General features: G+C 32.7%; 1 protein-coding gene across 3 annotated transcripts; it reads right to left on the reverse strand.

Moving 5' to 3' along the window:
- Nucleotides 1–49,171: 49,171 nt before the first annotated feature.
- Nucleotides 49,172–105,059, reverse strand: LOC143244814 (uncharacterized). Of its 3 annotated transcripts, none has more exons than XM_076490168.1 (13): nt 104,845–105,059; nt 91,007–91,105; nt 71,237–71,314; nt 70,507–70,779; nt 70,024–70,290; nt 68,204–68,467; nt 63,034–63,212; nt 61,949–62,088; nt 60,172–60,317; nt 59,186–59,267; nt 58,003–58,153; nt 55,083–55,293; nt 49,172–51,419 (listed from the first exon to the last, which is right to left on the reverse strand). In XM_076490168.1, the coding sequence occupies exons 2-13, from the start codon at nt 91,008–91,010 to the stop codon at nt 51,196–51,198; spliced, it is 2,019 nt and encodes a 672-aa protein (XP_076346283.1). In that variant the 5' UTR covers nt 91,011–91,105; nt 104,845–105,059; the 3' UTR covers nt 49,172–51,195. The 3 variants fall into 3 exon arrangements, with proteins under 3 accessions (XP_076346283.1, XP_076346284.1, XP_076346285.1); XM_076490169.1 differs by having other exon boundaries at nt 49,173–51,416; XM_076490170.1 differs by lacking the exon at nt 91,007–91,105 and having other exon boundaries at nt 49,173–51,419.
- Between the last annotated feature and the right edge of the window lie 16,625 nt (nt 105,060–121,684).

The following is a 121,684-nucleotide window of genomic DNA, read 5'->3' on the forward strand; positions in this document are numbered from 1 at the left end:
ATAATTGTTGAACACAGCAATGTTTAAAGGCTATGAACGTAGGGAATAATTGTAATTTTATCTTTATCTTCGAAGATCAGGTTAAGCGTTTTGTTAATCAAAAGAAAAGTTTTTCTTGTCTTTGAAAATTGTCTTACAAAATGTTGTAATGTCAGATTTTTGATGTTTTATTTAAAACTGCCTAGTGACCTTTAACGACAAAAGTTATGGGTATGTATTTTTAATACTCTAAAATAAACATATTCACTGATTGGGGAGGATCACAAATATATATATGAAGAGCTTTATATTTCTTATTTCCGAGAATATGAGGCTGTTCAACTTCCAAGAGAAGCTTAATTTTCATATATCTTTTTTCTGTTGATATTGTGTTTTCTAGTAGTTTAGCTATCAACTTGAGAGCTAATAACGCTAACGTTAGGTGTTAGATTCTTGTGGTGAGTAAAGTGCAACAGATTAAAAAAAACATGAATTTGTTTTAGAAAGCTAAATTGCAGTCAGTTGATACATTTATATTTACTGACAAGAATGTCATAGAATGCTTTAGTTTTTGGTCAGTTGATTTTAGTCTGTTATAAATGAACAAGAAAGATAAAGTTGTAATATGGGTAAGATATATATAGATATATTATTGTTTTTGGTGAGATGAATTATTCAGAATGTACCATTTAAAGATACGATGAGCGCCCAGCTGATATGATTGAGCATTTACTAAATAATAAAAATTTCGTTTGCAGTTCGCAGCTATTTATTTGTTATTTTTCACAAATATTGACCATTTTAATGTATACCATAATACATGATACGAACAAAAAAATATGACATTCCAGTTAATACCAAATTTATTCAAAAACCAGGCACAAAACTAAGGTCTATACCATGTAAAAACTACAGTGACAAACACCACACCAACATTATTTATAAAATACAATGTGATAACTGCCACGACTTCTATATTGGAGAAACAAGTAGAAAAATGGAAACTAGATTCAAAGAACACAAAAAGTCACCTTCACACGTTTTCAAATACTGCAAATCAAATAAACACAAAATAACCATAGAAAACACTCAAATAGTAAATTAAAAAAAAAAGTGTAAACAAACGCAAAATGAAAGAAGCCTTACTTATACAAAACTCAAGCCCAAAATAAACAAACACAAAAGAACACATTTATACCTATATTAATAAATATAATCAAATATCTAAGTACGCCCTCTACATTCCTACACTCAGTTACACAACCCCCTTCAAACTTGTGGTCAGCTATCAATTAGTTACCTCTTTTTTTCTTTGTGAACCTGACGATGACCGAAGAAGGTGGAAACGTTGTTTGCTCCTCTACTTAAAATTTTTCTCAATCCAAACCAGCCGTTTTTACATATATATTTTTCCAATATTTCGAGTTGCTGGAGGCGGTGTAATGGTGTGAAAACATCTTAATGGTAGAAGATAGGCCCATTGCTCCGTGAAAACAGCATCTAATGTGTACTTAAACGTTGCTTTTATCATGTACACCCAAGAAAGCTGTATTTCCTCCTGATAAACATGGACTCTGTCACTACTTTGATTATTGTCCAACTATTAGATAGAACAAAATGACAGTGCTTCAGTCATCATCCTTGGGCAATACAATCACGGATCTCAGATAATTAGCATCTTTTAAATGAACATTAGCTTTGAATTTTGCTGGCATCTGTGAACCGATTAGAGAAAAAAAATCCCCAATATGAAATGTTCCAGTAGTTTATGAAATGTGTGATGTGCTGAATATAAACTAATATCGCAGTGAGCCATCTCGATACCATATCAAAATCGTACTAAAATATTAGTCAATGTGGAGTTTATTTCTTTAGCTACTTAAGTTAATACAGATTACAACTTCTGAATGTAACTAAATAACGGCCCGGCACGGCCAAGCGTGTTAAAGCGTGCGACTCGTAATGTGAGGGTCGCGGTTTCGCATCTCTGTCACACCAAACATGTTCGCCCTCCCAGCTGTGGGGGTGTTATAATGTGACTGTTAATCCCATTATTCGTTGGTAAAAGAGTAGCTTAAGAGTTGGCGGTGGGTGGTGATGACTAGGTGCCTTCCCTCTAGTCTTACACTGCTAAATTAGGGACGGCTAGCACAGATAGCCCTCGAGTAGCTTTGTGCGAAAGTAAAAAAAACAACAACAAAAAAAACTAAATAACTGTGAATATTTAAAAATATTGGAGCACAACTATTAATAAATATGTGTTATAATAAATAGCTTTCTAATAACATAATCTTTATAATAATTAATAATGGTTTGTTTTTTCAACATCACATGTGATTGTACGATTTTTTATTATTCATTTTATTTACATAACATTGATTTGCGTCTCTTCGGTTATACTTCCCACATTTATGAGCATTCTACGCCAACGGCTTCATCCAATGACGTCACCACGTAATCATCATTTTGTATTGTTTGTTTGTTTTTTAATTTTGCACAAAGCTACTCAAGGGCTATCTGTGCTAACCGTCCCTAATTTAGCAGTGTAAGATTAGAGGGAAGGCAACTAGTCATCACCACCAACCACCAATACTTTGGCTACTCTTTTACCAACAAATAATGGGATTGACCATACATTATAATGCCCCACGGCTGAAAAGACGAGCATGTTTGGCGCGATGGGGATTCGAACCCGCGATTCTCAGGTTACGAGTCGCATGCCTAAACCTACCTGGCCATGCCGGGCCCTTTATTTTGTGCCCCCGCTAGTACAGCGGTAAGTCTACGCATTTACAACGCTAAAATCAGGGGTTCGATTTCCCTTAGTGGGCTCAGCAGATAGCCCGATGTGGCTTTGCTATGAGAAAAACTCTCTTTATTTTGTTTGTTTTTGAATTTCGCACAAAGCTATTCGAGGGCTATCTGTGCTAGCCGTCCCTAATTTAGCAGTGTAAGACTAGAGGGAAGGCAGCTAGTCATCACCACCCACCGCCAACTCTTAAGCTACTCTTTTACCAACGAATAATGTGATTAACAGTCACATTATAACACCCCCCACGGCTGGGAGGGCGAGCATGTTTGGTGTGACAGAGATGCGAAACCGCGACCCTCAGATTACGAGTCGCACGCTTTAACACGCTTGGCCGTGCCGGGCCGTTTATTTTGTATAACCAAGATATTGGAGAATTTTCCTTCCTTCTTTAAGGTAACAATTCAGAAAGTACAAATTGCATATCCAAACACTTACTGTTTAAATAGAAATCCAAAATATTCCTAACAAAATATTTTACTACAAAATAATAAAAAAACACGATGAAATTTGAACAGTTGTGAAATTGAAAAAAATTAAATTTCACTTCATTTATTTTTTCACCAAACTTAGTTCAAGTTTTTATGTCTTCTTACTTTAGCAAAGCATTAGGTAAAATGCAAAAGTCGACAGAGAGACTTGTTATTTGTTGTTCACACCGTACACGGCAGGAAGGAATAATTACCATTTCAGCACTTCTAAGATTAATGAGCAGCGATCGTTAACTTAGTACAGTTTATCAGAGCAGCTGGTCAGCAACAAACCCTCGCCTACACAGTTATTGTTAAAGAAATATCGGTATTGTTACTACTATAACACTTCACAGCTAAAAGTGTGGAACATGATCAACAAAACTTGAACCTTAGAATATGAAATAGGCCACGATTAATTTCCAAACTACTTCTGGGAGGAATCCCAAATATGTTATTCTATCTATTGGGAGATTTCCATGAACTTAATGCAACAAGAATAAAGATTCAACATGAGAAGAGATATTCATTTAGTAATGAAAAATATTGATCCTTTAACTATATAAAACTATTATACTAAAGAGAAAAAAGAGTACTGCGAAGGAAACGATATTTTTTATCCTAGTTTCTAGAATTATAGGGGTGCATAATCAGATCTTGTGAAAACTAAATATGAAGGAAGTTTTTATTTTGAATTTGAGCTTTGAGTTTGTTTTTATTATCATTATTTGTAGTGGTAAGATTATTACAAATAATCAAAATTGCGCTACAGTTAAAATTTTTGCATTGCTGTAAATCAACACCCACACATTTTTGGATCATCACCTCTTTCTTTATGTACTCTGGGCAAATTGATAAGTGAATGATTAAACAACAGAAGCTTTTCTCAAAGCTAAACGTAATTTGTATTTATATCATAAATAATGAGGCAATTACTAATAATACAGTAACAAAACAAATAGATATGGTGAGGTAAAGTTCTCACGCTCAGTATACGGTGAAATAAATTATAGCTAGTAGATGAATTCGAGATCTGCTTCTAAAGAGCCACACATGATTTCATTAAAAAAATAACTGTTTTGATCTCTAATTAACCCTTAAGGTAATAATCTGTTGTTATCATTTGAATCTTCGTGCTCGGATAATGAGCAACTTTCCGTCCCTCACGAGTTAGTTAAAACATACAATATCCCTTCTACTTCCTGACATTCTAGTTCGTAGCTTAATATGATGAGAAGTTTGTCAGAAGATCATAAATTTTCAAGTGTAGTTACACATTAGATACAAATAAGAAAGCTAGGGTGTAGTTCAAAATATTCACCAGATAATGTAAAAGACATTGAAAGTAAATTTGTGGTTGGTTTTTCCAGTGAAATTTGTGAAAGCTTATGCATGCCTGCTGAGATTATTTTATTAATTTCAGGAGGCAAGCCTTTACTAAGCTTAATTATAAAAGGTCTACGTTTTTGTACATCGTACCTCATTAAAAGTACTACAATCAGGCCCAGTCAGCAAGATCGGCAAAGTAAACTCTCGGCTGCGACTAATATCCAAGGCGCAAGATTTTGGTAGACCCTTAGCATAAATCTTTCCTTGAAAAAATGTGTTTCTACTTTCGCTTTCATCATGTTTGGTTCACAATCAACGGAAACTGTAAAGAAAATTAACGTACAGGAAGTAATTTAATAATTGAATTTAAATCAACGTATATGTGCATTTCTCCTGAAGCTAAGCCACATCAGGCTATCTGCTGAAGTCACCAAAGGGAATCAAACCACTGATTTTAGGGTTGTAAATCAGAACACTTACCGCTGTCCCAGCGGGAGAACCGATTTAAATCAAACAACGTCGAATTTTTGTGAGTGAGATGAGTGTTTTAAGCGTGATGGTATTTTAATGTGCTGCTGAATAAGCCATCTGATAAATTTAACAGTTGCGAACACCAAAGATCGTCTGTTTAGCCAGTATTGTTGCAATGAAAATGAAAAGCTGTATAGTGATAGTCTAAAACCTTGAGTTCTTCCCTCTGTAATTAACAGAAAAGACCGAAAAAAAAGATAAAAAGGTATAACGAATTGGTTTATCTAATACGAAAGCCTATTGACTTCTCAGGCCTGGAGTGGCCAGTTGGTTAAGACACTTAACGAGTCGTACCAAACATGTTTGCCCTTTCAGCTGTATGGGCGTTATAATGTGACGATGAATCCCACTATTCGTTGGTAAAAGAGTAGCCCAAGAGTTGGTGATGGGTAGTAATGACTAGCTTCCTTCCCTCTAGTCTTACATTGCTTAGCTAAGGACAGCTAGCGCAGATAGCTCTTGTGTAGCATGCGCGAAATTTAAAAACAAACAAGCAATTGACTTCTTTTTACATTCAGCTATATCTTTCAAAGACGTTTTTTTGTTTTTGATTTTCTTCTCAAAGTAGCAGTTTGGCACAAATTTATTTTTATGCTTTACAGAGCTTTGTAATGAAAATAAATGTATGGATCATATTAATATAAACGACAAAGACCTGTTCCACAATCATTTCCACTATAGCTTTAATGAAAGGAACGAAAAAAATGTTAATTTATGTATTATAAACCATAAAAACACTTGATAATGTATTTGATAAGCGAGAATTTTATTTAAAAATAATTTGATAATCTATACTGTAAAATTGGTTAGACTTTGAACACTTATATATATGTGAAATTTCTCCTCCTTTTAAGGAAGACTTTAGATTTTAAATCTACTTTAAGAAGCTTGTCAACGATCCTTTTACAAGACTGATGCAATACGTTTGACTAAATACGTTATAAGTTGTTACCTACAAAAGGTACGACTTTATATCCTACAAAAGCATAAGCGAACCTGCCATGATCACTTTAGTGGGACTGCAGTAAATCTAAGAGCTCGCAACGTTATAATTTGGGGCTAGATTCTCCACATTTGACACAGCAGATAACCTAATGTGGCTTTGTTATAAAACAATCAAATTTCTTCAATAGTTTATGTGCTTAAAATTTCATATTTTTGTAAAATAAATTGTAGGTGATAAAAAACCACATATCACCTGTTCTCTTTCATAACATACAATTTAAGTAGTTTGTATCCTAGAAATGTTAAAGACAATGAAATTTGTTGTTTAAACAATGCAACAAGGCAAAACCAATAAATCCTATAAAGACTTTTCAACGCATTGATGGCCTGGTGGTTAAGGCACTCGACTTGTAATGTGAGGGTTGCGGGTTCGAATCCCCGTCACACCAAACATGTTCGCCATTTCAGCCGTGGGGGCGATGTAACGTGACGGTCAATCCAACTATTCGTTGGTAAAAGAGTAGCCCAAGAGTTGGCAGTGAGTGGTGATGACTAGCTGCCTACCCTCTAGTCTTACACTGCTAAATTAGGGACGGTTAGCGCAGATAGAACCCGTATAGCTTTGAGCGAAATTCAAAATAAACCAAACCCATTGATATTATACAAATAATATCCTCCACTCACACACTCCTCTTATCGTATAACAGTATTAAGAGTCTTACTTCAGCATCCAAAGAATGCCACTTTCTTCTGACTGTCTGCCTCAAAAAAAGGGTAGAGAGGTAATGTCATTAAAGATGACGAGTCATAGTTCCAACTTTTGATATCAGAGTATGTGTGTGTAGTGTCATTCAACATGACTAGTTCACAGTTCATAAGGTTATCACCAGGGGACGTGTTGTTATGGGCGCGTTCATAGGCTGCCATGACTCAAAAAAGACATTTAATATCAATTCATTTATAATTAAATAAGTTTGCAAATAACTATTTATCACTGGTAATGCATGTAAAACATGTTTAGTTGTTGTTGTTTTGAATTAAGCAAAAAGCTATACAATGGGCTATCTGTGCTCTACCCATCACGGATATCGAAACCTAGTTTTTAGCATTGTAAGTCCGCAAACATACCGCTGAGCTACTGGGGGGCAAAACTTATTTAAGTATGGGGTACATAACTACTTTCAGTGTCATGTAAGACTCACGAATCATACATAACCAGTAATCGCCCTAAGTCTAAACATAATAAATAAACGTCTTACTGATTACTATTAATTAAAATATCAGAACTTTCAGATTGTCTATCACTAAACACACAAGTTTTCAAATGTCATTTCTATTATACATTTACAATATTAACCAATCTGTATCTGATGTCAAACCGGAACATGTAAGAAAGGACTGTGAGAGCACGTGATCAAGTGTAATGACTTCTACAACACCTTGGGGATACCGATGTCACCAATAAAAAGTTTATCGAGAGTGGTAAATTCAAACTCAGTTCATATAGAAATTTGTATGTGTGTTTTGTGATAGTCAATTTGAATGTTGTAGTACTTTAGATATTAGTATTTAGTAAGTCGGTAATTTATTATATTTATCTGTAGAGCAATTATTTGTTATGTATGGTTTTTTGAAACATTAACCATCCTACAGAACAATGATAGAATTTGTGTATTTCATAGATTCACAACTTTTATGTGCGTTACCAGTAATAAATGGTTATTTAAAAATAGACGACTACAGTAAGTTAATCATTTATTATTTTATATACAGATAATGAATTTTAACATGATTAAATCTTGACGTTGATGACTTGTACTCTCACAATAGACCTGTTAAAATGCAACGGTAATAATAGTGATTAACTATAACTGACAGTCCACTTTATAAAACATGTGCGAATTATTTTGTCATTGTACAATAAACATTTTATTGACGATGTAAAATGTTCTAGAAAGTCAAAGTTTTAATTATTGTATGATATTGCCTTTTTAGAGAGATTTGAGACGACAGACCTGTATTGTGTGTCTAGTAATATGAATGTTGTGATCATGTTATGTTAAATATTGTTTCTGATATTCAATTACATCTCTGGAAATCTTTAATCACTTAGTTAAGATATAGTTCTTTTAATATAGGAAACTTAATACACTGAAGAATTAGTTTCAAGTGTCTTTTTAGACGATTTAATTACAACTAATTTAATTAATTAATTATAAATGAATTAATGTTCAGAGTCTTTTTTAAGGAGGGACTAATTATAAATGATTTAAGTAACTAATTACAAATTATGTAATTAATTAGTTTTAAGCCTCATTTTTAGGCTGAACTAATTATAAATATATTAGTACTAAGCGTTCTTTTCAGGACGATTTAATTAGTTAATTATATTCTTGTTGAGACACGTGTTGTATGAGTCATGGCTGATGGCCCGGCATGGCTAGGTGGGTTAAGGCGTGCGACTCGTAATCTGAGGGTCGTGGGTTCGCATCCCCGTCGCATCGAACATGCTCGCCTTTTCAGCCGTGGAGGCGTTATAATGTGACGGTCAATCCCACTATTCCTTGGTAAAAGAGTAGCTCAGGAGTTGGCGGTGGGTGGTGATGGCTAGCTGTCTTTCCTCTAGTCTTATACTGCTAAATTACGGACGGCTAGCGCAGATAGCCCTCGAGTAGCTTTGCGCGAAATTAAAAACAACAACAACAAACAAACAAGAGTCATGGCTGCATGTCATGGAGCCCTATCAACGCATTCCTAACGTCACATCGCCTGGTGATAATGTTTGGAACTATGACCTCGTCATCTTTAATAATACCGTACTCCTTTCCTCTTCCCTTAAGGCAGTCAATCAGCATGAAGCGTCATCCTCTGGATACTGAATTGGGGCCATTAGTAATAATAAGAATTTATCTAATTAAAATCTTAATTTGTGTTATTGCAACTGTATTTAATTGTATTAACAATATAAAATTTCTTTGTAAATGTTTAGCACAAGCATTTTTTACTGTTATCATCAATAATCGTCTTTTATTTTCATGACACGAGCACAGATTGTGAATTTCTTGCAGTATCAAAGCTTCTTCCATCGGTCATGTTTAAAATTCAAAACAATTTTTCATTAGATTCATGACGTCGGTTGTCTAACTGAAATATCTGTTTGTTTGTTTTTTGAATTTTGCAAAAAGCTACTAGAGGGTTATCTGTGCTAGCCGTCCCTAATTTAGCAGTGTAAGACTAGAGGGAAGGCAGCTAGTCATCACCACCCACCGCCAACTCTTGGGCTACTCTTTTACCAACGAATAGTGGGATTTAACGCCCCCACAGCTGAAAGGGCGAGCATGTTTGGCTCGACGGGAATGCGAACTCGCGACCCTCAGATTACGAGTCGCACGCCGTAACACGCTTGGCCATGCCGGGCCCTGCAATACGTCCGAAGAAAAACTTGTTCTTTGGGGATGAAATGAACAAACAAATATTCGAACGCATTATTGTAGAAGTTGCATTCATCATGGTCTCATTATTCTTTAATAAGCTTCTAATATGTGGAAGAGTTTTAGCAGAAATGTTTTCTCTGGCATTTTTAGTGTATTATTAATAAAACGTTTTAAGTAATTATTACAATAACGAAAGAAATAACCGAATAAAAATTATTTTGAGTAATTTATTATACGAAATTTAAAGTTCACGAAAAAAAAATATCCTACGAAATATTTTCAAGTAGATCACCTTGGAAAATGTTCATGATAATGCATGTTGAAGTTGAAAACAAATTGAACAAACATTATGTAGATCATTTTCTCATATTCTTCACAAGAAAGTAGTTTGAGCCATATTTCAGCATTACAATAAGAAGAAATGTGGCTCAAACTACTTTCTTGTGAAGAATATGAGAAAATGATCTACTATTACTATTACTATTAGTTGTTGTTTTTGTATTATTTTTATATATATAGATAGTAAAGCCACATATGGCTATCTGCTGTGTCCATCGAGATGAATCAAATTCCTGACTTTAGCGTTGTAAGTCCCGCAAACTTAACGCTGTCCTACCTTCAACATAAAATGTTACTTACAAATAATTTTAAATTTGTTAGAAAGTAGCAAACTATTCACTTATAAATGAACAAAAGGAAATATTTTTGAATAAACAGAAGTACTCAGTTCAGTAACAACTTAATTTAAAAATCATCTTTGACTGTTTCGCATATATAACTAAAACACACAGCAACATATTTATACATACGTTAAAAGAAGAATCACGAAATGTTTCTAGTTTTAGTTTGATTATTGATTTCAACATATTTATAAATTTTCAGGGATTTTATATAAGGCTTTTGCTGAAATGTTGTTTATCGTAAAATAGTAGATAGTACTGTTAAATACCAACAATAATAGAAAAAAAAAGATATAATAACATAGGGAAACGTTTGGATTAAATTAATCCAAAACAAAGACTTTCGAGTTTATTTTTAGGTAAGTCTTTTTCAAATAAGAAAATAATCAAAGAATAAAATTGCATGTAAGGAATCATTTTGAAATATTTATTTCTAGATTGTTGATCATGAAGTCAAACCAGAACTCAAACGTATAGCCTTTTGCTAACTAAAGAAAAATAAGTTAAACGAATTACTAAGATCAAACCCTAAGCACAGTCAAATCAAACACTGGTGGGTCCTTTCAATCGAAAAAGAAAGTTTCTTACATTTGAAACAGAATATAATCAATACGATTTGGAAGAGCAAACACATATTAAATGTATAAAAAGTCAACTTAGTTTTAAAATTTGCTAAGAAAAGAAATCATATCTATTTAACCTAATTTTCGTTACTAAGATGTACGAAGGTATGTGTACCGATGAGTAGTACCAGTCATAATCTTGTTAATTTCAAAATGCATATACTTTATGATTCAATTTATGTTTATATTGTACGCATTTGATATGGTTAGGTAGCTTACTCTTTTTTAAAAATAAATTACAGATAATCAGGACTTGTAATACAATAGCTATAATAAACTAAAACTATTGTAATAAGTAACAATAGTCATCTGAGGCTCACTTTAATGCTAGTCACACATTTCATGATTAGTATTATCACATGAAATTCAAATATTAATAATTACATTCATGCTATATACGTATATATAGTGCTCTCAGCCAGTCTTATGTCAATTGGCCTGACATGGCCAAGTGGTTAGGGTGTTTGACTCGTAATCCCCGTCACACGAAACATGCCCGCCCTTTCAGCCGTGTCAATCCCACTATGCGTTGATAAAAGAGTAGCCATAAGCTGTTAAGAATGTGTTACAATGGTATCATGTATCACAGTGGAATACGGAAGTCTTTTAAATTATTATATGTCTGGATGAAGCAGAGTTTCATCCATAGCACAATCACATGGCCACTGTATTTTAATTTTGGTTTGTCCCAAATGCGGGGTACCTTCTCTGAGACTGTTTGAAAACTTAATAATGCTAGTGAGGCACAAAAAAAGGATACATTCATTTTGTTTTTGTTTTTGCTTCTTATGTTGGAAGAAATGTAAAAGAAAACTTCTGTCTAATAGTCAATAACGTTCATCCTTATTGAACTGAACAAGTCGACACATTCATTTGAGGAAGAGTGTAGATTTCACAAGAAGGAATGGGCTAATCTTCATCAGATTCAGTCCTGACAAGGATATCTGGAATGAATTTTGGTTGACTCCTGATACTAAAAATGCCTTGAAATATCTCTTTTACAAGAAAATATCCCCATCTACCTTCCCAATATGCTTCTTTAAGCACACAACATTCATGATATACTTTGTAGTCATACAGTACAATGATATGGAGTGGCGTTTTATAAAGATCCAAAGCCGCCATCACAAAATGTTCATTTACGAGTGCGATATTCATAACCAATAATTTAAATTTCAGATTACAAGACAGATCATCAGATGCCTAACTTGTATGAACGTAAACAGAGGGATTGTTTGATACTGAATTATATGATATATTTTGACTTCTATTGCTTTACGTGGGATACTTTAAAACAAACTATGATTTTTCACAAGAATATTTCACATCACAATTTGGCAACGACAATATTAACTATAAACAGTTATATTTATTAGCCTCTGGTTTAGTTTGACGTAGAAGTCGAGTAAAAGTGATCAAATTTAAATGTTACGAGAAGAGCTGTTATAATAAAAACATTTATCAACTAACAAGGAAAGTCTCTTTGTTCTAGGTTTGGTAGATATATTTTAAAATACATATACAAATTTAAATAGCTTATCACAATCTAGGAAAATCTAAACCTTACACACTACGCTAAAAGCTACTTTTAGCAAAATACATTTGTTTTAAAAATCAGGTATGTCTACTTTCTTTAAAATATACCTTAAATTAAGGGAAGAAAAACACAAAGTTCAACAACTGACAACTTTTAAAAATATATATGAAAAACAAAATACATATGTTATAATATATTACCCTTTCTTCTGCTATAATACACGTAACGTAATCTTGAAGTTTTAGCACTAATAACAAGAGTTATTTTCAGTCTGTAAGTCATTATATAACTGAAAATGAAGTTTTTGTGTGATTCTTTTGCATTCGTCTACATAATTTCTGAAGAATATAAACAAAAGAAACTTCAAAGTAAACAAGATTACATATTACAGTAGATAACCACAGAAAATATATTGTTCACTTATCATCGAAACAAGTTAAAAATTCCGTCAACTCGTTCGTGTGTGAACTAAACACAGCTCCACCTGGTAGTGATCTTCGATATTTGTGACTTAATGAACGCTTATGATATAATGCATGAAAGATAAATGACCAACAGATAAAATCTTCACTATGTAGACAGTGGTATTGGCATTCTTCAAGACTACTAGCAAACTTGATTTCATCCTATTGCTATCTGTTGTCGGTACTTTTTCAGGGCCCGGCATGGCCAAGCGTGTTAAGGCATGCGACTCGTAATCTGAGGGTCGCGGGTTCGCATCCCGTTCGCGCCAAACTTGCCCGCCCTTTCAGCCGTGGGGGCGCTATAATGTGGCAGTCAATCCCACTATTCGTTGGTAAAAGAGTAGCCCAAGAGTTGGCGGTGGGTGTTGATGACTAGCTACCTTCCCTCTAGACTTACACTGCTAAATTAGGGACGGCTAGCACAGATAGCCCCCGAGTCGCTTTGTGCGAAATTTAAAAAAAACACAAAAAAAATTTGTTCAGACTGCAGAAACCTCGAGGTTCTAAGACGAAAATAAAAAACTGATGAAATTAAAATTCATTATTTAATTAAAACATTTTCTCCGTTATGAAACTAAACAATATGGGAGTTTATCTAATTATAGTTATATTAATTTTCGGACATATTTTTATTTAGGTTTTGTGATTTAAAAAAAAATTGGATTTTCTTTTCGTGTCTTCAATTCATAACTTTAAAAAAAACTGTTATTTCAACAGTTTTCCCTTACGGACCTTGTAATGTGTAATGTTTGAAATAATTCTTTAAATTAATATTAATAGTTAGGAGAGACATAATGTGCAGTATAGATGTTGGCAATTTTCTGTTGTAGTGAACAATAATAATTTAAAGTTTGAAGATGATTTAAATGAACAATGGAAAAAACTTTATTGCAAGTAACAAAGGTAAATTTCGTTTGTTACCAATTCTAACCGTCTTCAAACTTTATTATCTAAAAACAAATTTCCAAGTAAACCAGTTTCAGGAATGCATCTGATAAATTAAAACAATAAGATAAAATAAGCATCAATCTAGTACAAGCAACACCCATGGTAGATATCTGCACTTATGCTACTGAAACATCATACTATATTCCCAACCTCCCAAAAAAGTGAAATTTAACAAAATATATTGGTGCAGTAAAGAAGTGTAATTTTATTTATAAATATTAAACTCTTATCAATAATGTTTATTACTTAACAAAAAATCTATATCTGCAGCAAAAGTTTTATCTTTAACACAGTTGTTTTCAAAATAGTTGATGACAAAGCGGGAATTCTCAAGGAACTCGTCTTTCTCTGGGGAGGAGAATTTATTATAGGGATTTAACCTGCACTTGTTTAGTTGATAGCTAAAGTCGGCTAATTGGCACACAAAGTTCTTATTGAGAAGGCAAGCTGCTCGACATTCTTCACGAGTATTTGCCTCTACCGTGACCTTCTCTTCGTTGTATTCTACCAGTTCTTTGCCCCGAACCCGTTCAAAAGCCCAATCTCTTCGGCATCCTTTGCCATCTAGTTCATTATTAAATAATACAATGAAAAATTACTTGGAATTCAAATCTGTAAGATTGATAATTTAAAACCAGCCCTTCCATCATCCAAATAAAACTAAAACATTGCGTGTTGATGCTTACAAACAGTTTAATTTTCAGTCGCCTTTTTATAGTTGCATTAACAATTCGTCCTTTCATAAACGTGACATGATAGAAAATATAATGTTGGGCCTATTTATAAATTGTAAAGAGTTCTGCGCTTATTATCTTCAGCTTTGCACAAGGTATCATGTCAGATTAGGAAGGTGCAACGTTCATTGTTTGAGAAACGTAAATTCAAATCACTACAAGATATCCTTAAAGGAATTTAACTACTACTCTAAAATGTAACGTGCGTTGAATATACAAACAACTCGGTATGTTTATTTGACTAAATATCACTCATCCTAATTCGAGAGAACTTAAAGCCTTGTAAATGATATAAAAATCATGATCAATTCAATAAGATTCGTTTTATATGTTCAACTTATTGCTGGTAGAATCCTGAGTTTAGGTAACTGTTTCTAGGAAATATTTTGTTAAGAGAAATGTTAATAGATTCTTCGAGCGGAATATTTGTGAAAATAGGTTCAACCCCACAACTGTCTATAACATAATGATCTGCACTGAAAAATCTGGAAATTTTCTAATGAAAAGAGAAAGAGTATTTAACTACAATTCATACATAATTAGTTGGAAAGCTTATTATGAGAATGAACAACGTTGCAAGTTTGTAGCTATGTGACCCAATACTGGAAAGAATGGGCCTGGGGGGGATATTGTTTTATGCACTTTCGGTATGTTATAAATAAGACTTAGAGAGGACCTGGATCCAGTTCTTATAAAATATCATTTGAGATTCTCTCTTGTTCTCTAATTTTTTCCTAAATATTCCGCTCGAAAAAGCTATTCCAATTTCCTTTAATAAACTCTTTACTAGGAACAACGACCTTCACTCTGGTTTCAACCATTGTTAATTTAATTAACACTTTATGCCCAGGAACAAGAAAAGCTAAAACTTTTTCTACATAGTGTTATTATAAATGATTGCCTTAGTAGAATATTATTCGATACACGTGTTTAATTTTAAATCAAAAGTATGTTTTTCATTGCATATAAGGTTTGTAGTTGAAGGAAAGTATTCAGTTTACCATACAAATTAATCTCTTTAAAATCCAGATAAATCAGTTTAGGACAATGTAGATTGGTAGTAAATTAATTGTTATTTGAGCAAAACGATGCTTGCACTAATTATTTTAAAATTAAATGATAAGATTTACAGAAAAGAGAGCTTAAACATTGGTGTCACAAATAATAGATCAACTGTTCAGCAAAAAACTTTAAACTTGTTCTGTCAAAAAATGAAATTATTGGTTTAGTGCTTTTGTTGATGTTAAATCAGCTTACCGGTCGCACAGAATAATGCTTTTATAAAGAGTAAATGGTTTGTATAACTTGCGTAGCTGTGCCAGATTATTTGTCTAACAGATTAGAATTTTCACTTTACTCTTTAAAATCTAAATTATTGATTGAATGCAACAGTAAATACTTTCTTGACGATTGGATATCAGCAGTTATCATGAGCGTACACGATTAACTAAGACTAATTACTAATTGGCAATTTTGTTATTACTGTTAGGTATAAACAAGTTAATAAATATTTTTATAGTAGTTTATGAATATATCTAGTTTGATTGTTTTTGAATTTCGCGCAAATCTACACCAAAACTATTTGCGCTAGACGTCCCTAATTTACCAGTGTAAGAATATTGGGAAGACAGATAGTCATCACCACCCACCTCCAACTCATTGGCTACTCTTTCACCAGTTACTACCGTGTTTCTCCGAAAATAAGACAGGGCTTATATTAATTTTCACTCCAAAATATGACACTAGGGTTTATTTTCGGGGGATGTCTTATTTTGATATATTAAAAAAATGAAGTTACAAAGTAAAACTATTAAACTAACCATTTAAAATAAACTATTATTAAATTAACTGATTAATACTTAAACAAACTAATTAGCTAACTATTAAACTAATTAATAAATTAATTTTTTTTATTTCTTTCCTCTTCCTGCCACTCTTAACTAGGGCTTATTTTAAGGGTAGGGCTTATATTAAAACTATCCCCAAAAAGCACACTAGGTCTTATTTTATGGGTAGGTCTTATTATCGGAGAAACACGGTAGTAGGATTGACATTACATTTTAACGCGTTCACGGCTGAAAATGTGTGATAGGACAGGGATTCGAACCCGCGACTATTAGATTAAGAGTCGAGATCCTTAAACACCTGGCCAAACTAGGACATGTAATTAGTTAACAGTGACTTTGTAAGAATAACAATATAATAAAGTTAATTAACTAATTAACTCAGGGTAGGTTTGCGATAGGTCTCATGGCTTGAAACGTTAAAATGGAATTTCTGTACCTGCAGTGAGCATAGCACAGATAGCTCATAATAGGTCCCCCGCTAGTACAGCAGTAAGTCTGCAGATTTACAACGCTAAAATTAGCAGTTCGATTCTCTTGGTGGACTCAGCAGATAGCTGAGATCCGAGTTTTGATACTCTTCATATATTTAATCCACGTTAGTTTTGAATCGTAAGTTAATCCTAAGAGTTTTACAAATGTAGTGTCTTGTAGGAGTGTCCATCTACATATAGTTAGAATTTTGTTCAGCTTTGTTTAGCTGATTTTCTGAATTACATTATCTGCGTTTTATAAGTGTTTATTTTGATCCTTCATTTGCTACATAATTGTTCTATTTCACCTTATAGTGTTGTATATTGTATATGATTTGAACACTCTTCCAAATAGCCACATCATCGGAGAACTGTGAGAAGTGTGTTAAACTTGAGTCTTTAAGAAGCATTTCGTTTATGTACAAGATAAGGTAGACTAAAATAGAGCTAAGAACTCCTCCTGGTGAGAGTTCTGCCTCAACAAAATAAGTATATTCTTCACTATTATTATTTGGTCAATAAACTTGGGAAGATCAGGAGCTTTACTTCCTTTATTCGTTGTTATTTGATTGCTTGGTTCTCTTCGATAAAATCTACAGATTTCTTCAGTATATCTAGGAGGAAAATCCATTACTTAAAGCATGCAGCCACTGCGTGCAGGCTACGATTTTCCGTAGGTTCTTGCATACATAAGTTTTCATTTTCAGACCATGTCATAGATTTTTCTATTTTTAGAAGCAAATATATCACTTTTTATCTCTTGTTATGAACATATTGTCTTGCTCTTACAAATGTTTCCATAGTTCCTGATAAAATATACAGCAATAATATTATTATTGCATAAATACCCTTTTAAAATACAACCAGCACTATATCTAGCTACCGGTTTGCCCAGTATTTGGCGGTAGTATGTCACATAACGAGTTTATTATATTCAGTACATGGCTCTATGACCATGGTGTATGATAAAGATATTCAGTGTGCTTAATAAAGCATTTTTGTTCAGGTTTTTTTTCAATGATCTACTGATCTATTAAATAAGGTATTTGATAGCATACACATGCTTGTGTAATTGTGTAGATATGTTGTGTTTGTATCTCTATAAACTCTGTATGCTTTAGTAGTTACTGAAGTGTTTTTTTTTTAGTTTTTGTAATTTGTTTATTTGTCTTAGTTACATTTAACCAATGGAACAGACATACACTGCCACTATATGTATTTAGGTTTTATACAGTTTTAGCATATTTTCAGTTGTTGTGCCCCTACTTTTGCTGTTAAACCTCGTGTGTAATTAATTATTTGCCATATTTTATTTGTAATTCCATTTATGTATTTCATTGAATACAGTTTTGAATCATAGGTTAGACCCATATATATGACTCTTGTGTCTTCATGGAGAAGAGTTCCGTTGAGATATGATTTTATGGGATGTCTACTCTTGTTCATCAATTTGGTAAATAAGTTGTTTTTGAAACATCTATTTTGAGTCTTCAAATGTCATAGTAGTTTTCTATTTTATTTAGTCGTGGTTGTGGTTTTGTTGCGGTAATAGTTAGAACTCTTCTACATAGTTATATCATGTGCAAATTGGGAACAGAAGCAGGAATTTGACATTTCACTGACGTATGTCATGAACAGTATAAAGCTAACTGCAAAAAATGCCTTTTCTCCTTCTTTTTTCTTTTGCTTTCGAGCCAAGTTACACGAACGTCATATATTATGTATGAACGTCAGTAATTCTGAGTTGATAGGATAGAGGGAAGGCAACTAGTTAACAGCATCCACTATCAATTATTTCGCTATATTTGTCTGATCATGTATTGGATTTGATCTCCACGTTTTATAAAGCGTTCAGAACATTAAAGTACTGTAAGGGTACGCAAGTTATGAGCTTATAATTTGTGACCAGTCACTGCTTGGCCGGTTATGGCTAACTTTTATTATCTTTTTAACTAACCATCATTGCAAGTAATACAGAAATTACTCTAATATTTTTCAAAATTACGTGAGTTCATAGAAAATATAATAGCTCTACTCTTAAAACTATACAACTTACGTTTAGAACTAACATTTGTATTTATAATACAAACGTTGACAAATCATTTTTATTCTCGCTTAGCTAAGCTGAGTCAAAATGTGAGTTATTTTGATCAGCGATTACGACCTTCAGTAGATAATTAACACGTTTTACAATATTTGAACATGCAACATCATATACAAAGAATGCTCACAAGAGTTTACTTGAAATTTTCAAAATATTTTAAAGAACTAAAACTGTGATCATAGTTTATTTTAGGAAGTTAGACTGTCTGTATGTGCTTTATTATAACAAAGCCACAGCGGGTTATCTGCTGAGCTCACCTCAAGAGAATCAAACGGCTGGTTTTAGCGTTATAAATCCGGAGACTTACCGCTGTACTAGCGAGGGGTAGCGAGTTAGAAGCTTTTAATAAAGACTTATAATGTTTTAATAACAGAAATATGTCATCTCGACGACTAAAATTCCTCATGGATAAGCTCAACCATACTTTATGCTATTATGCTAGTGTGTGAAAGAAAGATTTTGTATCATTTGTAATAACTGAGTCTTCCGGTAGGTCAGCGGTTAATTTACAGACTTACAATACTAAAATTCTGGATTTGACTACCCAGATAGACAGATCACAGTTAGATAGCCCATTTTGTAGTTTTATGGTAAAATAATAATTAACACTATCAGATATGGAATAATGCCTCTCAATTATTAATTTTGGGAAATATGCTTTTGTATAATCCAACCAATACAATTACAACATAGAAACCGTCACAAGAAAATTATAAAAATAAACGCTTTTCAAGTTATATTTAGGTTTCGTAAACTTGTAGCTAAGTATTTCTGCTGCATTTCATTACTGTTTTAAATTATTCACTCCAATTATACTAAAGCATATTTCCCAAAATCAAAGAATTCAGATTTTTTCATTAATAAAACACTTTATTAAACTAATAATTTATAAACTCGGCCGAGGTTACCTTGTAGTTAGTGTTTGGATTGTGGATGTGTAAGCACGTTATTCGAGTTCCATTACAGCAAATATCTATATACATGTATATAAGTCACGCTTCGTACATTGGAGATGTGGGTGCATTATAAGGGTAAAGGTCAACTATCTATATTCGACATAACCAAATGGTTAGGGTGCTCGATTCGTAATCTGAGGGTCGAGGGTTTGAATCCTTGTAATACCAAACATGCTCGTTTTTTTTAGCCGTGAGGGCGTTTTAAGATACGGTCAATCCCAGTATTCGTTGGTAAAAGAGCAATTCAAGAGTTTACACTGGTAAACTAGGGACGGCTAGCGCTAATAGCCCTCGTATAGCTTTGCGTGAAACTCAAAACAAATCAAACCCTTCCCTTTAGTTTACCAGCTCATAATCAGTAACGGTTAGTGCAGTTAGTCATTGAGTAATATTGCGCCATTTGGAAAACAGATAAACAATTAGTATTCAATGTTTGCTAGAGATATTTAGGATAAATATTTTAAAACTGGAATGAAAACAAGCTAAAATTATTGAGAGCACTTTTACAATGATCTTGTAGGATCAGAAAGCCAGTTTCTTTTTTATTTCCACTTCGTTAGCAGTAATTTTGTGATTGCATTATTCGAAAGCATTCTACTCCATATCGAGAAAAGTGTTTTGTGTCGTTAATAAGGTATTGTTGTAATCCAGTAATTAAGCTATATATTTAACTGTCATTTTTGAGAAAAAAATTAGTGGTAAAAGATATAATGAGTTTGTTTTCTGTAGTTTAATGATGACTGATTGGTTGACAAAAACAGGTGAATACGTTCCAAAAAAATAAGAGGATTAACCGTATTCCTCTGAACATGAAAAAAAAATCAAAAGTAGTCATCTTGAGTATCGTATTTGCTTCATTACCATAATATATGCTTCATGTGTATTTGTTTTATTAAAATCTACAATAAACAGGAGTAGACAAGAAAAAAGGTATTTTTGCTAACAATTGATATCCTGAAAATTATAATTGTAAAAGCTTAACGTTTACAGTAACTCACATAGATTTTGCTTTTTCAGTTTCATTTCACCCCTGCGTAATTAAAGAATAACCTTGAAGTTTTATATTAGTTAAATTCGGGGCTCAATCCTTGCGGTGGGGTCAACACGTTTGTTCTTAACAATAACAAACAATAAATATTAGGTATAATTTTTCTTTTCTGATCATCATTAAGTATTCTGATGTTTCGAACTTATAATGTTACCTTTATCATTTTTTATCGTAGTTTGTGAACATTCAAATAGTTTCTTATAAAAAATGTTTAATTTAAATAGTTCAAGTTAAGAAAAAACTTAACCGAATTTCTCATTAGTTCATCTCTCATCTTCACAACAATTTACATGCAATGTCTCAGTAAGTTTCATGAATTTCATAAGTTAGTAGATCACATATAGGTTAATATTAAATAGAGTAGGCTTACCTGATTGTCGTTTCACTAATAATTTCTGCCAGACTCTAATACTTTAAGTATTTCACTTGTCGTATTGCGTAATGTTTTGTTCAAAGGTGGTCCTTGAAGAATAATTTATTTAAAGTAGAAGTCTTTCTATAAAACTAAATATCAGGAAATGCTTAGGAAAACTATATTCTGGTACTTATATTTTTTTATTACTATATTTCAAATTTCATTTTTAGAAGTACTTGAAGGCATAAAAAACAATATTTTTGGCTCTACAGGTAGGAAAGTGCTTTCGTAGGCTTTCGAATAGTAGCTAAGTCTATCATGTACAAGAGAAACTCCAAAACCACGGATTTCACGGCTAAGTTAGCCAACGATGACCGACGGTGTTTCTTTAAGATTGACACCCACAAAGACAAAGATAAGATGTTCCAAGCTCACCGCGCAACCATGCGGTCACACTTTCTCAAGGGAAAATGTGGCGTCTTTACATGAACGCCAGTGTTTGGTTGTTAACTTTCTCTTTCTACAGAAGGCCATAAACTTTGAGAGGCAGAGCAGATTATAGATGCTTTATATCCTATCTCCAGGCCTACCAAACCGATGTTTGTTTGTTTACAATGTTTAGCATGTTATGGGCAAGAGAGTTGTTAGGCATGCGTTGTATGTTTAGTTACCGTTCTGACAAAAGCGGAAGAATTTTATGTCGTTAGCAAAGATCCAAATAGGTCAAAGTTATAAAGTACAGCATTGTACAACTTTAATTCTATGGAAAAAATACAAAATAAAAAAGAAGAAACAATAAATATGTTGATTTGTTTTGTTTGTTTGAAATTAAGAGCTACACAATAAGCTATTTCTGCTCTGTTCACCACGGGTATAGCATTGCAGGTCCGCAGACATACTCGGGGGAGGAGGTGCAAATATGTTGAACAAAGGTAGTTGGTCTTTCAAACACTTTCAACACCAAATACTAGAATAAACGTTTCCAGTATATCCCGGAAATATATATATATTTATTTTCATGAACTTAGTTCGAGCTGAAGTCATTATTACCAAAACAAATACCTATTTTAATCAATATTTTAATAAAAACACGTTTTCAAAACTTTAAACTCCTTCCATTTGAGGTAACAAACATTTACGTTTAAGATTAGCTACTGTCTTTAAGAAAGATTTTGATAAATAATGGTAACATTCAACATATTTGTCTCTTTGAATCAAGAAAATATACTGTAGAAAACTTTATATTTCTAATCATTCAGATGTAAGTTTACACAACTAAAATTTTTGGAGAAAAAATATGCTTTTCAACTGATTTATTTAACTATTGGTTAAAGTAAGAAAGGTATTTTACTAATATTTAACTTAACTCAGAACTTTACATATAAAATCTATATTTTTTAATGCTAGCATTCTTCTGATATCTTCTTAATTTTTAGTTCAAGTGAGTTATTTTAGAATTATGCGTAAATATAAAAAACTGAATAATTTCCTTTGCAGTATGCGTTTCTCAACAAAAAAAAACTATTTAGAGAAATGCACCAACTAAATTTTTATTTCATTTAAATTCCTATAATAAAATATTCACGCATAAAACTTTATGCATAAATATCATATGCGTGAATATGCGTAAAATGTCATATCTATATGGAGTACTTCTGCAGAACTAAAATTTGCTATGTTTCGTCACCTTTTTTATTATTATTCTACAGTTTACTCAGTTGATTATGATTACTTTTCAAAGTGTGGAGTCTCAGAATCAATAATTTTTAGTAATTTTTGTATTTCACTTAATAGCATCTTTTGTAAAATTAACAATTGCTTTAATTTTTGTTGTTTTCACTTCTTTAATGATCTATTTTGAAAGGTTAATTCCTCTATAAACTTTTCTGTTATATAACCCACTCTAATAAAAAATTTCTCAATGTTAGCTCTTGCGTAAATATTTATATTTTAAAGTTTCAATTCTCATTTCAATGTAAATTTGTGTAATGCTCTCTTTTTAAAATTTGTTTCTTTGGCTAATTTTTTATATGTAACTCCTATTAGTCATCTTTATCTCTCTGATTATGATTTGCAATTTATGAAACTCCAGTAATAGGCTATCTGTAAATATTTAGCAAATGTTTTGCAATCTTTAAGGTCCACCGTTAGTACAGCGGTATGTCTCCGGATTTACAACGCTAAAATCAGGGTTTCGATTCACCTCGGTGGGCTGAGCAGATAGCCCGATGTGTCTCTTTTCTATAAGAAGAACACACACGATATTTAGATCCTATAGTAATCTTGTTTGTACGGGCTTACTCCTGTACTATTATATTTATTATTTTATTTTGTAAACTCTAATTTTTGTGCTAGTTTTATCATATATTTTAAAATTTGTCGCATCCATTGAACTCTTGTAATTCTTTATTTTATAAATTTATCTCCAATAATACTTGTTAACTTCTCAACTGTTGAAATATGTTCTTTTGTAAATTTAACTGTTGTGTTGTTATTTCTTATTTACTCGTATTAGCAACATTTCCCAGTATCCTCAGTTTACGGAGAACAATAACCATAATACACAAACTATAATAAGTCTCATTTTATCAAGAACAAAACCTCTTTTACAATAGTTAATAGGGAATTTTATATTTGTGCAGAACAAAACAACTGTCATCATACCCTATTCTTTCACCTTCTATAGATCAAACATTTCTGCCACGTAGATAAGGTTAACTTGAAGTTAACTCAGATCAAGACATGTATACTATGTACATATAAACAACTTCCGCATTATAAATAGTAATTCAACTACGTTATGTTAGAGTCACTACTATAAATAAGTATATTAAATACAACTTTACATAGAGAAAGATATCATATCTATATGGAGCACTTCTTTCGCATTTAACTATCCTTCGTCAGTCTCAAAAGTTCACTCTTGTATACGTGTACAGCTCTCACATTAATGACAGTAAACTATCTTTTCTTCATTTATTGCAATAATTTTTATATTAATAATATCAAAACAAATATGCTACGTAGTGCTAATATCCAGTACTTTATTGAGATCAAATACAATTTTTTATTTTATATTATAAAGCTATTTATAAATTTACTCATATCTCAACGCCTTTGATTAACAGAACTAACCATTCATTGTCTTACTCAAATCAAACCACAACTATTGCATAGTTGAAACCCCATATCTATCATCTTACTCAGGATGAGATTTGACTTTTACTTAATTAAAACTAATCATTTTCCTCATGTCTAAACGCTTTCCTTAAACAGAACCATTCATTACGTCACTGAAATATAACTGCAACTTCTACCTAGATGGAATTGCCTGTCGGATGACCCAGAGCGACGTAGAATGATTTATCTCCTCACACATTGAGTTCTACGTAAACAATATTTCAACTTTACGTAGGAAAATGTTCCTTCCCTCTACTTACCACCTTACCACTTTAGAAGTTAATAAAACTTTTATCACAACAAAACTTCATATTTAGTTCTTTACGTATATTTACATACTTATAAGACAATCCAGATTTAAAGATTTAGTATACACAGATAAACTATATATAGCAGGTTAACCAAATAAAGGAAGCTCTTCTTATTCTATATTAACTAAAAGAGGTAGTTTATCATATTATATACTTTGAAAAAATATTACTTGGATTATAATATTTATCTTGCATTTCTTATAGCTGGATTAGAAAGCAAAAATGTATTGATATTTATGACATGCATGAAAAAGATGCAGGATGAGAGAAAGAAATTTATTACATAGATAAAAACTTGTATTATACATCTCATATAGGTGGAATAGGAAGTAAAAACACACAGAGACTTACAGATATAGAGAATGAATAGAGAAACTCGTATTTGTAATTATTTAATTATGAAAACTACTTCTCCCAGAGATTTTCTGCAAATCAGAAAACCTTAGAATTTGTACGTGATATTTAAAAGCTACGTTATATTACTTACTTAAATCACTTTCCTCACAAGCTCCATAGCTATATCTTGCTCTCTTTAACATCACAAGACTCGCTGACGATTTCAAAGGAATTCGTATCTGTAAGCAAGATACCGTGAGGACAAAGAACCTTGATTACAACAGATGCCATTTTCGATAGTTTCATTTGTGGATAGATTTGACACCTTAACTAAGATTAATGAAAATAAAACATTGGTTATCTTCTTTGACACTTTTAGAAATGGCCATGTTCCTCAATAAAATATGTCACTCTTAACATGATTCGGAAAAAAATTATTTTTCCCTCAGTTAATTAGTATTTATAACAAATACTTTTAAAAATATTTTAATAATCGTGCTTTACATGGAATATACAAATAAGATTTCAAGTTGCTCCTCTGTAAAAGATTATTCTTTACTAACTTGAATGTTAAGCACTATTGAACTTCATATCTTACAGGGAACTGAAGTAGCTTGGCGTCTTTAAATTTACCCCAATGGATTTTGGGACAGTGTTTGACAGTAGAAAGTGGCCCTAAACATAATTGTGGCTTCGTTTTACCGAAGAAAATAATAATTTTAATATTTATTATATTTATCCCAGGTTTTTCAGTACTTCAAACCAATTTACCATAAAATGTAAGCAAAAAAAAAAAATTATGTTATTTCGGGATTTATCAAGCAAAAATGGAAATAAGAAATTATCTTGTTCTATACTTAGCTCAAAAATAATGAACTTAAATGCCGTTGTCATTAAAATCCATACAAAAAGTAATTTAATTTTATACAAATATCGGGATTGGTGGATTTTAATCATATATAAAACAATGTTTCAGACTCATATTTACTAAAATATTAATATTAAAAAAAAACACCACATAAATAATAAAATCACTAACACCTAAATGTTATCTCCAATAGTAAATTAGAGGGGACACTTGCACAAATGTAAGTTTTCGCTCTAAGCTACAGTAATACCGGTGTTTAGGACTAGCATTATTATAAGCGATTCTACTTCTGAGACGTTGCCCTTAACGTAATGACCACCCATTCCTAAAAACAGGGTTGTTTTAATTGAACCACTTTTTATGTTTGGTTTCTCGAAACATGTCGCTTTTCTGAAAAATATTAAAATTTTCATTAGAGCTCCAGTCATTGTACTAGTCCCCGTGACTTAAACTTTCACTTTTATTTCATGTAATCTTGAGGTTTATATCCTTTCACAGTTTGAGCTTTAACGGCTATATAAATACTTTAATGAATCATTAAAGATCAAGTTATATTTCTTCTTTTGTTGTTCACTAGGTCTTGTAGAAGTTACTCTTTTATTTTTACGATTATTTACAGTAACAAAGCTGTATTTGGGTATAAAAAGATATAACATTCGAACAGGCTGACAACTCAACTTACCAACACAAAGGTTTGTGTTGAAAGAAAGAAAAAACGCCATTATACTTGAAAATGGCTAAGAAAATTGCTAGGGAGACATTTTAAGCTTTCGATTGGTTATTCAAACGTAATGTGTGGAATGAAACGTACACAAAAGATCATTTTAAAAAATGGAAAGTGCTTGATTCAGTACTGTTAGGTATTATAATTTATCTCAGTCGAGTCTTCAATTTATTACATTATTTATTACAATTGAAAATAGCCTAAAATTGACTTGAATTTTTGTTTCAAATTTAGAAGTTAATTAACTCTAGAGATGTATCTAATTTGTGATGTTTGCCAGCAAGATTGATATGGAGTTTTTTTTTCTTAATGCAAATACATTTTAATAAATAAAGAATAATACGAATTATCATAACGGTGATTACAAATAATGATTTATATTATTTTAGAAACTTACAAATAATACTCAGTTTTCCTTCTGATGTAGAATTGAATATTTCATCGACTGTTTGCTATGAACGAATTAATTTCGAATTGATATCAGTACAATTATTAATAGAAAACTAGCTAGCTCTACGTTCTTCAATCTTCGCTTATCATACGTCGAAATATTCGCTAATAAAGTTATATAATATCTTCATAGAATTACTAACGTCCGATCATAATCTGCTGAAGTTAACTTGATTGTAATGTTTGAAAGCTGTAAACGTTCTTGGTCGAATTTCTGTAGCTTTCCGATTAATAAGCGTTAAATACAATTATAACTTTCAACTATAGCAAACCAACAATATATTCTTGGTGTGTCCATTTATAAATTTTAAGCGAGATTCTCGAAATTTCAGTTGGCAATAATACTTTGCGATACGTTACTGCTTTTGTAAAATCTTCTATGAATTTAGAGAATTGGTGGCAATTTATAAAAAAAAAAACACATTTAACAGTTTCGGTTACATGCATGTTTAAACATATAGTTAATTGAAACAAACATCGATGTTAAAATAAATGTATATATTAGTAAATTCGTCACAATACATGAGTGATATCTCAGTATCTATAAAATGAAGGAAGGTGTTACTTGATATTCTAGCTTGTCAATATCGGTATTTTGAATTTCTAATTCGTACGAAACTAAAGACTTTGTATTTTAACAAACATCTAATTTGAACCACTACTCCATTTCACATACCAGGTGACACACAAAAATTGATGTTTAGGTGTTTTTTTGTTTTTTATTATTTACTTTTAAATTAAGAAATTAAATAATGTATAATATAAAAGTTTGAATTATAATTCACAATTCGATATCAAACATAATGAAATAAATTTATAAAATAGTAGTTGAATAAAATTTTTACTGAGAACTAATAAACCTGATGACATGTCCTTAGATTCATGACCCGTCAGGCCTGGCATGGCCAAGTGTGTTAAAGCGTTCGACTCGTAATCCGAGGGTCGTGGGTTCGAATCGCGGTCGCATCAAACATGCTCGCCCTTTCAGCCGTGGGGGTGTTATAATGTAGTACGATCAATCCCACTATTCGTTACTCAAAGAGTAGCCCAAGAGTTGGCGGTGGGGGGGTGATGACTAGCTGCCTTCCCTCTTATCTTACACTGAAAAATTAGGGACGGCTAGCGCAGATAGCTCTCGAGTAGCTTTGCGCGAATTTCCAAAACAAAACAAACAAGCATTATGACCCGTCTGAAATGGTTAATGTATAATTGAGCCGTGTATAATTGAGTGTAAGTGCCATTGAATAAAAAATATCTGTAACAACCTAATTAGTAATATATGAGATTGTCTGTTCAGATAGAACAGATCTTACCCATTATATTTCATTTATGCCACAGTTTGAAATCAGCTTAATTTCATTATATTTCTATTTATAGGTCTTGTTAAATCATAACAGAGTTATACATAAGCGAGATTCCTTAAGCTCGAAGCTAACGCCCTACCAAAAGTTTGTTGTGTGGATACACGATGTTAGTAACCGTTAAGGCTCTAAATCATTCTTAATTAAAACTTGTTGTTTAAAAACGTAATATTAGTTATGTACTGTCATTGGTACTTTAAAAAACTTAATACTGGCTAAGTACAGTCAATGATATATATGTATATATATATATATGGTTACTGGTTGTGTTTGAACTGTAGTGCTGATTTAGTACGGTCATTGATAGTGTGTAAGAAACACATTATTGATAATCCATTGTCATTAATACTTGTGCTTAAGAAACACAATACCGGCTAAATACGGACATTGGTAGTTCCGTTAAAACTATAATACTGACTACTTACAGTCGTCAGTACTTCTGTTTATTAGGCACAACACTGGCTGGGTAAGTTCATTGATGTTTCTGTTTAAAAAAACAATATGAACTGAATACAGTTATCGGTATTTCTGTCTCAAAAACAATACCGTGTGATCACGGTCATTGGTAATTCCGTTATAACAGGACGCTGGTTAAGTAAGTTAGTTTTTGTGCCTTAAATTCAGTCACTTTATGTAAGCTATCCAATGTGAATTTGTAACTACTGCACCTAACTCTAAGAAATGTTATCTCTTCTCATGCTATTTCTTTATGTCATTTACTATAATACATTTAGCACTTTAAGATTGTGAAAAACAAAACAATAAAACACTTCATTCTAAGAAGAGTGTTCAAGTAGTTTTAGTAATAAATTTTAAGGTTAAAAACAAAATATATACTGTAATACTGAAAAATACAGTGGCCACAGTCCTTTCTCCAGAGAAGTGTTTCTGGACACTTTTCTTTTTTCTGCTCGGTATGAAAGACGATAAGGAAAAATCCGGTTTTAAGCAGGCACAGACCCTGGTATTGGATAAAGAATATTTATAACTAAACGGCCAACCATTTCTGCCAATAAGATAAAATACTACGGTGTATTACAGGTGCTCTCGAAGTGTTTTTATTATTATTCTAAAAACTCATCCTGTAGTGTAAATTCTATGAAAGAATATTGAATAATGACGAATGAATTATTTTATAAAAAGCATTATCAAAATACTGAGATATTCGTGTAGTTAAGTAGGAAAGCCTAAGAAGAAATGTATAATACTGGTTTTCATAAAGTGACTTTTTACTCTTTTTACTTTTGTGTTAAACTACTAGCTAATTCCTTTTTTATGGCTTGATTATGTATTGTTAACGGACTCTTTGTTGCTTCTAAGGATTTTTAGTTCGTAAACTTCTTAGAACACTATGCGAATTTCATGAAATAAATATCATCAGTTATCAATAAATTTTGATTGTTACGCCTGCCCAGTGGCCTATAATCATCGGAAGACATTAGAATTACAAAACTCTAGAATAATAATTTACAGGCTCTAACAAGAGGAAAACGTTTGATAAGCTGCTACAGGCAATAGCAGGAAAGGGAAGAGCTTGTGACCAAGAGGCCACATGAATTCAGAGTTCCACGAAGTGCCGCCAAAGGGCATGTTGCTTTGGGTAGATAGTTCTATTGTATTTCACGAGAAGACGGATTGCTAAAATCGAGAATTGGAGAGCCAAAGCATAGGGAGATGAAGTCATTTATGATAATCATGCAGGTGGTTCGCTTGCGAATCACCAGAGGGTGTTGTAGATTAACAGATATTAAGTATCTCAACATATGATTACGTCATATTGAAAATTTTCATATTTTATATTTTGATTATGTGAATATCATGCCTCGTCAACCTGTGTATAGGACTGTTTTACATAAAACATTCAAACCCTATATATGGAAACTGATATTTACATGCCTCTGATAAGGACTGTTTCTTGCCGTATTATAATACAAACATTCATACTCTAGAAATTTATCGCATGTTTCACTTTACTGCAGCTAAACTACTGTTTCGATCTCTTTAGCTATAAACTTTAGTTCTGTTGTTTTGGAGAACTATATAGTTTCATTTCTATAATCAAACTGTTTGATTTCTTAACATTTGATATCTCATTGAATACAGACATATCCAGTTCCAATACTCCGTAGAGATTATTATAAAACACTGTTTCAGAGTATATACAAAACACAAATATACTGGGGTTATCCAGAAACAATTCCAGAATATATTCATAAACAATATTACAGAAACACTCTGTATATTCCAAAATATATAAGAAACATGGTGTCTTAGAATTATTCATAAAAATAATATTTACACAGAAAACAATTAAATAAGTTTAAAATATATATTTTAAAATATTACATTTCTCCAGGATTTCTTAAATCATTAGATGGTCAAAAATTTATCGAGACTATCTGTTTTATGCCATATCTCCATTTAGTCCTCTAAAGTACATGCTACAAACAACTCAGTGTAGCCAGGTTCACTTCCTTAAAACATATCAAGATCCACCATCCTAAAGTACGTACAAACTCACTATTTTAAAGCGTATCCAGAGTCACTCTCCTAAAGCATATCAGTACCCACCATCCAAAAGTATGTCCCAAATCATTATTCTAAAGTATATTAATGCTCACTATCCTAAAATATTTCAATACTCACAATCTCAAAGTATATCGAGAGTCATTATCCTGAAATATATCTAAGCTCCTGTCCGAAAGTATGTGAGAATTCACTATCCTAAAGTGTTTTAAAGTTCAGTATCCCAAAGTATATACAGATTATTTATCATAAAGTATATCCAAACTCACAATCCTAAAATATATACAGATTTACTCTTCCATATTATATACCAATACTAACTATACTAAAGTATGTCAATAGTCACAGTCGTGAAGTGTATCTAGATTCACTATTCTGAAATATATTTAGAGTGACTATCCAAAAATATATACATAGCCTCACTATTCAAAAATATATATACAGCCTCACTATCATAAATTGTTTCCTTACTATTATTCAATGTGTATTATTTTCACTATCGGAAATATATTCAAACCTACCATCTCAAAGTGTGTCATTTCTACTAGTTGTAAGTACATGCAAAAATATATATTCTTCCAAATTAAATATATTCTATTTTTAGTGCATCTAAAAACCCAATATTTTAGAGGCTATTCAAATCCTTTTTGTTCAAAAATTTGTCCCAGTATTCTAGAGCTTATTCAGACTCATTACCCAAAAGTATATTTGACTCATTATCCAAAAATAATATTAGGACTATTAACCAATGGTATATCTACACACAATGTCCCAAAGTAGATCAGTCTTACTATTCCACGGAATAGTGGCGCATCTATGTAAAATATCCACTTCAAATGTATAATATGCTAGGCTATATCCAGACTAATTGTGATTAACAATTATATTTATTTTAAATTCCCAATCATTTAATTTTTATTACCGAACTTTTTATATGTAGGTTGAGTTGATGTTTATCTTAACAGCTCGACGTAACTTGTATGCAGTCGTGCTCAAATTAAAAGTGATCTCTGATCAAAGTAACCTACCCACATAGACTGATGCTCAAAATAAACTGGTCATGAGTATAGGATAATTAAATATACCGTTCTCATAAAAAAATAGAACGTACTGTTTCATCAGTCTGGTACTTCTTGCACGTGAAAAAAAAATCATGTTATGTAATAAATCTCCCACATATATATGGATTTATATTTAAACATTTTAACTGAATAAATTAACAAAGTTGTCAAATTACGTTATTAGAATGGAAGATGTTTATTTTAGGGATTATTTAATCTCCAGAAACGACGATAGTATAGATACTAATTCATTGTTACGTTTACAAAATCGATACAATCATGAACACGAGATACTGAATTTGACCTGCAAAGTGTGTGCATGATAGATATCTATCTGTATTATGGTTTAAGAGCCAGGTGTTTCTTCTGCATTGCTTTTCATTAAATTCATAAGACGGTTGTTGAATATGTAACCATAACATTGTGAGTTAACTAAAAATAACGCAGGGTGAGAAAGTTCTCTCTTACTTAGAGATATATCATAAAAATTTCTATTAATTGTTGCTTTAATCCTATTATTTGACAGAAGTTTATTTACCAGTATTAATAAATAGATAGTGTTAGCTCTTGTAGTGTCAAACAAACTCCTTAGGATTTAATTTTGGTCGAGAATATTTTATACAATTTTCATACTAAATACGCGGTCAGGCGTACTAAGGTGTGGATTAAGTTTTAAGGTTGTCACCACGATCCATCTTATTCATTTAGAAGCAAGTACGTTATAAAAGTAACCTTCTTGACTAGCTCTCCTCCTACTGGGCTGTAGTTTAAAATTACTAGCAAAAGTACCGGTCTTCAGGGTAGGTATAACTGCTAATTTTTACGAAAAGGTATTAGGCCTAGGGGCTTTTTTCGAATTGTTTGACAGTTCTACAACAATATACTCATATATGACATTCAATAATGTTCACCATCCGTGAAAAAAAGGATTTTATTGAAAATTTAATTTAAAAATGAGCTATCGTAACAACATTACCTCACATAGTAGATTTTATTGAAGTATTTCTTTGTAAACGCAGTTATCAATTACTTGGTTTGGTTTGTTTTGAATTTCGCGAAAAGCCACACAAGGGTTATCTGCGCCTGCCGTCCCTAATTTTGCAGTGTAAGACGAGAGGGAAGGAAGCTAGTCATCACCACCAACCGCCAACTCTTGGGCTACTCTTATACCAATGAATAGTAGGATTAACCGTAACATTATAACGCCCCCCACGGCTGAAAGGGCGAGTATATTTGATGTGACGGGGATTCGGATCCGCGACACTCGGACTAAAATTCGAGTGCCTTAACCACTTGGTCATGCTAGGCCTTTTGAATGAAAGTACTCTGATTTTCTGTTACAACATTCATGAGAATTTTACTAAAAATAACAATTTTTAAAGTTTGTTTTTGATTTTTTATATTTGAAACTTACTCCTTTTTTGTAATTTTCATTGGTTAAATCTAAAACATACTCATTTTTGTTTGTAATCTTTATCGGTTAAACCTGAACTATATATATTGGAAGTTTCAATTATCGCTTAGCTATAAAAGTACAGCCTAGTTACAAAAACATTAACCAGTTGGTGCGGTATTTTCCGAGATTCCAGTTCTGGACTATACATTGCAAGTTCTATTATTATAAGATGGACGTCTATACCTGAATCTTAATAGTTTCTGGCCACTCTATTTACTAAAATATTATTTTGAAATTAAACTCAAAATAAGATTTTCAGAATTTTTGAAACATTTCGGCTGTGTATTCTAACGAAATATTTGTAGTATTGTGGCACTTTCTAAACTTATTTAGAAAAATTATGGTACATTTAGAAAAATTTGTTGAAAAAAGAAAAAGAAAAAAAATTGAATGATATTGGGCTTCAAAACTATTCGCAGTTAAACCATTATTAACATTTAGGATGCTTTAAAAGACTCTAAGGGTTAAAAATATAAAATCAGGAAATTTTATACTGATTTTACTGTAAAAGTTTGTAAAACAATAAATGCATCTTAAAGACGATATGACATGTCTAGATAAGGCAAATGCTGTCATTATTTTAAAGTATTAATAATTTCTGATCAAAGGTGGACTAACTATAAAGATCAAAATTAAAACGTAGCATATAAGCTAATGAGGCATATTTTATGTATAAGAAACTGATTAGAAGCACAGAGCCAAAATTAATACAGAAATGTAAAACATTTATGATTAGAATACATTAAATCATCAATTTGGTGCCCTCATTATTAAAAACATTTGTGGCTGTAAGCCACAATCTGTAAGCCTAATCATAATATCTCTCTAAATTTGACAATTTTAGGAGATTTGGGTTAATCCTAAAACCCTGTAATAAGAAAATGATTCAAGTAATTTTTATAAGTATAAAATTGATAATAACGTTGTGAACAATTTTAAACATTATAACCAACAATATTAAAGATATTAGACCCAAAAATGAAGTAAATTATTACTTCTGGAATTTTTAACATGTAAATGTTTAATGCTAACATCGTATTTACTAACATTTAAAATCTGAAAACACGGAGGTATTCTTACTGTAAAAGTATAATACACTAACAACACAAACGTTAATCACTTCATTAAAATTGAACACTTTGCTTGTAAGAATGTCAGTTTTACAGCTTCCATATGTCTTCCAACAATTATAAAATATGGTTATTCAAAAAACCTTTAGCGTACTAGATATTCTTCCGATAAGAAATCAGTGATCTCTCATTAGAGTTTTCTGTATTTATAAGCGTTCATGCAATTGCATTCAAAGATATAAAATAGACTAATCACCATAAAATAGAAGCACACTATCCATCTACTTATACAGAGAATTATATCAATTGTCTGTTAATGATTACTTCAAAAAGTGTGAAGACAGATAAGATAATCTGTATATAATTTCCTAAAATAAGTGAGTGACCGATCAGAACCGATGATTTGACACTGACTACATAAATAATTTTAACAATCTTGCCACCAAAGGTGATATTAAATTATGTAAGAACATATCAATTGAAAAAGAACGAAGATGCCTCTCAAAGAGAGATTTTTGGTGGCTACTTGTACTGAACCCAACACGAGTATCAAAACCCAGTTTTTAGTGTTACAAGCCGACACACTTACCTTTGAATCTCTGAGGGTTTTCAAAAGAGAAGCTGTAAATAAAATCGGTAAAGTATTTTTCCATAGTTATTGATAATGTTGTTGAAAGTTTTATAATTTAGTAACGTTCTAAGTTTCCTTCAAATACATTCAAGAACACTCACCAGTGATAATAGTCACTAATATTTTCTTTAAATAAATATAACACATTATTTAAAAAATAAAAACATTATTATAAGTAAATAATTCTGAAAGCTGAAAAATACAAAAAAATATTTAACTGCAGTCTATTATATCTTAAGGCCAATTCAAGTGATATTTTTTAGTCTTTTTGTAATGAATTTGCTAATTTTCTTTCTCAATCACTGACTTTACCCTCTGATGTTGGAAATAACGTCATAAGAATAATATACATCAATTATGAACCCCTATAATATTCACAGGGTTGATTCCATTACGTATTTTCAAAACATTACTGTCACAATAACGTGTGAGAAAATATCTTTTAGGTGATTAAGTAACTTTAGAAGAATCTTCTTTTGAAAAATTATAATGGTTGTCATAGACTATGCAGCTTTTGTTCAAATGATTTCAAGGAAATTTCATTGCCTGTAGTATGCACCTTCTAGGTATTTTAATGCACTAACCTTGTTTGCAGAAGCATAACAAACTACTAGAAACTGCAATTTTCAGCTTTAAACACAGCTTTGAGATCGAAATGGTGTCGGTAAGTACATTGTACATTAAAAAGCTTGACTAGCAATAAATTACAAGCGCTATACCCCTAAATATTTGTTTCCTTGTAATTAGCACAATGGCGTCTGTGTGGCCTGTTGACAGGTGAGTGACCGGGTACTAAAATATACACTTTGGGCGTGTTTTATGTATTTTCAACGGGTCATATTCAGGTCTTTAGAAACAAACGCTCATACCTGAAAAATGAATTACAATCCTACTCTGCCCACTACTGTGAAATTCACCAACTTTTGAACCACATATAAAAAACTCGGTGTACACAAGAGCAATGAGTTAGTTGATTGTTGGTTTGGCGCCTCCAGAGGTCATACACACCTGGATCAAAGGTTTTTGTTTATTTAGTGTGTCTTGAAATTTGCCAAGCACAGTAATTTCTCCCATTATTTTTAACCTTAGGACAAATTATATCCTGCGATTGTTATCAGTGTGGATAAGAAATGTTGACTTAAAGATAACGTAACTCATTATTATTATTTAAATACTTGTATGGGCGATTACTATAGTGTAAGAGTCAATGGTTTTTTACATAACTCGTAAGAAATAACTAAAGATTTAATAACATTACATTTTTAGCTATTTCAAGGATAACATGTAGCTTCAATCTTCTTATTTTGCAACATATTTTATTTCATCCTTGGAACATAGTTCTCTACAACTATTAAACATTGTGCCATGAAAGAATAACAGGACAATCTTAAATTTAACTTGGATTTAATGTAGATTACCTTTAGAAACCAGATATCGATTCCTATCGTGGATAGAGCACAATAGCCCTTAGAATTGTGTTTAATACCAAACAACAACAACAGTAACATAGACTATCAATTATTATTGTTTTAACTGATGATTTACATTTATTTCAATCCTTTCTTCGATGTAATTGACTCACAGAGTCGACGCTTACCGTTTGTAGACTCTATAAGGTACTCAACAGGTACAAGTATGCTTGTTCAGAACTCAACAATGACAGAGGGTTTTACTTTCAAGGATGGATGATGATCACTCACTTTCAACTGTTTCTTTACCTAAAAAGCCCCAGAGCAAGGCAGGAAACTATCGCTAAGCTACCAAACAAGAAAATAGCCAATGCATCAACTTATTTATGTTTCCTTTTTTTTAACTCGAGATATCTCTAAAACTGTTTTACCACTAACTGTCATGTAACAAAAAACATAAGACTTACCTACAAAGTAAACGAAGGTCGGTTAAACTTGTCTTAAATATTACAGAATTTTATAAACTATTTGTATTTGTGAATTTTAGAGTGTAACGTTACATTTTTATGTTGAAAGTCATATTGGAATGACCTACGTATGCATCATCTCTATATTATTCTTTGCTTCTTTTTGGCACTGCCATCCCACACATAATTTTAAAATTACAAAATATTTTATTACTTGTAATGCCTCTTATAATGTAAGTCTTCTGAGACCTAACCTTTTATCTTTAAATGTGAAAGTAATAACGTGTATTTAAATGACATTCAACCAAAACAACGCTTTAGAGTTAATCTCACTGTTTTATCTAAATTAGGTTTAACTTAACTTTTGTTTGTTTCTTGTTAAGCGCCGTCGATACACTGCTGATATACTGGGGATGGGTTTAAGTTTCCTCTCTCTGTATATACACTGCTGGCCAAAATCTTAAGGCCAATGGAAATAAAGTAAAAAAATATGCATTTGAGTAGAGCTTCGAATTATGAAAATAAGAAAATGGAAAATACAAATAAAAAACTTTTTTAGCATTTAATAGGAAAAATGTGAACACTATGAAATTAGCCTAAATACTAGATGGTCAAAATTTTAAGACCATACCAAAAAGAAGTCTTAAACAGGGTAGGAAATGCCCAACAAGAAATCTCAGTAATAAGTTGCATGGCCATCATTGCGAATAACTTCAAACATTTGCTTTGGCATGGTCAATATAAGCGTTTGCAGAAGGCTGGCTGGAATGTTATTCCAAGTGGTAAAGACGGCTTCACGAAGATCATGCACTGTTTGGAATTGACGTCCATTTCTATAGACTTCCCTTGCCATCCACACCCAAACATTTTCAATGGGGTTCATTTCGGGCGAACACGCTGGATGGTCAAAAGGAAACACGTTATTCGGCATGAAAAAGTCCTTTGTCCTGCTGAAAGATCCAGTTATTTCCACACAAGCGAGGGCCTTCAGTCAATAAGGATGGCTCCAACATGCCAATGTAGCCAGCTGCTGTTTGACGCCCCTGTATAACCTGAAGCTTCATTGTTCCATGGAAGGAGAAAGCACCCCAGATCATGATGAAACCCCCTCCGTTGTGTCGTGTAGAAAATGTCTCCGGTGGGATATCCTTATCGTGCCAGTAACGTTAAAAGCCATCTGGACCATCCAGGTTAATTTTTTTCTCATCAGAGAACAAAAACTTCGTCCACCTTTCTACGTTCCATGTTTGGTGTTTCTCAGCAAATTTGACCAAGCTGTTTCGTGATGTGGAAGGAGGCGTTGCCTTTGAAGACATTTAAGGTTTTTAAAGCCTTTCTCTCGTAGATGCCGTATTATTGTTCTTGAGCTACATTATGTGTCCGTAAGGGTCGACGATTGGCTGGTGTCTTGTCGGACAATCCGTCGAATCCTCTTGCTCAACGTCGGCGAAATTTTCTTGGGCCGACCAGTTGAAATTTTCGTTCTGTATACCTCAGGGTCTTTTAAGAAATTTGCAACAGCAGTTTTAATACGCCCAATCTTACCACCGATAGCACGTTGAGAGAAACCTTGCTTTTGCAGCTCGACAATTCTGCCACGTTCAAACTCTGTCAACTTTTTAGCCTTTGCCATGTTTTTACCCAATGTAACACAGGAGATGTCGGTGGGAGACAACGCTAATGCTTGAACACAAATGACTAAATTTCGTCACGTGTTTACCGATTAACGCTTCGTTTCAGTATGGTCTTAAACTTTTGACCAGCTAGTATTTAGGCTAATTTCATTATATTCACATTTTTCCTTATTAAATCCTAAGAAGTTTTTTATTTTTATTTTCCCTTTTCTTATTTTCATCTTTCGAAGCTCTACTGAAATAAGTGGTTGAGTCTAACAACTAAATATGCATATTTGTTCTTTACGTTCATTGGCCTTAAGATTTTGGTCAGCAGCGCATAAAACAATTGATGAAAACAGGGAAAAATTGGTATGTCTTTCATGTGTTTAGTGAAAACTATTAACTAAAATGTTTAATATTTAATTTTTAAACGTTATCACAATTGATATTAACCTCTGATGAAAGCAAGCTATCTGCAAAGATCCTAATTATAAAGCAACCTGGTAGTGAGTACAGTTAATTATACAAACCTTTCTAATCATTTTTGTAGAAACTTAACATTCATGGATCACTTTAGAATTATTTTACATTGCCCCTAGAAATAAGACAAAAACAAAATTTCTAGAAGAGAAGACTTATCAAGAGAAATGATAACACAGGTGATGAGACACACAGCTATCACGTAATAGTATATATTTGTAGGGATTGGATATAAATAGTTTTCATTTCTAACTAGGTGGCTAATAGTTGAATCTTTACTTCTTCCACGACAAATAGTCCTTTCTTTTTAAATATTCCCCTAAAGATGACTGCAGATTAGCAACCGAAATATAGGATATAAACTCACGGGCAATTAAAATATAATACTAGTGACTATTTAGTAGTTTGACTTATGTGATCGTATAAGTCATAACAACTATATTTGTCAATCAAAGCTTTATTAAATGTAAAGATTGATGAAACTAAGATACCTGCATGATTCTAAATGACACTTATTATTACTACAATAATATAGGTTAAAGTAAAGAATTAGACAGGTGTTAAGTGAAATAGCTTCAATACATTTTTGGGAGACAACTACACATAACATTCATATAAAACGAGAATTGTTACACTTTGTTGACAGGAAAGAAAATGGAAAACAGCGGAAGAAAGATTGAGTGTAGCTTTGACAAAACTAAAAAATAACGTATATTTCAAGGTTATTCAACCGAGATTACCTATGGTTGTCGTTTTGGTGTTAATCGACGTGGAACCTATTTTAAGCGTACTTGAACATGTAACTACATGTGTAATAAATAATCAACATTCCCACGTAAAAATGCTTGAAACATTATTTTTTATGTCGTCAAATGTATATAAAGACACCTTTTTTCAAAAGGTTTTATAATGTAAAATTATTACAAAATTGAAAATAATTTAATAGTTTTTATAGCTAATTTTGCCATTAAAGTCATGACATACAAGGTTTTCAGAGCTTATTACGATGTTTTTCTATTTTACATTTTATTTTACTTTCAACAATTACAGTAGTCAGATTTGATAAGTGAAACATTCTCAACGTCGAGAGGAAAATACTATTTTATCATAGCTGAAATTGTGAACAAATAATTCACGCTATTTACTAAAGTATTAACATATCAACCTGCCTATTCAAAGAACCTTTTGACAACTACTTAGCTATAATAAAACTTCATTAATCGTCATGCTTAAAATATTCTTCTTCAACTCTACTTCAATGGACATCACGAACTGACTCAAAGTACTGTACCTGAGAAGAAGTATGTTTTGATTTGTTTTAATTTCGCACAAAGCTACAAGTGGGTTATCTGCGCTAGCCGTCATAATTTAGCAGTGCAAGACTAGAGGGAAGACAGCTTGTCATCATCATCCACCGCTGACTCTTGGGCTACTCTTTTACCGACAAATAGTGAAATTGACTGCTATATTATAGCGTCTCCACCGCTGAAAGGGTGAGCATGTTTGGTGTAACAGGGATTCGAACCCGTGACCCTTAGTTTACGAGTCAAGTGCCTTAACCCCCTGGCAATGCCAGGCCGCGAGAAAAAGTGTTTGTTAACATCACAGACTGATATTTTAATTCAAACGAATATCGCTGGAAAGAGGGAATTATTACTATTACGGAAAGTAGTTTTTTCTTAGTGTAACTGATTTTGTATTACAGTGATGTTTATGTTTGTTTCAATTTAATATTTATTTAGAAATGTATGTAACTTGTAAATGTGAATTGTGCAAGTCTCGCCTGTTCTCTAAATTTGTAGAAGATTATCGAGATTATGAATTAACAATATATGTTTTACGAAAGCACTAGCGTACCTCCAAATATTGTTGCCAAGTGAACTTTCAAGAATGTTTATAAATCGGGAGGCCATAATACAGTTATAGAGTATTGTTGGTCGGCTTCAGTCAATAAACTATAATATAAGCCTCGGAAGCAATAATTGTAACAAACGCTTATTATTCAGAAAACTACAGCTATTTGACCAGGAACGTTTATAGATTTCGAACATTACGAACCGTCCAACTTCATAGAATTAACTTCGAGTGTTAGTATTTAAGAGAGAAAGATATATAATGTTCTATTAGAAATACTAAGGTCGTAAACCCGCGTTAAGCCAAACACGAGTAGGGCCAACTGGTGTTTCCGTTAAGTGAAGTATATTGCGTATCAATATAAAATTAATTCGTTTGTTGTAGACCAGGACCGTAGATAAAATATTTAGAAGACAGATAGAAGATAGAAATGTTGTTTGTGAGTTTGCACAATTTTTGTATAAAAATAATCATTTTGTAACAATCATTATTATAAACTGTATTATTAATTGTTTCTATTAAAATATATTTGTGTTAAGAAAAAAATGTGTGTATCAGTTTTGTTGGCAAATATAATAAATTTGATACTTATTGACATTCAAATCACTTCTAAATTAAAACTTCCGGCTGTTTAAAATTTAATATATGTGGTGTATGTAACATAATAATTTGAATAATCGTCCGAGATAAATTATAATACGTAAAATTTTAGTGTTAGATGTTAAGAAATTATTGACAAAATGAACTAAAAGTGTATTAACGAAATATTAGTCCATGGCGATTTTTTTTGTTTGAGCAAGCATTAGAGGAATACCTTCGTGTCGAATAGCCCGCCAGAATTGAGTGATAAGTAAGATTTTCAGTTAAAACTCAAACAAACCGAGTTTGAACAAGCCCGCATCGAAATTGAGAAAGAGCAAGACCGTATCGAAGCGGAAAGAGAGAGCAAATGTTCAGAGGCCAAACAAGCTCATATGGAAGCCAACAAAGAAATTAAGCTGGAAAAATGGAAATTAGACTTAACTGTATTCGACCGAGGCAAAATGAAAACTTTCAACTCAATCGATATATTATAGCAACAGCACTTAATGGAAAAGAAGTTGATAAAAAATTCCAACATTTTGAGAAAATTGTCCAAATCGAACAAATTTTGAAATTGTGAAGAGTCGGCTTACCTCCAATATCACCTGCTCGAAACTAAAAACTCAGAGAAACGACATATATTATGTGGTTGAGTGTGGAAGAAACATGCTTCTGTCTAAATTTGTATGAATGTTTAAACTTTTTTTATTTTCGATATGAAGAAGAAACAAAAACATTCAATAGCCGCAGCACTTGAAATTATTTTAGGTACACTTAAAATGAATTAACCTATGATAACTTTTTGTATTATGTATGTTTGACGCCTGCAATACCAAATGTGGAATACGCCAATGCATATCAAATTCGATTTTAATCTTCACCAGGATCTCTACCAGCCTATCTTCAAATTATTTTATTCAGAACTAGAGTAAATTAATCTATGGCACCTTTGGCGAGTTCCAATACTTCAATCGAAAGGATTTGATTTCCTGAGTCCAAAACTGTAATAAAAGCATAAATAAGTCAAGAAATAGCCATACTATGAGCTGAAAGTTTGTGCTTGTTTAAAACAAAAACTTTGAGTCATTCCATGAGCCGCTATGTTGCAGCTAAATATCTTAATAGTTTAAAGTCTTCATTTGTGCTAGGATTTAAAAAAATATAACAGACGTATAATAATTTCGAATATTATAAACATTCCGAGCTGGAATTTTGTTTCATATATAGAATGAAAAACACCTTTTTGTAATATCTGTTTAAAAAAAAAAAACATAGCATAGTAAAACATCGTGTTATTCTTTGAGTTTAATTTCGCTTTGTTAGCTTCCCAAGTGATACTTACAGGTTCTGACACCTAGTTTTAGCTTTGGGGTTTTAACACATCACGATATATTGATTTATTAACTTATTGCGAACAGCTACCTAGGAGAATGCAAACAGTAGCTTTTCACCCACCTAACTATTTTACAGCAAAAAGTCAAACAGTATACAGGTTTACACTGTATGACCTACAAAGGGTACTAAGAGGTATTATGTATTATAATTTATCTTGGACGAGGCTCCGATTTCTTGTGTTACATACGTTACTTATTACGATTTCAAATAGATGGAAATTTTAATTTAGAAGTTAAAAAATTCACTAGAAAGTGAATCATGTAGTAAATATTCTACACCACATACCAATCGAGTATACAAGACCATTAAGGACACGCAATAAACGTTCTACAAAACATGCCCAGCAGGAACATAATGACACAATAAATATTCTGCCACACGCACTCAACTGTCATAAAAAACTCCAAGCAAAACTTCTACAGAGCATGCCCAGCAGGAACATAGTCCCACAGTAAATATTTTACCACACGCACTCAATTGTCATAGAAAACTACAAGTGAAACCTTCTACAGAACATGTCCAGCACGGACTCTGTCACAGAGTAAATATTATACAGAACTAATTCATTAAGTATATAAAACCACAAAGTATTTTTTTTACAAAACCTGCCCAACGAGATTCAATCCCACAGCACACTCTCAACAGGTATACAATAATACCACACAGTTAAATCTTTCACAGGACACGCCCAGCATAAAGACGGTCACACAATAAATAGTCTAGAGCACATTCCAAATAGGTATACAAAACTACAAGTTAAACCTTCTATAAAATGTACCAAGGAGGAATTCAGTCACCTAGTAAATATTCTACAGCAAACACTTCTTAACGAGTATCATTTAACTGCTCATTTTAGGTATTTCTTAAAGTGTGGAACAGTTTCATTTCGTTTGTACATTAGAAAATTGCTTGTAAAAATTCATTAGTTCACAACTGTATTCAAATCAAATGAGAATGAAATATTTTAAAGACAACTTGTAGTACTTCACATAATCAGTGGAGAAAAGAGTGATAGGTGTACAAGTGGAACATTAAATAAGTCTAGATATATTAACACTGCGTATGCTAATTATGTAACTGCATTATGTAACGAAATTTTAACACTTTCTTGTTGCTGTACAGAAAGTGTTATTTCCTAATTGCTTATGCTTAAAGTAAATGAAAAATGCCTATTTTTCTCTTCAAACTGTGTTTTTTGTGACCTGGGTAATGAAATTTTCAAATTTATCCATTTTCCAGAACATTCCAGGTAGATACAGTGCTGAGGTAATTGGAATTGGCTGTAACCTGAACGAGTGAAACATTTTAATTGATAGCTCATCCAAAAGCCTGAAAGCTGTGCTGTTTCATAACAGGAATAAGTATCCGTCTCCTCTCCTGGCTCATTCGGTGTGCCTCAAAGAGGAATACAACAGCGCCAAGACCTTGCTGGAAATCTTAAAGTATGATGAGTATGAATGGGGGTTTCTCGGAGACTTCAAAATGTTGGCACTTTTGATGGGTCTCCAAGGAGGCTTTACCAAGTTTTCCTGTTATCTTTGCTTTTGGGACAGCAGGGAAACCGCAGCACACTACAACAGAAAGCACTGGCCATAACTGACCGAGATCTCTGTGGGGAGACACGATATCAAGAGTGAGCCACTAGTAGACCACCAAAAGGTGTTGTTCCCACCATTGCAAATAAAATTGGGTCTTATGAAACAATTTGTCACAGCTCTTGATGAGGAGTCTGCAGCCTTCAAGTACCTTCGAGACTTCTTCCCTAAGCTGTCTGAGGCAAAGGTCAAAGCTGGTGTCTCCGTTGGACCACAAATAAAGAAGATCCTGGGGTGCGCAGAATTCCCTAAGAAGCTAAGTAGGAAAAGAAAAGGCTTGAGGCAGCTTTGTCATAGTGGTTTGGGACTTCTTGGGCAATCACAAGGCCGAAAATTATGTAGAACTGGTTGAGACTCTGGTAAAGAGCTACGGTAAAATGGGCTGCAGGATGTCACTATAAGTCCATAGCCTCTACACTCATCTTGATAATTCAAGGAGAACATGGGAGCATACTCAGAGGAGCAATGCGAGTGCTTCCACCAAGATATACTGGACTTTGAACGCCGCTACCATGGAGCGTATAACGAAACCATGATGGGAGATTATATTTAGGGCTGATACATGAAAGTGATTTACATTGCAGTCGCAAATCTCGAAAAACTACTCACTTCTAAACATTTTTGTATAACTTTAGTATAAATACATGTAAATATTGATTCATATGTTGTTTTATTCAGACCTTATGTAAATGAAAACGTACAAATTTGCCCGTTTTTATATATAAAATAGGGTAATTTCTGAATTTCATTATCCAGGTCACAAAAGCAAAGTTTGAAGGGAATAATGGCCATATTCTGTACTTTTACAACATAAGCAATGAAGAAATAACATATACTATCCAGGAACAAAATTTTTATTACATAGTGTTATTAGTGTAAGAATATGTCGTGATTGAAAATTGTAATGATATCCGAAAGTGAGATGTGAAATATCAAGCAGAAAGGAATATATGAAAATAATTTAATAAGACGTGATCAAATAATAGATATTGATCTTACATGATACGTACGTTAACAAAACGGAAGTTGACCACTGTTCTTGCAAGAAACTTTTTCCACTTGCAATAAACTCTTAACGTTGAATACGCAGTTTTATCAAAAATTTTGTTTACTTTTGATATCTTTTTGAACCTTGTATTTTTGTAATGATGTCATAAACATAGAAAAACATTTTCATAATTGGTGTTTTCAATCCTCTTTTTATATTAATAACAAGTTTGTTATATAAAGCCGCACAATGGAACATATATGACAGGTTTGCCTTAGAGTTCAAGCTTATCAGTTTAACGTTATAAAATTCGTTGATAAATACTTGATCTTATTCTTCATTTTACTTTATTCCCACGACCGTAAGCATAACTTCACTTTTAGTCAAGTAGGGGGAAAGGACATGTAAAGATTCAGTGTCGACTAACTTTTTGATTGAATGTACAAACATGATAATTAATTTTAAAATAGTTAACATGGATTATTGAGACCTGACGTTACTCAATTTACTCTCCCCGTGTTCATTTCATTCATCAATTTCTTTAAGATGGGTAAAGTAATCTGATTAACAAGAAAAAGACATCCAAGTTCCCTATTGGTAGTGGAAATAATCTGATTAAAACCTTGTAAGATAATTGTCAATGGTTGGAAACTAAGTCGTATAGGAAGTTACTTTGAACTTAACCTGTAGGTTATGTTACAATGACATTTTAGTCTCTTTCAGTATCTTTGCTAGTAGATCATTTATATTTAGATCATCGTCATAGCTTGTTAATCTTATTATAAAACAATATTGTGCAAAGAAATTACTCTGAAAAGTGCGTCGACCACTTCTTTCAAAACCGGTCCGGAGTTTGAAGCATCCAACTGCTACCACATGGGTAAATCATCAGGTTTGACAGGCCAAGGGCAAGAACCTATAACTGACACATATGCTTATTTATTCAAACAAATTTGAGCAACACTTCAGAAGGAAAAGCTCCTTTCTACGTTCTTGTTAGCTTTATCTGTAAGAGGTTTAGTTTATACTTTCAGGATTTCTGTGTACGTGAGTAGGAGAAGGTTTAAATAATATTTCATGTATTGGCTTAAGCTTTTACTTTGGTATAACTACTATATATTTTTAACTGCTCAAGAACTTGTTAAAAAACACGTTGTATTTTCTTATTGGTCAGGTGGGGTGATAAAATCTCCTAGTGAAAACTTACGTATCATACAGAGTTTAATAGAGAGAAAAACTTAAAGGGAAATGTCTCATTACAATTTTACCTCATTATATTTTGAAATTAATATTCAAAAAACTTCATGCGAATATATGTACGAATCAAATTTGTAAGTAAAGGTTCAGTTTCATCTAGGCTATTATCCTACATTGGCTTTAACATTAAATTGTCAGCATATAGCTTGTAAAGATAATTTTAAAACTATATTGTAAATTCAAATTTCGAAACAAGAGATTCTCATCTTAAAATAGCTAATGCTGATTCAAACCAATATGACATTTAAAAAGAAAATAGTTAATTTTAAAATATGTGATTTTATAGATAATGACTCTAGTTTTCCATGTTAATAAGTATCTAAAAATGTTATTAATGATTCATTAAATAGTTATTTGTTCAAAAAGAAATTATTATTTTGGTAACAAGACGCGGAACGAAATTTCCACGTAAAAGTTCCAAGTTTTGCACGTTTGCAAATTTGCACGTTTTCATTTACATAAGGTCTGAATAAAACAATATACGAATCAATATTTACATGTATTTATACTAAAGTTATACAAAAATGAACAAACTTATTTAGGAGTGAGTAGTTTTTCGAGACTTGTGACTGTAATGTAAACCACTTTCACATTTCAGTCCTCAAATATAGTCTCCCATCATGTTTACGTTACACGCTCCATGGTAGCGGCGTTCAAAATCCAGTATATCTTGGTGGAAGCACTCGCACTGCTCCTCTGAGTATGCTTCCATGTTCTCCTTGAATTATAAAAATGAGTGTCGAGGCTATGGACTTATAGGGACATCCTGCAGCCCATTTCACCGTAGCTCTTTACCAGAGTCTCAACCAATTCCACATCATTTTCGGCCTTGTGATTGCCCAAGAAGACACAAGACTGATTTTACGATACGTTTAATATACTTAAAGATGTAATAAACATATTAGATGACTTACCAGCATCATATTCAAAACTTCCTGAATAAATCTAATTGTTCTCCATCTTGTTATGTTGATTGATAATGACACAATGCATACTTAATGAGTGATGAACAATACAGAAATCTACGGTTTTTACTTTGAAAACTGTCGAAATTTTACTGATATATGAAGCTACTGTAATTCGTACCTATCACACAGGAAGAAGAAGCCAATAAACCAAAGAACCAAACTAATTTTTAATCCCTTGGAAATGTGTTAAAAAGTTGTTAGAAAAAAAATCTACAGAAACCAGTAATCATCATTTAAGAAATTATAAAATTGCTAAAATACAGCAAATACGTCATATTATACAGAAGAATTCAATGTCTGGATTTACGCGTGTTTTCGAGGATGCTTAAAAAATATTTTATTGAGTGTATGGTGACTGCTTATAACTTTTAGGTGTGTCCTTTATAACATTTTAATTTGCAGACCTATGTATTACTGGGTCTTTGACACTGTGTTTGTTCTATATCACGAAGAAAATTCTATTGTGTGTAAATGTTACTGCTTACCTTAAACAGGTGTTAGAAATGGTTTTACTGTGGAACTTTGTATACCTTTTAGGTGTATTTTTCAGATAATTTTTTATGTGTACTTCCTGCTGGATAAGCGCTGAATATGATTTTATTTTGTGTTTATTTGTTCTTTTGAAAATCTAACTATCTGACTATGTATTTCTGTAAAGTGTAGCCTGTCAAAAACTTTATTATAGGAAACTCTCTGTTATTTCTATTTCATGTGATAAATGTTTTTACTGGTTATCAGTTCAAGTTAATCCACTTAATCTACCACAAATAAGTAAATTTGAAGAGAAATGTTGATAATACATCAAACCCTTCTTATTGGTTTTGAACAGATGAAAAATATTACAGCTACTGAAGGTACATACTATCTAAAGAGAGTAGTAATACATAGTTAAGTTACTCTGGGTTGTTGAAGTTATACATTCTCTTATATAACAAACTTACCTAGAACATCAAGCTCTCCTTTATGTAGATGTGTGTATGTAAGATGGTTAACATTTATAAAAAGGTAAAATACTTGGTAATAATTTAATTTGATGATTTTAGATTTTTTTTCACTTTTGTCATTTGAAAATCATGTTGTGTTAATTATTTGTTCTATTTATCCCTTAAAACTAGTTTACATCAATAAAGTATCTAAAGTACATGCTAAACTTAACAAAAATTAAAACATTTTCAAAAGTATGAAAGAGAAGTAACAGGTTTCAGCTTCAGCATGACTTTTAATAACGTTAAACATATCATTGTTTAACTAAGACTGGTTTTAACAAGCACAGCTCATACGTGTATATATACTACTTTATTTAATTATACATTTTTATCCCACTTCAATTCACAGACCATATTACATATAATATCAAAGCTCGTTCATAGTTCTAACATTTAATATAAACACAATTTAAAGCGATCATCAGAAAATACAATGTTCTCTGCTAACTGTGTTTAATTCTGATCTAGATTACTGAGAAACGAAGACATTTGGAAAAAGAAGTAACCCGCTTCAATTGTAATCAAGTAAATTCATACTTCTACCTTTTGAAATGTAATAGTTTTGATGAACTTCAGAGTAAAATATAGTTAATTTTTCCCGATGTACTGTAGTTTAGAACACTGCTGCTGATACACATTGTCTGAAAAATCAATGTCACGCCAGTATTGGTTTGGATGGTGTTAAGCGTAAAGCTACACAAAGACCTATCTGTTCTCTATCAACCACCAACATAACGATATGAATGTACGCATGTAGTTATGCTATATACTCTATATTTTTGTCTACGTTGTCTTAAATGATAATTCATAAATTGGATATTTTATGTGCTGGTATCAGTTTATTGTTGTGATGTGAGTGAGAATTATTCCTCTAAATAAGTCAAAATACTTCGTTTCAATATATTCCACAAAAATTATTTTACTGCAATACAAGCAACAAGAACATCATTAAGAGTTTAAAATTATACTTACATAAAATATATATCTGTACAATTCAGTTTCACATTATATATAAACTGGTCACTGTTAACCAAAGTATTAAGTTTCCCAAAAGAAGATCTACTAACCTTGTTCCCATCCAATATTCACCTAAACCACCCAAACATATATACAAAAACACAGCAAAAGAACGAACACTACATAAGTTAAAGTCAATGAAACGATGTGTCACTTTGAGAGACTTAAGAGTGAGAGCACTTTAGCAGTCTACAAGGTCAAACAAAGTAAATATTAGAAAGATTTTGAATAAATGTTAAGAATTTTTCAATACTACACAGAAACTTTAAGAAACCAGGGGAAATCCCTTGATTACCTTGACCTTTCTCGATATGTTAATTTTATTTTTTAAAGTAATTCAACAGTTAAAGCAAATAGAATAAATTCAACAGTTAAGGTAAATAAATTAAAAACAAGAATTTATTCAAAATTATTTAAATAAATAAACCCACTCATTCTATAGGGTGCATAACACAAGATTGAGCTTTTAAACTTCTCCTGTATAAAAACATATGGCTGAGACACTTATTAGTTTAGTTTAGCATTGTCTGAAACTAAATTATAAGCTATTTAAATAACGAAATCTGTCCAATTTTTCACAAACAAAACAAATAAACAATACAAACGTATTGTTAGCACTGCTTCAATATGACATATTTTACCATTACAACTTAATTATTTGATATAACTAGTCAACATCAGGTTGATTTGTTGCAAACTAAGGAATACACTATAAAAGTTTTATGAAAAACAAAAAATTCCTCTTTTTACTTTTCTCCATCATCAGTTAAATAAGAAGGAATCGCTGTTATTTACGCATACTATTTTCACAGAATATTACCAAAATCTGTTACTAAAAAGCTGTTACCAACAACTCTATTTCCCTTGCAGTATGCTAATTATTCACATGTGAAATTACAACAGTTATGAATCATTACCTAGAATATAAATGATATGTGACGTAAGAAAGAATTGGTAGATCACATTTGTGTGCGTATATTTCAGGCACACACTCGTATACTAACAAATTCCCTTTTTTATTTTGTTTAAGGTGTAATGCATGAAACTAGCAGATTTACAATATTTTATCAATAATAAACTGAAAATAAATGTATATTTTAGTTTTTCATAAGAAATATTCTAGTCAATTAAACAATGCGTAAAAGCAATACATTGTATACGTCGAACTTTAACAAACAGAAAGAAATAGGATAAAAAACGTTTATTATACAAAGTACCCAAACGCACATTCAGGTTAGCAATGACATAATTGAAATATAAAATGTAAAACATAATAAACTACAAAAAAGGCATTGCTCTCTTTCTCATATTAAGAAAACTAGGAAATTTGGCATGTTCTTTAATCTACGAACAATTAAAGAGTTTGGCCTTGCTGGAAATGGATGCTCGACTGCTACAGTGACAGGGTTTGTTGTGGCATATACGTCGTTGGCGACTGATGCACAACAACAAGATACAAGATCCTACAAAGATAATCTGGATTAAACCAAGAATTGCTGCAGACGTCATGACTACGTTCCCACCGATACATAAACCTCTATTGGATAGCCAGAAAGATACTTTTTCTGCTGAATCAATAGAAAAAAAATATATATGAGAAAAATCACTCACCATCAGAGTAAAAACAGAAAGGTTTGTTTGTTTGTTCGTTTTTGAATTTCGCGCAAAGATACTCGAGGGCTATCTGCGCTAGCCGTCCCTAATTTAGCAGTGTAAGACTAGAGGGAGGGCAGCTAGTCATCACCACCCACCGCCAACTCTTTTACCAACGAATAGTGAGATTGACCGTAACGTAATAACGCCCCCACGGCTGAAAGGGCGAGCATATTTGGTGTAACAAGGATTCAAACCCGCGATTCTCAGATTACGATTCGAGTGCATTAACCAACTGGCTACACCGGGCCTATTTCTGTTTTACACAGTCTCTTCTTATACTACAGACTAAATATTTTATGTACATGCGTACAACAACGACTGACAATATAAGACTGACTGATTTTCATACTCTAACAATTTAAAAGACAGTAAGTAAGTTTAAATCTTTCATTTTAGACACCCCAGGATTTATGTTAAAAAGCATCATAAACCACAAAAAAGGAAAAAAATAAATACCATTCAGAGCCAAAGAAATTATAAGGGACGGACAAGTTAAGTATTTTAAAAAACAAAAACTCGGTTATAAGCATTGCCACAGTGGAATTATCATACATTTTAATTCCATATTCGCATTCAAGCGAACAATAGCTGAACTTAAAGGTTTACAGAGACATGGGAAGAGGGGAAACTTGTTTTTCTGACATTTGGGTTGACCCTTCGCTATGCCCAGATGAATTGCAGTATCCAATAATTCATTAATTTTTATTTTACATGTAAGCACATCTTAAAGAGGTTTTATTAATACAATTTTATATTCAGATTTATTCAGTTACACTGCCTCAGGATGTCGGATTTCTACCTAAGCTCTTATTGATTATAGTATCAAGATTGCAAATAGATTGTTAAATTCTTCAAGATCACCTCAGAGTCACTTTAAATCTTCTTAATTTTCAAGTTCGAGTGGGTGAGCGTGTAATAATTATGCTTTGTTGGATAGAAGTGTGGATAATATGTAATCTGCTAAAGTGTTAGGACAATATAACACCAAAATACACAAATACACAAAAACAACAACAAAAAACCGGCGTCTAGTTCAACCACCTTCCTTTTACCTTTTTTCATATCCTAAATAATTTCCTACAGTCAACTGCAGAATTTCAGTATGAAAACGTACGTGTTTTTAGTTTTATTTTACGGATATGAGAATAAGATTATAATGGCGTCATCCTCCATGAGGTGCATTACATAATATAACAGAAAGGGTTGCATTACTACGGTCTTAACTTCAAATGGCCCGGCATGGCCAGGTGGGTTAAGGCGTGAGACTCGTAATCTGATGGTCGCGGGTTCGCATCTCCGTCGCACCAAACATGCTCGCCTTTTTAGTCGTGTTACGATCAATCCTATTATTTGTTGGTAAAAGAGTAAACCAAGAGTTCGCGATGATTAACTGCCTTCCCTGTAGTATTACACTGCTAAATTAGGGACGGTTAGCGCAGATAGCCCTCGAGTAGCTTTGCGCGAAATTCAAAAACAAACAAAACCTTGAAACGAGTAAGTGTACTAAATGAGTTTCGTTTAGAGCTGCCTTGTCAAATCCCAAATATGTCTTAATAATCAGTTAGAAAATCAAACTATTTTACACAAGAAAGCAGAAAACTGTTTTGATTTCCATACATACACGCTACAAATGTGTACATGTTTATCTTGCTGGGTGTTCTTGATATCACCTGCTTATCGTGCATGTCTACAGAATCTATACAACATGTAACATAGAAATGCTTCACGAAAAATGTTTTCGAACTTTTTTTTCTGAAAATAAAGAATGTTTTGTTTGTTTGTTTTTTAATGGAACACAAAGCTATCTGTGCTGTGCCCACCACGGGTATCAAAACTCGGTTTCTAGCGGTGGGAGTCCGTAGGCACACCACCACTTTTGCTCACAAAATAACATTTGCACAAAGTTGGTTTCAAAATATTGTCTGCAGATATATTATGTGTAAATAACAATAAAATTCTCAAAATAATAATTCTTAAGAAGGTACGCAGTGTCAAACATTCCAAATAACTGACGAATCTTCACACTTTCACTTTCAACCTAATTTTAAGTAAGAGGATAAAATATGTTATTGTCTTTCTGTCATCTATAGTAAGAATTATCTGTTCTTTTAAGTTTGAACCTAATTTAAATTACGCTTCTTCAACATATTTCCACGCTATAAACAGTTGTGTTTAGTTTTGTATCTGATGTTGAAAGAAAATCATTTCAACTTTATCTTGTATCTCCAATTAAAGTCTGTTCACATGCACAGAGAAACTATTCAAACATTTCAGTTTTTTGGTATTATATTATGGAGCTTTGGGAGAAGTTAAGTAATATTCATAAAATATGTGTGTCAACTCATGTTTAATAATCACCAATATCAGTTCCAATGAAAGTCGATAATACTGTATTTCAGCTGGAGAATGCACATTTTCAGTGAAGCAAACTCTAACACTTTTGAGATACAATGTTTTACCTGAAGAAATTTTATTACTGATTGTTACAAGAGTTGACAAGAAAAACCTAATTTCCCAACTAAGGAAGTTTATGCACTTCTGAACTAGAAGCTATGAAGCATAAAATGTGTTTTCTAAAATGTTCTGAGAAAGGAAATGTTTTGTGAGCTTCCATGGGTGCTGTTTTTGTCGTGAAATTCGTCGTTTCGCATCAGTAACCAAGGAAGCAATATCTAGTTGTCGAAAAGCTGCTAGGCGTCGTTTGTAACAAGTAACGTGTAAGATACGAGGTCAAAATCCTGATGTTCTTTCTTTCTTTATGTTGTATTGGTGAAACTTGGAAAATACAAGTTACTAGATAACCTATCAATTATGTTTAAATAATAACACTGTACTCTCATGAATTCTATTAACACTTCTCGTGCAACATCCTGCTTTCATCATTAATAGTGCATTCTAGTTACGCTTCTCCATGTAACAAACACTTTGCTATAAATAAAAACTGTATATTGGGCTAAAACATTTTCATGTGACGTTGAATATTATTATTCACTGTACATTATGCTGACACTTCTTCATGTAATATATATTATCATTATTCATTGCATATTTTGCTTACACTTTTAGGCCTAATATTCCACTGTCATTATTTACTGCATATACTGCTCAAATTGCTTTTAGAAACATTATGCTTTCATTCGTCACAACACTTTATGATTCCACTTTTACACGTTATAGTTACTCTTATTATTCACCAAGTGTTCTTCTAAAACTTTTTCCAATCTTCTTAATTAAATGCGCCTGGTATGACCGTATGGTGAGGGCGTTCTACCTAAAATTTTATAGAAACCCGTCACTGAACATGTTCACCAGTTTAGATAGGAGGCGTTATAAGGTTACGATCAATTTCACTGTTCGTTGGTAAAGAGTTGGTAGTGAGTGGTCATATGTTTTGCGTAGAAAGCTACATTTGATTTTCAGTTAATTAATAGGTCTAGTGTTTGATGCTCAACAGATATTCAATAAAAGAGGATTTTTAAAAACCAATTATATAATATGTTAATTACATTAATGGAAATAATGTATGAAGATAAATCATTCTGAGACGCAGTCTTTCCTTAGCAAAAATTCCTCACCTTTTCTTGTCTCAGACACCTGTTCAGTTTCTTCTTCTTTCCATGAAGAGTTTAGGTTACTCACAACGAATAAAGTACTTTCCATAGTGACGTCACTGACCACGTCTCCGGCCTGAATGTTAAATATACTAAGATCTGCTTGGGAAGCTGAACGACGCCGCCTACCATACGACTGGGCCACTTTCTGTGCAGTTCTATTATTGCATTCGACCTACAGTACAAGTAAAAACAGATACGAAACATCACTTATTATTTTTTGTAACTATACCGTACAGGACATCATGTAAGAGGTTAAGAATACATGATTCTTCACCTGTTCGTCCGTCTTTCTATTATTGCAAAGTTCCCGTCCAAGTTGTTTTCATTCTTAAAGTAATTCACGTGTCAAAAAACCTTCAACAAATGCAGCAGAATTTCATGGACACGCTTTAAACTGCCGACTAGATTCAAGATAAAAAGGTAGAGCGTATCTAAAGGGATTAAGTTCTAGTGTATCACTCCGAACTCCGCTGGACATACATTTTTTTTTTTTTTCCCTTATATATTTGGAGAAAAAAGTGGCGCCTAGCTTGATAAAGCTTGAAATATATTGTGCTCTGTTTGAGAGCTGAAAATGATGGGCAAACTGATGTTTACAAAACAACTCCAAACTGACTTTTGGAAATTTAAAACTATGTTCTAAAACAGTAAAACAACAATAAATTTTAAATTATTGCTCGACAGTCTGGTACAGTAGTGTTCAGATTTTTTAATGAAAAATAACAGAAATAATCAATTCTATGAAACTTTTGGAGGGATATTTCAAGGGTGCTTCGTTTCAAGACTTTGTGTATCCATATAGAACAGAAGGAAACTCTTGCTCATTTATACTTTCTAACTTAACCATTCCTTTCGCACATTGACATTAAACATTGTGCAAATACGCGTTTTCGTGTGGTTCGGCAATTGGTTTTTGTTGTTTTTCTAATGCGTGTGTCATATATATTCATCCAATCTTGTGTTTAAGTTATCGATTTTAGTCATATCACAAAAAATTGTACACTAAGACATGAATCCATCACAATTCTAGCTGGTAGCTGGTGAAGTAGAAAACATTTATTTTGAGATCAATAAATTATGTAATACTCAAAATTAAAGCTCTAAGGTTCCCAGATTAAAACTGAAGTTAAACTATTATTATGAAATGATAAAAAATGTATACTGTTCCTGTCATACCAGTTGCTTAGGCTACTTTTTAATGTCTCGTTCTTTATTATAATTTAGTATTTAATACCAGATAAGTATTCTTATATTTTATTCATTGTAATTTTCAAGTTGAACAACTTTTTGTGCGGCATAAAAATGAAACATCAGGTCAGACACATTCTAGAGCTCAAGTACAGTTCATGATTTTAAACTAATGACTACTAGTAAATCGCCACCGCAAGATTTATAACGTTTCTGTGAAAGAAAAATAACGGTATTGATTGTCATTTTTATAGTGCGCCCCGGTAGTACAGCGGTATGTCTTCGGATTTACAACGCTAAAATCAGGGGTTCGATTCCTCTCGGTGGGTTTAGCAGATAGCATAATGTGGCTTTGCTATAAGAAAAAAACACAAACATTTTTATAGCACCCTCTTTAAGGCATCACCCCTCGAATAATGAGCCTTTAATTTGCATCTAAGCACGCTTGCCGCTAGACTATGCTTCAGACAGTAATAATTATATTAGTTTGATATTACAAAAATATAATTTCTTAGTTATTGCGCAGAATATAAATAGCTATAAATAAAATCATATTTCAGCAGCATAAGTCAATATAAACAAATGGCAAGATATCTCCAATGTTTGGCCGACCTAATATTTTATCTCATTCAGTTATACACAATAAGTGGATTAACTTTATTATAAATGCCTGTAGAAATATAATTAAATTTCGAGTGAAATATATGAGATATGAAACGTTTACGTGATTTTTGGTAAGGTTCATAGAGTCCATAAAATATTTCTTTTTATAATAATCTATAATTTGTTTTAAGTAACGTATATTATTGTATTTGATAATAAATATTTCACTATGTATCAGTTTATGAAAAAATATCAATATTATAAAAAATACTTAAACTATTATTGACAAAATTAAATGACTTGCGGTTTTGTAAATACCACAGTGGTTAACTGATAATACTATTATTGACAGGTTTTTCTTAGTTTCCTTCAGAGGGCAGGGTTCTTCTGGTTATTTCTTCTAATAAAACTCGTGGTTATATAGTGGTTATCTTGTGGTGTAAATTTGCATTATAAATAACTATCGAACATAACGCACAACACAGACTCATTGTCACAAATAAAATGTGAACAGAGACCGATATTCTGCTTATAGCTTTCATTTATCTAATTACTTTTTAGTATTTCGATAAATTAATTGTAAAGCTCCCGAGTTACGTAATAAGATGAAATTTAGGTGTGTTGCTCGCTAGAGCTGTATTATAGTATATAATGTTAAACACACGTAAATTTCATGTCTAAAATTCAGTCATATATATCACAATATGTTTTTCTTCCTGTTTGCTAGATTTATAGTTGAGAAGCAACCTTTAACCTGAACAATTATATAGTGGCTTCTATAAAAACACATAGTGATATAGGTGACTGAATTTTAGGTAGTTCTTTCACAATTAAATAAAGTAAAAGCTACAGTTGAAAAGTTGTTGTTGTATTGAATTAAGCACAAAGCTACACAATGGTCTATCTGTGCTCTCTCCACCATGGGTATCGAAACCCGGTTTTTAGCTTTGTAAGTCCGCAGACATACCACTAAGCCAGTGAAGGGCTACAGTTGAAATGAACTAATTAAATCTTCGAATAGGTCAGTCCAAGATATGTTGTACAGAAAAGGTTAATACAGTAACTATTATGATTCAGTATCTGTACTTACTGGAGTGCAGGCTTCAAGACAGAAAGATACAGTCAGCTGAAATTTTACTGTACTGTCGGACGCGAACTTAAAAGCCTGGAATGGCGTCATTAATGACTTGGTTTCCGGGTCTGGAAGTAAGGCTGGGAAAACTTCAGGTTCAACGGGACACCTTAACATTTGAGAAATTTCGAAATAAAGGGATGTAGTACAAACTGCTTTGGGAAAGTCATTGAATATTTTATATAAAGTGTATTTTTAGTTTAATTTAAAAAAACGTAAATATTTAAGAATACTAGAACGATGGAGACACGTACAACCAGAGTAACGTTCGTTTTCTAACCCTAAATCACAATGCAATAATTAAATATTAACTTTATCTAGTATTACGTTTCGGTTCTTATTCTTTAGACCACAACAACAACCTATTCATGACTTAATCTATTAACGTCTTTGTTATTAACATTCGGTCTTCTTTTTACCTGACCACAAAGACATTCGTCAGGTGATCAAACTGTTGACAGTTTCCTTAATTAATATTCTGTCTTCATTCGTTAAAATGGGGGACGTTTCTCCAATAACTAAACCTGTAGTATATATATATATATATTTTCTATTATTGAACTTAGTGTCTATATTTATCTCATCAGCAAAGTAATTCACAGTTGACTACTTCCATGGTCTGGGATTAATTATTTGGATGCGGTTTTTCTCAAGAGACTGTTACATCTTGATATTTCCCATCATTATTTTACTTACTTCTGATCACAACATTTCTTGTTTCTTGAATAAATAAGTAGGAGGTATGATTCTCATTTCGAACATGGTATTTTTCTTATGTTAGAGAAAATACACTCTCTGTAAAACATATTGTACATCGATAGAAAAGTAGTACAATTTATAGTAATTGAACATTACATATGCATCTTAACAACAATAAAAGCAAAATACAATTGAAGTGATTTTTATGAAAGTTAGAAAAAGGTGTTGGAGCCATATTTCATATAAAATAAAAAAGAAAAGTCAAGAAAAGTCGATTTAGTACGCTATCAAGGAAATTATTTTATTTATCGCAGTTGGAGATGTGATCAAATATTGAAACTCAAGTCAATTATAGTTACACTGCATTCTTCTAATACTATCAACAGCATTTCAACAATGAGTAAGTCTAATAAAAAAGATAATATAAGAACAGAACACTTACCCTTGATCATCTATCAAAAGAATCATATCTGATTCATCGCCACTTCGGGCAACAAGGCCACTCCCAAAAATACCAAACACACCTGAGATGTTTAGAAAAGCAAAATTGACCATGAAAATTCGTGTATCTCTGACATAATATTGCTAAAAATTATTCAAGAAAACTAATACATATTTTGTATTTAGAAAACCCAAAGCAACGAAGTTACGATGCTGTATTTGCATATATATACCTTCTTATGAGGTAGTATAGAAATTAATGTATTTCAAATACTTCTTTGCCATCAAGAAGTGCAAATAGCTTTTGTAAACATTCTAGAAAGAAGCATCTTCTAAATGTCTGTGTGAAGGCTGAGAGAGAAACCTCGGATAATGCGGGAGCGCCACCGTGGTACAGTAAGGAAAAATGTATTTGCAAACAAAATCCTGTAAAGCTATTCTGTCTCTTGTTTACTGTCCATGGCAGTCCACACATCAGAGCATATATTACATGTATGTCGTAATAAAAAATAAGTTTATTCACTGTAGACGAATACTAAGTTGTTCTGGCTTAACATACTATTATTACACACAATGTTTATGTGACTGATTGTTTAATACCCGTAAGTAACTCAGCTGCAAATCCGAGGGCTCCTAACGCTAAAATTCGTGTTTCAATACCTCATCGTGTAGCTTTGTGATTAATAACAAACAATAATAACTCAGTTGCAGTACTTTAAAGAAAAAATATCAAATAATGTGTTGGCACAGCTTGAAGAGTTACCAAATAATATAGTTTAAACAGATATGAAATCAAATTACTTTATACAGACCCCAAGTTTATATTCCGTAAGAAAATTTACTTGAAACAAAGAACAAAGTTGATACACCCTAACATTCATTAATATAACTTGCAAAAATATGAATATCATGCACTTTGAACTAATATTAACTAAACAGTGTAAAAATGGCAAGTTATATACTAAATAACAGTGTTTAATAACTTACTTTCATCTAGCATTTCGACTTTCAAATATAAAGGTTCTCCGAGGTCTACTCCTTTGATATCAGAACCTGAACCATTCACAACACGAAGGCGGACAGACGGTGTTGGTGCTAATCCTGTGACTACCTGTGTTAAGCTTTGAAACTCTCTGTAATAAATATTTACTTGTATAAAATCGTATTCTAATTACTCCATTCCTTTACAGAGTGACACAATTTCTTTTAAAGTTTAATAAAACTTAAAGGAATGATTTCCAAAACTGTGACGTACATTAATAGTTCACATGTTATACCAAAAGTGAAAAATACTAACACCTAGCATATAGCCCGTCGGAAATGACGGGGAAGTACTACCACCCCACCCGTAGTATACCCTAACCTCATATTTCATAATTAACTGAAATAAACAAATTTTACAAAATCAAACTTCACTAACAGAGGCAAACAATATGCAGTTAATGCTATCAAAAGTCGGTAAATTTCTTCGCGAGTCAGTCAAAATTAAGATAATTCATAAAATGAATTCTTCGCGTATTCATAGAATAGTTATTGGCAAAAATAATCTGCATTAAGGACTTCCAATACATAGAGAATCCAGTATATTTTGATAACACTACGTTTCAGCAATGGTATTTATGCCTTGTGGATTAGCGACAAAAGTATAATCTAATATTGTTGTTAGCCTATCTACTGGAAGTACAAACTGAAATGTATAGACAACAAAACTGAAAAAAACACTTCTTGGTTTCTTAAATAATTGGTGATATAACAGAAAATAGCTTAATTCGGAAATTACTTAAATTTAAAACTGAATTTATATTTTTACTTTCATGGTAGATTTTATGCACTTTGCTAGGTGATCTCGCACTACGTTTTTACTTTCTGCTTATAAAACCAACATTCACCACATCTTGTAAGCTTTCACGGTACTGCCCTCACGGCCAACTTTCACCTCCGTTACTAAAATCGTAATGGACAGACAGTATTGGAACTGGATAAATGCATTTTGGGTTTTATGACTCCTACTGTTTTGAGAAATCACGCATGATGTGACGTGACACACCTGATGTTGTATAAGATTATTAAAACACGTTTTTATGAAATATATCTACTGGTTTCTTTATATTTGTCTAGTTTTGTTGTTTTTGATGTAAACAAGTCCTGTTATTCACTTATCAACAGTGGTGTTGGTGACCGTCCACGAGTAAAGTTCACACGGCCGAAACACCAAGTAACAGAATTATTTTGTTAAAATATTTGCCCCAAATATATTTTTTCTATTTATTTATTCTACAATTTATTCTGCTATTTTGCAATGTCTCTGCTCACTCTGTTGTTCTGATTTTGTCTTAAAAGTACTTTCATATAGAAGTTTATCCTACATAAAATATTCTATCAAGTGTAAATTCTAGGCCTATATTTGGAAATATTGTTATATTTTGGATTGATGTGGAAATTTTCGAAGATTTAAAGACATTGAAGAGTTGTGTAAAATATTATTATAAACATACCTAACACTGCTATTACCTTGTTGTTTACCACGAGAATAGGTAAAAAAATATCAAAACACAAATTTTACAAATCATGAAAAGCATTTTATATAAAGTTTTCTTTTTAATCAGAGTATTTAGTTATGTTCTCTCCCTAGAGGCTCAGTGGTAAGTCTGAAAGCTTATAATGTTAAAAACAAAATTTCACTGCACAAACAGCTCATTGTGTATCTCTTTGCTTAACAATAAAACAAGCTGTTTAATAGAATACAACTAATGCCACCACTTACTCCTCCGTGATTTCCTTTCCTCCTCTCACTCGAGTAGTGATTTCATCATAATCGCATGCAACTTCAATTCGACGATCGCTTGATCTTAATATATAGGGATGATGTTGAACTATCACGCTATTAGTGAATGTTCCGTTTCCCTATAACAAATAAAATACAATTATACCGCCCATTGTCAAGAAAAATGCAAGTAACGTGGGTTTTATTTTTTTTTTAAATACAAATTTTATAACCTCATACCACAATTAATGCATTTTATCTAGTTCTTCTATCTGTAACCAAATGATATAACTTTTCATACTGTTTGACCGGTTCTTTTGATTACTGGGTAAGAAGATAATACAAACTACAGTCCATTTAATAATAACAAAAACGTATTGTTTCTACTGACACTTCTTCACTTAGTTTAACTAATGCTCACTGATTGGTCTGAGTTCAAGGTAGCAGCTAACACCAACATTCTAGTTACTTTCTAATTTTTTCATGCGGTACTTTATGTATCTATTTATTAAATTATTCTCAAAACTGAACTAACTAGTTGACAATAACAGATAAACTGACTAACAAAATCGTCTATTAACCAACTGTTCTAGTGTAGTTTGTATTTTTATACAACACACAGCTCAGATTGTTTCCAAAACTTATAAAAAAGTTCTAGTCATTAAGCCATGTACTCATCATGTACTGGCGAATTACAATATAAATGTCTAAGCCAAAAATAGCCTATAATAAGGCTGAACATTAATGCAATGAGAAGGAACAAGTAATTTTGCCTGTGCTATTTGTAAAGAGAGCAAATATGTTAAAAATGAATCCTCGACCAACTCTCGAATACAGAGCATCGGACTCAAAAAACTGGTATTCTAGATACCTATTTATTTCTGACATTCTTCTGATTTTTAACTTTATTTGATATAATGAGGTACAAGAAATACTTTTCAAGGCATGAAGTGTCCATTTCAATTCTGTAATATTTTAAAATACTTCCAATAAAATCACTGACACATGTTTTTAATATTTTCCCATTCATTCATAGAGAATAATTCAAACTGGTGAATCTTAAAGTATAGAAAATTAATTTGTACCATATTTCTAGTTCCACATTTCTTTCCATGTAGAGGAATAGTCAAGGAGATCTCTCCAGTGTCTGCAGCAGTTACAGCGAAGCATTCAAGAGAATGATCCACAGAATAAACTTTTCCATTAAACGGTGTGGCGACCTTCAGAATAACGATCATTGAAGTGGATTCACAGCGCATCTGAACTAAAATAAGAAATACTTCATCATGGTTCGTTCTTGCTGAACTTTTATTACTCTACTCAATATTTTATGTTTGTTGCAATTACTATATTTCTTTTATCACTTGCAGTTCTTCTAAATTTGTGAAAAGTTAAATCACAGAGAGTTTGCCTCAGCTATCAGATGTAGAATCTGTGAACACGGAATATAATAGTTATACTGGATCTGTAGCTATCTAAAGATGCAACACAGTGCTTAGCCTTCAGAGTTAAAGTATACTTAGATGATTATATCGTTAATAAATATCACTTTCCAATGGCTTTAAAGTTTATTTATTAAAGATAAACTCAACTCATCTTCACTGTTTACGAGTTAGTGCCTTCTTTATGCCATAAGATCACTTAGGCAATAAAGCTATAACAAGTGAGTTATCACATTATGCATGACTTTTTCAGTGTAAATAAAAATTCATTGGACTGTTTTTTGAAAAGTTTGCTAACAAATGTTTGACTTGTAACTGACGGAATTTTGGTTATTTTAAAATATGTAAGGGAACCTATTCTCGAATATTGGTTCCCGACTAAAAATTATTTCGGATTAGAAAAGTGAATTAGTCTGTAAACCTTTTACGGGAAGCTTTACCTAATGAAATGAATTCAAATAGATATTATATGGTTAGATAGTGAATTTTACGTTTTAAGCACTAGCAGTGAGTTATTGTAGAAAGTAAACTTGGCTCTGGACATTTATTTCTTCATTAGGCTTATCTTTTGGTCTCGTCTCTTGTGCGAGAAATGAGCTGTATTTGTTGGACAAAACAAAAATCGCACCTGCTGCCTCGCCATTCATATTGTGTGGTTATTTAGGTATGACAACCTAGTTTAATTTGTATCTCCTTTTTTAATATGTTTAGTTATTTCTGAAGCATTAAAAGTTTGATGTTGTTTTTTATTAAGCACAAAACTACACAAAAGGTTATCTGTGCTCTGCCCACCCACTAAAAGTTTGACGCCGAAAACAAACGTTTTAAACATAATCAGTTCTCAGCAGCCCTGTTAGAGAAATTTTGAGAAATAATCCAATGGAACTTTTGTCGATTTTATAAGAGAAACAGGAGAATGATCTAGAAGTTAACAAGACTCTGATTGCAGTTTCGAGATGTAAGCCATGCGGTGAAGTGTTTAGTTTGTTTCTATAGTTTAGTTTGTTTCTATAGTTTAGTTTGTCTTAAGACAAAAACGTTTGGTGTAGTATTTTTTTAATATTGTGATGGATTTACTATTATATATCTGTTTTAATATCGATGTTTGTTTCGTTCAATATATATTTAGAAACACACGTAACTTGCATTGTCAAATATGTATTGCGAAAATTCTCTAACTTTCTAGAAGATTCTCGAGCGTAAGAATCAACAATGTATTATGTTTGTATGTAAAATACTAGTGACTGCTAGTATTATTGCCAACTTAACTTTCGAGAACCTCGCCTTACACTTTATAAAAGGTAACCAACCAACCAACTCGGAGAGACAGTAGAATATTGCTGGTTTGCTGCAGTTAGTATACAAGAAGCCTCGGAAGTTATAACTGTAAAAACGCTTACTAATCGGAAAACTACAGATATTTGATCAGGAAAGTTTATAGATTTTAAACATTACAAACAGCTCAACTTCAGAAAATGAACTTCGGACGTTATTACTTCTACGAGGACATTGGATATATTCATTGGGAAAAATTCAGCTTGTAAACGTATGCGGCTAGTTGTCAAGAAAAGTATACATGTTTATCAACATAAAATTAGTTTGCTCTTCGTGAACCGTCGATACAAGATTCATTTCTTGACCAAGTAGAAGACTCAGTACTTTTTGTAAAACTCTTATATATAAACCATTATTTATAATAACATTATTGTAAATTGTGTTGTTTGTATATTGAAATATATTTGTATTAAGAGAGAAAATTATGTATATCTTGTTGTTGTCAAATATAAATTTTATATATATTGACACTTAATTAACCTCTAAATTAAAATTTCCGGTTATTTAAATTTGTAATGCATAATATAATAAATTGGAAAAAACGTCTGAAGTAAATTATAATACGTAACAATATATATAGAGATAATCTCTCTTGGACAGTCACATTAAAAATGTGGATCTCTCATAAACTGATTATTAAAAGCCGAATAAAACAAAAATTTGTCTTTATCTAAAGTCCGTTCTTTTCAACAACATTCTATCACTAGAAACCACGTGCATTTACAAAGTTTTCTAACATTATTGTAGCATAATAATAAATTGTTATATTTCTGAATTTATTTTCTTTAGAGCCTTACTTAATTTAGAACTGAAAGCCACAGTAGATAATACAACCTAAAACTTAATCTTTACTTTAAAGGAAAAGTTACTCAGGTTTTCTAAGTGAATGTATTATGGAGAATTTAACCAAACCCTAGGTAACAACACTAATAATCTCTAGTATAATTTTAGGTTTGTTAATATGATTTAACTGTTTTGTTTGATTTTTGTTTAATATGCATACCAGCACCTTAAATGAATGAAACATTAAAATCATACTGTAAGTTTTGTAAATTATCAATGAAAGTTTTTGTGTAACTAATTATTAATTGAGTTGTGTTTTGCTATGTTTCAAATATTACTTAAGGTCAACAAAACGTTCCTGGAAGAACTCTGTGGTCATCTGTCACGATAGTTCATTCATAGAAATATCACTAATTCGATCAAGTTGTAGAAAGACGACACAAGTGAAGAGAGTTTGATGATGTAACTTCGATAAAAGTTGTACTAGTCTGAATATGTTTTGAGGTAACTTTCAATGCTACACCTAACAGTTTGCATTAAAAATGTTGCGATAGGAATGTAAGGATCAGATTCATAAATTTATTTAATAAACACGATAATTTAAAACAGATTTTTTATTAATGATGTTAATAAAGTCCATTTGTTTTTGTTTCTTTCTTAAAAACACAATATCAGTAGATAACCAGTATTTTTTTTTAAGAAAGTATGCGTGCTTCAATTTAACTCTAATTCGCAGAACTGGTTTATACTTCAAACAAGTTGCTTTACCCGACAAGACTTAATCACTTTCACGTTATGATGAGGGTGAAGATAATTTATGAGTTAATTATTTCTTTAATATAAAACTAGGGACAAGAAAGGACAACGTTTCATATAAAAGACAGCTAAATTCATGAACATGAAGCAGCCCAGAGAACTAAGAAAGCTTCAATGCTCGTTCAAACTTCTTTGGTTGGGTTGATCAAAGTTAGTTTAAAATCTACTCAGTTCAGATGAAAATATTTATTTTTTATTAGAGATACATTCGTTTTCTTGGTGTTGGATATAAATAAAAAATGACAAATTATAGACTGAAATTTGTTGATTTCTCACCTAATTATTAAGACCTTTGTTTAAAATTGTTGCTGAACAAACATCAAAAGTTATCAAATGCTTAAATTCTACCAAAAAGCATAAATGCCAAAATTATGTTCCCTACAATTATGTCTTTCAATAAAATTCACTGAAAGATAAAAGAAAGAAAACAGTGTAAATTTAATGTTTATTTGATTTTAAAATTCCAGTTGTACTAGATTATGTGAATATGGTTTCAATTTTCGTCTTCCAAAATATCTCGTAAAAATGTTGGGTTAGAGAAAAGTTTAATCAAATTGTTTTATACCACCAGTTTTTCTCTTTAAAGCTCTCCTTTTCAATAAACCTTGGATAGCTTACTTCATGATATTCTTCTTGCATTAACAAAAATGAGTGTATCTATTATATAAATAAAAATAATCACCTCTTTACATATAGAGGCACAAAATTCTAAAAAATGCATTTATTCCATATAATATAATGCTGAAAAAGGACAAATATTAACAGCCTAGAAAAAATCATAACTTGCATAACAACTGCTTTATTTTGTAAATCCTTCTTTAAAAATATATCTCAGAACTGCTGGTATGGGTATTAACACTTTTACTAATAAAAAGAGAACAACGTTTCGACCTTCCTAGGTCATCTTCAGGTTAACAAAAATCTGAGGAAAGTCAAAACATTGTTCTCTCCTTATCAGTAAAAGTGTTAATACCCATATCAGCTGTTCTGAGATGTATTTTTATTTCAAGTGGTTTCTCGTCATCAAGAATTACGTCTTTCTTTGTTTTTCAGGATTAAGTTAGAACTATAAATTAGAATTAAAAAGCCACCACCTTCTTTATAGATTTTGGTCCTTCAACGAAATTTATGGCCCAGAATGGCCAGGCGGGTTAAGACATTCGACTCGTAATCTGAGGGTTGCGAGTTCAAATCCTCGTCGCACCAAACATGCATGCCCTTTCAGCCGTGGGGGCGTTATAATGTGACTGTCAATCCCACTATTCGTTGGTAAAAGAGTTGGCGGTGGGTGGTGATGACTAGCTGCCTTCCCTCTAGTCTTACACTGCTAAATTAGGGACGGCTAGCGCAGATAGCCCTCGTGTAACATTGCGCGAAATTCAAAACAAACAAACAATCAACAAAATTTATATTTTATCATTTGCTGATAATTGCATCAGTTATCTTTTTATCTATTATACATCTGATGTAATGCAAATTTATTATTAATGTTTCAATTTTGTGTAAAAAGGGAAAAGAACGTTGCTTTTAACTTGGAGTATTTAATACTGGATCTACTGTGATATAATTTACACATAAAGTTAGTAATTGTAGTAGGTGAAAGGTTATACTATCATCATATTCACCATCCAGAAAATGTTATTTATAAAGCTTCTTTCTAATATTGTCTTTAACAACATAAAATACACCGTAATTAAGAAAAGAACAATAACCAGTGCTCTTCCAAATAAAAACCTAAATTTTATGATACGATAAATATTAAAAACAAATTCCAAATAATATGCGAAAAAAAAGAGGAAAATAAAAAAGTGTTATATTTGTAGCACTGTTGATTTATATATCAAATAATAACATGTTTATACTAGCTCAAAAGCTTTACCTTCAATGCAAGATCCAATCTCATAATATTCGACACTTTCTTCTGTGAACTGAATAGCTTCCTCTGTTAGAGAGTAAGAGTCCTCTGGTGTCAGCAAGCAGAGTGATTTAGCAGGATCAAAGAGAAAAGAGCGGCATCGAAAACTGCCGAATTGAAGACAGGACTTCTGACACTCTTCTTTCGTGGTAGCAAACCGATTAACATGAATGTGACTATGGACAATTACTCGGTTTTTCTGGAGATGAAAATGGCACTGGCTGGGATCTAAGACAAGGGGATAAAACCCACTATTTACGAAACAGTTTTAAAATAACTGATCTTTGTTTTTGGAATTATATTTTAGTCAGAAATGCTCAAGTCTTTGCAATTCTGCGACGTTAGAGATGCATTTGAAACTACGATTAGTATTTTTTAAGTTTAAAATTGTGTTGTTAGATGTAATTTGTTTTGCATTTATGGCAAAATTACTATGGCAATCTAACACCATACCTAATTTTGAACTACTGACCAGGAGAAAAGTAGCCAGTTAGCTACCCACCATCAACATTGTCTTATGACGCACCCACAGCTCAAAGTGAGGAAAATATTTTATGGTTAACAAAAATTCAAATTCGGTTTGCCAGCTTCGAAATTCAGAGCCGCGCTACATTTTATTGAAGTAATTCTGTTTTTTTTCACACTTCGTATTTAAACGTAGAAAATGTTGACCTTTTAAAAATCCATTTTTTTCTATATTATTTAAGTGCGAAGTTTTTGTGAATCCATGTATTTTGTTTATAGGATCCTTAATAAATAAAATAAATAAATAATTGTCATAGAAAACAATAAATAAAAATATTACCAATATTACTATTAATGTTTCTAATTACTGCTGATTTTCCTATACATTTACTAAAATTAATAATTTTACCAAGAGTTTTTTACATTAAGTAATGTAACAAGAAAAAAACATTAAAATAATTGATATGTGGAACCTAATAACAATGAACGATATAAAACTTGTCAGTACTTTGAATATTAAGCTGACTATAATAAATTTACATTAATGAAATTTTATCCTGATGCCACCTTTCCAATTATTTATTGAGACACTAAAGCTTTGTCGTAGTATTTTTCGAGTACTTTCTAAGTAAAAAAGAAAAACGTTCACTACGGGTTGATCCCAACAAACATACCACACTTAAATACATAAACGTTTGTTTTGTTTGTTTGTTTGTTTTGGAATTTCGCACAAAGCTACTCAAGGGCTATCTGTGCTAGCCGTCACTAATTTAGCAGTCTAAGACTAGAGGGAAGGCGGCTAGTCATCAACACCCACCGCCAACTCTTGGGCTACTCTTTTGCCAACGAATAGTAGGATTGACCGTCACATTATACGCCCCGAAGGGGCATGTTTAGCGCGACGGGCGCGACACTGCGGATTACGAGTCGCACGCCTCACGCGCTTGGCCATGCCAGGCCATACATAAACGTACATGAAAATCTAAGTTCATACTTCAACATATGTGAAGGTGTGAATGGAGAATAAATCTATAAGCAGAGTAGAAATTATGTGAATAGTACATGAAAATCAAAAACAAACATTTTGAACTCTTTAAGCTGAACATGAATGCATCATACTTGTTATCACTAATGCCCCAAAGTCATTTTTTTCTTGTCGAAATAAATTCAGGATCTTAGTGAACAAAATTTGTATATTAATTTTAATATACACATTTTAATACAGTTTTGAAATATTCCTGATAATAATAAATTAAATTTTTATTTACATACAACTATTTTGAAATCGAGTTAGTACCACATCAGTAAATATATCCTACCTTGAATACATTGATTCTCCAAATAATCCACATCTCTGAGTGATTTCTTGAAAGTCTCTGCAGCAACTCTTCGATCATGTTTAAAAAGAACACAGTTTTCTGTATCATGGTCATAGCGCGCAGAACGACATTTGAAACTTTTCTCCATTGCACAGGCCTCCAAACAACGATCCTCAGAACCTATGGCTGCGATGGTCTTATCACCGTAACCGTTCAGTTGAGCTCCGGGTATTCTATCAAATGACCACTGGCGGCGACACTGTAATTCTGATGAACAGAATACTGTGACAATGATCAAGATCAAATCACCATTTTTATGTGTAAGTTAGGTTTGTTCAACTAGATATATTTGTTCTTAACGTACAAGAATCTTAAAAAGTAGACTTAAAAAAAGTAAAATTGTAAATAAGTACCAGTGAAAATCAGATTACGCTCAAATACTCATATATTGCCGTAATGGATATATATGAAATGAAAGCTTACCTGCGATACAGAGTTTACGATGATAACTCCAGGCATAGTTTGGAACCAGTTGTTTCCTTATTAAAGCGTGCTCAGCCTTTGTGAGTATACAACTTTTGTTTTGGTAATCTAATAGGTACGCAAGGCATTCTTCATTATCTGTGCACAAGGAGTAACATTCATCGTCGGCAGTCAGTTTCAGAACGACGAAGGAATCTGATCCTTGAAGCATGTGGTCAGGTACCTTATATCCTTGAGTTCTTTCGTAGGTCATTCTCTCCTTGGTGCATCTACCTATAATATATTCAATTAAACAGTTACTTAACAGCTAGAAATTTAGCATGGAGAGTATAAGTAATTTTAACATAAATTTGTTTAATTATTATTTAAAAAAATTCCTCCTCACAATGCTAAACTGGTTTACTTCGTAAAAGTAGTAAGTTTGAAAATTAACTACAATTTAATTTGTATTAAAACTGCTACTTGTGTCCGCGTATATTAATAATTGATTTATCTGATATATATTACGTCTGCAGTTTATTTTCTTAATATTATGTTCGTAATTCACCTTCATATACTTTGACTTGAAATCTCACCATTGTTTCTCTTAACGATAAAAACAGTAAAAGCTCTCATTAACTATATGAGCTACTGATTAGATCCCGCAGCAAATATAGCATTCGTGTTTTAGTGGTGAACGTCATTACAACCATTTATTCACGGAGGTCAAAGGAAAAGATAAGCAACTTACTTTCTATTACAGGATTAAGTGTTCCAACTAACAACACCAGGAAAAACATCATCATAATCTTGTCACGAATATCTGATTCTAAAAACAGAAAGGTACACTATGATTTTTTTGAAAAAAGAACAACCTTAAATGATAGGAAAATATCGATTTACACCTGTTAAGTTTAAAACAGAATCCCTTCACCAAACACGCTCGCCCTTTCAGCAGTGAGGGCGTTATAATATATCAATCAATCTTCTTACGATTCGTTGGTAAAGGATAGCCCAAGATTTGGCAATGAGAATTATTGACTAACTGTTTTCCCTCAAGTTTGTCACTTGAAAATTACAAATAACTTTGAGGAAATACCTCTAGAGCAGTTTTGTGAAATATTCAACAAACAAGCTACAGAAACAGATAGTTTAATTTTTTAAAGTAACTCTTAATATGATTCAATTTTATCATTAAAATTACTTTAACTTGACATAAACATTCAAGGTAACGTAACGGTTTTCTTTCATAATCAATATTATAGATTTCACCGTGTAGAAAATACTGTATATTATTCAAATCATTACCTATCATTGAATTTACATCGTTTTCGCATCCCTTTCGGGATAAAAAACTTACAAATAAAATACCAATATCATGTTATTATTGGAAGGGTTCTTTTTACTTCAACTTATAAAATGTTATATAAACCAAATTATAGACTAATTCTAAATAAAAAAAATTATTATAGGCTTGCCTTTATTATACAACCCAACTACAACTACACAACATGTCTTACGAAAATGTACCACAAGCTTCAGCATCAAATTACAACAAGTCTTAAATTCTCTCAGATCTCAATCAGCAAGACCCTTTGCTTAAAAGGTTCTGATTTGAACAGAGTTATGTCTTGGGCAAATTACAATAAACTATATCTCTCTATACGTTCAGGAAATATATAAAAAATATGAAGAAGTTTTGTGTTGTTGTAAATCCTATTACACACTTTAGGTTTCATAATTTTGTAATTGAACATATATTTGTTAAAATTTAGTTATGCATGACTTAAGCCAAGAATTTTGTTGGCATCCAGTTTTGGCATGGGTAAACTCGTCACAGAACCATAGAACTATGCCTATTGAATGCAACTAAAAAAGGAACGAAATACACGTGAAAACCTTTTTTTTATTTTGAACTTTATTTTTTTCAAATAGAGATAAAAATAATTAATCGAATCTTAAACGGCAGAAGTAGTCGCAGAGAAAACTATCCCCTATTCAAGTACTGAATTACCCTAACCAACAGCATGTATATGTTTATAAACACACACAAAAACAAAATGTGTGTATGTCTGTTTGTCCATTATTTAACTATTCCCAAATCGCTAGGCCAATCTGAATAGAACTTTGTGAGATGATAGATTGTAACAAAGGGCATGTTACTAATTTGCAATATCCTCTACTTTCTCATTATTTGTTATTAGGCAATTCTTATATTTGAGTTAAGTTAACATTAATAACATTCATAGAAGGCGATACTTCCTTACACCGAAAAAACATTTATTAATTTTTTTAACACAATATACACAAAGTGTTGAGAGAGAAACACAAACTTCTTATCTATCTCAGAGTGCAATAGCATTCTCTATAGAAGAATGTCATGGAAAAATATAGCCGCAGCTATTGCAATAACACTTAAAGTCAGCTAAAGTTTATACTCCAACAGCCATCATATGAAAAGCTCTTTTGAGTTATACTAACTTCCTACTTTGATCTATGACCTTTCAACTTCGGCTTGTAAAAACTTCTGAAGCTAACAACAATCAATTAATTAATCATGAGAAACACTGCAAAAGGACATTAAGAACTGGGTGTTGAAAACGGATAACAGAATGCACCTCTATCCCCCTCGACTTTTTCCGCTACCTTTTTCTACAAAGTCATCCTGAGCATCGCACAAAGTATACCACACTTTAAGTATAAATATATATATACATATTGAGTTATTAAAGCTCATACACAAGTTCTGGTGATGTAATAATATTTTATTTTACGACTAACTTGTGTGAAAGTTAGGATATTTGTGTTATTTGTCACAGCATCCACCTTCACATTTTGCATGTTCGTAATCCGCTCAAAGGATGAGTACCCCAGATTGTGTAATATAACCATAAAAATGTCTTTAAATCACGACCTTACATGGACTGGAAACTGAGGAGCTTAACCTGCACGCAATCTGTTGCCCACGAGCTCAAATACAGTCACCAAACATGTTCGCATGCTCGTCCTCTCAGTTAATCACACCATCCGTTGGCCTGAACCGTAATTTTTCAATTTAGAATTAAGGACAGCTAGCGCAACTATCTGTCGACTAGCTTTGCCCGAAAATTAAAATATAAAAACAGCTTTTAAATCATGATATTTGATAATGCCTAGAATACATCATAAATATGTTTATGCATTGTGTAATTTACGTAATGCTGACTGCAGTATTGTACACATAATTACAACGATCTTAATTTGAGCGATAACGTTTATTGCAGAAATTTTATGCTTCTTATGAAGGCATAAAACCGAATTGTTGAGTAAATAAAATGTAATTGCATCTAGTTAAAATTATAAGTATCTTTAATTTTATTTATTTTCATTTTACTTTTAACAATAAAATACTGAATGCGTCACTCTTTGACTTAGGCCAAAGTGATACATCGTGTTCAGAACATTAAGACAGATGATACTGATACTACTAAACTTCACTAATAAAAATTTACATTATCTGTACTTTTCATTGTTGTTTTAGGATTAAGCGTTTAAATTGGTATTATAGTTAAAACATTTTATGAACCTTTCTCATAAAAGTATCTACGCATGAGTTCACATGCATGCGGATATTGCACGTTGTTGTATACCTTCTACACTTCAAAAGAAAGTATCAAAGTGTCATGTTAAAGAATAATGAAAAAATAAATCGCCTAAGGCCTTACATTCTGATAAGTTGAACGCACTACGAAAAATCTAAAAATGGAGACAGAAGGTTGAAAGCCAAAATAATCATAATTGTAGCATTTCCGCTGTTTTGGTACCCCAGGGACAAGGGACAAAACAATACCATAGATACACTGGAGACCATATCTTCAATTAATACTTGCCTGAAGCGTTAACCTAGGCGTCAAATTACGGTTTACACGTTACAACAAGGATTTTCAATCCAATCTAATTAGGAGAGTATTTTTCACTTTTTTCAGCAACGGCAGGACTGGAGTTAGAGAGAAATAAAACAGCACCGATTTTTAGTTTATGTACACACGTATATTATATACATAGAATCGTTGAAGAATTGAAAGGAATTCAGGCTATAATTAAACAAAAACTGGTGGAAAATAATGTCTAAGGAACGTTTAGACGGTTTAGACGACAAAATGTATAAAATGTTTTTAGTTAGAGGAAATCGACTTTCTCTCTATAAACCAGGTAGTTTCTCTAAAAAGTATGCCTAACAAGATCACGTCCCACATAAATTAGAAGTGTAGACCAATTTATTGCAAAATGTTTGTCCGCATTTGGCTTTTGATAAGGATACACATAGACTATCTGCACACGGCCATTCCTATTTTCGAACTGTTATACTACATGAAATGCATTTAGTCATTAACATATACCTCTAGCTCTTAGGCTACTTTTGAATGATCGAATGATGGGCTTCACCGTCACTTTTATCTTTCTCACATGGCCCGAAAACTCAGAACACGTTTTTGTGGAAATGAGTCACAAGCCCTGAATTTTCGGATTCCAAGCTCGAACAACTAACTCATAGGCTACCATTGGCTAATGTGGCATAATGACCAAATATAATTAGTTTATCGATGACAGTCTTTTGGTAGATCAGAGTAAGTTTATGGATTTACAACATTGAAAATCCGAAGCTATATACCTCACGGTGCACAGATTGCACTTAGCCCACAATATAGCGTTGCATTAAGAAAACTAGATGTACTTCCACAGGGTCACCAGAAGTGTTCTGATTCAAAAATAAATAAAGTAAAAATTAAGTGAAACAAAGATTTTACTGCTTGCTTTTGAAGTTCATATGTCATTCTGTGTTGTAGCCTACAGAATGCATAATTATTCTCGTGATTGATAGCACGCGCACACTTTACTGAAATCACAACAGTATAAAGTGAAAGGTGAAGCGTCTTTTATGTGACATTATTTCAGTATCTACTGACTGAACGATAGAAAACACGCCACTGTATAGTCGTGCGAATGGTCAAAACAGGTGATTCCTTCATGTAGCCTTCGGCCCCCGAAACAAGGACAGTTTTTCGGTATTACGCTCCAAAGTAATCGCTAAATAGCAAACACGTTTCAACTACTTGCATCGGCAGTGTTAAAAATCAAGTCAAGACACAGTCTTTGAAAGGCAGCATAACAACAGAATAATTGTTATAACATAATGAAAACGTAATCTGTTGATATTTGCTAAGTTCATGTATGGCCTTAAAATAATTTATACAAAAACGATTGTGAATAAGAAAATAGTTTACTGAAATGATTTTTTTTTATCAAAGACTTGAATCATTGTTTTATTTTGTAGTTATATTCTCAGATATTAAAAAGTACAACATTAACTTTATATGTATGAAATGTCAAACACTGAAGTACCATATGTCATATGTGGTCACATAATATATTACAAATATAATAAGAATTTAATTTACGAACCAACCACTGGAAATAAGTCTTTGTTTCTTCTTTAAAAGAGAAATATTTTCTGTTTAGGCGTCAATGTATTTTATTTTCAGATAGAAAAGTACAGAAATTCTTTTGGTATATTCCTAATTTAATTTTTGAATGATGTATCAGCATTTTGTTTTTGCAAATTTATATTTTAATATTTCAGATAAAATAAATTGCTTTGATATTTTCCCAATATGTTTATTTAAAACGAAGCGATGAGCAACAAGGTATTTCATCCTAGCTTTTTTAAGTTTTAAATTAATGAACGAGATACAGCACAGTGTTGCATGCTGCGTTTCTAACATCTTATTTTAGACGTGTTTTGTTGTTGTTTTTTCGTTTTAACTTCAGAGAAAGTTTTAACATGATGTAATGATTATATGTAGCGTCTAGAAGTTGTGGAGATATATAAATGACATGATGCTATGAGCATACGACACCTAGAATTATTTTAAAAGTAAGTAAAAATAGCTAACAGTACCTAAACCTCAGAATATTGTTGGATTGAAAGTTGCTATTTTGTGTGGCCTGTTATAGCTTGGTGGTTAGGACGATTGACTCGCAATTAAAGTGTGCAAGCTCGAATCCCAATCATCGATTATGCTCGCCCTTTCAGACGTGATGACGCTATGATGTGACGTTGGTAAAAAAGTAGTCCATGTGTGATGTTGACTATCTACTTTTCTTCTAGTATATCATTGATAACTTCGAGACGATTAGCGTTGATATCCCTTATGTAGCTTTGCGCGAAATTCAAATCAAACCAGATTTTTTTTTTTTTTTTACTAATTTATTGCTAAGCGCAAAGCTACACAATAAGTTTCCTGTTTTCTGGCCACCTCGTTTAATGAAATCTGATTAGTTAGTCATTTATTTAATTAATTTGTATGTGTGTTACCGATCAAGTAGTGAGTGCATTAGTCAAGCAGTTTTGAGTTACGTCTCAGATAAGATATTAAATTTTGTGTCTGTTTACTTTTATATGTAAGTTAGCCTTATCAACAACCGTAACTTATTGAACTTGTACATTACGGTTGAAAAAATAAATTACATTCGTTGTTGTTAACTGGACTTTATATTAATTTTACCGAATAATCAATAATATTTCACTCAAAGATGGAAACCGTTGCTGCAGTACTTTTTGCAAGCGTGCTCAGACTGTGCATCTGAGGAATTTTGGTTTGCAACTTGTTTCTACAAACATTAGTTCCATGTTTTCCTGTCATGTTTGTGCTCTAACGCTAGTGGTAAATCCCCTATTCAGTCAGACGAGAGTAGCCCAACAAATAGTGAATACTGTTGGCTAGTTTCCTACCTTCTTGTTTATTAGTTCGAATGACCGAATGTAGCTCAGAGTTAACTTGCTAGGGAGATTCCATGGTTCGAACTGCAGTACCGCAGGACAAACTATCCGGCTTCGCACTTTGGGATCGTGGGTACATTGTAAAAGAGATTGTCAAAAGGTCATAATTTGGTTAGATAGGCTCACCAATTGGTTGGAAGTGTTATTGAATGGCTTCTTTCCCTCCTGTCTATTACTTCAAAATTAATGACAAGTATTGCAAATGATCCTCAGGCAGTTTTGCACAAAATTCAACGAGACAAAGAAACAAAATATCAGTTCAAATTAATGAGAGATATGAGTAAATATCCCTTGATTAACTTTGTGTAAAATTCATAGAAACAAAATCAAATTGCTTGATTAATACTAAGAATGTCTTACTAATAAAACGGGTTTTCAATTTCTTAGGTTACTTTGCTTATCTACGAAAAGATATCCCTTTGTTAGGTATAAAAGAACACCTACAATAGCATATTTTGAAGACTATCATAAACTTGCATAAACCTACAAAACATTTGCGGCAAAAATAGTATCTTTATTTTCATAGCAATTCTTTAAGTATAGAATTTCTATAATAATACAAAAGAAATCTATAAGCCCACTTTTCTTAGACCTACCAATACTAACTACAGCCTATATTTGAAGAATTAACTTTGTAACTTTTATTCGTTTTTTGCTCTAGTTCAGTTAGGACTAAGTTTTACCGTACTTTATACAATCAATACATATACATATAAAATTATTCTACGACCTAACGTTACAACCTTTTTAACTTTTAAAAAGCTTTTAATATGTTGTACGAAATGTCTACTAAAGTATATTTACATCCGCTCTTTGTTTACATCCGTCGAAATGAAATGTCAGCACATGCGCATTTAGACAATAAGGTATGCGCGAATTTTGGGGCAGACAAAAATTCAGTATTATCATTAATTTTGTTGCGCCCTCCACACAATATTTTAACTAATGCTATTGAGTTAGATTTACAACACTTTTAGTTTAAGTCTAGTGCGAGTGTTAAATTCAGTTAAGTTTAGAAGCACAATTTATCGCAGATACACATGCATGTTGTGTACTTACATTGTTGTGATTTGGCACTTGTATTATTGCATCATGTTACTAGAATGTTTTAAGTTCTCACGTTGTTTTGATTGGTTTGTTTTGTTTTGAATCTCGCGCAAAGCTACAGGAGGGCTATCTGCGCTAGCCGTCCATAATTCTGCAGTGTAAGACTAGAGGGAAGACAACTAGTCATCACTACCCACTGCCAACTCTTGGGCTACTATTTTACCAACGAATAGTAGGACTGACCATCTCATTATAACGCCCCCATGGCTGAAAGGGAGAGCATGTTTCGTGTGACAGGGATTTGAACCTGATTACGAGTCGAGTGCCTTAACCACCTGGCCATGCCGGGCTTATTGTTTTGAGCGAGTATTGTTACATTGTAATATGTTGTAGTTCTAGGTCTCAGATGGGTTATTTATAAAACCACAAAATGTAATTGAAGTTAAGACAAAGAAAAATTAGTTGGAAATATAATTAAATAGTTCTACACTATGTGTTTGCGAAGAATGTATAATAGCGTTTTTTTTTAAAAGTCCCCTGCTGGTACAGCGGTAAGTCTACGAATTTACAACGCTAAATTCACGGGTTCGATTTCCCTCGGTGGACTCAGCATATATCCCGATGTGGCTTTGCTATAAAAAAACACGTACACACGAGCGCGCGTGTTTTGTGGACCTTTGACGAAAAAAGAGAATTATTTAGAGCTTTGGGTATAACTATGGTAACTAATAGACTTATGTAAATGAAATTATCGCCGATTATGTTGCAACAACAGAGCAGAGGAGAATATTTCGTTTCGTCAGTTGTATTCTGAATTAACTGAATCAGTCTGTGTAAACTATGACGGAAAGAGAAGATTGTTCAAAGCTATGGATACAACTATGGCGATTAACTGTGTAATGAATATTTATATATCCCTTTGACTTGTTTTAATATAATATTTTGAAACAAATGGATGGCATTCTTTCGTTTATTGTTGAAATATATTACCAACACGTCACAGATACTTAATGTAAAGAATACTACTTATCCATACCTTAAACCTGACGTATTGATCTAGTCAGCATATTTATTATTATTACAAGATACAAATAGCAATTATTATGAAATTAAGTTATTATTAGCAAAGCTATGTTTAGCTATTAATCTTCTGAATATTTATGGTCACAGCATCTTTTATGTACATAAAGTTGTATCTCTTTGTATGAATATTTAAAATAAGTATTTAATTTGTCTGCAAAGTTTTATTCGTATGGAATTATATCAACCTATATTAACTATATTTATCTGTTTAATAGTGTGTTAGAAACGTTTTGATTTTCTACTATGGCTGAACCTCTGCTATGAAATATCGTCGAGTGGTGATTCTTGTCTAACATTTGTATACAAATAATAAACGTTACTTAATCCCACGGCGTTTCTGTTATTTTGTTTATTCGTATACCTTCCTACTATATAATATCAAAAACAATTAACTTTATAGAGTTTTTATTTCGTTATTCACCCCATCTGTAAGCCCACCTGTTTAGAGAAAACATCATAACGTGCCCTATTCAAAAACCATCTGCTTAAGAGCTCTACAAACGATGATAAATCACCACAATTGTTAGTGGTTTTAAACATCAAAAGGAAGTTTTGACTTCGAAGGGACTTAGTAAAATCTTGATATTTAACTATAACTAACAGTTTAAGGCTATTGTGGGAAAAATTTCCCGTGAATAGGAGACTGATAGTGACTCCCTCGCACTTTCAGGCTGGTAAACCTTAAAGACACTGTTATTGTCTCCTGATAGTCATTATGCGTGGGTATAATTTGGCATATTATGGAGGCTGGTGGCAAACAGGTGATATTTTCGAGACTTTAGAGAGAAACAATATGAAGCTTATTTTGTCCTGTAAAGTAAGTAGCAATCGTAGGAGTTGCAAAATATGAAAAACTTCACCATTGTAAACAGTTGATATCTGATAAATGTAGATGCTATTACAGCATTATTTCGTCTAAGAAATTATGTATACGGTGAAACTATATAAAAACATAATAACTGTATAAAATCGTAATAACAAAGCGAGTTTAGTGCTTGTTTAACTTTATATTTTTGCTTAAATGTATAGGTAGTTAATGTTGTAAAAACTCATAAAGGAACTTATAAGTACTAGTGTATCAACTAAATGCACAAGCATAGTAAATTTCAGAAGCTCTGTTTTACAGATTATACGGTATAAACAACATATAAGTGTGTAAACGTGCTTTACTTTTTTCAACAACGACATAAACATTATCTGCAATAAGATAAAATAAATTAGCAGAACAAAATATAGGTTTGCTAAATAATTTTGTAAAACAATTTAATACTGATCGTGGTTATCATGTGACTTTCTGATTTATGTATTAAAAATCTCTGATATAACGTACTCAACTAATGATATAAGTATTCAAGGTAGTGTCCATGTACATAAATTTAGTAATATATAGTCACATCATTAATAATCCAAAACTCACAAAATCACAAGTTCCCCGTAGTAGCCGTCTAAATTTATCAGCAAACGAAAGTAAACAGTTTAACATGGCCATTCTTTATCTATGTTAGTTGACGGTACTCCATATCTATGAAGAAAAGTATCCTTGGTTTTCTGTCAAGACAACAGTGACACTTACTCAGTATTATCAATAATGAGACGGATGTCAGACTTATGTATATCGTATTCATTAATAAAAGACGATATTACTACAATGTTATCACAATCATCCATCATAATAGCTTAGTGTTCCACATAATATTCTCTAACAAGCTTCTCTGTTTCACTAATATATCTTTCTTCACAAATATTGCGAGAAAATCTCCAAATGAAATCTTTATTTGCTCACTACTTTTGAAAATCGAATTTTATACAGGATACAATTTATTTTCTTGTGGTCATCGGAAGAGGGTAGATAAATCCGAATAAACTAAATGCGATTAAAGGTCCGTCCTGCTTTTTCTATTAGCTGTATGGGCACATCTGATTCTCTCATAACATTATTAAAAATATTAGTAAATCTAGAGCTTATAAACGGTATTTGGAAAGTTACTTTCTGTTCTTGAACTCTTACATTTTCTCTAGTTTTATTGTATTTAGCAAAAATATCTTTACTGAACTTTCACAGGTGACATTTGATTTTAAAATCTTTAGATTTCTTATTCCAATAGTTAAATCGTAGAATTACTATAAAGGCAGGAATGTTTTGTTAACTGACTCAAACTCATAACCTGTTTCTTGGCCCAGAAATGACGAGACAATGACGTAGAAACAATGACTGTTTAGAAGGTTTTGGTAGCAGTTATTTATAGCCTTACGATATATTATTTTCGAAAATAAACCGAAATAATGCAAGAATTCTCCAAGTAACGCATGTACAGATGTTGTCACAGAAATGGTGTGGAAGACGATAGAAGTAAATTGGCTTATTTAAACCTTTGTTCTAAACACCATAAATGTCGTCGTTAAAACGACTATTCACCACAATGTTGTTAGTCATGGAATTCTCAACAGCAGGAAGCGCGGACGAAGGCTGCAGAAGTTCCAATCGTCTTGGTTTCCTTGCCATTGGACTCAACTTGTTGACTGTCAAGAACCGTGTGTCTGCTGGTGTGCAACATTATTCACACATTAAATCCCCTCACGCACAGTCGTGTTCCAAGCTTAACAAAATCTCCTGTGCCACAACTCAAGTCTTGCAGCGATCGGCTATGAGTGAGGCGTCATCTCTCAGCGAACAGGAGCTTCAGGGCATCCTTAACCAGATTCTCCATCAACCAGCACCTGCGACGTTAACCCTGTATCGCCTTCTTTCAAACTACAAGACCAGCTTCTAGAAAATCTCAGCAGTTTTTGCTATATGGGAAGCCATCTCTCATCCTCTGCAGACATCGACTGCGAAATCCAGTATCGTCTGAAATGTGTAGGAGCTGCCTTTGGATGTCTCCAAACACGAGTTTTCCAGGATCGAGACATTAGGATGGTCACAAAGATGCTCGTATACAAAGCAGTTGTCATATCCACCCTCCTGTACGGATCTGAAACATGTGTCACATATCGTCGACACCTGAACCATCTGGATCACTTACACCAGAGTACATCCAGAGTATCTTGAAGATCAAATGGGAGGAATACAGAACCAAACTCAGCGTCCTCGAAGAAGCCAAAGTCAACAGCATTGAAGCCACCATCATTAAGAACCGCCTCCGATGGACAAGCCACATACTCCGAATGGATAACAGCCGACTCCCAAAATAACTCCTATATGTTCAACTTAAAAGTGAAAAACAAATAAGAGGAAGACGGAAGAAGCGGTTCAAGTATAGTCTGAAGACAACACTCAAGAGCTGCAACATTGATGATAACAACTGGAAAACTCTCACTCACGACCGAACCACCTAGAGATCCCTTGTCTATCATGGATCAGAATTTTTTGAGTCATAAAGAAGACAAGATTTTGAAGAGAAGCGAGAGAAGAGCAAACAACGCCAGCTACTACTGAAACCTCTCCTTCCCTCTGAACTGATCTGCTTTTACTACCAGAAGACCTGTGCAATAAGGATTGTCTTCATCAGCCATCTCAGGACCCATGTATTAACTTGGAGAACCATCATTCTCGACCTCGAGGGATCGCCATGACGACGCTAGACATGGACAGACTTCACTTTTAATAAATGCACGAATAGTATCACAAAGGCTATAGCTACTTATTGTTGTTTGTGGTAATTATAGTATCCAAACAATAAAAAAAAATTATATGAGACATGTTCACAGAATTTATGTATACAAGTTATTTACGTGTGCTTTTAGCAAAACCACATAAGACTATCTGCTGAGTCCACCGAGGGAATCGAACCGCTGGTTATAGCGTTGTAAATCCGGAGATTTATCGCTATACTAGCGGGGGTCTAGTTACATACATCAGGTAAACTTTGATTTTACTTTAAAACAGACATAATCGTAAGAAATATCTGTTTAGACAAACATGGGTGGACACAGATAAAAAACCAAAAATGATACTGCTTTATAAATGTAAAGGTTCACCTTGCTAATTAAATCATATTTGTTAATAAGATGAAAATGTACAAGCTGTAAAAAAGAACTTTTCCTCTAAAAGAACTAAAAGCTAGTTAGTAAAATAGCCTTAAGTGGGATTTTGAGTTCGTGGTCCTTCGGGAAGCCATACATTAGGTTGATCCTCTGAGGTAATATTAAAGGTCACAGAATAATTAAAGATCAGTAGAAATATTTCCTAAGAAATAGCTAGTACCTTTTTTTGAATAAATAGTATTTTTAGGGCCTGGAATGTGCCTTTCTCTAAATGAATAGGTCTATTGTAATTTGTTCTGCGAGTTTTTCCTTGTCTGTTGTTAAGCACAGAACTACAATATGGGCTATCTGTGCTGTGCCACTATATAGTAAGCCCCCAGACTTACCGTTGAGTTACTGAGGAGAAAGTTCTGTGAGGTTATAAGGTAACTACATTTGTTGTATAATCTAGGTTATGTGCTTATGCAAATAATAAAACTGTTCCAAATTCAATAATAGAAATAAACGTAGAAAGTGAAATGCTTTTATCTGGAAAAGTCTAGGAATTTAATGTATCTGAACTCTTAAAAATAATCATAGTTTTACTCTTTCCGCGGTATTTACCCTTTAAAAAAAGGAAATACATTTCTTTCTTCTTTTGCAGATGATTGTTTTTGTCGTAGAACCTAAATCATTTTATTTTATCGAAACAAACTGAACAATCTTAGGATACTGGTACGTTTCTGTTTGAATAAATTATATTTTTTATATAACATAGAGCCTAACCTTAACTAGGAAAAAAGTGTAGTATTGTAGAAATATTACTGGATAAACTCTTCTTGCATAACTTGACGTATTATCATTATTTATTTCCAAGCTATGATATTTGGGTTGTGCCTTTAGCTAGATAGTTGATGAGTTTATCCTCCGTATAAATTACATTGTTTTAATATTTCAACTGATGTGAAATATCCGTTACGTTATGCCTTAGTTTTTAGATAAACCAAGTTGCTGTAGAATCTAGGTGCATGTTTCTCTGGATAAACGAAATTGCTTTCCTGAAGGTTAATCAATTTTATTTCAACAACGTTCCGTGTTTTATACTTACTTCTCTATAACCAATAATTCTCAACGTAATAACTGTGATTACAATTGTTTCCATACATAACAAAATTTCAACAAACGTATGTGTTTGGTGAAATTAAACTTAGCCTACCTACCTAAAAAACTTTCGACAAATCCTTATTAAACGTGAGGTTTGAAGTACAAAAATTTGTTTAAGTAAAATAAAGGACAGTTGTCCATTATAGGTGCTCTGGGAGTCTTATTGCATCTTCAGTCTCTTTGGTCATCTTTCTCAAAGTGTCATAGTTGTTCATCTTCATCGCAATGATTTTTGGGGTCGAAAAATTTTCATTCATAACCAAAGCTTTCACTCTGTGAAGCTCCCCGCTAGTACAGCGGTAAGTCTACGGATTTACAATGCTAAAATTAGGGGTTCAATTCCTCCAGTGGGCTGAAAAGATAGCCCACTGTGGCTTTGCTATGAGAAAAAAAACACACACACACTTTGTGAATTAGGTCTTTTCCCATGTTGAACGTAGTGTGGTTTCTTCCTACTTGAAGACCTAAACGTTCTAACGTGTGAGTTTCCAACTTCCATGGAGAATACTGAAGACTTCAATCTTTGAAATGTTGTATCTTTTCGCTCAACGTTGTTTATCAATCTCATTATCCGAAAATCACTACTTAAACCGGATTGTAACATTAACCTTCAACCATAAGTCTGTGCATGACAACATTCCCCATCGAATAACTGGAAATTCATTGTTAACCTGATATGTAGGTACTTAATTATATCGTATGTGGTGTCATAGTTTAAATCTACGAAAACATGTCACTGCACTGGTAAAAGCAAGTAGTTCTTAAATGGCACATCTAATCTTTGGCATAGATTATTAAAACCTTTCTCTTAATAATTTAATATGCTGAAAAACTGGAATACAACTTTCTTTAATGAAGTAAACTAATGTAGAAACTTGGTTGTCTTTATCTAGAGGATTCAATCGTACATAAGAAGATGAGTTAATCTTTAGATAAACATTCATCGTCTTGCATGGCAACAACTTTCTGCATATAAGGCTCGTGAAAAATTCAAGATTCCTACAAGCAGCGCAAGAAGGAAGATGAAAGGTATAAAGCCAGCCCTCATCTGGATTGCTAAAAGCAACTAATCATAAATAAACATTATCAGCAACTTTATATTTGCGACTGATTTACAAGCAGCACTGCATAAAATTTCAGAGACCGGTTATAAAGTGAAGAAACAACAACAACACTAAAATTTAATGTTATAAAACTTCAATATCACTGCTGTACCACTAGATGGTGCATTTACTAAGAAGAAAAACAGAATGATTCTATTCTGTTCGATCCTTGTAATTTTATTTTTAGTAAGATAGAAACAAAACTAAGGCTAAGAGTTTGGGCCTAACCCACTTTGGATTTTCGGAAAAAGCCTAAGTCAGAAAAATTACCCTTTAAATTGTAATATTTTAATTAGGTAATAATACTTGAGAGTTACACAAATCCTAATAAAATTGCATAATATGGTATATGATATACAATATGGACAAAAGTATGTGGACACCCCTTCTAATGAGTAGGTTCGACTATTTCAGCCATACTCATTGCTAACATTTCGTCAGATTTCTGCCATGCTAGAGCTGCTCCGATCAACTGTAAGTGCTGTTACTGTTAAGTGGAAACGCCGAGGAGCAACAATAGCTCAACCACCAAGCGACAGGCCACACGAGCTCACAGAACAGGACCGCCGAGTGCTGAAGCGCATAGCGCGTAAAAATAGTCTGTTCACAATTGCAACACTCACTACCTCTGGAAGCAACGTCAGCACAAGAACTCTTCATCGGGAGTTTCATGCAATAACTTTCCATGGCCGAGCATCCACACACTAGCCTAAGATCACCATGCATAATGCCAAGCGTCAACAGGAGTGGTGTAAAGCACACCACCATTGGACTCTGGAGCAGTGGAAACACATTTTCTGGGATAATGAATCACGTTTCACTATCTAGCAGTCTAAAGACGAATGTGGGTTTGGCAGACACCAGGAGAACGCTACATGTCTGAATGAGTAGTGCCAGTTGTAAAGTTCTGTGGAGGAAGAATAATGGTCTGGGGCTGTTTCTCATTGTGTGGGCTAGGCTCTTTAGTTCCAGTGAAGGGAAATCTTAATGCTACAACATACAATGACGTTCTAGAGAATTTTGTGCTTCCAACTTTGTGGAACAGTTTTGGGAAGGTCCTTTTTCTTTCGGCATAAAAACGCCCCCGTGCACAAAGCGATGTTCATAAAGACATGATTTGCCGAGGTTGGTGTGGAAGAACTTGACTGGCCTGCACAGAGCCCTGACTTCAACCCCATCGAATTGAAACGTTGACTGCGAGCCAGACCTTCTCGACCAACTTCACTAATGCTCTTGTGGCCGAATAGGAACGAATCCCCGCAGCCATGTTAAACATCTAGTGAAAAGCCTTCCCAGAAGAGTAAAGCCTATTATAGCAACAAAGAGGGACCATCTCCATATTAATGCCCATGGTTTTGGAATGAGATGCACATATGGGTGCGATGGTCGGGTGTCCACAAACTTTTGGCCATGTAGTGTGTATTCAACTTAGCTGTAGTATTTTAAGCATATATACAATACTTTGCAAAAATGCTAGGACATGAGAATATTTTGTCACTCTTTTAATTTTGTGGTTAATTCTTCCATGCATTACAGAATGTAAATTTCAACTTTACGGTAATGCCTCACTGACCCCTACTGATAGTTGAATGAGCCAGGGCGAGAATACTTATAATTCTTTAGAATTTCCATATATTTGTACCGAGGGTATATCACAAAGGTTCTGCTTGAATGAACATACTGATCAAATTTAGGGTCTGAAATAACTGTGGTCTCATGTAGTGTCTTAATCATATAGAAAGTAGCCAGCAAAGAGCTAACACATGGATACTGGTATCATATATGGTACCAGTATATGATAGAAGACATCAATTTAATAGCACTCCAAAAGAATACCTTAATAAAAATAGTGTTTAACACTACATATTAAGTTTTCTTGTCATACCACAGCTCCAAAAGCGTAGAGTATTGGCAATAGAGCATAGGGTTTGCACAAAAGCTTTACGTGATGCTGGTTAGACTTTTCGACAAACTTCTGCAGACTTGAAACGCTCCTTAAACATTGTCGATTACATTCTAGATTGTGAGACCGAGACAGATAAATTTAAAAATAAGAAAGGAAGAGGCAGAACACCGAAATCCTATAATAATGATTTTAAGTATCTTCGTTTACGCAGCCTTAAAAACAGAAGAATAGTGGAATTGACAGTAACATTATAATGCTCCCATAGCTGAAAGGGTGAGAATGTTTGGTGTGACGGGATTTCGAACCCGTGACCCTCAGATTACGAGTCGAGTGCCCAAACCACATGGTCATGCCGACGCAAAGATAGAAGGAAGTCTTCCACTTATTTCAAGAATAAAGCAAACAACCATATACTAAATGACAAAAAACGTTTTTAGATCTATAGTATCAAGAATACTATTTGTTCATGTAGCAATTTGAAAACCTCTACTTCCATCTACAAATATTATCAAGACTGAAATTTGCTAAAAAGTACAAAACTGGACTGTTGATGATTAGAAAAGCCTTTTATGGACAGATGAGTCCAAGTCAGATTTTTTTTTCAAAGTGTAGGTTTTATGTTCAGCGAAAGAAAGATGAAAATTTACCTCAAAGTATAGCACCTACCATGAAGCATTGGCAAGACTGAATGATGGTTTGGAGTGTTTTCTGCTGAGGGGAAAGAAGGCATTTGAATATAGATATAATAAAGGACCAGCACCATACCATCAGATATTGATACTTTATGGTATACCCAGTGATTTGCGTTATTAATTGTAAAGGATTCTATTACCTAAAAGATAACGACCTCAAACGTTCATTAAACCTATGCAGAAATTACTTAGCTAACAAAGTTGTTGTTGTCATTCAAATGATGCAATGCCCCACACAGAGTCTCGATTTCGATCGAATTGAACAGATCTGGAACGTGATAGGACAAACTCGACAAATGAAAAGTTACTTCCAAACAAAAACTTTATAGGACTGTAATTAAAGGCATTTGGAATAAAATCTCAAAAGGACACTTTGATCAAATTTGTTTCAACAATGCCTGAAAGCCTGTCTGTAGTTATTACAGCCAAAGAAGGGACATAAATGTTAACTGTTTGCTGAGCTCAAACACTTCCACTGAGTTTCTGTTGTAGTGATATTATGTTTCACATGTGACTTACCTTCTATTACTTTTTTAAAGTAGTCTGAAGTATAATTTTTTACCTTGTCCTAACACTTTTGCACAACACTGTATATAATTACGTTTACTTGAATTGAAAATAAACAAAATCTAAAATTGTATTGTTCAGTTGGTATATTTCACTTTCTTATCAACCCAAAACTACGTCTTTGTGTTTTTTAAATCTCTGCAATATAGAAATTTCAAACTTTTTCCTAATATACTAACATTTATAGAAAAAAATGACTAAATTGTTCATGTGTATTTGTCAGTAAAAAATTAGTTTCCTGGGTTATAAAGATGTGAAATTTCAAAACTTAAAAATAGCATATTATTTAAAACTATTTAAATAGCTGTCTCCCGTTTGGTTAGTATTAACTTTACAAGGTTTGATTCCTCGCGGTAGACAGGACGCAGAGAGCTTTGCACCTAAACAAGTTAAAGCAGCTCACAACAAGCTAGACGTGACGTCACACAAATTATTGGGTAGAAGCCTTTTGGAAAATAACCGGCTTTGGTGAAAAAATCGTGACTAAGTTGCAATAGAGAAAGTAAAGTGGAAAATGAAGTTCTTGGAAAACTGTTATGAAAAGTGCCAGCAAAGAAGATGATGAACTTACAATTTATGTGATGGGTGGTCATCAGTAGTTAACAGATATCATTTGAATCTTATCTGCTTATTATAGTAATTATGGACGTGGAATAAGGATCTTGAAGAATATGAAATTGGAAGCTAGTTGAAAAGCTACTCACTCAGTAATAACTAAATGTGAAATGTGCATACTTTTACAATTAAAAACTCAGTTCTACTTTCCAGCAGTTATTGTTTGCTTAATCCAACAATAGATATCGTAGCTACAAGTATTAAGTGTAAATGTGTTATTGCCGTTAGGTTAAGATGGGAGCCAAAAAGACATCCTTGAATAGTGATAAATAAAACGCCTAGATATCGTATGTATAATGACCACTTGGGTTCAAATAACTATCTCTATTTTGGAGTTTCAGCATAAGTACAGTGTTCAGTATAAATTTTAAAATGATTACATTTCTAATTATTAAACCAGTTGTTGCCAGAAAATAACTTTTTCCTACTCGTGTTCGACTTTCAATGTATATATACATGTGTGTGTGTATTTAATAAACTTCTCTTAAGAGTCTATCTTGCCAGATGCAAACTACACAAACGTAAGATTCAGAATGGATAGCTTAATTCTCACAGAATGAAGATCAGTGCTCGTTTAGAACGGCTTTTTAATTTTGTAGGAATATGAATATATTATGGATCGATATTTTGTGGTCTTGTGTGGGAATATAAAGATGGCGAACTTAATAATATACGGATTACGAAAATGGTTTAACTTCACAAGTAAATCCTAATAGACTACCTTTTGAAAATTAAAAAAAAAAGATAACCAATATTTTCCATAGTATTGCTCCGGGGTGTGTTTTTTCACAAAAGTCATAAATACACAAGGAAGGTTGAGGAATCTGCTGGAACGATTTTCGACGTCTTGTAAGCACTGGCAGTACCTTTTCATTTCCATAACGCTACCATTATTTTTCACGTCATAAAGCGTGTTACTTTGCGGATGTAGGATGAGTGCTTCAAACTTTGTCATACTTTTATGCATTTAAGGTGTGATAAACCTTACTTGATAAACCTTTTTTTCACCAACAAGAATACTCTTTTCAAACTTGCTTACACTGAGTTACAGAAGTATGTTCATTGCTTTTCAAAAAATACGAAGATACTTGTATTTCAGTATCGTTTGTTTTTTGGTTTTTTAAATTTCGCGCAAAGCTAAACGAGTGCTATCCGCTCTAGCCATCCTTAATTAAGCAGTGTAAGAGTAGAGGGAACTCTTGGACTACTCTTTTATCAACGAATAGTGGAATTAACCGTCGCATAATAACGCCCCCTCGGCTGAAAGGGCTAGCATGTTTAGTGTGACGGGAATTCGAACTCGCGACCCTCGGACTACAAGTCGAGCGCCTTAAGCATTTCAGTATCCTTGACATTCGACGTTTATACCGTAACTTAGTTTTAATGGCATAATTCTATATTTTACCCGCTGAAATACATATCAGTATCAAATGGTAATATTAGAATATTTAACAAAGGAATAAAAGTAACCTCGAAAACTCATAGAAACGTAATAGAAACATGCTTTAACAAATTAAATAAAATCAATAAAGACATATATTCAATATAAACTATCACCTACCCATTAATTCACTGTGCAAGAATCGCTACACGTATAGTAATGGAAACTGTCATCTCCCATTAACACGCTTCAAGTCTCTACACAGTTTTGTCTCTTTTGCTAAGATATGTAAATAAAGAAAACTGTTATTTGTTTATTAACACTCTTCAAGTTACTACAAAATTTTGTCTATTTTATTACGAAAGGTAATAATGAAAGATATTACCTCTCTATCAATAAGCTACAGGTCTTCTCACACTTTTGCCTATTTTACTGAGACGTTTAACTAATAGAAAATGTCACTCTACTCTTAACATTCTGTAAATCTCTTCACACTGTTTTCTCTGTTTCACTAAAATGTGTAATAATGGAGACCGTCACCTCTGAACCAACATGCTACAAAAATATCCACACAGTTTTCGCTTTATTACTAAGACATGAAAGTAATGTAAACTATAATCTTTCTATTAACACACTGCAGTTCTGTTTGTTTTTCTTTTAGCAAAGCCACAACGGCTATCTGCTCAGCCCACCGAGGAGAATCGAACCCCTGATTTTAGCGTTGTAAATCCGGAGACATACCGCTGTACTAGCAGGGGGGCTGCAGTTCTGAATATAATTTTATTTGTTTAAGACGTGTAAGTAATAGATAGTTGTAATGGACGTCCGCAGAAATGTTTCCAAGGAGGGGTAAAGTAGTATTAAATTGTGAATTGAATATAAAATTAATATACATATGCTAATGAATAAAGAAAATTTTATGTTGCTCGTTTTTCAGGGAAGGGCAAGTGTTCCCTTACATGTACATGATCATCGTATTTATTTATTTAGTTAGTTATCACCATTAGATTCCAACTAGGAACATTGGGCCGCAATCGCTTGCGGATTCTTCAACAAGTATTTAAGTGAGTAGGTTGTTAGCCCACTGAACCGAGCCGTCCCTAATTTAGCAGTGTAAGACTAGAGGGAAGGCAGCTAGTCATCACCACCCACCGCCAACTCTTGGGCTACTCTTTTGCCAACGAATAGTGGGATTGACCATAACGTTATAACGTCCACACGGCTGGGTGGGCGAGCATGTTTGGCGCGACGCGGGCGCGAACCCGCGACGTAAACGAATTACCTTTTCATTTTTATTTTAGATAATAAAACATACTGTAATTAAGAGGACGAAGTAGTGTCTACTTTAAATCTTAGATTAAAAATAAAATGTATTATATTATGTTTAGATTTTTATTCTCTTTCAGTACCATTCATAGTTAATAGAATCAAGTGAATATAAACTAATCAACGCCTTTAATATAATCTCTCTCTCTTAACTGAATATATGTTCCTGAATCTTTTGTGACACAAGTCGTAAGTAGAAAATAGTATCTAATTATATCTGTAACTTAACCAATATAAGTTGTGAGTAGCTAATAAAATCTAATTATTTGTAAGTGTTCTTCTAAAAGTTAATGTATGATTCTTAATTTTTTGTACTAGTTGCCGATATCTAATACAACATAATTAACAGCTGTAAGTTTATCCACTCCTTAGGAAGTATACAAACAGCTGATACCAGTAAATTGTTACTTTTTTAATTTTTTGTTGAGGAGTCATAGAAAACTATTACAATCTAGTGAATATTTGTTTATTGCCTCTCCAATATGAGTTGTAATTACCTAACACAAACCAGCAAGTATTTGCTTTTTTCATCTCCTTTAAAATTACCAACAATAAACAATACTTAGTTGATTTTGTATTTAAATCTTTACAAGAGATAACACAATCTTGGGGATATTCTCTTATCAGCGAAATTGATTAGAGGGGTAGTTTAATCACCCTTCTAGGTGTTGTAAGAGGTCAACACAACCTACTGAATAGTGCATTCTAAGGTTCCTCCCCACCTCTCCCGCAAGAGCTGCGAACAAATAATATCATTTGTTCCATCACATTGTTCTTCGCTTTATTAAGTTGAATGTGATTATCTTCCGAACATAAGCGATACAAGAATTTTAATACCTGCAACTAAAATAATTGAAAAATTAAATGATGAAAACATTTATCTTCCAGTAATAAGTGCTGTTTAAATAATAATAAAAAAAGACAAAGCCCATTCAGAACAAGTGCTAGATTCTTTCAAACAGTTTGATGCTTATAACATTAAGTACTGCTTGGCAAATTGACGTTTGTTTGCCTGAAACAAGTCGTGTTTGAAGCATCTTTTCTCGAGTAAAAAAATAAATATACTAAGAATAGCACAACAGTTTGTTTAGGTGGGTGGTATAAACTAGCTGCTCATTCTTTAATCTTTTAGTTTGTAATACAGGAAGGGTAGCGCAGATAGCCTTTGTTCAGCGTTGACAAATATTCAGAAAACAATCTAGCTATTATATTATTATGGAATATAAAGAATGTTGCTCTCCACAGAAACGAAAACATTTTTCACAGTGCTATATATAACATTTTACATCCTTTCCATTGAAAAAGACGGAGAATTAAAACATATGTAACAGTTGTTAATGAAATTCGTACAAATATTTTCCTTTTGCTACAATTTCAGGGGTACCGTCGGTACACACAGAACCAATAATTTGGATATCTAAATCATGTTTCGCAAAGAAGTCCTTTACACACTGGAAGACATCTTTCCCTTTTGTGGTTGTTTTCAGATCTTCACAGAGCAGGAAATCTTCCATTATGGCACCATCATGGACATACCTCACTAGTGTGATGAGTTGATTGCAATTTGCAACATTAGTTATTTCGTCCAATTGGAGAGAGATTTTCAAAGGACTAGCCCTGATATCTGCGATAACTTGATCCAAAATTTCCGAACTCAAATCACCAATTCGGTTTTGAACAACATTATTTGATAATGGCACTAATTTAAGCTTGTTTGAGGCTTTTTTCCCAGAACAATTGTTGCCATTTCTAATGCATACGGTTTTATCATCTCTTCTGCAATTTTATGGAGCTTCTTTGATTTAGCTATTTTATACGCCACGTGGTATGAAGCCGTCAGCAGTGGTTTGTCAGCAGATATAAAACCTAATTTTGGAGGGGTTGCTCGAGAATCAAAACGGGCCCTTCTACCTTTCAACGATTCAATATCATGGCCTGCAACATCTGTTCCACCATGCCGGTTGTTGAAGTGTTCCTGCAGCTTAAATGGCTTCAAATTTGCGGTTGAAAGGATAGCGTCACAAAGCATGCACTGGGGTTTTTGCAGATCCTCAGTTGTTCCGGTGCAAGTAAAACCAAACTTCACATAATCATTATTCCATTTCCTTTTTTTTGACATAATGAATTTTTTTGCACGAACACAGAATCAACAATGAACTGACTAGCATAGCATCACGCATGTGTTTATATGCTCTGCAGAACTTTCTAGAACATTCTCGAATATACATCACATGACGTCATCGATTAAATCTGGATACTTTTGGAAGTTTCTCGAGTCACGATCACGTGAGTACATAACATAAATAATTAATAGACACTTTAAGACGGCGTTCACGACCGTAACATAATTAGTTGTGCCGAGTATTTAGGTCACGTTTACGTTTCGTGTGTTGTTTGTTTACAGTTGTACATTAAGATTTCGGTCTGCGCCGGTGACGGTAGAAACGACAGTTTATCGTAACAAAATAAAAAGCTACGTCTGTAACAAGAAAAATAAGAAATAAAAATCGAACGTAATTTTTGAATATATAGGAGAGTACCCTTAATATAAACAAAAAAAAACTGAAATGTTATCTCGCATCCCTTGGAACGCTATCTCGCACCCCTGTTTGGGAACCACTGCATTAAGCGAAAATCTAAAAAATTCGGTTAGGCCAACAAACTGGTATCTACGTAGTATATACATTATTAATTCTTACACTCTAGAATCTTCTTCAAAGTTAGAGGACAGGTGGGACTTTTGCAATACATATTTAACAATATACGTTACATGCATTCTAAATATATACTAAACTGGAACAAACTTTGATATTAAAATAAATGTTTAACAGTAAATATATTACAGTATATGAATGATAAGAGTTGGCGTTAAAAGTTTTTTGTTTCATTTGTTTAGTTTAGTTCAGCTTAAAGGATGGAAAAACCGAGATTAATTAATAGACACCATCTTGTCCCAAACTTTCTGGTGTGTTATTTAAAACTGAAGATAAAAATTCTGCAAGAATTCATGTTCAATAGCTCTTGGATGAAAATGGTATCGACTAAAGACTTGGTTTTTATTTTACAAATAAGATGGTCAGCTTGAAATTTAAAACTCATGAGTTGTCCATATTTACATGTAACCATTTCTCGTTACGATAGTCACATAATAAATATGCAAACATTGAGGTTAGTAAATTGTATTTAAAGATACAGGTTTGTGACACACACAAAGGCTTTCTATTACTTACCTCAAGACTATTAAACGTTAGATCTAAAGAAGTTATGACGTTTACTCCCCTGCTAGATACATAAATCAGCGCCACACCTGAGTACTGCACGTGAATTAGTGTGCGAAAAGTTGTGACACTAAAATTGTTTTAGAAATTACCAAAGCATCAACCAAAATTATAAGTTTTGAAAAGAGGCGTATAAGGTTAAAATTATAACTTCTTGTTTTGTATATATCAAGGTACCTTTTAACCTTTGTTTCCGGGTTTTGCTTCTATGTGTGCGTGGGGGACAGAGAAATACCTTAATACCTTTCCAATACTACATTTTATTTCAGAGAATGACCTATGCTCGCTAGTTGCATATAGGATTAAGAAAGAAGTACGTGGTTAGAAAACTAGACAGGCTTCAGTCGCATAAAGAATGCTTCATTAACCGGGTAATGACCGATTCACTTCAGACAGGTGTGGGTTTGGCCGCAGGGTACCCCTGACTTTTACTTACTGGACCATTACACCATAAACCTCGCGATCGACTAAAGTAACAAGAGTTAAGTAAATATGGAAGAAGACCTAATATATTGGAATGTCATAAGAACTAAAAAAAGTCAACAAACATCAAGCTACACTAGCGCTATTTGGGCCAAGCCCACACCGGATTTTATCATGACATTAAAGTAGTAACTGCTACGCAATTAAAAGTTAAGTAATGCGATATGATTTTATATTCTTATTAACTGGCCACAATATACGTATATTACAAACTAAAAAGTAGGATGTGTTTGATATATACAACTTAATTTTCATTTGGTGAATTTTTAATATATATGACGACTGTTTGATTTGATAAAATGTTAGAAACACAAAAATTCTAAAACTTAATAAATCCTTGTTTCACATAGCTGAATCATTATCAATGCGATTAATAGAAACATTTCACCAGATCTGTAATTATTGTCATGCTTCAAAATATGAAAAGGTATTTTCAGTTGGAAAAACATAACAAGGATAAAGCGGAAGAGTTCAATTGCATGAAGATTTTATTTAGACTTTTCTAACATTTCTTAGCCTAAAATAGAATTAACTATATAGTGTCCATTATGGATATTTTGACTAAGTTGGGGTTTACTCAAAACTACACAGAAAGATAATACGTATAATTAAAACTTGAAATTTTCTACTTTTATCTTAATAACCTGATTGTTTTGCTTACAAAACTGGTCCTACAATCTGTCAAGTTCAAAAGTTAAGAGATAGATAAACTATTTTTGTCAGACACTAAAATAACGAGAAATATTTCTAGTTTTAATGGGATTCGCATTGAATTTAGTTTATGTGATTTCAATTGAAACGAATATTAACGATAAAAATTATATTTTGAAAAAAATTATCTTAACTCAAAGAGTATACTTAAACAAGTTACATGCAGATATTACAGTAAATGACAGAACCTTACAGCTTTAGTACAAGATTTAATCTAAAGAAAAACTGGAGACTTATAGAAGATATAAAAAACTCATAAATATGATATTCGGGTTTTGAAGAAGTCATTGAATATTAATTATTATTACCTCTCACACCAGCTTTCCAGTAGCACAGCAGTATGCCTGTGGACTTATAACAATAGAAACTGGGTTTCAATACTAGTGATGGGCAGAGTAGAGATAGGTCATTGTGTAGCTTTATGTTTGATTACAAATAAACAAATTCTCACACCACTGGTAACTTGTGCTATGATGTCATTATATTAATAAAACATTTGTTTGTGTGTTCTGAAGAATACTTTTGCTGAATCCGGATATAAAGTTAAGATAGCAATTGTCCTGAGCTTTATCAGTAAGTTACTTATATAACAGTATTTAATATATATATGTAACATTCTTCGTTCCACAATTCTAAGGCCCGGCATGGCCAAGCGTGTTGAGACGTGCGACTCGTAATCTGAGGGTCGAGGGTTCGCATCCTCATCGCGCCAAACATGCTCGCCCTTTTAGCCGTGGGGGCGTTATAATGTGACGGTCAATCCCACTATTCGTTGGTAAAAGAGTAGCTCAAGAGTTGGCGGTAGGTGGTGATGACTAGCTGTCTTCCCTCTAGTCTTACACTGCTAAATTAGGGACGGCTAGCACAGATAGCCCTCGAGTAGGTTTGTGCGAAATTCAAAAACAACCAAACAATCCACAATTCTAACGCTCCCATTATTCTCTCTAAGTGACACGAAATACGCTGTTTTTAGGCTTATGAACGTCAAAACAAATTGAATATTCCACTTCGCTACCTTTACAGTTTAATTTCAACACACACTTAGTCACTTACTAGCATCCCAGTTCTCATATGATATAAGGGAATGATATTTTAATATGTAAACGCTTTTCTGTATGAATCAAGAGCTTCTGTCTTGCATTAACTAATACATTTAAATGTTCTCAAGTGTTTCACTTACTAGCCTCCTGTGGATAATGTACATGACACAATTTCTCGAAACTTAGTATTTTGTTTAATTAAAACCGTAGGAGATCGAGAAATCAGTATATTATCTTTTATATATAAAAAAATATTTCGCTACGTGATATATAGATCATCTATAGTTTATGCTGTTTTGATATATTTATTTTTAGATATATCGTGTTCGTTCTGTGTACCAACGTATCTAATTTTTAGTCTTACATGTGTATTGTGTTATATGTTGTAAAACGTGCATTACTATATTCTTCAAAAAATGGCGTTATTAAATATATATATATTTGTAAGAGCTATAATATTCCAATATGTCTTTATATTTTGTTAATATTTTTTGTTGTTTGGAAACAACAACAAAATTCAAAATAGTTTATTTGTTAAGATACGTGAACAAACTATGTGACTAAACTCATGTGAATAAGTAGTATATGTATTGTATAAGATACATTGAAACTAGCAATTCATCATAAGTTCATTACGAAGTGTATATTGTTTTACACTGTTTTATTCAGATAGTGATTACTTTGTAACATACTGTCATTACATTAAAAATGATCAATTATCTAAATCATAAAGTTCACAGAAACAAATAGGTCTCTTTCGTCGACTGCTAACTCCAAAGACATACCTTACCCCTTAATTAATGTTTATGAAGAGATAATCCACAATAATTAAAGCGATATACTTGCAGTAAAATTAAATTCCATTTTTATAAGCTCTAATAAATGTGTCTGTCTTAGGTATCTTTATTTACAAAGAAATCCTTACTTAATATTTAGTTTCAGATAAGATCATACCAGCTGCAACGTAAGGTTACGAGTTGAGCGCTCTAACCACCTGAACATGCCAGACCAAAAATTAAGAGGTAAAATGATTGCTTGATTAGCGTCGGGAGACATTAAAGCCTTTTCTGAATTATTAAATAATATTGCTTTTCTTCAGTTGTATTATTTAAAATACAATTAAAGAAAGCTGATAACCCGAACATCCTGCAAAAATAAGGTTATTTGTCCCATTCTTAAAAATGAAAAAAGATAATTTAGTAGGAATAGTAATGATTGTCTTAAGTCTAGTTTAGTTTTACTATACAAAGGAGCATTTTTAAAAGACGTTAATATATAAGCTTTAAAATAACATTACAGTTTCCATTATTTCAGGTGTAATTAAGTGATATATCATACATTGTAAGAATATGAGAAAACAGCTCTGAATAAATTAAAATTTGAAACATCAAACTCTTATTGTTCAGATGCACCCATTGATATCTACAAAACAAGTTGGGTTTAAATCAATGAGTTGTGTAGAATAGTTTCATGCGAGATTAGTTGAAACAATATTGAACAAATACAAAAATATTAATATTGTTAACTTTAGTTATATTCACCATTTTAAATAAATATTAATAATAAACATACCCTTCTGAAACATGAATCAGGCCCATATGCAGAATGTTTGAAAGGGAATTAGAATTTGTGAGATCAAAAGTCAATTGTATTCTAAAGTAACTCAACAGTAATTGCAAGAAATAATTATTTAAAGCTGTGATACAACTGTAGTAACCAACAATGTAACAAACATTAGTTGTTTTTTACGTTTGACTTGCTTTAAAATATTATGTTGAAACAAGTACAGTTTGTTTACAGCTGAAATTTATCGCCAGCAAGTCACAAACACCTACTGTAAAGGATCAGGCCTTTGACAGCGTCAACGCGTTTTCGGATTTCCGATTACTTAGTGTCAACAAAAAAGCATTGTATGCGGCTATTTTAGATAAAAAATGCTAATGCTTCGTCAGAAGATTGTCGACTATGTAAAAATGTTAAATAGTATAAGCACCTGCACTATACCTGCACACGCATCTTTTACATCACAAAAGAGTGGGGTCAAACCCAACAGCTATGTGGGTATGCGTGGTACTATACTTCTATGGCCTAGGATCCGTATAGTGTCCTTCCTATTAATTGTATGACCCTGGCATGTGGTCATAAATTGTGTGCCCACACGGTTGAGTTGGGGAAGAAGGTGGAGAGCGAGGAACCATTCCTCTTTCACTGACCTCCAAATATTCCCCCCTCGGTGGGCTGAGCAGATAGCCTGATGTGGCTTTGCTATAAGAAAAACAAACAAAAACAAACATCACAAAAATAAGAGGTTCGGCCTAACTCTCTTGAACCTCTTTGTGTATGCGTGTAAATTACTCAGTCAAAACGCTTTATGTTTCCTTTTTTAACATGGTATAGAAGTAAAATTAATTCTTTATAGTTGGAAGTGGTGTTGATGTATTAACTACACGTCCCCCCATGAACACCGTGGTATGTTTATTAGAAACTAGGTTTCAATACCCGTAGTGGGCATAGCACAGCTAGTCCTTTGTGTAATTTTGTGTTTAATAACAAACTGCAGTATCTTAGCTACATTTCAGTAAGAAGTGTTATTCAGTGAGTTTAACATTGTTTCAATAGTATATTATTAAATCTAATAGTAGTTAATCTTGGCTGACATAAACAGTAGTGCCAATATATGAAATTTTAATGGTGGCTGAACTAAGTTTTCTTACAGTGCGACTAAGAGCAGCAATATTTCTGAAATATTTTATAAAGCTATGATAATAATGATATCAAAGTACATAAGCAGTTTTGATGATACTTGAGCTCTTTAAAGCATAATTTTTCACTTTTACGATAATTTCAATACTCTTTCTGCCATTTTTCTCTACAAACGTTTAGTTTCTTACACTCTCATTTATTTTTTTTCTGATTTTAACAATACTTCCACGGGCCGGGCACCAAGAATTTTTCCAAACCTAATTTTTCACATCATTCCGATTCATTTGTTTATTGGTTAACACTTACCAAAACCTAACTGGATAAAAAGCAGGCGATTACCGCACACTTTGTGAAAATCGGATCTATGAGTGGTCTCAAAACATACTTCTGATATTCAGGGAGTTAACGTACTTGCTGATCTTTTCATGATAAAATAAAGTTAATACAGGAAAAGAATAAAATAGCTTGTAACTGGTGAGTGAGAATGCGCGGTACTTGTGGAAAATGCCTTCAATGTCAGTGTGGATGCAACGGTTTAGATCCAGAAGTCAAAATGACAGGTGGGAAAGAGCCGCAAAACAAATTAAAGGCACGAAGAAAGAAAAAAGAAAAAGGATTAATTACAATATTCCATCAGAGAGTGATTAAGATGAAATGTCTAGCTATACTTCAGAGGATTCCTTGGATATCGTGACACCGAAGAAATGATACAGATCATCCAAGAACTGACGTGTGAAAGTAAGGTGTTGTAATAGTCCAACATAGTGTGGGGATGATGTCTGTTCAATTCGACTGTTTTTTGGTATCGAATCTACAGCGACATCAAACTTGTCAAATGATGAAGCTCAACAGAAGTCAACAAGCTTTGGTGCCCTTGACAAGAGTAATTGCTTGTTTGCATTCTGGATGACTGTGTTAAGAATTCTGTGCACATATTACTTCCAGGAAATCCAAATGTTCTTTTGAACATGATCGGAAACTATTTGTAAGAAATCTGATACAAAACCATTCTCACCTGCCAACGATGTGCAACAAGCTCTGCTAAAGAAATTTATTCAGAGAAAAGTTATACTTTCACTGCTATGATAGTCGATGGCATTCACAAAACTGAAAGAGAGACTCGTGATGACGTTAAAGAGATTGAAGACTGAAGAACAAGCTTTTGAAATAGCTAGATGGCACTTGCGTTGATTGAAGTTTGGGTTTCAACTAGAGCATACAGTACGATGTATCCAGCATTGCGAAAATCGAGCTGAACTGAAAGCGGTAAAATACCATTGATGAAGGTAATGAGAATTATCTAACTGACGCCAACTTCAAGCTCTTCATATCTACTCTGAAAACAAGGAGTAATAACGCGAACAACTGGCCAAGAACACAACAAACCACACTTTCTCTTATCCAAGAGACCGAGAGAGTAAGTGAACAACACAACACCACACATATATCTTCTAAGACTAAGTTTATTACTGTGTACTATGGGAGTCAAAAATCTCCTATAGCGTCACTAAATCTGCGTTTGTTTTCGTAAAACTTTGAATGGATATTTAGCTCAACCTGCAAGCGTAAAAAGTAAGAGTTTTTCCGGGATGATATTATATATTAGGGTCTGCCATATGGCCCGAATCCTAGATTCTGGCCCGTGGAAGTACTGTTAAGATATTAATAGTAAATTCGGGTTATATTCTGATAAAAGTAGTGAAATAACGAAAATAATGGTATCATGGCATCAAAATTATTCCAATGTGTATGAGAACACAAATATGCATTATTAAATATCATTTGTATCTCCTAATGCATTTGAATGGTTTTCTTTGACTTATAAATAAATATTCAATATTTCAATGAAAAAACTATGCTCACTTAAACTCTCGTTGTTCTTTGCTCGACGTTATGCTTGAAATGTTACTCTTATAATAACAATCACTTTATTGGCAGCAGAACAATATTCTCATTATGCTGTGTGAGACTGCAGGCAGGTACGAGGTCTGTTAAAAAAAATACGCGGACTGTTTGAATTGCGCAGCTCCAGTTGGTTCCAGGGGAATCCGCTTGGTGTCGCTAGGTTTGCACAGATCAGCTGATTACGACGCCATTTCCCGATTGCAGATATCTTCATTTGTGTATTAGCTACGCGGTTTTAAGTGAAGTGCGATTTCAGAAGGAATGACCTGAAGGAGCAACGACTTGCTGTGAAATTTTGTGTTAAACTTGGAAAATCTGCGACTAAAACTTTTGCTATGCTTAACACGGCTTACGGTGATGTTGCTATGAAGCGTACGGCATGTTTCAAGTGGCATGAACGTTTTAAGGATGGTCGACAGTCCATTGAAGATGATGAGCGTCCTGGACGTCCTTCCACGTCAACTGACGACCCACACGTCGACAAAATCAGCACCCTGGTGCGGGCAAATCGACGTCTGACTGTCAGGAAGCTTGCTGAAGAGTGTGGGATATCAGTTGGATCTTGTTACGAGATTTTGACCGAAAAATTGAAGATGCACCGCGTTGCTGCTAAATGTGTGCCTCAGAACTCGTGAGTTTTTGGCCAAACATTCGATCACTGTTCTTCCCCATCCCCCCTAGTCACCTGACCTTGCTCCTTGCGATTTTTCTTGTTCCCCAAACTCAAAAGACCCTTGAAAGGAAGAAGATTTGAGACGATTCCCGAGATTAAGGCAAATGCGACGAAGGAGCTGGAGGACATTACAAAAGAAGTGTACCAGAACTGTTTCAACAAGTGGAAACACCGTTGGGATAAGTGTGTGTGTTGGGGAGGAGAGTACTTTGAAGGAGTCCCAGACATGTAACTTCTAAATAAAGTACATTTTGTTTTATGACGTCAGTCCGCGTATTTTTTGAACAGCCCTCGTATAATAAGCAACATCACAGTTAAACTCAAGAGGTAGTAACTTCTAACTCAGCACATTTCTTAGTGTTTATTTTATCATATTTTTTTCATTCTGATGCTTGGGGTTGTTGGAAAATTACGTTGTTTTTCAGTTTAAGATTACAGGGCAATACTAACTTCAACGGGAGAAAGATATTTAGTAAAATATTTTTAAAAGGTATAAAACAATTGATCAAAAAGTAGCCCAAGACTTGGCAGTGGATGGTAATGACTAGCTAACTTCCCTCTAGTATTACATTGCAAAATTAGGGGCGGCTAGCGCAGGTAACCCTCGTGTAGCTTAGCGCGAAATTCAAACCAGACCAAACCAGTATGCTTTCTGTACGTAATCGTTCTTATTATGAATTTATAAACTATAGGGAAAACAGCTCACCGCTAATTCTTAAACTCCACTTGTTTGTTTCAATTGTGAGAGATAAATGCCACTCGAATTTCTCACTTACCGCTCAAGATATGAAGAACTTTTTTTGCGGGAACGTGTCGTAAACGTTCAAGTATTCGGATTATTTCAAAGACTGAGAAGTGAATAAAACAAATAAGAGCAAATTTTAACCATACAAACACTGTATCCTAAAAAAAAAAAAAGTAATTTTATACAGTTTGTTTGATTTTGTTGGTAAGCATAAAGCAAGACAATAGACTTTCTGTCCTATATCCACTACAGGAATTAATCTTCAAGTCTTAGCACTGAAAGTCCTCAAACTTTCCGTCGAGCTACATGAAGCAACTTCAAACGAGTACTAGAAAAAAGTATCAATTAGAGTGTGATAAAAGTAATATATTACTTCTAATATCTTGCATGTAATTGAATGTTAATAAAAAAATTTGTTTGTAACAAAGGCAAAAATATCAAACTCATTATAGATGTTTATACCATGTTACTCAATGCAGCAGAAACAAAATCAGTACGAAAATAGGAGAGCTAAATGGTGAGCTATTAAAATGTACGGCTCATTCACTTGAAGCCTCCCACTGGTTCAGCTGTTAATATGAGGGTTTATAATTCTAGAAATCGAGTTTCGATGCCTTGATGGGCATACATAACCTATTTATTTAGCTTTGTGATTTACAACAAATAAAAAAATCATTTATTGATTCTAATTTTTTACTACATGCACGAATTATGAATATTTGTTTCCAGTCTTTTGATATAGTTAATGGAAACAACAGTTATAAAATCAAAACTACACTGAATTTGCGAAAAATTGGTATCTCTAGTTCGAACCCCAATTTAGCAACTTGAATGGTTTTAAGAGACTTACTCTATAAAAGTAATGTTTTTAAATGAATCCAGACAGTTCAATTAGTTAGCAAAATAGTTTAACTTTATATTAAACGTTCATATATTTTTAAAATATTTTCACGAATACCATCTTGTTCACGTTTTTACAAAAAATATTCAGTCTTTTAGGCGTTGATTTTTGAAACACAAGTACTGACATTGTGTTGTTAATTTCTGTAAAATTAGATTAGAACAATAACGTTTATTGTAAAACTAAATTGTTACCGAAATAAAATTAATTAATAAATAAAATAACATATATTCTCTTAGTTCATGCATAATACCTTTTACTCTCCTCGACTTCAAACAGCTGATGAAAATATTTTCTGTTGCACTTCACCTTTGCTGGCGAGAGATCGAAGAGAACTCATGTACCTTCTTAAACCTTGCTTTATGTTCTTCTGCCAATGCCGACAACTTTCCGGGTCTTCTGGTGGCTTGGCTTGTTTCTTCTGGCGCCTTAGAATTCTCGTCCCTGTTGTTCCACAGAAACGATAGGTAGTCTCATACAACCACCGTGAACCACGTGTAGGAGCACTGGTCTGAAAAAAATCTTGAATTTCAACCACTAGAGGGCAAGGTCGTTTTTATTTTACCTATCAGAATGTCCTATTTTTGACTATTAGTAACACGTTACAACTACAACATTCATTTTTCATAATAAATCAACATGTTAAAAGTTTAGTTCATTTATTTATAAAAAACATATAACTTCAGTATAATATACATTCTATCATACTTTATCGAATCTGAAGTACGATATATACACTAAAGAATACAAATTAAAAACAAATGTGCATTAACATTTTTATGATGTTGTTAACTTTCAGTAAGTACGAACTGTGTGCTCAAAATCATGTTAACGCATTCACGATTCTATGTAACATGAAAAAGTTATAAATAGGCTCAATGTTTATGGTTTTTTTTTTGTTGTTGTAGTTTTGAAAGGTCAAAATATCTTTTCAAAGGATTGACCCGTTTTTCGCGCTGCGCTCGCCATCTTTCGTCATACATTGTAACCAGCAATAATCGTGTGCAAGCTCGAATTTCAATTCTAACCAGCTTTCTTCACACATATAATATTGTAAGTAAAAAAAAGATTATTATTTTACACTTAATTTTTATAACACGCTGGATTTGTTTCATCAGAACTATGAATTAATTTTCAGAAATTAAATTTGTTATAGAACAAGTATTTGTTCTGTACACACGGATGAAACTCAATATGTTTATGCGCCATTGGTTAGTATTTAATTTTAATTCATTACGTTTCACAGGTTATTTACCTGTAATTTGTATTTTCAATATTAAAACTATATTTTCAACACTTTCACTGTACAGTGTACACAAAATCTTTGTTTATTCTGAGAAATCTATTTTTCTCCATTTACAAAAAATCTGTTGGAAAATTATTGAGTTCTGAGTATCTATGTGTGAAAAAGTCTGTTTCATCTTTCTAAAAAAGTATTTTATCTCTAATTTTATAATATATAATTATTTTAAAAATAGTATAAAAAAAGAAAGGTTTTAGGTTCTCGGTAATAATACATTTAAACAACTTCTTAGTAAAACAATACACTCAAATCATCACAATACTTATATTTTGATCATTCGGGAATGCTATTATATTAAAAAAGAAACAAGTATTAATAAGAAAGTAAAGTTAATTATTTGTTATGATTCTACGTTTTTACAAATTATTTTAATATTTTAATCGCGGCATAGTGGTTCATTGAAACGCTTTGAATTTGTTTTTTTATCATATAAAAACGTTTAGCTCTTAGCTCCATCTTTTTAAAGACTTAAGATTTAATTACATCCACAGCTGTCGAGGGTTCTTTATGTCATTGTGAACAGGTTTGGCTTATAAAACCCACTATTTGCTTAAGTGTATGGTATTTTTACTAATTTTGCTCGGTTTTAACCGAGTTTTAAAAAATTTCATCTCAGTACTGGAGTAATCTATTTAGTAACTGTATGTGCGTGTTAGCTTAGAAAAAAAAATGTAAATGTGTTAAAATATTATTATTTGTAAAAAAACAAACAAAAGGAATAAAATGATGAGTGTTTATACAGTTCTTATTGCTAACATTTTATAACAGTTCATTAAAGTTAAGATAAAGACTATTAATTAATTCGTGTCTCATCTGCTAAAGTTTAATTTTCAATAAAATCCTTTAAATGTAATGAGAGACGAGGTGTTCATAAAACTTGCAAGATATAAGAATGTGGTGTGTTATTTGACTCATTGAAACAAAGAATGCCAAAGTTTGACTTGTACCAAAGGCTGAATGATTTTTCTTTTGTTGGTAGTATATCACTAAAAGTAACAAAAACATTCTACCAGAAAAGACGGAATTTTGGAAAAAGATAGAATCTGTTGTTTTAGTCAGTAATAAACTACGTGTCACTAGTTGTATGTGATTCTTAATGCGTGTTGTACAAGTAGGTGTGTTTTTGTTTTCTTTTTGTTGTTAGGTTTTTGTACCTCTTAAAACGTTTATAGTTTCGAAGTGATATCTAGTCAATAAATGGTTAGCTCAAAAACCCGAAGGATTCAAGAATATCCATTCTTAATTTGAAATACTGACGATATGAAAAGAAACCAAACAACAACATCCACCGCCACAAAGTTTTAACCAGCCCTTCGTACCGAAGAACAAAATTGACTGTCACTTTTATAACGTATCCACAATTGAAAGTACGAAGTATGGTTAGTGGCACCATCATCTCTCGAATCTTAGGTCCATTTAAGCGTAGCCCGAAGCGTTTAACACTAGATAACATCCAGTTTAATATTCTTCATCGGAAGGATTTAATGTTCAGTACATCGACTTCTTAAATATAATCTTCATGATCTATAACACATTAACACCATATAATACTCTCGTGTGGTTACTGTCTCAATCCTCTTTTATCTACATTCTCCTGGAGGGTCATAGGAGCCTGGGGTTGCAGTCTAGTGAACTATCTACAAACTACTTTATCTACATCACATATTGTGGTCACTCCTATTTGTTCTCTTTTATTGCCTTTCTCCTTAATATTAATAAAGTGTCTGAGTGAACTCTGTCTACAATTCATTTTATTTCTATTATATATTAAAAATTAATGAAATTTCTAACGAATATCTTATTTTCATTCCGATTATATTTAAAATTATGAACTCAAGAAATAACAGCAGCTGAAAAGTTAGTTGTGGGCTTGAATATTGCAAGTTGAAAATCAAATGTTAACCGTATGAGCTCTTCTGCATTAACTTACAAACATATACACACGCATATCACTGTATTATGTCGTAGTTTCAAACATTCTTTCATAAACAAACATGGAATAGTTAGTATAAAATCTCCATAAATCATTCTTTGTTGAAACTTACATCTGTTAAATGTAATATATATACATAACTTGTTATTAGACAATTCGAATGTAAGGCTTCAGTTTAAATTATGTTTCCGCATTTTATCTCAATCTTTAAATTTCTTTTATGATATAATTTTAAAGTTAAAATATAACAAACCGATAACTCTTATTTATGCACTCTTGTATTTTTGTTTATTATTTCATAGTGAAAGATGTCCAACTTTGGTTGGGTCACTCTTTAATAAGACTAGTTACGGTTTCAGTTCTGAGATATATGTTATATCTCATAAGTCCAACTCAGTGTAACCTAATAGAGGCTCTCTTTAATCAAAACAGCAATGTTCTGAGAATTTTTCCTTTACTGAATTTTTATACTTTTTTCACTCATGTCAGTTTAGTCAAAGGTCTACTTCGGCGCCATATAAGGAGCGAGTTTTGTTTCGATGTTTTTTGTATTTTTCTGTTTTCAAGCACGACTGAATCCATACGAACAACCTTATAGTATACCAGTAGAAATATCTATGAAAAAAAAGATGAAAATGACACTCATGGTGATTAAACATAATCAGTGTTGCCACAACTCTATTATATGTATCACGTTGTTCTGAGGTTTCATCAACACGAGGGTTTCTACATCACAGGTCACCAATCTGCTAAAGGACACTGAACTATTCTAGCACTTCTAGAAATAATATAAAAAAATATTGTGAATAAATGGTCATAGAAATTTAATTTATATTAATTTCTATTATATATGTTGGGGTTTTATTTGTTGCGATAAACATGTATATTAAATACGTACTTCATCATTTTGTTTTTAAGGCCTCCTGCCTAATTTTACGATATTTTCTTTTGATAACGTGGACTAATTCAAAATCAATATGAAACGTTATTTTAAAGTCTGTGCGCAACTCGCATAGGCCGCAAAGCTGAACACAAAGCTTTTTTTAAATAGTCTAACTTACATTCATCTCATTATAAATATATCGCTAAAGAGTTGTTACATTCTGAGCCAACTGATATCTCTCTGAAACTGACCTCACAGTTATACAAAAGGTTTAGTTTATTGTAGCTAAACTCGATTTTTCAATACACTAATCTTCGATCACTTAACATTATTTCTTAAAAAGACTAAATCAAAACTCTTAAAAGAGCATTTAAAAGGTTTGTTTGTAGTAAAGCACAGAGCTACACAATGGGCTATCTGCGCTATGCCAACGACGTGTAATGAAATCCGGTTTATACCAATGTAAATCCGCAGACCTTCTTTTGTGCCACTGGAGTACCATCCAAAAGGAATTTTGTGCCTGATGATGTTTTATTATATGCTACCATTTTCTAAGTAATAACTTCAATTTATGAAATTATTTGGTGGCTGAACGGTAATTCAGTCAGTAGGCTTATGATTCTAAAAACCTAGTTTCGATACCGCTGTATTAGCAGAACACAGATAACTCTTTGCATAGTTTATACTTTACAAACAAACAAGTAACTTATGAAATTTAACAAAAAAATTGTAGTGTTCACACTTTGTTTTTAAATAAACATACTCATGAAAAATCCGCCATTATCGGTCCATTGTAGATACGTTTACAGAAAAACACACAATGATTTAAATCCAAAGTTGAATTGTTTTCCTATTTCTAATTTAATTACAGATATATTTATAAAGTGTCCATCAATTTCTTGAATATAAATTTTGCCACATTTTTAACATTCCAGCTAAAATATATAACTGTAGATTCTTACGTCTAACACTCTACCCAAATAAACAAGCAGCCTGTAGATAATGGATATTCTTATAGCCAGCGTTTTATTCAATGTAATAAGCAGCCTGTAGATAATGGATATTCTTATAGCCAGCGTTTTATCCAATGTAATAAGCAGCCTGTAGATACTGGAGATTATTACTTTCAACACCGTATCCAACAAAACAATAGGTGCTGAAGATTCTTACCCAACATAACAAGTAGTCCGTATGTTGTTGATGTAAAGATGCTTTGTATTCACTATAAGGAAAATTTATACACTGAATAGGTGAAGTGAAGAAAACGTGTGATTACTCACTATTCAATTATTCATGTTATATAGCCTTTAGTAGTTTTAAGATTGAACAGTTTTAATAAAAAAGGTACAGCTTACCTCTCTCTGGCTAATTTGTGTTCAGAGTTACTGATGACTAGCGGAATTCTCCGAAACTAGTGTAACCCAATAACATATGTTAAAGTGTACATCAAATAAGACCTTTCTTGAACGTAGACTTCAAAATTATACAATTTTCGGAACACTGCGTTTATTTATTAAGCAGTCTATAAATACTTAAAATTCTAACATTCAACACTTTACCCAACAAAACAAATAGTTGATTGATACTGGAGGCATAGCAAGAGTGTTTACATATTGGAGATTCCTACTTCAACACTGCTCCCAACATAACAAATATCCTGTTTAGATATTGAAGATACATTTAGAGAGAAATTATAAGTTATTTTCCCGAAAGGGGAATGAATGCCGCGTAGAGAGCTCATCTGTTTTAACCACTCGCACTATTATACAGTAGCGTATTGTCTGCGAGTCAGCAAGTAGACACTAAAATTATGTCACATAAGGAACGCTTAACGTTACAATTTGTATTATTATAACGTCAGTAAAGTGTGTACATGCCATGAATCACAAAATAATTATGCACTCTGTAGACTTCCATATAGTATGGTATTTGTTGCTCATAACTTTGGTTTCATTTAATTTTGAAAAAGAACTCTTTCGGGGACCATGCGTAAGTACATTTATTAGCATATTTATATTAGAATACGGCGAAAAAAATATGAACAGAAACACAAGAGATGTGCAAATGGCTATATCATTAAGTTACCACTATTAAATAATACTATGCTTATGTGAAACCTTTTACAGCAATCAAAAATTAATAAAGCTTTGAATATTTAAAATTGGCTAAAACACAATGAAGCAGAACACATCGCTCGGAGGCACTTATTAATCCTGAATTCTTTACAAATAATGTGTGTGTGTGTTTTCTTATAGCAAAACCACATCGAGCTATCTACTGAGTCCATCGAGGGATATTAAACCCTGATTTTAGCTTTGTAAATCCGTAGACTTACCGCTGTACCAGCAAGGAACCTCTACAAATAAAAAAATCTTACATTCAAGGATAACTTCAAGTAAAATACAAGTATAAATACATATTGGTAGTTTTCTTTTAGTATTTAAAAAAGGGTGGTTCTTATAGAAAAGCCACATCGAACTATCCGTTGTGTCCACCGAGGAGAATCGAACCCCTTATTTTAACACTATAAATCTGTAGACTTACCACTGTTCAAGCAGGGGGAGGTAAAAGGAAGGAGACCCAAAAAGTGATCTTTCTATGCTTGTGACAATGTTAAATACAAGTGAACTCATATTCAAGTACCAGAAAACCGTAATTATTATCCGCATTTTATTACACATTCACCTATTGGGTAGTAACAAATAGTGTTAATTATTACAAGTATATCTCATGAATAAAGGTTAAAAAATTACCAATTTTTATTGGAAATGTCCTTTCATGATTTTTTTTATTTCTACTAAATTTCTTAGTAGAAATAACAGAAATAAAGCATCATAGGGCTGGGAACTCTATGTAGTATTTATAGATGTATTGTGGTTTATTAACTTTAAATGAAGCTCAGGCAACGAATCTTAAAAACAACGAGTATCAAATATGGTAAACAAAGTATATCCATATCATCGTTTCATTACTCTTACATATCCTAAAATCTTCGAAACTTTAAGTTGGCTTTTACATCATTTACAACTTATTAAAATTTATAGTGTGTATGATAAAGTTTATTTAGATTTATTGCCTCCGTCAAATAACCAGTCTGCCTTGAAAACTTAAATTAAAAACATAAATGAATAAGTATACTGTTTGTATGGGATTTTTAAAAGATATTGAAAAGCGGATATTGCCCAATGTAAACTGTTTTCACGTTTAAACAATATCAGTTGAAAGTACACCGTTTAAACTTTAATGACCACCAATACAACAAATAAGACAGACTATTTTGATTCGGTTTTAAGATTTTTTAAATAAATACAGTTACGGTACATGGACATACTGTTTTCAAATTTCATACCTGATTATACATTTTCATTGACTGATATTATGTAAAGAAATTTGGTATTGTACGGAGCTTTTCATTGTTGTTTTCTTAAGCCTAAAATATCCTACTATAATAGCATCATCATTTATATCTATTAAAAAAATATTTGCTGTGTTAAAGAGATGTCAATCTGAGCGATAGGGATATGGATAATTATTGTTATAAGTATGAGTCGTTTTCCTTAAGCAGGCTTGAAATGTTTTTAATAATTTGTAACAATCCAAAAAAAAAATTGTTTGGACTTTTGGAATGAAATATTTTCTAATGTATTAAACCGTAAAAATAGCGCAAATTACATTATCTAATGTGGTTAGTTGTGTTACCACAAAACTAAGTGGACCCTAATCTTACATACATCGTGTTACGTGTCTTTTTTTTTAAGTAGCGCGTATTTTCTCTATTCAACGTGCTATTTATAGCATAATACTGCATGCTTCAATTAACCAGAATTGTTCTTTTGTTTGTAACATTCTGATTTATCTTCTTTTCCTTTTTTCTTACAAGTGTGGCAGATAAATTATAGGGTAGATTACAGATTGATTTAGTTCATAAGGCAGAAAGAATTACAGGTCGGATAGACGCTAATCGTGTCTCATCCAGCAGAGCATAGATAAGCCATTTCCTTTTCACGTTCTTTTGTAAGATAGAAGCCAGAGTGTGTAACCAAGAAAAAGTACAAAACTAGTCAGCTATTTAAATCGGTTTTGTGTTAATATGAATATGTAATCACATTCCCTAGTCAAACCAACAAAACAAAAAAAGGAGAAGGTGAATAATTAATAAATAGACAAGTTTTTTTCGTTTATAGTTAAACACAAAGCTACAGTGAGCTATCTGTGATATGCCCATCACAGATATCGAAATTCGGTGTTCAACGCTATAAGTTCCGCAGTCATACCGTTGTGTCGCTGAGAACACAGAAGAAAAAAATGAATACCAATATGAATATATATATGCACACACACACACACACACACATATAGAAAGATATATACAAATAACGGACGGACAAACCGAAGATCTAGGTAAGTAGATATAGAAGTTATGGAAAGTTTTTTAAAAGATGTTCTTTATTTTGCGCTTTCTGAAACTAATCGTGAATATTAATTGTTAGAATTTATGAACTGTATCTGTAGATAATATTTCAAAAATGTAACAAAAATTTCCTGTTGTATGAAAAAATATACGTTCTAGCCCACAAACACCAAATAAATGTATATTTTTTATAAATACATTTTGCATCCAACATAATTTTATTACACAATACCCTGCATTACCACTCTGTAAATCGGATATCAGTTCATGAGTCTCCACAGTCTTGGTGGTTTGAATATAATATGTTCCGTTCTAGACCAACATGAAAAAGGTAAGTTCAGCTGTTATAAATAAAGTAATTCACCATACTTTAATAGATAATAATGCAGACTTTGTTAAAATGCTCTGTAAAACCATCGCCCTCCAGTGGCACAGCAGTATGTCTGCGAACATACAACGATAGAATCCAGATTTAGATACTCGTGTTGAGAGCAGGGTGTAGATAGCCCATTGTGTTGCTTTGTGCTTAAATTCAAAGAAACTATACAATAATCTAAATCGTTGGGTACGAGCTCTGAACGCTATGTCGGAATGTTAACACCTGATCTATCCAGCAGATACCATCTGATGAGAAACTATAAAAGTTGCTTCGTCTACATTGCGTTTTTGTAAATGTAATTTGTGAATTTTACATCTTTCTTCTCCACACGTTGGTTACTATCTTCAGGTTAACAAAAAAAAAAAGGAGCAAGCAGACCGATTTGAACATAAGATGTGAGATATAAATGAACTTTTTACCTATATATACCATGTGCCTAATGCATGTAAACAAAATGTTATGCTTAATACTGAAAATTAAAAGTTAAGCTTTATTGTTACCATTAATTTCGAACGGAAACGAGTAAGTGATTTTTTGTTTATCTGTGAAAGCGAGAATTATGTGACAATTTAACTTTTAAATATAAAAAAAATTCGTAACGTCCGCTGTAGTTGTAGTTTGTTTGTTTGTTTTGAATTGCGCGCAAAGCTGCACGATGGCTATCTGCGCTAGCCGTCCCTAATTTAGCACTGTAAGACTAGAGAGGAGGCAGCTAGTCATCACCACCCATTGCCAACTTTTGGGCTACTCTTTTATTAACGAATAGTAGGATTGACTATCACATTATAACGTATCCACGGCTGAAAGGACGAGCATATTTGGTGTGACGGGTATTCGAACCCTCAACTTTCAGATTGCGATTCGAGCTCCCTAACCACCTGGTCTAGACTATAGTTGTATGTCTTCTGTGTTCATGACGTCTGTTGGAGCAGAATATTTTGTGTATTGTCAATATGCGCTACAGAGGAATATATTTTGTGTTGACAAAGTCTGCCAGAGTTAGATGTGTTTTTCATTGACAAACAACGCTTAGCGGAATTGTATATGTACTTGTATTTTTCGACGTAATACACTTTATTCGTAAATATCTCTTCCACACACACACAACAATAAAAACTGATGTAAAATTGTGGTGAAATGGCATTTATGAAAACTAAACTTGACATTCTGTAGGTAGTATAATTCCACTATAAACCGACCACTTTCTCGAAAGGAATGTAACAACTCTCTCCAACTCCAATTTTTATGCACTCAAACCATAAAGGTTTGTTATAATCGCGGATTTAGAATTTCCAAGAAAGGGATATATCCACTGCACTTAATGACATTGTAAAACAAAAATAGTCAATTTCAGGAACCAGGAGTATTTAGAAATGGGTGTGTGAGAAACAGTACCACATCTCCAGTAAGTGAAATACGGTGTCTTGTATTGGGTGAAATCCATAAGCAAAAGTTAGTGGCTAAAGCTGTCTGCATATTCCAGGCAATGTCTCGTCCTTCCATGACTTATATATTTAACTACTGCATACTCCAAGCAGCTGGAGGATGAAATATTTTGTTCATGTTGTTCCATATCAGGACAGTCCTCTCAGTCACGGGATGCAGTGCTTATGAATTTCTGTGGAATTGGGCACTGGGAAACCGTCATCCTGGTACACTAGTTGGATTATAGAAAACTAGCAGGGAGAGGCTGTGTGTTTTAGACAAAACACCTTTACGATAAAACATTTTGCAATAGAACCTACGCTGCAAGCTAATTTTAACTGGAGCGCCGTCATCAGATAGAACATTAGTGTACCTGGGGTCATGGATCGTTAAGACGTGATGAGACTTCTCCAAAGTAATTTTAATGTAATATACTGAACTTCAATATTCTTCAAAGCGTGCAGAAGCACTCGAAGTGTTTCGAAACATATTTTCTTGTTAAATGTTCAGTTTCCTTACCACTTTTCTGAAAAGCGTTAAATAACAGCCATAGTATTTTAAGAAGTGAACAAATAGATAATTACTCTACATGCCACATGTCTTTTCCTTGCCCTCATAAATGAACCCGTAAAAACGTGAGAAGTTTCCTCTTGACTAACTGGTGAAAACCATCATAGAAACCGTGCATAATCTAATTTATGTAAACGTTAATCACTTGATTAAATATTTAGTTCGTTTATATTTAAGTGTATTGTCAAGACTAATTTTTCGTCTTACACCCTTCAAAGAAAATTTGCAATAACTTTCGTAATTTTAATGTTATAGCGCTTTACTTGATTTTTAGTAGACTGTTAAATTTTCTATGTTTGACTTAACCTAGTATGAACCTAAAAATATATTTCATAGATTCATTTTTTCCTGTTTAAGTCGTTTTGAAGCTGAGGTGTCTTTGCAATAGTGAAAAATTTCATCATAACTATTTTTTTAATTTATATTAAAGAGCATATGAGCATAGATGGAATTGTTCACATCAAATAAATTCCCCATTTCTTCGGCACTACCACATTCTTAAAGAAATAGACACTAGTTCATATATAAAAACATTATACATGTACACACACACAAGCCATCCCCGTGTCATATCAGTATGTCTGCGGACATACAACGCTAGAATTCAAGTTTCGATACCCTTGTGGGCAGAGCAAAAATAGTTCATTGCGTAGCTTTATGCTTAATTAGAAACAAAAACATGTATATTACATATATGATCCAAAATCGTATATTTATCATCTTGTATTATAGAATCTACCTATGAACATCGCTCAAAGATTTGAATCTGAATCTTGATAGAAAGTTTAAGTTGATAAATGTGTACTGGAGAATTCTGTACCGGCGAATGTGCTGCAAAAAGAAATCCACAGAAATTATGCGATTGACTAGACTGAGAAAAGTGTCAAACATGAACCATGAGTTTCGCCCCTTTAGAGTTGATTACCTCGTAATTGAACAGAAGATCTCACGTTCTGCTTTCTCTTGTGGGTCATTGTTACAATACAGCTGAGAAGGAAAAAGAAAACTTGTAAAATAATGTTGTCGTGATTACGAGCTGTTTTAGTTGATTGACAGAAAAGTAACAAAACGGTTCCCTAGTGATGGAATGGTTACAAAAACCACACTAGTTCTTGTGTCTAATGAGAGAAATTTCAAAGAATGAAAGGGTAAAATAATTAAGAAGTTTTTATTTAATTATTACAGCGAAATGACATTGAATTATTTTTTCGCGACTGAATAGAAATTTTGCTAGCTTGGTTGTGTGAAAAGAACACAACAAATTTGTATTAACACAAAATCACAGACCTTGACGAATTTAAGTGAAAATTACGTCACAGTAATGTTGTTTCAACGTAACACCATTACGCTATAGTTTCAAACCCGAAACTAGTTTTCAGATTATAAACTTGAAATCATAATTTACGAGTAATGAAATAAAAATACCTTGTTACACATATTAACTTATATATTATATGCTACTGATGTATTTAATGTCATAGAACTACGAAGCGATTCAGTTTTTAAGAATCAACATTACTGTGACCATACTGAATTTGCATTGCTATATGACAAAATAACTCAGAGAATATGCACTTATTCTTTATTTTAACATTATGATTTCATGCTTTATTATTTTCAGGATCTAAAAGTGAAATTCATTTTCTTTTAAATACTTGTAATAACGTTGTAGTTGCTACCATCATTTCTACATTTTTAATGCATACTGGTAACATGGAAATACTTATTTCTTCAAGGAGATGATACTAGACTATTACACAGCCATTCTTTATATAAGCAAAACATTATTTAGAATTAAAATCAACATTTACAATAAATTCCAAATATATTTCAATATAACTTAAGTGTTCGAAATATTTGCGTACAAAAATGAAGCATTTAGATTGTTTTGCACGAGTGTATGACAAATTGCCTTAGGAAATGTATTAATTGTTAGTGCAAAGTTATATAATATAGATAGTATTCAGTTATTAATCTCGTTTTCCCTATAGTCGTGACCGTCTACGTGAGTTTGACCAGTATGATGTCACAAACGTTCGAAAACATTACATCCGGTGACTTGACTAGAATATTTGTGTATAGAATAGCACGAATATCCATTTTTTTCTTAAGCTGCTTTCAGTATGCGACAGGGTCGGCATGGCCAGGTGGGTTAAGACGTTCCACTCGTAATCTAAAGGTCGCGGGTTCGCATCTCCGTCGCGCCAAACATGCTCGCTTTTTCAGCCGTGGGGGCGTTATAATGTGACGGTTAATCCCATTATTCGTTGGTAAAATAGTAGCCCAAGAGTTGGCGGTGGGTGGTGATGACTAGCTGTCTTCCCTCTACTCTTACACTGCTAAATTAGGGACGGCTAACGCAGAAAGCCCTCGAGTAGCTTTGCGCAAAATCAAAAACAAACAGTATGCGACATTTGAACGGACATGTTCTGGAAGCAGTTTGCGTACGTGAAATGTATGATTTTTGCAGATGAAGTGAGATAAGAGAGCTTCCTTCGGTAAAACTGTCACCTTTTTATATTATCAGTTATGACGTGTATGCCATTAGAGTGAATTTTACGTAACTGCTGTCATATGACCCCGTGCATAAATGCACTGGAGGACAGGTGCGAATGTGAATGAAAAAAGCGCGACGTTTCTTGTTTTTGAACAACTTTGATTTCAAGTGAGTACTTTCCATGCTTAATGGTTACAGAGTAGATACTTCGGGAAATTTTACTGTATTGTTTTCAGACAACGAGAAACTATAGACAACCGATTGTGCCATATAAAAAAACACAGCTCAAATTCATTGATTTTGTATTATACTTGCGGAAACGGGCCTCCTTACTCTACACCAGTGACGTATATTTCCGCCATAGGATATAGTGAAATAACTTCTTTTCTCCACATTACTTTGTTGCTCCATTATCATTTGTGGCATTAAGTACATAAAATAATTCCGTCATCTCATTAAGATGAAGATAAGATTTCCGACTGAGTTTTCCGAAAAAAGAAGGGGTAAGAGTAACATGATTTTTATGAAACCTCTGCTAAAATACATAGATAAAAAATGAGAAACTTTCAAAGCGTGAATTATGGTCAGATATTAAAGAGAATTAGTTTAAACTGGGACAAAAAATTTATCTGGAAATAAGAAAAACATCTAATTCTCAATAAGAAATCCACCCTTTAAGAGAAAGACAAAATATATCACGAGCTAACAGAGCCACAGGAAAACTCAAATCACTTATAAAGATATATCTACATCTATCATTATTATCTGAGATGACATTCTAAGAAATGTCAATTTTTGTTGCTTGTTTTTTTAAGAAGTAATAGTGAACTGATGTAATAGGTGATAACGTTTAGCTAAGAGAAAGCTAAGATCAGTTTTACAGCAGTAAATTTCATCAAGCAGTACGATGGTTGCGTAGATGATAAATATAAAAAGAGTGTTAGTATATTCCTTTTTCATCAATATGTGTGAAAGTGTGATATAGAAGCTGTTTATCTACAACCACACCTTGACATAAGAGAAGGAAGTGTCGTTAAGATCAATTTGTTGGAAGAGTAGTACAGAATTCAAGTGCACTTTTTAGCATTAATTATATATTGTATATGCAACTAGAAATAATCAGACTACGTCTTCTAGCATTAGAACATGGAATCAAACTAAACGTATATGTTATAAAGTCGCAGACTAGCCGCTGACTCATCATGAGACTATTCAAGAATCATGTAACTAAATATTGAGGAATTACAAATGTACCTAAAAAACATTAATAAACAAATCAATATAGTTAAATTAGATTATCCTTTGATATAAAAAACAATAGAAATTATCTTGAAAGAAAATAAAAAGTTTAAATAAGTTTATAATCTTTTTTAATAAAGAAAGTTAAACGTTTAGAATGAAAATGTTTGTTTTGAAAATAATAATATAAAAATATTGGACAAAATATAATAATAATAATCATCCATAATAATACAAGGTTTAAGTTGTGGATGATTTAAAGAAAAAATTTTATACAGAATATAAATTACAGGAAGCTCTCTAAAAAACTAAGGATTCAACACAATGATGTGCAAGAGAATTTTCGTAAGAATGGTTTGTTCGGAATTTCGAGCAAAACTACACAAAGTTGATTGCGCTACCTGTCTCTAAATTAGCAGTGTAAGACTAAAAGAAAGGCAGCTAGTAATCACCACCCACCGCCAACTCTTGGACTACTCTTTCACCAAATAATAGTGGGATTGATTTGACATTATAATGCCTCCACGGCTGAAATAGAGAGCATATTTGATGCGATAGGGCTTTGAACCCTCCGATTACGAGTCGAGTGCGTTAACCACCTAGTCATGCCGGCCATTCTTAAGGGTGGAAAAATCTAGAACATATTGTTAGGAAATGTAGAAGCTTTAACTGCCTGGTGTAATTTTAATAGTTCATTTGTTCGATTAAAGCATCATATAGTATATATTATCAAATTATTGCGTTTAGATTAGAAACTATATAATCAAAAGCGATATTGTCTTATATTATATTAAATTATAACTTTTATGCACGTACGATGATTGAAATAAAAATACAAATTAAGAAACCGTATCATGGATTATCCAAACACAATAGAACAAACATTCATGGGTAAGTTAATCTCCACCAGATGGCTGACGACAAACTGAATCATATATTTAATAACCAGAACTCCTTAACACATAGTTCTAAGGTAAGCATCAAGGACAAAATGATGAGTATTGGAAACTCTTGTTAGCGCATGAAGTGCTGAGAACGTTCTTTACTGCAAACAGAGGATAACGTAATTCTGATCTAAACAAAGAACTCTAACTAGAATCTTGTTCCTTGTCTCTTTTGTCTTTATAAAGCCGTCTAATAAAAATAATTATTACAATTAAAAACTAAATTATTAATCTTTTTATAAGCTAAATTTAGAAACTCAACTTTATTACAATATATTTATTTCAGTATGATATTCTCAACTTGTGTTTATTAGTTGTAAATTGGATGTTTCTTTTCCAGACAGATGTTAAACCATTCAACATTATATATTTATTTTTTTGGTAGCAAATTATAGTTATCTATGATTACAAAAGAACACCAGAATGTACCTACTTTAGAAACCCAGCAGTAAGTATCAGGGCTCACAACACTAAAAGCCGGGCTTCAATACTCGATACAAATAGCTCATTGTGTAGTTTTGCGCTTAATAACAAACACTTAATGTTAAGTTTTCATAGAGATACCAAAGCTCAAACAAATATTTTTATTTCAGAGACTCTCTATTTGAAGCACTAATAAAGAAGAACTAATATTTAAAATTAAAATTTGTTTCATTAAATACATACATATATATATGTGCATAGAAAGAAATACACTATAAAACATACAATTAATTTTTCTTGATGACGAGAAACCCACTTGACATAAAATATATCTCAGAACGGCTGGTATGGGTATTAACACTTTTACTAATAAGGAGAGAACAGCGATTCAACATTTCTCGGTAATCTTCAGGTTAAGAAAGAAGGTTTCTAAAAAGAACCTGAAGATGACCTAGGAAGAGCGAAACATTGTTCTCTCCTTATCAGTAAAAGTGTCAATACCCATCCCAGCCGTTCTGAGACATACATTTAGTTTTATAGTGTATTTATTTTATGACATATTTCTATTAAGTATTTTTATGACGCGAAGATATACTATTAATGCAGAAAAAGTTCGAATATTTTTATAATTTTTAACCACTCGTTTTGAAATTCTTTGTTGCTTTTATCCTGTTACGATTTTGTTTTTGATGTAATGAGGTTGGTAATATTCAGTGTGGCGCCATCTGTACCTGCTAAAATCCTTCTTTGACTTTACTTGCTTTAAAATGAGTAACAAGAGCAAGACTCAGAGCATTGGGTACAAAAAAATTACATAAGGTGTTATTAAAAGAATTAAATCTAACTACTAAATTAAAATGTTAATATTTCTTTATGTATTAGATCTTTTTAAAAACAGATACGAGTTAGTCCATCTTATTTCATCATGAAGTTATACCTTTCTTTTGACACACGATGTAAAGCTTTCTTTATTCCGTGCTTTCATCTCAAGGTGCCTTTAACTTAATTTTAATAAGCCCAATAGGCGATAAATAATAGGCAACATGACTAATTATGTATATTCTACTTCAAATTTGTTAAAGTTCT

The sequence above is a fragment of the Tachypleus tridentatus genome, chromosome 2 (assembly GCF_004210375.1).
Source record: "Tachypleus tridentatus isolate NWPU-2018 chromosome 2, ASM421037v1, whole genome shotgun sequence".
Lineage (NCBI taxonomy): Eukaryota > Metazoa > Arthropoda > Merostomata > Xiphosura > Limulidae > Tachypleus > Tachypleus tridentatus.

Coding starts and splice junctions, on each gene's coding strand:
- LOC143244814 (XM_076490168.1), bottom strand. Junction 70,780..71,236: donor ACTTAATCCTGTAATAGAAA/GTAAGTTGCTTA, acceptor AATATATTATAG/GTAGATGCACCAAGGAGAGA. Junction 70,291..70,506: donor TCGTAAACTCTGTATCGCAG/GTAAGCTTTCAT, acceptor TCTGTTCATCAG/AATTACAGTGTCGCCGCCAG.